Consider the following 135,742-nt stretch of genomic DNA (forward strand, 5'->3'; position numbering starts at 1 on the left):
AAAAAGAGGTGGTAGACTACAGGTGAGAAATGAGGCACCCGTTGTCCAATACGACCAACGTGACAATTCATTTTGTTCATCCGTACTAATTTGTTGCAAGAAAGGGGTCTGTGGGGGAAAGGGGGAGTAACCGGGATGTGACGATGATGTGTGAGTGTATGGGGTGGGGGGATAAAGAACATCAATAAAACATTCGTTTAAAGTTACTGAGATTTTGCCCCAGGAAGTCTTTGGGTAGGTATCTCTTCGAGGAATAGGGGCTCGTTGTTTCCATTTACAGTTGTAGCTAAACGTTTACCGTATTCTGTTAATTCTGGTTTGGGGCCCTGGGGCCACACAGACCATTCTCTCTTTTCATTTAACATTAACCTCCAGTTTTCCACCTGGATTCTCAAGCTAGAGAAGTATAAAATCCTGACATTTCTGTTACACTTGGAAGGTCTTAAAAAGCCTCCTGGGAGGGTGCAGGATGGAAGAACTATAGGATTATATAGAAGCTGAAGCTGAAGGGCTTTAGGGATTATCTAGTGCAACATTCTCGTTTTACAAAGGAAGAAAATGAGACTCCCAAAGCTCTCTTACCAAAGAACAGAGACTCCTAGAATCTCATAATTGAAAAGGACTTCAGAGGTTTAGTCTAACTGGTTCCATTAGAATGTGAACTCCTTAGGGGCAGCTAGGTGGCACAGTGGATAGAGCACCAGCCCTGGAGTCAGGAGGACCTGAGTTCAAGTCCGGCCTCAGACACTTAACACTTACTAGCTGTGTGATCCTGAGCAAGCCACTTAACCCCAATTGCCTCACCAAAAAACCCCACAAAAAACAAACAAAAAAACACTTAACTAGCTGTGTGACCCTGGGTAAGTCACTTAACCCTCATTGCCCCGCAAAAAAGAAAAAAAAAGAATGTGAGCTCCTTGAGATCAGGGACTTTTTTCCTTCCTCTGTATGCCCAGAGCTTAGCACAATACTTATGAGATGAGCACTTAATAAAGGTTCACTGACTGATTGACTGACTGACTGGTAGATGAACAAGTATCCACTCTATAAAATATAATCTTCAGTCCCCAGCTTCTGTGAAATGGAAGCAACATGGAAGAAAGATGTCAACATTTCCTTTCCAGGGATCACAGGATCTTGGACTCAGCTAAAGAAACTTAGTTGTCATTTTACTGGTGGGGAAACTGAGACCAGAATGGTTAAGTGACTTGCCTAAGATCACACAGATGTGTCCTTTTTTGACTCCCAACTAGGAAGATGTGACCAACTATTTTTTCCCCTACCAGGAGCAATTAGCATGCAGGCAGGATTGTTGTTGTTGTTTAGTCAATCAGTCATGTCTGACCCTTGGGGTTTTATTGGCAAAAATACTGAAGCGGTCTGCTATTTCCTTCTCTGGCTCATTTGACAGATAAGGAAACTGAGGCAAAGTTAAATTACTTACCCAGCATCACACAGTAAGTGTCTGAGGCTGAATTTGAACTCAGGAAGATGAATTTTCCTAATTCCAGGCCTGGCATTATATTCACTGTGTCACCTAGCAGGCAAGACATCCTCAATTCACTTGGTGACAGAAACCCTTCTACACCCTGAGAACAGCATTGGAGAGGCCTATGAAGGGAGCTTCTGAGTTCTCTTTAAGCTCTAGAAGTGTAATCTTCTCCTCTGTATCCACCCTTTATGCCAGTTTAGCACCTTCTTTAAGGTCAACATGAGGGTGCTTCACTGGTAAACTGTGAGTTTTAAGGTACCTTACTCAAACATGTCAAAGACCTGCTTGACTTAGCTCTTGCAGGTAGCCCTTTATGCTATCTAGGGAAAAGAAGGAACAATCTACTGCCTTCTTTTCCCTTTCTCTCTACTTGGGGAAAGGTCTAGGTAGCTTTTTCTCTTTTTTCTTATCTGGTTTAATGGATCACTCAGAGTCTGAAGGTTCAAACAAGCAATCTTTTTTTGTGAAAGTTATATTACTTCTGCCTTCAGATGGTAGTTCTCAAGGATTTACAAAGCATTTCAGGAAGAAAAAAAAAAACCCATTGTCAAGAAATTCAAGACAATCAACAAGGGGATTCCCTGAGGTTTCATGAGTTTGCTGGCAAAGTGCTAAAAACTGCTTTTTATATTCTTCTTGACCAAAAAGCACCCAGCTGTCAATCTACCTGAAAATAAAGTTAATCCTAACTCGCCCCTCCCCAGTTCCACTGATATCCTGGACCATAACAGGGGTGAGTAAAATTTTAAGGTTGACTTCTGTTTGCTAGACCAAGTTAAGCTACCTACCACATCAGGGCTGGCCCCAGACAAAACTGTGAAATAGCTAAATTTTGTCTTTCAGTCCTTTCCCCATCTGTTACTTAAATTACAGCACAGATTAAAGCCCAGGTTCTCTGATTCCGGAGTTAAAATTCTTCTGATTGTTTTGGGGTTTTTTGGTGGGGCAATGAGGGTTAAGTGACTTGCCCAGGGTCACACAGCTAGTGTCAAGTGTCTGAGATCACATTTGAACTCACATCCTCCTGAATCCAGGGCCAGTGCTTTTATCCACTGTGCTACCTAGCTGCCTGATTGTTTTTAATAATATTGTATTTTTCCTCAATTACATATAAAAATGATTAACTTTTTTTTTTAAGTATTGAGTTCTAAATTCTATCCCTCCTTCCCTCCTCTCCCTCTTCCCTGAGATGGTTATACATGTGGAATCATGTAAAACATGTCCATATTAGTCATTATGTACAAGAAGATTCAAACAAAAAAGAAAAAGAAAAAGGAAGGGAGAGAGGAAGAAAGGAAAGAAGGAAGGAAGGAAGAGAAAGAAAAAGAGAAAGAAAGAGTATGCAAAATTAATATTCTTAATACTACAACACTGTCTCAGGTAGGGCGGACAGATTGAAGACCTAAGCCCTTTCTTCTGCCCCAACCAGGAACTCTCAGGTGTTAGGACAGAACTGAGGTTTTGCTATTCCCTCGAGGCAATTGTCACTGTTCCACCAGCTGTCCCACCAGTACTGGTGGCTCAGGCAGCTCTGTGGATAACTCAGATACAGCGGGAGCTAACACTTATCTTCCTAGGTTAAGGAGACCTGGTTTCTATGCCTTCTGCTATTCAGTATGATCTCCTCCATGGAACCTGCCTTGAATCCCCTAAGCCAGAAATGGTTTCTTCTGCCTGTAAACCCTTTGTTTCTATACTTAATTATAATACAAATACCTATTCATGAGTTACACATTTGGACTGCTAGGTGGCACAGTGGATAGAGTGCCAGGCCTGGAGTCAGGAAGAAGTGACCAGTTGAAATCTGGCTTCAGACACTTAATAGCTATGTGACCCTGGGCAAGTCACTTAACCCCAATTACCTCACCAAAAAAAAAACAAAAAACAACAATGATGTGGGTCTTTCTTCCTGCCCTCCTCTCCTTCCTTCACCTCCCATAGCTTTGTGCTCTCTGGTTTTCTAGGCTAGGAGTCTATAAATTGTTGTTGTTGTTGTTGTTGTTTTTCTGAAGAGGGGCTACATTTTATTTTTTCAAGGAGTGGGACTGTATCCCTCAACACCTACCATTTTGCCCCCATCTTATTCCCACCCCCACCTTAGAGGAGTGATTTCACTTAGCTTTGGGATTCTGCCTAAGGCTATCTTGTCTTGATTGATGGGTGGGGAGTGGAAGAACTCACCAAACCTACTATTTAGTTGGTGACAGATCATCTTTCACATCCCATCTACCCCTACACCAGGACCCTGAGCCTACCCTTAATGTGCCTTCCCACCCTGATCCCAACCCCACCACCCTGCCCCTCAAGCATCAATTACCACCCCTTGCTTTGGAAGTGGTTTTTCAACTTAATATCATCAATGATAAGCAAAGAATATGACAGCCTCCTTCCCTATACCTGCATTCACAACTCCTGGGATTAGCTACACCAGATATCCTTTCTCTGACCACCACTCCCTTATGTTATAGGACCACTGATTTAGAACTAGAAGGAATCTTAGAGGTATTAGAGATATCTTTCAGATGAGGAAACTGAAGCCACTTGCACAGGGTCACATAGCTAGTAAGTCACATAGCTAGGTCACGCTGCCTCTTATTCATTATATTCATATGCATTATGTCCCCCTATTAAAATGTAAGTTTCCATGACAAAATGTTACTTGCAGAGGTAGGGGACTATGGATGTGGAACATCGTATACACTGTTAAGCTATTGATGTGTTGGTTAGTTTTGCTGAGCTACTTTTTTTCTCTCCTTTTTATTATTTGTTTTAAGGGACGTCTTGCTAGGTAGAAGGATATATTTTGAATTAAAAATTTGGGGCGAAAAAAAGCTCCCTAAGGGAACTAGTCAAGGAACTCTCTCATTTCTGTATTTATATTCGCATCATTTATCACAGTTCCTAGATTACAACAGGCACTTGATAAATGCTTGTTGATCAATTGATTGATTAATTAATAAAAGTAGACCTGAGGGGGCTGCTAGGTGATGCAGTGGGTAAAGCACAGGCCCTGGATTCAGGAGGACCTGAGTTCAAATCCGGCTTCAGACACTTGACACTTACTAGCTGTGTGACCTTGGACAAGTCACTTACCCCCACTGCTCCACAAAAAACAAAACAAAAAAAAAGTGGACCTCAGTAAATCCAAGTTGATAGCTTGGGGACTTATCAAATATGTACTACTATCCTTGACTCATGTCCTGACTCAGAATCTCTCCAGGAAAGCAAAAATCTGATTTGTTTTTAGGTCTCTCCCAAGGTAAGTACAATAAGCCCCCTGAAAAGTAACCAAAGTTTCCAACAGCATTCAAACAATTCTGTCTCTCTTAGTGATTCTAGTATGCTACAGAATATTATCCTTTTCCATCTCCTTTCATTTCCTTGAATTTAGTCAGTTTTAAAATTCTTCTGATTCTTTCTTCACACTGTCTCTGGGAATCACGAGGTCTTTTTTTTTTTTTACAAAAATTTTATTCTCAATTTATCAAACAACAAATGAAATAAGCATTTTTATTTCTATAAAAATGTAGAACAGAAGGAAAGGACTGTACATGAAACTAGAGGACCTCTAGTATAAATTTAACATAAAACTTTGAAAGCTGAGTCTATGATTCTTTCTGTCCTCTTCTCATTTGGAGGGTATGGATCCCTATTGATAGAATCTTCCCCTCTATTTTCCATCCTTCCAATAAAAAAGAGAGAAGAAAGACAAAACCCCTATAGCAAATATGAATTGACAGTCAAAACAAATTCCCAAGTTTACTATGTCCAAAAATATGTTTCATTTTGCATCTTGAGTTCATCCCTTTTCTATCAGGAGGTAGGTAGCATGGGTGCTTCATCATCAATACTTGGAAAACATGGTTGCTTATTACATTGATCAAAGTTCATAAGTCACAAAGTTATTTTTCTTTACACTGTTGGAATGATCACTTCTTTGTTTTGTTTTTTGGTTTTTTTTGCGAGGCAATTGGGGTTAAGTGACTTGCCCAGGGTCACACAGCTAGTAAGTGTTAAGTGTCTGAGGTCGGATTTGAACTCAGGTATTCCTGACTCCAGGGCCGGTGCTCTATCCACTGCGCCACCTAACTGCCCCAGAATTATCACTTCTTAATGTTGATTTCTACAGCCAACAGTTTCATCTTTGCAACTTGCTAACTGTATATGACTTTAAGCAATTCACTTAACCTACTGTTCTCTCTCTATTTTGTTTAGAGTCTTATTATTTCTTGCTTCTAATCCTGCCAATAAGAAGGAATTTAATTCTTGGATACTTGATACTTTAGTGGATCTATTATGTCATTAAAGCCAGATTATCCAAATGACAATAGAGAGACACATAATGGGTGTGAGTATATAACATTTTACTCCTGAAGAACCTGTTTAGGAAATATGGCCCAAGGGACATTATGAGAGAGTTGGATGGCCAGAAATTAAGCAGGCTATGTAGTCCTTTGGTATCTGCCAAATGTTAGAAGATTTAGACTCAGGGGTAGTCCATGACCTTTTTTTTTTTAAATGTTTTGATAACTATTTGAATATAATTGGTTTCCTTTGTAATTCCATGTATTTTATTTTATGCATTTAAAAACATGATTCTGAGGAGTTCAAAGGTTTTGTCATACTGCCCAAGGGGTTCATTACACAAAAAAGGTTAAGAAACCCTATTCTAAAAGAAGGCTTCAGGCACACTGGGTGGATCCCCTTTAGAGAAGATTTATGGAAGATTATAGATAAGAATCACTGGACGTGACTTGGCATAGATAGATTTCGATCTGCAGAACCTCATGAGTACACTGATGGAAAAGTGATCAGAAAAGAATACAAACAAATATATAAATGACTGTATTTATTATTTTGTTAAAATTTGGTTTTTATTTTTCTAACTAAAATTTTAAATAATTGAGGGACAGCAAGGTCTAAGATAAAAGTGCTAGACTTGGAGTCAGGAGAATTGCTCCCAGGATCTGGTACATTGTTTTATCACCTCAAATAGGTACTAGCTGTGTGACCATCCATCAAATCACTCGACCTCTCACAACCTTAGTTCCCTCATCTCTAGCACCCCTTCTCTAGGCTTATTCTCAACTGTACCGGCACTGGTAAGGTTGGGTCCCCAGAGGGACAGCTGCTACCTTGGGTTCTAGGAGTAACCATAAGGGTGGCTATCCTCCTAACACTGTAGCTCACGAGGCACACATCAGTGTGCTTCCCTTTTATAATCAGTCAGTAAACTCATTAGAAAAGACATTTACTCACATGGCTTAGCAAAAATTTTAGTTAAAAAGCTTTTCCCCTAAAACACATCTAGGCTCTCTCTTTGATGGGCAGCTGAAATCTGCACCACCTCCAGCCTATGGCTTTATTGGCAGCGTCTTTTTCAGCTGGAATCCTCCTATTCTCTCTCTCTCTCTCTCTTTTAATGGTGTGTGTGTGTGTGGGGGGGCAACAAGGGTTAAGTGACTTGCGCAGGGTCACACAGCTAGTAAGTGTCAAGTGTCTGAGGTCAGATTTGAACTCAGGTCCTCCTGAATCCAGGGTCGGTTCTCTATCCACTGAACCACCTAGCTGCCCCTCTCCTATTCTCTTTTAGTAAGGGCAAAGGCCTTTAGCTTAGAACTGGCAGAAGCCTCTCTTCTTTGAGTCTCTCACCTTGCCTCTGAGGTTTGTCATCCCCAGGAAGAAAATGAGAGAGGCTTAACCTCTCCTGTTCACCCACTTTTTCTGGTTCAAAGTAGATTCCCTCTATGAGAAACTACATTCTTGTTTAGGGCGATCAGTTATACTTCCCAGAATCTCATTTGGGTCCTATGCTGGTGAGTATGTGGGGACAAAGATATGAAGTCAGTCTGTGCCCAAATAGCAAATTCAGTGTCTGTTCCTGTCTTTTCATTTGGTTTTTTTTTGTTTTGGTTTGTTTTGGGGTTTTTTTTTTTTTTTTTGTGAGGCAATTGGGATTAAGTTACTTGCCCAGGGTCACACAGCTAGTAATTGTTAAGTGTCTGAGCCCAGATTTGAACTCAGGTACTCCTGACTCTAGGGCCAGTGCTCTATCCACTGCACCACCTAGCTGCCCCCTGTCTTTTCATCTGTAGCTGAGCTATTCAAGCCTCATACACTTTTCTTTTTTTCTTTTTCTTTAATAATAAACATTTTTATTTATAGTTTGGGGTTCCAATTTTTATCCTTCTTTCCCTCCCTCCCCTTTCCCCTCCCTGAGGTGTCAAGCAATCAGATTTAGGTTATACATGTATGATTACGTAAAACATCACTATATTTGTCATTTTATTTTTTTTTGTTTGGTTGGGTTTGTGTGTGTGTGTGTGTGTGTATGTGTGAGGCAATTGGGGTTAAGTGACTTGCCCAGAGTCACACAGCAAGTAAGTGTTAAGTGTCTGAGGCCAAATTTGAACTCAGGTCCTCCTGACACCAGAGCCAGTGTTCTTATCCATTATGCCACCTAGATTCCCTTTATATTTGTCATTTTGTACAAAAAAAACTTGGTTAAAAGAAAAAAATGAAAGAAAGCGAAAAAGTCTGTTCCATCAATATCAGTTCTTTCTTTGGAAGTGGATAGTATGTTTCATCAATAGTCCTTTGGGATTGTATTGGATCATTGTATTGTTGAAAATAGTCATCATTCACAGTTCTTCATCAAACAATATTGCTGTCTTTGTGTACAGTGTTCTCTAGGTTCTGCTCACTTTACTATACATCATTTTATACATGTCTTTCCAGACCTTTCTGAAGTCATCCTGCTTGTCATTTTTTAGAGCACAATGATATCCTATCACCATCATATACCACAGTTTGTTTAGACATTCCCCAATTGATGGGCATTCCTTTGGTTTCCAATTCTTAGCCACCACAAAAAGAGGTGCTATAAATATTTTTGTACAAATAGGTCTTCTCTTTTGGGGGACGTCTTTGGGATATAAACCTAGCAATGGTATTGCTGGATCAAAGGGTATGCACAGTTCTATAGCCCTTTGGCATAGTCCAAATTGCTCTCCAGAATGGTTGGATCTTTTCACAACTCCAATAGTGGATTAGTGTCCTAGCTTTCCCACATCCCCTCCAACATCCAATATTTTCCATTTTTGTTATATTTGCCACTCTGATGGGTGTGAGATGATACTTCAGAGTTGTTTTAATTTGCATTTCTCTGATCATTAATGATCAGATCTGAAAACTGCCTGTTCATATCCTTTGACCATTTATCAATTGGGGAATGACTTGTATTTTTTTTTTTTGGTGAGGCAATTGGGGTTAAGTGACTTGCCCAGGGTCACACAACTAGTAAGTGTTAAGTGTCTGAGGCCAGATTTGAACTCAGGTCCTTCTGACTCCAGGGCCGGTGCTCTATCCACTGCGCCACCTAGCTGCCCCAGTGACTTGTATTTTTATAAATTTGTCTTAGTTCTCTATATATTTGAGAAATGAGGCCTTTATCAGAGATATTTGTTTCAAAAATTCTTTCCCAGTTTTCTATTTTTTCGTGGCAGGGCAATGAAGCTTAAGTGACATGCCCAGGGTCACACAGCTAGTTTTGTCAAGTGTCTGAGGCCAGATTTGAACTCAGGTCCTCCTGAATCCAGGGCTGGTACTTTATCCACTGTGCCACCTAGCTGCCCCAACAGTTTTCTACTTTCCTTTTAATCTTGGTTACATTAGTTTTGTTTGTTCAAAAGCTTTTGAATTTTTATATAATCAAAATGATCTATTTTTACATCTAATTTTATTCTCAATATCTTCATTGGTCATAAATTCTTCCCCTGCCCATAAATCTGACAGATAAACAATCCCATACTCCCTTAATTAGCTTATGGTATCATCCTTTATGTGTAAATCATGTACCCATTTTGACCTTATTTTAGTATATGGTGTGAGATGTTGTTCTATACCTAATTTCTGCCATACTGTTTTTCAGTTATTTTGTCAAATAATGAGTCTCTGTTCCAAAAGCTTGGATCTTTGGGTTTATCATATATACTAGATTACTATAGTAATTTACTATAGTGTAATTTCTATCTATTCTATTCCACTGGTCTACTTCTATATTTCTTAGTACCAGATTGTTTTGATAATTACCACTCTATAATACAGTTTGAGATCTGGTACTGCTAGACCACCTTCTTTCCTATTTTTTCATTGATTCCCATGATATCCTTAAAATTTTATTTTTCCAGATGAATTTTGTTATTGTTTTTTCTAGCTCTATAAAATGTTTTTTGATAGTTTGATCGGTATAGCACTAAATAAATAAACTTAGGTAGAATTGTCATTTTATTATATTTTATTATATTGGCTCTGCCTACCCTTGAGCAATTAATATTTTTCCAATTGTTTAGATCTGACTATTTCTGTGAAAAGTGTATTGTAGTTCCGGTCATATAGTTGCTGTGTTTGTCTTGGGAGGTAGACTCTCAAGTATTTTATATTGGCCACACTTATTTTATTGTTTGTTTGTTTGTTTTTGGCAGTAAGGGTTAAGGGACTTGCCCAGGGTCACACAGTTAGCGGCAAGTGTCTGTGGCTGGATTTGAACTCAGGTCCTCCTGAGTCCAGGGCCTGTGCTTTATCCACTGCACCACCTAGCTGCCCCCACAGTTATTTTAAATGGGATTTCTCCTTCTATCTGTTGTTCCTGGACTTTATTGATAATATATAAAATGCTGATGATTTATGTGGGTTTATTTTGTATCCTGCAACTTTGCTAAAGTTGTTAATAATTTCAAGTAGCTTTTTAGTTGATTCTCTAGGATTTTCTAATTATAACATCATATAATCTGCAAAGTATGATAGTTTTGTTTCCTCATTCCCTATTATAATTCCTTTAATTTCTTTTTCTTCTTTTATTGCTATACCTAACATTTCTTTGTTTTTTTGCTTTTTTGGCAGGGCAATTGGGGTTAAGTGACTTGCCCAGGGTCACGCAGCTAGTGTCAAGTGTCTGAGGCTGGATTTGAACTTAGGTCCTCCTGAATCCAGGGCCAGTGCTTTACCCACTGTGCCATCTAGTTGCCTCTATAGGTAACATTTCTAATACAATATTAAATAATAGAGGTGATAATGGGCATCCTTGCTTCACCCCTGATTGTATTGGGAAGGTTTTTAGGTTATCTCCTTTGCAGACAATGCTTGCTGATGGTTTTAGATAAATAGTACTTATCTTTTTAAGGTAAGCTCCTTTTATTTCTATGCTCTCTAGTGTTTTTAATAGGAATGAGTGCTGTTATTTTGTCAAAGGCCTTTTCTACATCTATTGAGATAATCATATGATTTCTGTTGCTTTTGTTATTGATAGGGTCAATTATGCTGATAGTTTTCCTAATATTGAACCAGTCCTGCATTCCTGGTATAAATCCCACCTGGTCATAGTTTATGATCCTTGTGATATATTTCTATAATCCTTTTGCTGGTATTTTATTAAAATTTTTGCATCAATATTCATTAATGAGATTGGTCTATAATTTTCTTTCTCTGTTTTGGCTCTCCCTGGTTTGGGTATCAACACCATATTTGTCTCATAAAAGGAATTTGGTAGAACTCCTTCACTTATTTTTTCAAATAATTTATATTGTATTGGGATTAATTATTCTTTAATTGTTTGTTAGAATTCACTTGTGAATGCATTTGGTTCTGGCAACTTTTTCTTAGGAAGTTCAATTTCTTTTTCTAAAATTGGGTTATTTGAATATTTTATTTCTTCTGCTAATCTGAGCAATTTATTTGTAGATTTTCATACATTTCATCTAGATTGTCAAATTTATTAGCATATAATTGGGCAAAATAGTTCCTAATAATTGTCTTAATTTCCTCTTCATTGGTGGTGAGTTCACCCCCTTTCATTTTTGATACTAGTACTTTGGTTTTCTCCTTTCCTTTTTTTGATCAAATTAACCAATGGCTTATCTATTTTATTGTTTTTTTCATAAAACCAGTTTCTAGTTTTATTTATTAATTCAATGTTTTGTTGTTGCTGTTGTTTTAGTGAGTCAATTGGGGTTAAGTGACTTGCCCAGGGTCACACAGCTAGTAAGTGTTAAGTGTCTGAGGCCGGATTTGAACTCAGGTACTCCTGACTCCAGGGCCGGTGCTCTATCCATTGCGCCACCTAGCTGCCCCCTAATTCAATGTTTTTTTAACTTTCAGTTTTATTAATCTCTCCTTTGATTTTCTGGATTTCCAATTTAGTGTTTAGTTGGGGATTTTTAATTTGTTCATTTTCTAGTTTTTTTAGTTGCATGCCCAAATCATTGATCTGCTTTTTCTCTATGTTATTGATGGAAGCAGTTAGAGATATAAATCTTCCCCTAAGAACTGCTTTGGCTGCATTCCATAAATTTTGATATGTTATCTCATCATTGTCATTTTCTTTAATGAAATCATCAATTATTTCTATGATTTGTTCTTTGACCCACTTGTTTTTTAGGATCAGATTATTTAATTTCCAATTGGTTTTTAATCTCTCTTTCAAATGTCCATTATTGAATGTAATTTTTATTGCATTATGATCTGAAAATGATGTGCTTACTATTTATGCTTTTCTGCATCTGGTTGTAAGATTATGACCTAATCCATGGTCAGTTTTTGTGTAAGTCCCATGTACTGCTGAGAAGAAGATATATTCCTTCCTATTCCCATTAAATTTTCTCCAGAGATCTATCATATCTAACTTTTCAAGAATTTTATTAATTTCCTTCACTTCTTTCTTGTTTATTTCTTGGTTAGATTTATACAGTTCTGAGAGGGGAAGGTTAAGGTCCCCCACTAGGATAGTTTTATTATCTATTTCCTCCTATAACTCATTTAACTTCTCCTTCAAAAATTTAGATACTATACCATTCAGTGCATATATGTTAAGCATTGATATGACTTCATTGTCTATGGTACCTTTCAGCAAGATACAGTTTCCTTTATCTCTTTTAATTAGATCCATTTTTTATTTTACTTTGTCTGAATTGCTACCCCTGCTTTCTTTGCTTCAGTTGAGCATAACAGATTCTGTTCCAGCCTCTTACATGTACCCTGTGTGTATCTCTGTGCTTTAAATGTGTTTCTTGTAAACAACATATTGTAGGATTATGATTTTTAATCCATTCTGCTATCTGCTTCTGTTTAATGTGAGTTCATCCCTTTCACATTTATAGTTATGATGACTGTTTATTTCTCTCCATGCTATTTTTAACCTGTTTATCCACGCCCCCACTCTGACCCCCTCTCCATTCTCACAAGTGTTTTACTTGTGATCACTGCTTTCCCCAATATCCCCTCCCTTGTATCAGTCCTCCTGTCCCTCTTCTTTATCACTGTCCCTTTTTAAAGTTCCTTATAGGGTAAGATAGATTTCTATATCCAACTGAGTGTGTTTGTTATTTCCTCTTTGAGCTAACTTTGATGAGAGTAAGGTTTAATCTTTGCCCATGCCTCCCATCTTTTCCCTCCATTATGATAGTTCTTTTATGTCTCTTCTTTTTGGGGTGTGTGTGTGTGTGTGTGTGTGTGTGTGTGTGTGTGTGTGTGGACAATTCACCCCATTCAATTTCCCCCCTCCTTCTTCTTCCATGCAATTTCTTTTTACCCCTTTATTTTGTTTTCTGGGGTGTCATTCCATCAATGTCATCTTATGACCACACCCTTTGTCTACATATACTCCTAATTATTCTTATAGTAAAATTGTTAAGTCTTACAAATATGGGGGTGGCTAGGTGGTGCAGTGGATAGAGCACCAGCCCTGGATTCAGGAGTACCTGAGTTCAAATCTGGCCTCAGACACTTAACACTTACTAGCTGTGTGACCCTGGGCAAGTCATTTAACCCCAACTGCCTCACTAAAAAGAAAAAAAAATATTAATAAAAAAAGACTTACAAATATTATCATCCCTTCATTATTACCTTATGATCACATCCTCTTTACATATACTCCTAATTGCTCTTTTAATAAAATTATTAAGACTTAAAAATAATATCTTATCATATAGAAATAGAAACAGCTTAACCTTATTAAATTTCTTACAGTTTTTCTTTTTTCTTTTTTACCTCTTTATGTTTCTGTTGAGTCTTATATTTGGAGGTCAAATTTTTTTACTCAACTCTGGCCTTTTAATCAGAAATGCTTGAAAGTCCTCTATTTTGTTAAATGTCCATTTTTTCCCCTGAAACAATATATGCAGTTTTTCTGGGTAAGTGATTCTTGGTTGTAAACATAACTCCTTTGCCTTCTGGTACATTATATTCCAAGCCCTGCAATTTTTTAATGTGGAAGCTGCCAAATATTGTGTAATTCTGACTGCAGCTCCATGGTATTTGAATTGTTTCTTTTTGGCTGCTTGCAATACTTTTACTTTGATCTCTGAGCTTTGAAATTTGGCTATGATGTTTCAGGGAGTTTCATTTTGGGATCTCTTCCAGGTGGTGATTGGTGGATTCTTTCAATTTCTACTTTGCCTTCTGGTTCTAATATTTCAGGGAAGTTTTCTTTGATAATTTCTTGAAAGATATTCTCCAGGCTTTTTTTTTTTGGTTATGGCTTTCAGGTAGTCCAATAATTCTTATGTTATCTCTCCTAGATCTATTTTGTAGGTCATTTGTTTTTCCAATGAGAAATTTCACATTTTCTTCTATTTTTTTTAACTTTTAAAATTTTGTTTTATCTTGGTGTCTCATAGAGTCATTATGTTTCCATTTGTTCAATTTTAATTTTTATAGAATTATTTTCTTCAGTGACCTTTTGTACTTCCTTTTCCATTTGGCTAAATCTGTTTTTAGGGAGTTATTTTTCTCAGTAAATTTCTGTATTTCTTTTTCAAGTTTCTCTTGCATTATTTTCATTTCTTTCCCCAATTTTTCTTCTACTTATCTAATTTGCATTTTAAAGTCCTTTTTAAGCTCTTCCAGCAATTTTTCTGGGGGCCTGAGACCAATTTGCATTTTTCTTTGAAGCTTCACCTGTAGCCATTTTATCACTATTGTCCTCTATGTTTATGACTTTATTTTCCTTATTACCATAGTAACTGTAAATAGTCCAGCTTTTTTTCATTTTTTTTTGTTCATTTTTGTGCCTTGATAGTTTTATTCTAGTTGGGTTCTCTTCCTAAACTGTCCCAGGGTTTGTGCTGAGGTTCTGGGTCTTATTGGCGGTTTTCATTGGGCTTCAGGGTTTAGCCTCTTGCTTTTGCTGGGTTGCTAAAGTTAACAAAGTCCTTCAGGTAGCTGGCACTGGAGGAGTGATCTTTTGTTGGTCAGCCCCAGGGGTAGTGCCTTGTTGCTGGGTTACTCTGTTAGCAGGGCCTCTCTGTTAGCAGGCCCCGGGGGAGTAATTTTATTTCCAATCTGCCCAAGTGTGTATATATGTGTGTGTGGGGGGCAGAGGGTCCTGATGCTGGGTTGCTATGGTAACCAGTCACTCTGCTAGTAGGCCCTGGAAGGGTAATTTTGTTTCGATTTGTTAAGTCCCTGGTGCTGGTTTGCCCTGGAAACAGTCTCTGCTGGGAGGTCACAGAGGTGGGAACTTGGGGTTGACCAGTGTTAGGCGAGGCCTCCCTGGTGGTCTGTGCTAGCTTTGGGGTGCCTAGTGAGTGTCCCTACTGTGCTGCCCAGACTGCTTATCTGCCCAGGGAACTGCTGGTTTGCAGGTGGGTGCTTTATTCATTGCCCCAGGCTCAGACCCCTGCCTCAGGTCCCTTCTGTGAGCCCAGAAGCTGCTGCTATTCCTGGACCTCACTTCCCTCCCTCCCAGGTATGACAGACCTTTCTTTCCAGGCTGGCAGGCTGTTTCTCTGCTCCTGGGATGCTTCAGAGGCAGTTTTATGTCAGTTTGGAGGGGAAATCTGGGAGAGCTTCAGTGGGTTGCTTCCTCACTTGGCCATCTTGGCACAGGAAGTCTCAGACTCTTTTTTAAAAAATTAATTTATTTTTTTGCAGGGCAATAAGGGTTAAGTGACTTGCCCAGGGTCACACAGCTACTCAGACTCTTTTCTAACTTGTAGGGTGCTTTACCTTTCCATTTCAATTTCTCTGTTTTTTGCCCCTCCCAACCTTCAACTTTGCTGAAGTCCAGTTGGACACCCCTTTACATATAAATTTGGGAACTTATTTTTTTGATGGTATAAATGAAACGGCATACAGTAAGTGGGTCCAGACCAGCCTCAGGTACTACAGGGACTCAGGCATCCTCTGTCTGCTGGAAGCGCAGTTTGGTGAGCTGGTACAAGCCAGGCAGGCGACGCTTCAGGGTCTCTGCACAGGTCACAGCTTTGCCTGTGGCACAGCCTGCACCAGTGAACATTATTCACGGGGTGGATTCATTTTTCAGCCGGCCCAATGCAAAGGCCAGGAGGTTACGGATCTTGCTGCCATCTCAGATCTTCAATTCCAAGGTATCTGGAGGCAGACCTGGCACTGGGGGGACCAGTGGTTTCTCTACAGAGCTTGCCTTCTCATAATTCTCCATGGCTGGTCTGGGGACCTTCACTGTGCCTCTGCCTCCTTCTGCTTCCAGGGACCTCTTATGCTGGGGCTGAATTGGGGAACTTAATGCTTGATAAAACAGTTGATTAGTACTCAGGTTCAAATTCTAGAAGCAGAAGGTAAAATAGAAATTGAAAGAATCCACCAATCACCTCCTGAAAGAGATCCCAAAAGGAAAACTTTCAGGAATATTATAGCCAAATTCCAGAGATTCTAGGTCAAAGAGAAAATATTGCAAGCAGCTAGAAAAAGGGAATTCAAATACTGTGGAGCTATAATAAGGATAATACAAGTTCTAGCAGCATCTACATTAAAGGACAAGAGGGCATGGAATATGATATTCCAGAGGGCTGAGACTACAGCCAAGAATCACCTACCCAGCAAAACTGAGTATAATCTTTCAGGGGGAAAAATGGGACTTCAATGAAAAAGAGGACTTTTAGCCCCCTGGGTGTCTGAGCATACTGCTCACCTCTTGGTGTGAGGAAGAGGCTAGAAAAGGTGCTCTAGGGGGCATCTAGGTGGTGCAGTGGATAAAGCATCGGGCCTGGATTCAGGAGTACCTGAGTTCAAATCTGGCCTCAGACACTTGACACTTACTAGCTGTGTGACCCTAGGCAAGTCACTTAACCCTCATTGTCCTGAAGAAGAAGAAGAAGAAGAAGAAGAAGAACAAGAACAAGAACAAGAAGAAGAAGAAGAACAAGAAGAAGAAGAACAAGAACAAGAACAAGAAGAACAAGAAGAAGAAGAACAAGAAGAAGAAGAAGAACAAGAAGAAGTGCTCAATTGTCTGCTTACCCAACAACTCTGGCCTGATTACTGCTTTAGGTTGGGATCCCACCATGTGGTCAAACACACAAAAAATGTACAAAAACTTCTGCAAAGATTATTATAGTCACCATCAGTACATGGAAAGAGCACACACTTACAGTCAACACAAAATCCAGTAGACCTGAAAGATGAACAGCTCTTATTGAGAGAACTCAGTGGGTATTACATCCAAATAGCAGCCCTGAGTGAAACAAAGCTGGCAAATGAAGGCGAACTTGCTGAAGTCAGAGTTGGATGCACATTTTTCTAGAGTGGCTGGCTGTAGTGAAGGGGAGTGCCATGAATCTAGTGTAGGTTTTGTGATCAAAACTAATCTAGTAAACAAACTTATATGCCTACCAAAAGTGGTGAATGACAGGCTCATGACAATGCAACTGCCACTTGCAGGAAAACACCATGCCACCATCATCAGTGCCTATGTTCCCACCATGACAAACCCTGATGAGGTCAAAGAAAAATTTTATGAAGGCCTGGAGACCTTTATCATCAACAAGAGGACAAGCTTATAATTCTGGCTGACTTCAATGCTAGAGTAGGGCTCAGACTACCAGACATGGCAGGGTGTCCTTAGGAGGAATGGAATTGGAAACAACAACTTAATACTGAAGACTTATGCATCTCATGACCTCATTACCGACACTGTCTTCCATTTACCCAAATGCAATAAAACTTTGTGGATGCATCATAGAAACAAACATTGGCATTTAATAGACTATGTCATCATAAGGAGAAGAGACAGAAAGAATGTGAAAGTGACAAAGGCAATGTGTGGTGTGGAGTGCTGTTCTGATCATAGACATCCTCTCCAAGCTAAATATTCATATACAACAAAATCAGTGGCCCCAAGGCAAAGTGACTACCAGAAGACTTAATGTCACCAGATTAGAGCACTTATCTGAGAGGAAAAAGTTTGTTGTTAGCTTTGAAAGTTGAGACAACACGTGGTTGGCACCAGTGGAGCAGAAAAGGAGTGGGCAGCTTTCAGAGATTTGGTGTACAGTACTGAATTTGCTCATCTGGATAAGAACACTCACAGACATCAAGACTGGGTTGATGAAACTGATGGGGAGGGGGTGGCTAGGTGGTGCAGTGGATAGAGTACCAGCCCTGGATTCAGGAGTTCCTGAGTTCAAATCCGGCCTCAGACACTTGACACTTACTAGCTGTGTGACCCTGGGCAAGTCACTTAACCCCCATTGCCCCGCAAAAATAATAATAATAATAATAATTTTTTAAAAAAAGAAACTGATGGGGAAATTCAGAAGCTGCTAAATGAAAAACGAGAATTCCACAGGGTTTACTAGCAGGATAGTTCATCTGTGTTTCAGAAGGTTGCATTTGACTCCAACAAAAGTAAAGTATAAGTGAAGCTTAGAGAGATGCAGGATTCTTGGCTCAGTAAGAAAGCAGATGAAATTCAGTTTTATGCTGATAGTAACAATCAAAAGTGCTTTTATGATGCCCTGAAGTCTGTTTATGAACCAAGAACACATGGTGTATCTCAACTACTCAGTGTCGATGGAGCCACATTGATTAGTAACAAAGACATGATCCTGGATAGATGGGCTGAACATTTCCATAGTGTTCTCACCGGTCATCATCAATCAATCCTGAAGCCTTTGACTGATTACCTCAGGTAGAAATCAATCCCTCTCTAGACAAATTTCCAACTGAATAAAGGGTTTTGAATGCCATTAGACTCTTCTCCTGTGGCAAAGCACCTGGTGCTGATTCTATTCCAGCTAAGATTTACAAGGTCCATTGCTCATACAAAAGAATGAAATCTTTTGGCTTACATAGCAAGAGGAGGTTATCCCCAGGAGTTCAAGGATGCCTCCATTATCCATCTCTACAAAGGTAAAGGAAATAGATTGGCCAGAGTCCTCCTTAATAGGCTGATCCTTCACCTAGAAGATATGCATCTACCTAAGAGCCAGTGTGGTTTCAGAAAGGATTGTGAAATGGTTGATAGGGTGTTTGCTGGATGCCAACTCCACAAGAAATGCCAGGAGCAGAACAGAGGTCTGTACACAACATTTTTAGACCTGACCAAGGCCTCTGATATTGTTAGTTGTGAGGACTTCATGTAAAATTATGTCAAAATTTGGTTGCCTGGAGAAGTTCATCTGCATTTTATGTCACTTTCATGACAGCATGCTTACCTGGGTTCTGGATAATGGATAATACTCTTGCACTTTCCCAGTCACCAGTGAAGTGAAACAAGGCTGTGTGCTTGCTCCCATACTTTTTAGCATGATGTTTTCAACTACGCTGTCAAACTATGGGGATGAACATGGCATCAAGACCAGCTACCAACTGATAGTAAATTCTTCAACTTGAAAAGGCTACAAACCAAGACTAGAGTGGAGGGAGTGTTTGTGCATGATTTTTTGTTTGCAGATGATTGTGCACTCCATGTGGCCTCTGAAGCTGAGATGCAACAAACTATGGACCTATGAACAAACTATGAACAAATTCTTCTGCTTGTAAGAACTTTAACCTAGCAATTAATAGCAAGAAGGCACAGGTGCTCCATCAGCTAGCACCACACCATACATATGTAGAGCCATCAGTTACAGCAAATGGAGAAGTTTTGAATACTGTGAATAAGTTCACTTACTTTGACAGTATACTTTCTAGGGATGTACACATCGATGATGAGGTTGATGCATGCATTGCCAGAGCTAGCTCAGCATTTGAGAGCCTCTGAAGGAAAGTGTGGAAGAGAAGAGGTATTAGACTGACTACCAAACTGAAGATCTACAGAGGTGTTGTGCCGACCTTATTGTTGGATGCCTGTGAAACCTGGACAGGATACCTGTGTCATTCCAGAACACTGAATTGCTTCCATTTGACTTTATTAGGAATATTCTGGAGATCACCTGGCAGCATAAGATAGCAGACACTGAGGTTTTCTCTCAAGCTAAACTGCCAAGCATTCAAACTCTACTGCAGAAAGTACAACTCCAATGGTCTGGCCATGTTGTTTGAATGCCAAATGTATGCTTACCTAAAAGACTATTTTATGGAGAACCCAGAGAAGGCAAACGCTCACATGGTAGTCAGAAAAAGCAATATAAGGAGACTCTCAAGATATCTCTTAAGAACTTTGGAATTGATTGCATGGCATGGGAGACACTGGCACAGGACTGCCCAACATGGCCTGCCCTCATCAGAGAAGGTGCTGTGCTCTATGAGCAAAGTAGAATTGAAGTAGCTCAAAAGAAACTCAAGATACACAAATTTAGAGAGACCAACTCAAATGTTCACATAGATCATTTGTGCCCAACCTGTGGTAGAGCATTCCGAGCTCATATCCGTCTGATCAGCCACAGGAAGACTGTAACTTGACTCTAATATTAGTGATGTCATTTTGGTCCTCTTTGAGAATGAAGGACAACAATCAACCAATATGTATCTATATATCTTAACAAATGCGTCTTTCCTTCTTGCTCTCTTAGATACACACTGTTAGACAAGCTTGACATTGCCCCAATCCTGATTTGGACTTTAGTCCCCTTAAGAGGACTTGAGCAGCTATGTGGCACAGTGGATAGAGCACTGGGCCTAGAGTCAAGTAGACCTGAGTTCAAATTTGGCCTTACACATTTACTTGCTGTGTGATCCTGGGCAAGCCACTTACCCCGTTTGCCTCAGTTTCCTCATATGTCAAATGAACTGGAGAAGGAAATGGCAAACAACTCCAGTGTCTTTGCCAAGAAAATCCCAAATGGGGTCCCAAAGAGTCAGATATGACTGAAATGACTAAACAAAAATACCCCTTAAAGGAAGGGTCTATATACCCTCAATAGATGGCTGGATGGAACAATTCCAAAATGCTTTTGTGATATCTACTGAGATAATCTTTTACAAGGTAAAAGAGGAGGCAGAGAGATGAGAGAAATGTGTGGTGTGAAGAATACATGTAACTTATCTGGGAGGTGTATATAGGAGCTAAATATGAACTGTATATGAATTCCTACAGGCTTTTATGACTTCATAAAACACGGCTTACTCCTCTTCCGTGGCCACCCATATTGTAATACTTCTGTCCCACAGCTGTTGTGAAGAAAGTGCTTTTCAAATCGTAAAAGCTCAATGTAAATGTGGGCATTTATTAGGTTTTTATGGTTTTATTTCAGAATCCTTTCCAATAATCTGTTTACCTTCTGTTACCATTAGGAAATAAAGAGGCTTCACAGACAAATGAAATGTCATTCAAAGCTGAAAGCAGTAGGTTCCCTTTATTTGTCATGTTTGAGGGAAACCCATGTGGCTAAACAGGAGACAACCAAAGGCACAGAGAGAAAGGGAAAAAAGAAAAGTACTGAGGGAACTTGCCAAAGGTGAACTCTAGGGCTGGAACTGACACCTCCAAACTAAGGCAGTTGTCCCAATCATACCTACAACCCCAAATTCCTGAAGCTGGTACTGACACCTCCACAGCAGATCTGGGGAAGGGGGAAAGGATAAAATCCGTGGATGTTACTAAGGTGTCTCAGGTATAATGCTCTTTAGACCAATAGGAGGAGAGAATTAAGGATAGTCATGAGGTCAATGAGGTCATGAGGTTGCTCCCAGGCTTTGATGGATGGTTACACCAAGTTCTTGATGAAATCACTTACCTGTGCTTCAAGGAAGCTCATCCATCTGGGGTAGGGTGGAGGGGGGGAGTTCATGGCAGCTCTGAGAATGGAGCAACTCAGGTTTCTCTTATCTGATTCCTTTTTCTGATCATAATCTTCTATCATTCCATCTTGCCTTTTGCCTTAGGACATCTCACCCTGAGTTTGTCTTCATTGTGCCCCCTGAATTGGCTAAGCTCTCCTCCTTTCCCTCTCTTGACTGCTTGGTGAACTGATACAATGTTCTTCTTTCCAATCCTTTGGCACTCCTTTGGTCATGTTCTATTGCTTGGTCATTCCTCATCAAACACCATCCACCACATGTCTCCTTCTCTCCTATTCACATGCTGCTGTATGGAGATGGAGGAAATCACTGGGCTGATTGAGTCTACTACAAATTTATATTATCTCATCTCAACAGGACCCTCACTGCATCAAGGTAAACATTCTGTTCTCTAATCCATTCACAATCCCAGTCTTTACAGTGGCTCCTCTAAACCTTCAAATCTTTCATCAAATTTCCCAGGCAAACCTCCCTCTCCCCTCAGCTGAGGATCGAACCTCTTACTTCACTGAAAATACTGAATCCATTCAACAAGAGCTTTCTTTTGTTCACTTCTCCTCATCTCATATCGCATCATACATCCTCACTCCACTACCTCCTCCACTACAGTCTCTGATGAAGAGGTGTCCTTTCTCTTAGCAATGTGAGTGTGAGAGTAAATGTTTAACAAGCTCTCTTTAAAAAATGAACATAGAACATATCTTTAAGTTTAAGCTGCAATATTAAGATTTCATCACTTTCTTAAGTCTAGACAATCAACAAAATAATAAATCCACCCCTGATTTGCCATTTTCTGAGGTGTAAATGCTTACATTGAAAATCTAACAATAGGCTCTAAAAGAGAGCTGATAAGAGCTATCTTTATCATTCCTCTGTAATTCATTCCATCCCCTCTCATGTTTTCCATAATATTGCCTCCAATTTCATGTCCACTCTTTCTCTTTCTTTTCTTCCATGTCTTCCTGTCTATTGGCTTCTTTAGGAATGTTTATAAACATGCCCATCTCTCCCCAATTATTAAAAAAAAAACTATAAACACTAGATATCTAGCTATCCCATATCTCTCCTATACTTCATGGTTAAACTCTGAAAAAAAACTTTTACAATTGATACCCCAACTTCCTCTCTTTCACTCTTTTCTGAACCTTCTGCCATCTTGCTTTTGATCTCATTATTTAAATGAAACTTGCCTCTGCAAAGTTACCAAGATCTTCTTCCCAAATCAAATGGCCTAGTCTCACTCCTTATCCTTCTTGATCTCTCTGCAGCATCTGACCCTGATAATTGCCTTATCCTCCTAGATCCCCTTTCCTCTCTAGATTTTTATGACACTGCTTCTCCTCCTACCTGTATGACAGCTCCTTCTATCTCTTTTTTTGCTGGTTCCTCACCCATGTTATGTCCACTAATGATGAGTGTCCCTAAAATTCCATCCTGGGTCTTATCAATAGTCATAGGAAAAATGCTTTAAATCACTAATAATTATAGAAATGCATGCTAAAACAACCACCTCATGCCTATCAGATTGGCTAACATGACAGAAAAGGAAAATGACAAGTGCTGGAGGGTATATGGAAAAATAGAGACACTAATATACTGTTGGTAGAGTTGTAAACTGGTTCAAACATTCTGGAAAACAATTTGGGACAATGCCCAAAGGGCATACCCTTTGACCACTACTAGGTCTGTATCCCAAAATACCATGACTAGTTTTGTTTCCAAAAGAGATCAAAGGAAAAGAAAAAGGACCTACATGTACAAAAATACTTATAGCAACTCTTTTTATGATGGCAAAGAATTAGAATTTTAAGGGACGCACATCAGTTCAGGGATGTGAACAAGTTGTGGCATGTGATTGTGATGGGATACCAACTATTATGCTATAAAAATGATGAGGGGGATGGTTTCAGAAAAACATGGGAACATTTACATGAACTGATGCAAAGTGACATGAGCAGAAACCAGAACATTATATACAGTAACAGCAATATCATAAAGATCATCAACCATGAAAGATTTAGCTACTGTGATCAAAATACAATGATCTGTAGGGGCAACTAGGTGGCGCAGTGCATAGAGGACTGGTCCTGGAGTCAGGAGGACTTGAGTTCAAATGTGACCTCAGACACATGACACTTACTAGCTGTGTGATCCTGGGCAAGTCACTTAACCCCAATTGCCTCATCAAAAAAAAAAATACAATGACCCAAGACAATTTTAAAGAACTCATGATGAAAAATTCTATACACCTCTAGAGAGAACCAATGAACTCATAATGAAAACAAAAGCATTTTATTTTTCACTTTCCTTATTTTTCTTGCTTCCCCCTCCCCCAACATGACTAGTATAGAAATAAGTTTTACATGACTTTTACATATATAAATGGGTATCATATTGCTTGCCTTCTCCATGGAGGGGCTAGAGAGAGGGTGAGAATTTGGAACTCAAAATTTTAAAAATGAACATTGAAAATAAATAATTTTTTTTTAAAAAGAAGAACCTATGGGGCAGCTAGATGGCACAGTGGATAGAGCACTGGCCCTGGAGTCAGAAGTACCTGAGTTCAAATCCAGCCTCAGACACTTAACACACACTTACTAGCTGTGTGACCCTTGGCAAGTCACTTAACCCCAATTGCCTCACTAGAAAAAGAAAAAGAAGAAGAAGATATGAGACAAGATTCTCAGCTGAGACAGGACGGGGAGGGGAACCTGTGGCAGGTTTGAGGAGAGATGACAAAAGGTTTGGAACAGCTGTTATATAGAGTGGGATAATGGGTTGATAAGAAAGGGTTGCCTGTCAGCACTTCTGTAACATAAATTTGTAATGGACCCAGTCAGAACAATTATGTGATTTTCTCCAACTTTGTTCAGCACTACATATGTAGGCACAAACACAACAAATAGTGGGAGTGATTGAAAGCAGAGGCTTTGCTGGACACTCAGTGATATCATAAGGAAAGAGGGACAAGTAGAGGAGAGAGTGGCTACTGCTAGGGACATAGTCTGGGAGAGAACTGAAGGGTCAAGGGATTGAAGGTTGCAGTGTGGGTAAAGAGCATGGTTATATAAGGAAAGATAGAGGGAGAGGCAAAAAGCCAGGAGATTTGGTCAGATAGGGGGATTTCATAACCCTTGAACGTGGAAGTGGTATGTTTGTGTGTGATGGAAAGATGAGTATGGACATTTTTGTGTGTGGCTGAGTTGGGGTAGGGAAGTGGCTCGTGGAAGGTGAGTAGGTTAAGGAATTAAATGGATATGGTGTCGAAAGGAAAATCAACATGTATATTGAAATCCCTTAGTATGAGGGCAGGAGTTGGGAAGGAAAGAAAATATGTAAGCCTGGGGTTGAACTTATTGAGGAAGGAAGGGGAATGATCTGGGTGTCTGTAAACAACAGCTATGAGGACTTTGATTGGATGGTAGATATGTTTAGCCTGAACTTCAAAGGAAGTGAGGATGCTGAGTAATGGAGTAAAGGGCAGAACCTGGACATTGCAATAAAGAACAAGGAGTATTCCAATTCCCCTGCCTTGACTAGTAAGCCTAGGAGAATGAGTAAAGGTATAACAGGTACTAGAAAGGGTGGCCAGGAAGGCTGTGTCATCAGGGGGAAACGATGTTTCAGTAAGAGCCAGCAGATGGAAGAAGTGGGAGAAGAATAGATTTAAGATTAATTCCACCAAGATGGGGAAAGCATGGCAGTTGTTCTGAAAAGGATTTGGGGATTTTAATGATTTAAAGAGCACTATTACTCAGCATATTGCATGTGGCACCTTGGAGGAGGCAGAGCTTTCAGGAACAGGGAGGTAACAATCTCACTGTCCTCTGACCTTATCAGACCTTATCTAGAGTATTGTGTTCTGTTCTGGACTGAATGTGTTTAAAGACATTGATAAAATGGGGATTATCCAGAGGAGAGCAAAAACTATGTCAAAGGGCCTTGAGTGAACCACATCTGAAGAGTGGTTGAAAGAAAGGGATTTGTTTGGCCTACAGAAAAGAAAACTCAGAGCGGGCATAATAGTTATGTTTATATATTGGAAGGGCTGTGAAATGGAAGTGAGATTAGACTTTTTCTGTTTGACCACAGAGAACAGAACTAGAAGCAATTGTTAGAAATTCGCAAAGAGGCCAATTTAAACTTGATTTCAGGAAAAACTTCCCAACACTTAAAAGTTATCCCAGAGTAGAGTGAATTCCCTTGAAATAGGGGTAGGTTACTCCCTCCTTGGAAGGCTTCAGGGAAAGGCTTGACAAACACTTTTTACATATCTTACAGGAGGAATTCGTTCCTGTATGGGTCATGGTATATAACCTCTGAGATCCCTGCCAACCCCTAAATTCTGTGATTTTATAAAATTCAGTTGAATGGGGCAGGGGTTAGTTATTAAAGTGGTTCACAGATTATTAAGACTGTAAAGATTTATTAACTTCTTGTTTTAATTAAGAAATTCTACAAGCATTTCCCCAATATCCCCAAAGCATGCTATCCCCTATATTTGGTCAAATAGGTTCATAACAGTGCAATTCCTGCATAGCAATGGTCCCGCTAAGTCATCATGTACAGATGCAACATGATTGTCAGAAGAATTATTCCTCTGGTCTGGATGTCACTCTCAAATACTACTCCTTTCTCCTCAGTGGGTATTGGGCTACAGTGTGGACTCTGATTTGTAAATACCTATGTATTCCTCTACTAAGGCTGGAGATTCCCCAATCATTTCCCTCATATAATCCCTCAACTCGCTCTCCACAAGGAGAGGCTGCATCTGTTGAGCCAGCTGATAGGGTTTGCACATATGCCAGATCCTCATTATACCTACAATAAAAGATTTTCTTTAAAAAAGAAAAAAAAAGAATTGGGGGTTGTAGTGGTAGAAATCATAATGGTGCAACTGTTGAATAGTAGTAGTAGTAGTAGTAGTAGTAGTAGTAGTAGTAGGCCTCCACCAGTCTCGGACAACCATGGATCAGCACCATTGAAGAGCCACAGGCCACAGTGTGACTGCGCAGTCCAATATGGGAGCTGCAGCTCCCGAGTGACTTATAACTGGTAACTGCCGCATCCCGTGTTGTATCTACCCCATGAGGAGTAGCTGGACTGTCCTCTCCAGGGCGCTGGCCTGGGCAGATCAATATGGAAAACAAACTGTTGCCCATGCAGCAGGTTTTCCCTCTCTGTGACATTGGTGGATCCAAAGGAGAGGCAGAGCCAATACAGTTTGGCACCAGTGCCGCCGCAGGAGTTGCCAGAGGGATGTGATGTCCAACATCCAACTGCCTAAGGGACTCCACTCCTGATTTTTCCTCTGGGTTAACTCCCTAAGCCTTTCCCATATATGGGTATAACCGCAAGGCAGTGGAGGTTTAGATGTCAGGAGTGGGTTACTGTTGAGTAACCATAAAATTATGAAACAAAGTACTGATTTTGGTCAAATATAGATAAGGACTATCTTTCTTGCTTCTGTTTACATTTTCAGCTCTTAGCAAGGTACCTGGTACATACTAGGCTCTTCATAAATGCTTCCTCCCCCATCCCTCTGTCTCTCTGTCTCTGTTTCTATCTGTCTCTGTCTCCCTCCCTCTGCCATCTCTCTGTCTTTCCTTCTCTCTCTGTCTGTCTCTCTCTGTCTCTGTTCCTCTCTCTGTCTTTCTCTGTTCCCACCTCCTACCTCTCATCCCTCCCTCCCAGAATTCCCAGAGCAGTTTTGAAGACTCTTCTTCTGGCATTTAGCATATACTGCCTAGATTATGACTGTTTTATGTATGTGAGTTCATGGGCTTCTCCTCCCGAAGCTTTCTTTAGTGAGAGAAAGTCAGAAGCAAGCTCCGCAGTTATCAAGTTGAGAAGCACTCTCTTGATACGTCCATGACTGTTACCGTTGATTGCTTCCTTAGTCCTGATGCACAGATAATTTTCCTCTTCTCAGTGCACTCCATGATCCAGTCTGACTGGCTTATTTGTTGATCCTCAAACGTGATACTGCAGCCACTCCTGTGCCCATGCTTTTGCTCTAGCTATCCTGCATACCTGGAACCTTCTCCCTCCCCACCTACCCTCCTTAGAGGCCCTGGCTTCATTTAAGTCTTGGCTTAAAAACCATTCTCTATAGAAGGCTGTTCCTGATCCTCTAGATATTAGAGTTTCTGCTCCAGGGTTTCCTTTCTTCTACTCTGTATGTATCTTGTATGTACTATTTATTTACATGTTGTCTTCCACACTGGAATGTAAGATTCTTAAGGATAGGGACTGCTCTTGCTTCTCTTTGCAAACCCAGACCTTACCACAGTGCCTGGCGAGAATCAAGTGCTTAATAAATGCTTATTGATTGTTTGATTGGGGATTCTTGGCCAGGATAAGCCAAAGCATCTGAAGACTCATCTTCCTGAGTTCAAATCTGGCCTCAGACATTTACTAGCTGTGTGACCCTGGCTAAATCACTTAACTTTGCCTCAGTTTCCTCATCTGTCAAATGAGCTGGAGAAGGAAATGGCAGACCACTTTGGGATCTTTGCCAAGAAAACCCCAAATGGAGGGTTGGACATGACTGAACAACAACAATGACCCTGGGCAAGTCACTTAACTTCTGTTTGTCTCAATTTCCTATCTCTTTGGGTTGTTATGAGGATCAAATGAAATAATAATTATAAAGCACTTAGCACAGGGCCAGGAGTATAGTAAGTGTGATATACATAGTTATTGTTATTGGGGTTTTTTGTGGGGTTTTTGTGGGGCAATGGGGTGACTTGCCCAGGGTCACACAGCTAGTAAGTGCCAAGTGTCTGAGGCCAGATTTGAACTCAGGTACTCCTGAATCCAGGGCCAGTGCTCTATCCACTGCACCATCTAGCTGCTAGCTATTGTTATTGTTAATTGAAAAAAAGAGCCATGACCAAAATAAAAGAATACTTGCACTTCTGTAAAAACAACTTAAAGGAAGTAGGCCCAAGACCTACATTGCAGGCCCCCCTACTTCATGCCTCCTAACCCCTCTACTCGTGTGTCTCTTTCCTACAGGAACTCCTTTAACTCACATTGCATGAGCTGGAGGGTATTCATTCCGAGGAGCCCACTCTGCATCATCAAAGAACAGCTGGCCCGCACATCCACCTGATCACTCATACTTTGCCAGAAAATGAGACAGTGTGGTACAACGGAGAGAGGGCTATATTTGGAGTCAGAGGCTGTTCAGTAATTTCAGTCCTGTCCAACTCTTCATGATCCCATTTGGGGGTTTTGTGTCCAATATACTGGAGTGGTTTGCCATCTCCTTCTCCAGCTCATTTTACAGGTGAGGAAGTGAGGCAAACAAGGTTAAGGGACTTGCCCAGGATCACACAGCTAGTGAGTATCTGAGGCTAGATTTGAACTCAGGAAGATGAATCTTCCTGACTTTAGGCCCAGCACTCTAGCTACTGCGGCACCTAGCTGTCCTAGAGTGTGCTAGCACACCCATTCATAGGAGCACTTATATAGTGCTTTAAGGCTTGTAAAGAGCTTTACGTGTGTTATATCATTTGATCCATAAAACAATCCTATCTCTGTGAGGTAGATGCTATTATCATCCCTATTTTCCATCCGAGGAAAGTAAGCTTGAAAGAGCTTAAGTTGGGGCAGCTAGGTGGCACAGTGGATAAAGCACCGGCCCTGGATTCAGGAGGACCTGAGTTTAAATCCAGCCTCAGACACTTGACACTTAACTAGCTGTGTGACCCTGGGCAAGTCACTTAACCCTCATTGCCCTGCCAAAAAAGTAAGAAAGAGCTCAAATGACTTTCTCAGAGTTACACAGCTAGCAAGTGTATGAGGCTGAATTTTAACTTGTCTTCCTGATTCCAAACACAATGTTCTAGCTCACTGTGACACATAGTTGTCCTATGCGCATCTATGTCTGCAGCCCACTTTATGGACTTGAAGATAGGAAAGACCTGGATTCACATCCCATCCATAATGCTTACCCACTGTGCAGTCATTGGCAAATCATTGAACATCTTTAAGTCTTGTTTTTCTTTTCTATAAAATGAGAATGATCCTTGAAGTTATTTAGATACAAAGCATGTGTGTATGCATATATACAGATATGTACATATGTATGTATACATGTGTGTTTATATGTGTATGTATACATATATGATTATATATACTTATATATATTATATGTGAATGCATATATAGTATTATATATACATATGTATTATAAAATGAGAGGCCTTTGGCTTGCCCCACTGAAGTTGCTGTGTGGCCCTGACAGGGAAAATGTTACCTGTGTATGTATGTATGTACACATATATCCACATTACACATGATTTATATTTTAATATCATATTTATATTATATATTGTGAATATAATATATACTGTATGTGTATATAGTGTATATACACATATCTAGTGATATGCAGATGTGCATATATGCCATCTTCCCCCACTATGCTCTTCCTACCTGCTGCTTCCTCCTAGGGTTGGTGATTTGGAGGTTGTAAGCTGTAACCCTGTGGGTGTGGGATGTACTCCGCAGGGAATAGTTGCCCTTTCTCCTAGAATAATTGCATTTGACAATAGCAGACTGTACTCTGCCCCTATATTGTGCTGCTGGATATGGGGACCCATATGAAGCCTTCTACAGGGAACACCAAGTATCACTAAAAATAACTATTTGGGCACACTAGGTGAGGTGGACTTAATGAGGTTTTCCTGTACTAGAAGTGGGTTTTTCTTTAACTGGCCCTGTTCTTTGCCCCTTTGAAGCCTTGTATCTCAAGGTCTGAGATCCCACCTCTACTCTTCTTCCTACCCTCCCCTACTCAAACCACCCCAATACACTATGCAGTGGGTTAATCATTAGCTCTCTACATCAATATTTGCTAATTAGTTTGTATCTGTAGTATCGCATCCAGTAAGCCATTGTTTGTATCTATTAAACCTTTGCTAAGTTTCTCCAAAGATTCTAGCTCTTTTCTTCTCTTCCTAAACTTCCAGCCCCACATCTTATTCAAACGTGGCATACTTGATAATCATCATAGTACTATCCAAGCCAAACAGCAACAGGACAAATAAAAATAGCAAAAGGAAAATAATTACATTATAGGACGCAGTAGTATAGGGAAGTCAGAAGATTAAGGTGACTCTATCAGTAAGTGCTAGCCTCCAACCATTCTCTCTCATGAGCCCCTATTGTGGAAGTTCTAAAAAAAGTCCAAGGTGCAGCAGATAGAGTGCCTGGTCTGTAGTAAGGAAGATTCATCTTCCTGAATTCAAATCTGGTCTCAGACACTACTAGCTGTGCAACCCTGGGCAAGTCACTTAATCATATTTGCCTCAATTCCTCATCCATAAAAATAAGCTGGAAAAGGAAATGGCAAGCCACCTCAGTATCTCTGCCAAGAAAACCCCAAATGGGGTCATGAAGAGTCAGGCACAACTGAAAAATGACTGAATAACAACATAAGCAATTTGAATTTGATCCAGGAGGCATAGAATCACAAAGCTCATCAAAGTTCACATTTCTATCCATGGAGTAGCCAGGTTCTGCAGGATAGCAAAATCACCACCGAAGACAATCTATTGTTAATATTCAATATTAGCACTGGGTTCCATAACTTTTTTCTAGGCATTGCATAACCACTCCAATTTTACATTTTCACTATATTGCAGAACCTTCCTGTTCTTGTATTCTGCATTATTTCTAAGACATGCTTTCTCTGCTCTGTGCACTTAGCTTGGTATCATCAAATGCAACACCAAATAATCCCTTTTCCCTTATTTGAGGTCCTATGTAGAGGCATAATCACTCCTTGACTGAAGGTCCTCATTACACATGCTTTTCAACCAGAGGGTGGCAAAGCTTAAAGTTTTAGCCCACTGATGATCATCATCAGATAGGGTCTGGCCCATGTGGTGTCTCCCCATGTGGAGACATTGTGGAGCCTGCTTCCAGGAGAACTGTGATGATGAGGAATTGAGGAACCTGGAAAAAACTGTGGAGCAAGCATAATTATTCTGTAACTTGTTCTGTTCTGCTGACTACATGGTGGGGAGAGACCTTGGTTATTAGCTGCATAGCCAGAATGGAGGTGTCTTTGAAAAGGTCTGACTCCTCAGTGATTTCAGAAAAACCTGGAAAGCCTTACACAAACTGATGCAAAGTGTAGTGAGCAGAACCAGAAGAACATTGTACATAGTAACAGCAATATTGTATGATGATCAACTATGAATAACTTAGCTATTCTCAGCAACACAATGATCCAAGACAATTCCAAAAGACTCATGATAAAAAATGCTATCCACCTCTAGAGAAAGAACTGATGGAGTCTTAATGCAGAAGGAAGCATACTATTTTTCACTTTCTTTTTTTTTTATGTTTTCCCCCTGTAGTCTGTGTCTTTTTTTTTTTTTTTAGTGAGGCAATTGGGGTTAAGTGACTTGCCCAGGGTCACACAGCTAGTAAGTGTTAAGTGTCTGAGGCCGGATTTGAACTCAGGTACTCCTGACTCCAGGGCCGGTGCTCTATCCACTGCTCCACCTAGCCACCCCATCTGTGTCTTTTTTTACAACATGACTAATATGGAAATATGTTTTGCATTATTGCATAGATATAACCTATATCACATTGCTTATTGTCTCAGGGAGGGGAAGGTGAGAGAGGGAAGGAGAGAGGGAGAAATTTTGAAACTCAAAAAAAAATTTTAGTGAATGTTCAAAGTTGTTTTTATATGTAATTGGGGAAAAGAAAAAATATTTTTAAAAAAATTATGTATAGAGGCAGCTAGGTGGCGTAGTGGATAGAGCACCGGCCCTGGAGTCAGGAAGACCTGATTTCAAATCCAGCCTCAGAGACTTAACACTTACTAGCTGTGTGACCCTGGACAAATCACTTAACCCCAATTGCCTCACTAAAAAAAAAATATGTATATAAGAAAGAAAAAAAGGGGAAGGGAAGGGAAGGGAAGAGAAGGAAAGGGAAGGGAAGGGAAGGGAAGGGAAGGGGAGGGGAGGGGAGAGGAGAGGAAAGGAAAGGAAAGGAAAGGAGAGTACTAAATCTTTTGCTAGTAGCATCAGATGATGATGACAATTACTGTAAAGAGAGAGGCCTTTGGCTCTCAACACTGAGGTTGTCATATAGCCCTGGGAATACAAACCTGAAATCTTTGCCTGCCTTGGCATTTATTTTTCTTCATTTTAGATAAAGAACATTGGAGCCTTATAACCTATGAGTTTTGAAAAGTCAAGAGGGTACCTAGGCATCCTGGCATTTGGAACACCCAGATCTGGCAACCAGTGGAATGAGGAGAACAGAGGAGCAGAATGACTTTGGGGGATTGACTCTCAGGATGCAGCCCAGCTGTAGTTCAGACAGGGACCAATTCAGCAATCATTCATTCTACATTTGGTCATCAACTTGGTGGGACCAATGCTATGTAGGAACGGAGCTGAGTGTCCCATAGATGTTGGGAGGAACTGTTTTCTAGGGTTTTTTCTTACCATAATTTTGAAATAAACATCCCTTTGTAAAACCTAATTGATGTTAAGTGGTTAAATGGAACAAGAGTGCTAGTCATTGCCACTTAACAGTGGAAGGAACACAGCTGGCAGGGGTTCTAATGGAAAGGAATAGAGAAGAGACACTACAAGAGCCTCAGACTGAAGGGCAGATATAGTCTTCCTAGCTCTGAGAGAGGTAGCTGGGGGGAAAGAAAAGGGGGAGAAGGAAAGACACATTGACTAAGGTGTCAGCCAGATAGGTGGTGCCATAGTGTACAGAGCACTGGGCTTGTAATCAGACATCTTCATGAGTTCAAATCTGGCCTCAGACACTCAATAGCTATGTGACCTTGGGGAAATCATTGAACCCTGTTTGCCTCAGTTTCTTCATCTGTCAAATGAACTGGAGAAGGAAATGACAAACTACTCCAATATCTTTGTCAAGAAAACTTGCCATGGGGTTACAAAGAGTACTTCAAACAACTGAACCACAGCAACAATAACATGTGCTAAGCAACAGAGATACAAAGACAGAAATGAAATGGTACCTGCCCTCAAGGAATTGACATTCTCATCAATTCTAAGGAGTTTACAATCAATTTTTTGCAATAATATCTGATATTATTTTTTTAAAAGCATCATGGTTTTATTAATTTAAAAAAGCAAATAAACACAAATAAGAAAACAATAAAACAGAAATATGCTTGGAACATGGAGTGATTAACACATTCAAATGAACATGAAGTTATATGCAAAGTACACATCACAAGAGTAAAAATGAACAGCAGTATATAACTATATCTAGAACCTTTTCACTTTCCCTTGTAATTTCATGTTTGTTTGGTCAAAGATACAATAGACTTTGATGATCTGATTTTTAAAAAAGCGTCATGGTTTGCAAAATGATTTAATGAAATATTACATTCAATCCTTGAATAATTTAGCTAGCAGGGTATTATATTTTAAAATAATCAAATTTCCAAGGACAATGCCTTTTCCTTGACATCCTACTCCCCCCCCAAGTTTTTTTAAATAATATATTATTTCCCCCCAGCTACATATAAAAACAATTTTTAACATTTGTTGTTGCTTTTTAAAAGGTTTTAATTCCAAATTCTATCCCATCCTCCCTCCCTCCCTGAGATAGTTAGCAATCTTATATGGGTTATACATGTGCAATCATGTAAAATATTTCCATATTGGTCATTTTGTGAAAGAAAACTGGGAAAGAAAGAAGAAAGGAAGGAAGAGAGGGCGGGAGGGGGAAATAGTATGCTTTGGTCTGTATTCTGATGCCATTGGTTTTTTCCTCTGGAGACAGACAGCATTTTTCATCATGAATCCTTTGGGATTGTCTTGGATCATTGTATTGCTGAGAATAGCTAAGTCATTTGTAGTTGTTTATCATATAATATTCCTGTTACTGTGTACAATGTTTTCCTGGTTTTGCTCACTTCACTCTGCATCACTTCATGTAAGTCTTTCCAGGTTTTTCTGAAATCATGCTGTTTGTCATTTCTTATAGCACAATAATATTCCATTACAATCATATACCACAAATTGTTTAGCTATTCCCCAATTGATGGGTATCCCCTCAATTCCCAATTTTTAGCCATCACAAAATAAGCTTCTATAAATATTTTTGTGCAAATAGATTCTTATCCCCTTTTTGTGGATGTCTTTGGGATATAGACCTAGTACTGGCATTGCTGGATCAAAAGATGAGTACGGTTTTATAGTCTTTTGGGTATGGTTCCAGACTGTTTTCCAGAATTGTTGGATCACTTCACAACTTGGTTACCAACAATGCTCTAGTGTCCTAGTTTCCCCATGTCCCCTCCAACATTTATCATTTCATTTTTTGTCATATTAAACAATCTGATAGATATGAGATATTACCTCAGAATTGTTTAATTTGCATTTCTCTAATCAATAGTGATTTAGAGCATTTTTCATATGACTATACATGGCTTTTCTTTGTCTGAAAACTGCCTGTTCATATCCTTTAACTATATGTCAATTGGAGAATAACTTGTATTCTTACAATTTTGACTCGCTTCTCTAAATATCTGAGAAATATACTTGATATTTGATCCTTGTAACAACTCTGGGAGATACATAGGGGAAAACTGAGGTAGAGGTTAAGTGACTAACCCAGGGTTACACAGCTAGATTCTGAGGCTGGATTTAAACCCAGGCTGGGTGCTCTATCTACTGTACCACCTAGCTGCTGGTTCATATAAGTCTTCCCAAGTTTCTTTTGATTCTTCTTTTTTCTTTCTTTTTTCTTTTGATGGGGCAATGAGGGTTAAGTGACTTGCCTTAGGTCACACAGCTATTGTCAAGTGTCTGAGGGTGGATTTGAACTCAGGTCTTCCTGAATCCAGGGCTGGTGCTTTATCCACTGTGCCACCTAGCTGCCCCCTAGATTTATTTTAAAGAAAAAGAAAAACCTCAATCTCTGTACAAGAAGAATCAAGAGGGGGGCAGCTAGGTGGCACAGTGGATAAAGCACCAGCCCTGGATTCAGGAAGACCTGAGTTCAAATCCACCCTCAGACACTTGACAATAGCTGTGTGACCTAAGGCAAGTCACTTAACCCTCATTGCCCCACAAAAAATTAAATAAAATAAATCTATTTATTTTTTATGCATTTATAATCTGTCTCTCCCATTGCCTTCCCACTGAATACCAACCCCCCCAAAAAAAAAGAAAGAAAAAGATTATCTTCCTAAACATGCATAGTCCAGCAAAATACATTTCTATAACAACCAAGCCTGAAAATGTACATTGAGATTGACATTTTTCCCCTGGGCAAAAAGAAGCATCAAAGCTTTATATGCTATTGATAGATAAACATAATAAAAACAGGAATGTAAGACAACTGGATATAGAATGCTGACCTTGCCTCCTTAGCTTAGCTTTTTTTCTAACTCAAATAAGCCAGGGAGGATCTTCAGAGTATCTAAGAACCTCAGGTTATCTATCTGTAACAGTAAACTTTGATCTCTAAACAAGCACAGGATTCAAAATGGAAATTCCTATTATTAACCTGAGGGAAACCTGCTCCACTTTTTTTTTTTTAAAGCTGGGTGTGTTGACCATGATTCAAGAGCATTATCAGGAAGGAGTTGTAGGCAGTGGCAGAGCCTACATGGTGGAGTCATAGGAAGAGATGCAGTGAGTTCCTCTCCAGAAACTCCTCCAAACAGACCTAGAGAATACACGAGACCAAATTCTGATGGGGAAATACAGAAGAAAAAAATCACAATGAGTCCTTTGTGCAGCCTGGCTCAGCACAGGAAGATAGATGGGTGGGAGAGTTGGGGGGGGGGGTCTTCAGGCACTGGAGATGGGCCAGGCCAGTAGAACTCTGCACATAGGGGAGACATTGTGCAATAGGGCAAAAGGAAGTCTCAAACCTATCCTCCCAAATTCACACCAGGGACTGCAAAAGGAACCAGTGCCATCTGACAACTTTGTCACTTACTTACCCAGTCCCAGATCTCACATTCAGGTTGGAGTGAGAAAAGGACTAGTTATGTAGCAGTGGGTAGGGAGGACTCTGGGCTGTATGCAGAGAAAGTTCAGAAACCAGAAACAGTAACAGAAGCAGCAGTGTGTCTCAGAGCCCTCAGGCTCAAAGCAGGGTCTTCCTTCTCATGTTTAACCTAGCCTGCAGAGTAATAATCAGGGTGGAAATCCCACACAGGAGAGCCTGCAATTCTGCTGTTCTAAGCCAACAGAACTTTCCATTGGGTTGATAGGGGCAGGGTCCAGCAGCAGACTACTCAGTCTGCTCAGAGCCAGACCCAGGTCAGGAATTTGAAGAGGTCAGGGGAATAGCAGTCAAATTTTGCCATGGATCAGATCACTCTATGAGCACTGTATTGATTGAAGGTCACTGGCCTGATTCTGAGATCCTAGAATGACACAACACTCAATACCCCAAGAGAGCAGCAACAAGACCAGCCCAGCCCTCCCCTCCAGAAATGCCACAGAGGCCAGCTCTAACAATCAAGTCCAAAGTCAGAAAGTAGACTGGCAGAGTGGGCAAACAGAACCCCACCATAATGAGCTATTATGCTGGCAAGGGCACTCAAAACACAAACACAAACACAAACAAAAATGACTTCAAAGCATTTGCAAGCCCAAGCATCAGCTTTGGCACAAATTGAGCTAAAATTCTTAGAAGAGATAAAGCATGAGATTAAAAAGAAAAAGAGTCAGAAAGCATTTTTGGAAACGGAATGATAGAATTTGAAGGGAAAATTGGAAAAGAAATGAGAGCTATGGAATAATGAATTCCAAAGGGAATTAATAGATCAATCAACAAACTCCCTGAAAATTTGAATGGATCTAATAGAAGCCAATGACTCCATGAAGGAACAAGAAATATTAAGAGTCAAAAGGATGAAAATAGAAGAAAACAGGCAAAAATAGAGCAAGGACAATAAAATTTAAGAATTATTGGACTTTTTGAATGCCATGACCCCCCCAAATGGCCTAGACATCCCATTTAAAGACTTCTTAAAACTTCCCAGATCTCTTAGAACCAGAGAGCAAAGTGGAAATAGAAAGAATCCACTAGTGACCTCCTGAAAGAAACCCTAAAATGAAAACCCCCATTAACATCATAGCTTGGTTACATGTGTTTATAACAAGGATTTTGTTTTTCTTGCTTTCTCACTGGGATATGAGGAGGCAAGTAGGAGGCAGAGAAGACTGATCATTTTTTAAAATAAAAGTTCATTTTTAAAAAATTTAAAGGAAGGGTTTCTAGTCATTATACTCTGGCATATATAAGCTAAGATGTCATGGATTACCCCATGGATGTGATCCTAGAAAAGACTAGCAGAAAGTAACACCCAACAGGAGACTATATGTACCTAACAGCATTTGCCAGCAGAGATTATGTAGTGACAAAATCAAAGCTCAGTGAAGCAACATGCCCAGAAAAGATGTTGTAACCAGCAAAGACCAGGCCAACCCCCCCCCCCCCTCCAAATCAGGGAGTCCTGGCTCAGGAGAGGTGTGGGGTTGGGTATGAGGGAGATGTTTTTGCAACTCTTCTGTTTCATTATATAACCAATGTGTTCTGACTTCCTACTCTACAGCCTTTTTACTATATCTCACCTTCGGAGTTCAAGGGTATTCCTGAAGGGTTGGGGAATCTTTTTTCATTGCTCTTGGCTCAAGTTCCCAATAGCTATGTTTTTCTCACTATAGTCATCAGTGACTAGAGTTCCAGTTCCCTTTAATCACTCAATATCCACTAATTGGGGGGGGGCAGGGCAATGAGGGTTAAGTGACTTGCCCAGGGTCACACAGATAATAAATGTCAAGTGTCTGAGGCCGGATTTGAACTCAGGTCCTCCTGAATCCAAGGCTGGTGATTTATTACCCACTGTGCCACCTAGCTGCCTCCAATATCCACTATTTTTTACAAAGTTATAGCAATAGGGAAGGGATAGATGTTTTCCCCGCCACACCTCAAGGACATATTCTCTCCTATTCTGTGACAGTCTCTGAGAAGAGGGAACTCAAACTTAGCATTGGTTCCACTAAGTTTACATCCAAATCTGGCACCACTACCAGATGAGTCTGTCTCAACTACCACTGGGACTGAGGCCTGAAAGCCACACTTAAAGGTCACTTCTAGCTCTTCAGGACATCAGTGGGGAACTGGCTGCAAAATCAGGACTCTGATTCCTTTCATCTAAAACAAAACACAAAAGGAAATAGAGAACTGAGACTTGTATTCACTGAACCCTATGGGCTTGGGGGGACGAAGTCCTTCTCCCCATCTCCTACAGCATTGTTTATCACGAGATACTGTGATCTAAGTCAACAAGATCGCTTAAGACTGAGCAGCTGAACAGAATGGTGGAGGCTTTGTTAAATAGTACACCTTTGAAGGCAGCCCCAATTTTGGCTACACAGCTGATTGAAAGGCCTTCACCTAACAATGAGGTAAGCAGACAAGGACCATTTACAGAATATCTACACATGATCCACTGTATCGCCTGGGAATTTCCATTCCAAGTCATTAGGACTCTCTTGGAAGCAGCTTCCTTATCTTCTCCCCATGAAGAGATGCTATTAGAAGTTCTTTGTGCATGTGTCAGTCCCCATTACACTGTATCCTCTTTCTAACTAGAAATTTTGAACTAATTGTATCCTCTTTTTTTTTTTTTAAGTGAGGCAATTGGGGTTAAGTGACTTGCCCAGGGTCACATAGCTGGTAAGTGTTAAGTGTCTGAGGTCAGATTTGAACTCAGATACTCCTGACTCCAGGGCTGTGTTCTATCCACTGCGCCACCTAGCTGCCCCTGTATCCTCTTTCTAACTAGAAAGTTAATACATTAGGATACATGGACCCACTGGAACATGAGGCTCTGAGTGTAAGAGGGTGGTACCCCAGGCTCTATATTCATATTCATCATGTGAAAGGATTACTAAGTTGCTTCCTCCTTCCCTCTTGAAAGAATAGTTTAACTGTAATAACTGTGGTCTGATAATATTATAACCTGAAGTCCTAAGTCTCAGATGAAAAATTTAATCAATTTTCATTTGAAAAATAAACTTAAAGGAGCAGCACCTTGGTCTTCTATTTTTGGTGATCAGACTAAGAATGGAAGTATCTGTTTAATTGTTACAAGAATTTTGGATCTATCTTGGACAATAGTTATAATTGGAGGGGTATTTAAAAAGAAGGAATGACCCTTTTGGTTAACAAGAAAGTATCTCTCTGTCTTTATGAATGACTAATTCAAGGGAGGTGACCCCTTTAACCTTGTAGCTGATTTGTTTTCCAGGAAGACAAATCATCTCTAGAGATGGACTTTCAATAAATTAACATTTCCATAGTATTATCTGATGAAACCCAGATGTCTCAACATATCAGTACCATAGGCATATTTTCTCTGAGTTTAACTTGAACCTAAAAATGGTATCCCCTAGATTAATAATAATATTTAAGGGAGTTGATAGATATCATTCCCTGAGTAAAGTAGCTAACCTCTGGTCCCAATCTCCTGCTTCCCCTACTGGCAGGAATTAAAACCTCCCTTGGAGAAGAGTGGAGAGAAGAGCCGCTAGAGATATCTATTCTTATCTCCCTACTAGCCACATACCCAGAAGCCCTCTTGCTACATGTCAGGTTTTTTTTTTCTTTCCTTTAACTTTTACCAAGGTATATTTACTGAAAAGATATAGCAAGAAGCAAAGCACAAAAATATCCCCCAACCTGGGTCTCTGGGAAGTGTGAGTTCATACTTAAAATGGTTTTTCTTTGTCCCACTAAGTTCACCTCTTACTGTAGCATAACTGTCTGGTAGATTCACTTCTGGTCACTAGGGGCTGTGTTGGCTCTTCAAAAGGCTCATCTTTCTGGAGGCTCCTCCAAACTTTTGAAGCCTGGTCCACTCTGACTCAATACTTTTTCACCCAAGAACAAAAAAGAAAAATGAGGCAAAGAAACAGGCTCACCATATGTTCTTGGCCATGTCTTACATGGAGTAGTGAAGAATATAGCAGTCACAGTGACTGTTCCTTCCTCACCCTTCCCCACCAATCCCAGACATTTGTAGCAACTCTTTTTTTTTGTTCCTTGTGAACCAGGAAATTGTAAGTAGAAAATGGCTAAGGGAAGAGAGAATTTTAACAAGGAGTAGGAAATACTATCTCTGGGATCTCTTTCTCTTCTTGCAGAGATGCTTAAATATAGAAAAATCAATGAGATGCTCTTTGACAGATTTTGACTAAAAGAATGCACAAGTTGGTTTGTTTTGTTTTGTCTCCCCACAATCCTTTCTTGCAGCACAATAACACAATAACTACATTCATGTGTCACATTTGGTTGTCATTCCCTGGTACTTGGGTACCCACTTTGCTTCCAGTTAGTACTTTGCCCTCACCAACAGTGCTGCTATAAATATTTGTGTATGTATGATACTTTTCCTTTTGTTGTTCACCAATATGACATGTATTCCTGGAAGTGGTATCAATAGATCAGAAGTATAGTTTAATATCAGAGGGTCAAAAATATTGTATGCACAGTTTGCTTTTAGGATAATTCCAGGTTGTTTTCCAGACCAGTTGGGCTAATTCACAGCTCTACCAATAGTGCAGTAACCTGCCTGTCTTTCCACAGCCCTTCCAACATTTTTGTCTTTTGTAATCTTAGATAATCTGAGGATATGAAGAAAAACTTCAGAGTTGTTTTGTTTCTTTTATTATTAGTGATCCAGAACCTTCTGAAATTGTTATCTTAAAGACTGCAATTCTTGTAATTTGCTTTTTAAGGTTTTGACTCTGATATTCAGAATTCGCTCATGGGACTTTTCCAACTGACCTGTAGCTGAAGCCTACATTTTGTCTCCATTAGAATGTGAACTCCCTAAAAGCAAAGACTGTCTTTTTTATTTGCTTTCCTGGTACTTAAAACACAGTAAGCATTTAATAAATGCTTTTTCATTTACTCTCAACAATGATTTCAAAAGAAACTCTTGCCACTTTTTCAGCAAGAGGGAAAAGGAGGATAATATCATATCCAGGAGTCACATGTTTGGGAGGATAATTGATTTCCAAGATAGAGAAACAAAGTGCAAAAGTAAACAGGAATGGGAAGAAAGTTAGAGAACTCAAATAAAGGAACTGACAATCTCTAATTCTTGTATCAGATCTGCTCCTGGAATGACACAGTACATTTAAAAATAAATGTTAAAACAGCTGGACATAGAGGACAGAATCAGATAATACTGTGGAGGATGGTTATTATGAAATATTTTAATACTAAGATTCTAAATTCTATTAGACTCCTAATCATAAGACTAGGAATAAATAATACTTTAAAATCTTGGGACTAGTCATATAATTTATCTTAACATTTACACAGCATGCATGTAGACCAAAACCATTCATCTAAGGACTCAGAAATTTCTAGTTTCAAAATTATGACTTAAACATTCCACATCATAGCATTCATAGTTTTCCCCTTAGCTCATATGCACAAGTACAACAGAGTTCTGATTTAAAAAACAAAGACAAAAACAGGTAGGTGGTTTATATCTGGCCCAGAATACCTCTATGCTACTGTGTCTGTGGAAATTTATATAAACTACAATTCCAGGATACTCAGGAAGAAACATGATGCCTGCCTCCAGATAGAGAAGTGATGGGGCTTATTTTTTCTTGGATATGGCTAATGAAGAAAATTGTTTTGATGATTATTTCTGTTTGCATCATGTGCTTTTTGTTTTGTTTTGTTTTTTGTTTTGGGGGGGTTTTTGCTTTTTCATAGTGGAGTTGAGGAAAAAGTGGAAGAGAATTTGGGGCTAAAAATAAAATTGAATGTTTTTCCTGGTGATAATTTTTCTTTTATAGTTTAAAGAAAAAAAAATAACTTAGAATCTTACATCTCTATTGGGACAATGATGATATAAAATGCTGTAAAAATATAAAAACTTTTGGGCAGCTAGGTGGCGCAGAGGATAAAGCACTGGCCCTGGATTCAGGAGTTCAAATCTGACCTCAGACACTTGAAACTAGCTGTGTGAGCAAGTCACTTAACCCTTATTGCCCCCCCCATATATATAATACATATATTATATATTATATATACAATAAAAATATTTTTAAAAAAATTTTTAATTACATGGATCCAGACATGTAAGAAGAAAGAAAAGTACTAAAACAAGAAAGGTATGACTTGGATAATTAGACATAAAATATCATTCAGATTTCACAGAAAGGAAATCATATCACACATGACATCTACATTAATATCAAATAACTCCCATTTTTATTAAAATTGAATTTTTTAAAATGAAAAATTAAAGAAGTTTAAAAATAAAGAGAAAAAAATTCATGTACACATTCAGGCCTATATATTTTTTTTTCCTTTCCCTGTATTCCCACTCAGTGCTGCCACTGTTCATGAAAAGTCATGGCCATGTGCTTTTTTTACACACATTCCAAGAGTCTCATGAACTTGGCGTCATTTAGCTTTGGCTATACTCGTATTCTCCCAAATCTTTCTTTTAAAACAGGAGTGTAAATTTCCAAAAGCATACAGGAATACTCAGGGTACACTGAAGAATTGTTAGCTCAGGGACCAGAATGTGAAACACTTTACCAAAATAAAAGTAGTCCAGTAAGATAGATGGTTCGTGGAAGGAGCTGAATTTTAATAGCTTCTAAGAGTAAATGGCATAGATTGAAATTAAGCAGGAGACAAATACACAGAAGAGTAATGAACAAAAGTGAGGGTCAGGAAAGAAATAAGACATTTTTACATACAGATAGGAGATTAGAGGAAGAATTGGACAAGAAACATTTATTAAATATTTTCAAAGGAAAGCAAGCTGAATGCTATACAGATTTGTGATTTTATGTATAATCTTTTTTTTTCTGGTCTACTTTGTGTACAGGGTTCCTCTTCCAGATACAGACAGGCTACATTTTCCCTTCAGGGTTCAAAGGGGTTGAGAGTTGTCTTTTTTTATTATTGCCATTGGCTTGAACCCTGCCTCTCCACCCTTATTGCTAACTGCTAGTGATTATCCCTGGAGTTCCATTTAACTATTTAATATCAAATGGATATTTAGTCCAAAACTATACTAAGAACCAGTGTACATTTTCCTTTAGTATGTAAGGGCCACCCACACTCTACATAACATTGGTCTCATCTATTCACATATGGGCTGTTCCCTGCTAGGTGAGTCTCAGTTTCCTTTGGCTTAGATCCTGAAAAGTCACTCTTAAAGGCCATTCTCGGTGATGTAGGAGGCAAAAAAGGGGTTAATAGAAACACCTAAGACCCAAGCTTTAATTCAGATATTAGCTCCAAAAGGGAGTTAGACCAGGGCAGCTAGGTGGCACAATGGATAAAGCACCAGTCCTGGACTCAGGAGGACCTGAGTTCAAATTTGACCTCAGACACTTGACACTTATAAGCTGTGTGACCCACTGCCCTGGCCAAAAAAAAAAAATTTTAATTTAAAATTTGGGGGCAGCTAGGTGGCTCAGTGGTTAGAGCACTGGCCCTGGAGTCAGGAGGACCTGAGTTCAAATCCAACCTCAGACACTTAACACTTACTAGCTGTGTGGCCCTGGGCAAGTCACTTAACCCCAATTGTCTCACCAAAAAAAAAAAAAAAAAAAGAAGGGAGTTAGACCCCAGTTAATGGATAGCTTACAAGTCAGGATGCTAGGTTCTCTTACCCACAGAAATCAGTGCCCATAACGAAACAGAGGGAGATAGGCTGTGAAAGCCTAAGATTTATAACAATAAAGGAATTGACAGGCTATAGAAACTTAGACTAGAAATAAATGAAAAATGAAGATATTTTGAAATTAGCCATGGGAACCAGAAAGAGACGTGGACAGAAAAGGCCAAATTTGTCCCCAGATTCACTTTATAACATGTAAACCCCAAAAACACAACTCCACTGAAAAAGGTACCCGCCTCAGGGGTTGGCTTAGGACTACAGGAACTCCAAATTAGAATAAGCCCTCCCCTGTACCTCCCCAAGGTGGAGATTACTATAACGAGACTGATAATCAATTTATCCATACTATAAATATATTTTTTTGGGGGGGAGGCAATTGGGGTTAAGTGACTTGCCTAGGGTCACCCAGTTAGTAAGTATTAAGTGTCTGAGACTGGATTTGAACTCAGGTCCTCCTTAATCCAAGGCCAATGCTCTATCTACTATGCCACCTAGCTGCCCCATACTATAAATATAACTGTCTTTTCTTTCACTATTCGAGAGATACCTTTACACTTTTCTGGTTCTCTCCCTGTGGTCACCCACAGTATTGCAATAAAACTTGGGAAACTGAGTCACTGGGTCATGTAATTCTTTTGGGATGACTCAGGATCAATTTGACCCCAAATTCCATCCCACATCATTGGGGCAGCTAAGTGTAGCAGTGGATAAAGCACCAGGCCTGGATTCAGGAGGACCTGAGTTCAAATCTGACCTCAGACACTTGACACTTACTAGCTGTGTGACCCTGGGCAAGTCACTTAACCCTCATTGTACCCCCCCCAAAAAAAAAAGGTCATTCCTTTCTCCTTGAGGGCATTAATGTCACTAAATCCAGATGCTGGAAACATTAGGAAGTCAAGGCACCCTTCTGAGCTCTAGAAACTGATGAGATCAAAGGGCCCTTTTACAAGACCACGTGGCCTCAGAGGAGAGGAGACCACCAGGCTTCTTTCTCCCTTTATAGCCTTATCTCTCCCTGGACAACCTGAGTCAAGGAGTCACCAAGATCTGCCAAGAATACAGATGAAGCAAATGACCCAAAGGGTCAAGGCTGAGGCTAGGAGGCCTGCAGCCAAAGATCCCATCTTCATTATGAGGTTAGTCAACTGGGACCAGCTACAGAAGGTCGATCTGGGCTCCATAATCTCCCCAGGGTATTTTTGTGACTCTCCTGTCTAATTAGTCTCTATCCATCTGCAGCTTTCCCACATGGGAAGATACCATCTCACACATACACTAGGTGCCCAATAAATTTGTATGTGGCCATATTAATCTTAATTTGTATTTGTTATATTCAGAGTTTGGTTTTTTTGTTTTTGTAGAAGCAGGAGTGGTAACTTAAAAAAAAAAAAACCTTGTCAAAAAAAGAACATTTCCATATCCACAGCAGAACTCAAAAAATGACTGTACACAAAATCACGAATCTCCATTTCATACTTCCTGATTTTATTTTTTAAGTAACAATACATTCCCCATAGGAGAGATAGCTAGGTCAATCTGTGAGAAATAATTCTTAATAATCAATATCTTGGGGGACCTGTGATCTCCCCTTCTTTCTCCAAGGTCTAAGTTTTCCCTGAAAGTAAGATTCATCTGGGTCAAAGGAGTAGGGTGGAGACAGATCTGTTTATCTAGATTGGGGAAGAACTTTACTGAGTGATTTGATTTACACAATCCAGTTCCAAGTGGGAACCTTTGTGCCTAGATCAGCTTGGATGTGGTCTACATTTTTTCTCTGATTCTTGCCAAGATTTGAATGACTTAAGTCATGTATCTCCAGACTTCATTTTAATATAACAAACCTCCAAATCATTAGATTTGATTGTTATGTGATGGACCTCCTACAGTTAGAAGGGTATATAAACTGAGACCCTACCACAATAAGGGGTCTTTGTCTAGTGATCTTTAGTCTGGGAGAGAGACACCATGGATCATCCTTTTATTGATAACCTGCCAGCCTATTAATAAAATGGTTAATTTACCCAGAAACCATGTCTTTCATATTTTTAATAACCAGAATTCAATTAATCAATAAACATTTATTAAGTATCTCCTATGTGCCAGACACTGTGCTAAGTACTAGGGATACAAAAAGAGTCAAAAACAATCCCTCCCCTCAAAGAGCTTACACTTTAATGGGGAAGACAACATGCAAGCAAATACATGCAAAGCAAGCTATATACAGGATAAATAGGAGATAATTAACACAGGGAAGGCACTGTAATTAAGAGGAATTGGGGAAGATTTCCTGTAAAAGGTAAGATTTTAATAGGGAAGATGGGGCAGTGGATACAGTGCTGGCCTAGGAGTCAGGAAAATCTGAGTTCAAATGTAGCCTCAGAAACCTATTATTTTATGAAATTATGAAATGGGGCAAGCACGCTCTGTTCTTTGGGTACTTGCCAAGAAAGACCATGAGGGCAGCAGAAAATGAGACTGCAATCACACTTTAATAAGTCACAGAAAGTGTAGGGATGAACAGGTACAGAAAGTACTGAGACAACTGACAGAAGGGGTACAGAGGCAAACAGCATGGGGATGGGGGTAGGGTGGTGAAGTAAAGCAGGCAGCATGAGAAGCACAGATAATCACTCACGCAACTATGGATTAGAGTTGGGGGCACTCAGCAGCATGCATCTGATGAAAATGGATGAATGTTTGAGGGGCAAGAGTTTGAGGTCTCATTTTATAGGGTTTGGGGGAGAACAAATTAACTCTAATCAGTGCTAACATATCCAAATCATCTCTCAGTTGTCAGTAACAGTAAAGTTAGCACGTCCACTTCATCACAAAGTTATCAGTACCATTTGATGTTTTGCTAGTCTTCGTGCAGATGTCTGGAACTTGTCTGAGATACACATATCACAGGGACAGAAAGTCCTGACAGCAAAGCCTAGGTGGCTTCCCTTGATTCAGCACATATTACCAGCCTGTGATTTTTGTTTAATAGATGATATGACTTGTGAATTACACTCCTTTGATCTTTGGGATGGTTTGTACCTGACTTCTGGGTTCCCCTTCGAAATCTTTCTTCTTGCTATTGCCACTTTATGCTGACTAGTTATAAACTTACTTATTTGAAAAGATATGGCATGGGGGCAGCTAGGTGGCACAGTGGATAAAACACTAGCCCTGGATTCAGGAGGACCTGAGTTCAAATCTGACCTCAGACACTTGACACTAGCTGTGTGACTCTGGGCAAGTCACTTAACCCTCATTGCCCCTGAAAAAAAAAAGAAAAGGAAAGGAAAAAACAAAAAAAGAAAAGAAAGGATATGGCATGAGGGAGACCAGAACAATATATAATTTTAACATAGATACTTACCGGGGCAGCTAGGTGGTGCAGTGGATAGAGCATGGGCCCTGGAGTCAGGAGTACCTGAGTTCAAATCTAGCCTCAGACACTTAACACTTACTAGCTGTGTGACCCTGGGCAAGTCACTTAACCCCAATTGCCTCACTAAAAAACAAACAAACAAACAAAAATAAAAAACATAGATACTTACCAACCATGGGACCCTGCGCAAGTTGTTTAACTTCTATCTTCTTCAGTTTCCTTATCTGTAAAATGGAGGTAATAATAGTACCCACCTCCCAGAGTAGTTATAAGGATAAGGCATCATAAAGTACTAGCTGCTGCTGCTGCTGCTGCTGCTACTACCACTACCACTACAAGCTCTACCACTGCCACCCTCCCCACCTCCTCCTCCTTGTAGTAGTAGTAGTAGTAGTAGTAGTAGTAGTAGTAGTAGTAGTAGTGATATAGGAGGCAAAAAAGGGGTTAATGGAAAATCCAAGACCCAAGCTCTAATTCAGATATTAGCTCTAAAAGGGATTCAGACCCCAGTTAATGGATAACTTACAAGTCAGGATGCTAAGTTCTCTTACCCACAGTAATCAGTACCCATAATGGGAACAGAGGGAGCTAGGCCATGAAGACCTTAAATAAAATGACAGCTATAGAAATTCTAATGAAGAATGAAGATGTTTTGAAACTAGCTATGGGAACCAGAAAGAGACATGTGCAGAAAAGGTCAAATTTGTCCCCAGATTCACCTTATGACGTGTAAACCGCCAAAACACACCTCTGCTGAAAAAGGTACCCACCCTGGGCAAGGGGGGGGGGTTGGTTTAGGATCCCAGGAACTCCAAATTAGGATAAGCCCTCCCCCCGTACCTTCCAAAGGTGGAGAATATTATAATGAGGACAGGCCCTCCCCTGTACCTCCCTAAAGTGGAAATTATTATAATGAGACTGATAATCAATTTATCCATACTATAAATATAACTGTCTTTTCTTTCACTATTCAAGAGATACCTTTCTACTATTCTGGTTCTCTCCCTGTGGTCACCCACAGTATTGCAATGAAACTTTGGAAACTGAGTCACTGAGTCTTGTAATTCTTTTGGGACAACTCAGGATCAGTTTAACCCCAAATTCCATCCCACATCAGTAGTAGTAGTAGTAGTAGTAGTAGTAGTAGTTCTACTACCACCAGCAGCAGCAGTACTACTATTGCTACTACTACTTTCAAAACTCTCCTGTATGACTTTGCTTCCTTCTGAGCTTCCTTCTGTTCTCCTCTTGGCAATTAAACTATATCTATATCTATAATATAGATATATGTTTGTATGTATGTGTATATATGTGTATGTATATGTGTGTGTGTGTGTGTATATATATATATATATATATATATATACACATAAATGAGCCCTTTTTTTGCATCAATATTTCTAACCTCCTCTATCCTCCCTAACCCTTAAGGAAAAACACAAGATGGAGAGGGGAGGACCTCGTAACAGCTAAACATAATCAAGCAAAAAGGAATCCACATAGAGGCCATGCCCCCCAAATGTCTGCCTTTTGGTTCACCTGGTGTCCATCACCTTTGTCAGGAGGTGGGTGACATGTTTCATCATGGTTCTCTGGAGACACGGGTGGTCGTTGCACTGATCAGAAATTCTTTTTTTTTTTTTTTTTAAGTGAGGCAATTGGGGTTAAGTGACTTGCTCAGGGTCACACAGCTAGTGTTAAGTGTAAAAGGCTGGATTTGAACTCAGGTACTCCTGACTCCAGGGCCGGTGCTCTATCCACTGTGCCACCTAGCTGCCCTGATCAGAAATTCTTAAGTCTTTCAAAGAAGTTTTTCTGTATGATGTTGTTCCCAGTAGAAACAGCTTCCCTGGTTGTGTTTATTTTACTCTGTGTCAGTCTATACCACTCAGGAGTACCTTTTATCACCACTTTTATAATTTCTTATGGCACAAAAACATTACATTACACTCACATACCACACAATTTGTTGAGCCATTCCCCAACTAAAGGTCACCTTCTTGTTCTTTGTTTTTCTTTTTTCCTTTTAATCTGCCTTTCAGGATCAAGGACATTGTTTTCCTGGGGACTATTTCCTCCCTTCTATTATCCTCCCTCTTAGCAAACACCTCTCCTTCCCCCCTTCCCCCTTCCTCTCACTCCTTCCTATTTTGCTGTTTAGTCTGATGTATTTGTACACTAAATTATTTTGGGGCACTGTGTGTGCTGAATCATTCTTTGTCCATTTCTGGTATTTACTCTCCCTTCTTAAAACCCTCAGAAGAGAACCAACCAGTTCTTTTGTTTTTCTTCTTTAATTCCTTTGATACTCTTTGAAAAAGGTCCTGAAATCTTGTTTCTTGGTAGGGAAGTTAGCACTGCATCGTTATACAGATCCTTCTAATTGGTCATACAAATTACCCCTTTAGGTTTCTCTTGACTCTTATCTTTGCATTGCTAAGTTCCCACTCAATTCTGATCTTTTCATAAATGTTTAGAAATCCTCTATTCCATTAAAGATCTATTATCTTCTTTCTCCCCAACCTAATTCCCCTCTCCCTTTCCCCAGCCTTAGAATCATACTCACATGTGCAAGGTGAATTATTTTTCATTGTAAGGCTATATCTTTTGTTTTTTTGGAATGTATTCCAAGTCCCCCCTCATTTCTAGTAAAAGCTGCCAGGTTTGGGGGTGATCCTGACTGTAGTTCCTTGGTACTTGAACTGTTTCCTTCTGGATGTTTGTACTATTTTTTTTTTTTTTAGTGAGGCAATGCGGGTTAAGTGACTTGCCCAGGGTCACACAGCTAGTATGTGTCAAGTGTCTGAGGCCGGATTTGAACTCAGGTACTCCTGAATCCAGGGCCAGTGCTTTATCCACTTTGCCACCTAGCTGCCCCCCTATTTTTTTCTTTGATGCGAAAGCTCTGGAATTTGGCTATGATGATATTCCTGGAACTTTTCCTTGAGTTCCCCCCCCCCACCTCTCTTTTTCAGAAGGAGCTCAGTAGATTCTTTTTTTTTCCCTTTTTCCTATTTTTTTTAATTTAATTTTTTTTTTTGGTGGGGCAATGGGGGTTAAGTGACTTGCCCAGGGTCACACAGCTAGTACCTGTCAAGTGTCTGAATTCGGATTTGAACTCAGGTCCTCCTGAAATATTTTCTTCCACTTTCAATCTTTTTGTCATGTTCTAATATTTCTTGTTATTTTGTAGAGTCATTGATTTCTTTGGGCCGTTCTAGTTTTTAGGGGGTCTATATTTGGGTCAGGTTTACTGCTTTCTAAGCTGTTACATTTTTTATGTATTCTCTTTCCAGTTCATTCCTTCCACTCTTTCATTTATATTGTAGCTTGTGCTGCATTTCTTCTAGTTAGCTATGTATTCCTTGTGGAAATCCCCTGTTTGCAATTACAATGGAGTTATTCTCTTTTTTAGGGGAACCTTTAGACTTGTTATGATTTTTGATACTGGTTGGTGGTTTGTTTGTTTGTTTTTTGATATGCTCATTTCTTCAGCTGTAGTTCTTGAATTAGAGCCTTGTTCCAGGGGCAGGCTCTGTGCCCTTCTGGATAGGATGGTCTCCCCTGCTTGGTCTAAACCTGCATCCCTTAGGTTCTTGCATTAACCTCTTCCTCCTGGAGTTAACCTTCCCCCACCCCCTTCTATCTTTTAGATTCAGAGTGTTGTCTATTGGAGGCCTTTTATGATGTCTTAGGATGAGTTGCTAGGGAATTTGGAACCCTGGGGTTAGGTCTGAGCCTTCTTGCTGAAGTACCCACCCTAGACATAATTGCTCCTTGGCCTCGAAAGGGCTCTACCATGTGTTTACAAACATCCTGAGGTAGGAAAATTTTGTTTTTTCCTCTATCACATATTTTTAGTCATTTCTCTAGCCCTCCCTTCCACCTCTTTGGAAGAAAAGGTGAAGAAAAGAAGAAATCTGATCAACCTTAATATTTTATAATTCAAGTATTTTGTTCCTACTCCTTTGCCCCCTTTTTACTCCTCCCCACCCCCATTCCCAAGACCATCCCTGATCTCATCTTTATTTAGCAATAAATTGTCTTTACTCTTTCAGAATGAGACCCGTTACATCTTCCCCTCAGAATTCTAGAAGTATTCTTGAACCAGGGATGTCTTTTTCCATCATCTTGAACCCCTCCCTGTCAATCACAGTGACTAATTCCCTCTTTCCACGTGCCCAATTAGCATCAATTAGCTTTTTTTTTTTTTTAAAGTGAGGCAATTGGGGTTAAGTGACTTGCCCAGGGTCACACAGCTAGTTAAGTGTTAAGTGTCTGAGGCTGGATTTGAACTCAGGTACTCCCGACTCCAAGGCCAGTGCTCTATCCACTGCACCACCTAGCTGCCCCATCAATTAGCTTTTACAAAGGGATACTCGAAATTATAAGAATGGAAAACTAGGGGGCAGCTAGGTGGCAGTGGATAAAACACGGGCCCTGGATTCAGGAGGATCTGAGTTCAGATCTAGCCTCAGACACTTGGCACTACCTGTGTGATCCTGGGCAAGTCACTTAACCCTCATTGCCCCACCAAAAAAGAAAAAAAAATGAGAAACTTGAAGCTATAACAAGAACAGAAGTACAAATATTTCCCCGTGTCACCTCTAGCTCTGGGGAGGGTGAGTTCAGATTTCCTACAATCTCTACATAACACTGGTCCCATCAAATTCAAATTCAAATGCAGAACTCCTGCTGGATGACTGCGTCTCAGCTACCAGGGGGCTGGAAACTAAAAGGCCTAGTCAGTCCTCATTGCTTGGAGACTCAGTGCTAGACTGTTGAGCCCAGCACAAACTCCACTCTCAGGCCCTCCACTAGCTTGCTGTACTGACCTTTCAGGGCTCATTAAATCATAGCCATCTCCGTTTTTTCAAAACCTAAAACAGGAAAAAACAAACATTGTTGAGGCAAGAAAAACTAAAAATAAAACACCCCCGCCACCCCAAACCAACAACTCACAGCCAGGTAGGAAAGAGTTAGACCCAAAGGAACAGGCCTCAGCAGGTTCTGGTTCTCTGGCTACTAGATCTGGCAGAATCGTGACAGAAACATCTGTAGTAATTCAGCGGCCACAGACTACAGTGTCCAGGACACATTACCGACTCAGTAGTGCAGACCAGGTAACAGAAAGGGAGCCTTTTAACTGCCTCTTCAAAACAGAATGTAGGGTAGTGGAAAACTGACTTGTCTTGAGGGTCAGTAGATCTGGCTGTCATCAACAGATTTAGAGCAGCTAGAGATTGTAAAGACTAGCAAGTGCAACAGATCTAGAAAGCTTAAGCGATTTACCCAAAGTCACCTAGCTAGTTAACAGAGTTGGGATTCTCACTCCAGTTCAAACTCCCAGCACAGATCTCCTTTTGTCCAGTTTTTACTAGGAATGGCTGTGTGACCTTGGATTAGTCACTTCCCCTCGTTTCCTTATTTGTGAAACAAGGTGACCTGATTACTGTCTCCTGGCTCTCCTCTTGTCCTTCTGATAGAGCCTCAGTCTCCTTAGCAGGCTCATCTTCTCTCTTATCCCCTACCTAGGGGTGTTCTTTTTTTTTTTTTAGTGAGGCAATTTGGGGTTAAGTGACTTGCCCAGGGTCACACAGCTAGTAAGTGTTAAGTGTCTGAGGCCGAATTTGAACTCAGGTACTCCTGACTCCAGGACCGGTGCTCTATTCACTGTGCCACCTAGCTGCCCCTAGGGGTGTTCTTTAAGGCTCTATCCTAGATCCTTTTCTCTTCTGTTTCTACCCTCTTTCACTTGGTAATCTCTTCTGCTTCAATAGGTTTGAGTATCATCTCTATGCAGATGACTCCATGACTCTATAGATCTAGCCCCAACCTCTCTCTTGAGCTCTAAACCTAATCTACCTATTGTACATTTCAAATTGCTTGTCCCACAGACATCTCAAACTCAACATGAACATGTCCAAAAGAGCATCCATTATTTTCCGTCTGAAGCCTAACCCTCTTCAGAAACTTCCCACTACTGTTAAGAGGACCACCACCCTTCCAGTGTCCCAGGATGGGAACCTCTGCATTATTTTTGTCTTCTCATTCTCACTCATTCCACAGTTGACAAATCTTCCCGTTTATACCTTCACAACATTCTCCTCATCTGTCTTCTTTTCACCAATCCAGAAACTACCACCTTAGTTCAGGCCCTTATAATCTCAGCTTCCTAACTGGTCTCCCCACCTCAAGCCTTTCCCTTCTGTAAAGGACTTTGTTTTGTGCAGTCCCATATCACCTAACAAAGAGGCACCAACATGGAAGACACCAAAGACCTGCTCCTGGGAGAAGAAATCATAAGTTCCCCTACTGTTTGGATGGGAACACTGCCTTTCCACAGGCTGAATCTTTAAAAGTACCAGGATGTTCTGTCTCTCTGTCTGTCTCTTCTCTCTCTTTCTCTCTCCATCTCTCTCTTGCTGTCTCCTTTCTCTTCTCTGTCTCTCTCTTTCCCACCCTGATATCTCTCTCAATCTCTTTCTCCTTCCCCCTCTATTCCTCTCTTCTTTTCCCTCTTTTCTCTTTGTGGCATTCTGCAAGGCAGGGAGGTGCTATTCATCCACAGGATGGGCATCAGGAACTGAGCTGGGTGGGGGGTAAGGAATACCCTCCCTTCCCCTTTAAATCCTATATTTCTTTCTTTCTTTCTTTTTTTTTTTTGGTGAGGCAATTAGGGTTAAGTGACTTGCCCAGGGTCACACAGCTAGTAAGTGTTAAGTGTCTGAGGTTGGATTTGAACTCAGGTACTCCTGACTCCAGGGACAGTACTCTATCCACTGTGCCACCTAGCTGCCCCTAAGTCCTATATTTCTAAGAAATAGTCTTGGGGTTTTGTTCTGTTTTCTTTGTTTTTTTTTAGTTCTAGGTACAGGAAGTGGAGTCTTCATATCTGGATTTAGCCACCATAACCCCTGAGGAGAGGATTCCAGGATAGATGTTATTGCTGACCTAGCAAAGAAGCCCCAAAGAAACCAAGGTGTCTGGGCCTCGAGATCAAGGGGTGCTTTGAACTTGGAACTTGGTGGGACTATGTTTTATAAGAAATGAGCTAAGCTGTGAACCTAGTTACCTGCTTCTCTCTAGAGAATGAGGTGGTATTGGGGAGGGGAGGTGGAGGAAGGGACTGTTTGTATGTTTGTTCTTGCTATACCTTTAAGAAAAATATTTCTTCCTAAAAGCTAATCCAATTATTAAGTGATTAAATGGAATTAGAGTGCAAAACGCCCCCTAAAATTGGGAAAACACCATTGGTGAGGGATTGAGCCAACGGCAGAGAGACCAGACACTCCCCAAATTCCTTAAGAGTACCAGAGAACCCTGGGGGAGGGGTGAAATATAACACTCTTGGCCTTCAGGCAGTGGGCCAGGATAGGCACTGTTACACTTCTAAATCTATCTTCCACACAGCTACCAAAGTAGATTTTCTTAATTTCGGGTCTGATCATATGATCTCCCTGCTCAGTGAACTGCAGTGGCTTCCTGTTGCCTTTATGACAGAATAGAAGCCACACTGCTTGGCTCTTGTGGCCCTTTGCAATCTGGGCCTAGCTATCTTTTCTGTCTCATTGTACCTGACTCCTCTTTCTGAGGTCTATTTTCCAGACAAACTGACGTTTTCACTTTTCCTCACTAAGACCCCTCAATCATCATGTCTGTTGCCTTTGTACTGGCTGTCCTGCATGACTAGAACTACTTCCTCCTCACCTCCACTTTCTAGATAAGAGTCCTTGATTTCCTTCATGACAGCCTTGTAGATTTTTTTTTTTTTACTATAGCAGTAGCTTGATGACAAAGGGGATAATAATACTTATAGAACCTCCTTCAGAGGTGGTGGAAGTGGTAATTCTTTATTAATCAGTGTGAAGTAGAATGCAGATGGTATCTTTTAAATCGGAGAAAAGGGTTTGGAAGAGCAATGATTTAGACTGTGTATGCCTCTCACTAGATCGCAAGGTATTGTCAAGCGGATAAAGATCTGACTGAAGAAACTGGGCACTTGGACCTAGTGACACAGAGGCACCCTCTGACACTTACTGAGTGACTGTGTGACACCAGGAGAGTCACCTAACCTTTTGGTCCTCTGAGCAACCTCAGAGGGGGGTGACAACCAGTATTAGTAGAGAGAATTTCCCAATAATAGCCAGCATTTATACGGCTTTTTAAAGTTTGCCAAGTGTTTTACAAATATCCCATTTTAGAGAAGAGGAATGGGAAGTGAATAAGCACTTACATAGGATCTACTATGTGCCTGATGTTTTACAAATATTATCTCATTTAATCCTCACAAAAACCCCTGGGAGGTAGGTGCTAATATTATCCCCATTTTGTGGAAGAGTAAACTGAGGCAGATATAAGTTAAGTGACTTACCAGGGGTCCCATAGGTGTACGTAAGGTCAAATTTGTACTTCAGATCAGGTTTTCCTGAGTTCATGCCTATTTATGTACTGGGTCACCAAGTTGCCTAATCAATGATGCCTCAGATCTACTATAGATACACATCCATTATGTCCATATAGACCCAATGTATTTAGTGGCTCTGATATATAGTATATACATATATATGTGTAGCTAAATAGTGTATATATGGTGTGAATGTATGTGCACATATAGTGTATCTATAATTTTAGTTATGTGTATATACATGTATATATTGTGTGTATGTGCATGTGAATCTGTAGCTGTATGTATGTCTATAGCTATAGATATGTTATATAGTCTTCTGAAATACGTTGAGAACGGGGACAGTTTCGTGGTACACAGAAGGTGATTAATAAATGCTCGCTGATTGATTGACTAGAACTTTTTAAGGATGGATCGGGGTCTAACACCTTCGCACACAAAGACCCTTCAACCCCCTTGCAAGGGGCATAGGCTATGCTTTCACGTGCATCCCCACGGGAGCCTCCGAGGCACTAGGGGGCGGCGGGGTGCTCGCTCGCGCATGCGCGAGCCTCTCTGGCCCCGACCCGAGGTGCCTCGGTGTCTCCCGGAGGGAAGACGTGGACACGGAAGTGGCTGGCGGCGGTAGTGACGGAGGCGGGAGCAGGGCAGTGGGCTACGGTGACTGGCCACGGTATCGTGGACAGAGGGTAGCGGTGGCACTGCCGGGCCCACGGGTGCGAGGTCGGAAGGGCAGGACGCGGTGGTGTCCGGGCTTCAGCCGTCTGCGGCTGTGCTTGGCAAACGGGCCGTTAAACGGCCATCGCGCGGAGCCTAGCGGAGCGCCCGGGCGCGTGCCCGCTGCCGGAAGCCGCCCCTTCCCCTCTCTGAGTCCTCGCGCGCCCCCGCCGCCCCCCTCTACTCCCAACACCTCCCGGAGCCATGGCCAAGAGCGGAGGCAAGGGGGCCAGCCTGCGCGACAAGTTGGACGGCAACGAGCTGGACCTGAGCCTCGGCGACCTCACCGAGGTGCCCGTCAAGGAGCTGGTTAGTGTGGGCGCCGCCCCGGGACCGAGCGGGAGGGGGAGTCCGGGAACCGGGGCCCCTGGAGCCGGGACTGGACACGTGTCATTCCGGGGGGGAAAGATCCCCTCTCGCTGGTGCCACGGAGGCCCCACTTCCAGGCCCAGTCTGGCGTTTTGGGCAATGCCTCTTCTCCACTCTGGGCCTCAGTTTCCTTCCCTGTAAAAGTTGGGGCTGCGACCCGATGGTATTCTCTGGCTCTGAGCTTCCGTGATGTGTGGGAAATCTAAGGGGAGGGAGGGTCCTGCTGTCTCTTTCTTAAGCCCTGGAGAAGTAGGCCTTCCATGGGACCTGGGTGTGGCTGAGAATTGGTGACAATTGGAAATCTTGCAATCCCGCTATCCCAGCTGCTAGAAGTAGCGTAGAGGCATTGCTTGGGCCGGAAAAAGTTGGGCAGGGTTGGTTGGTCTGTCTGACCTTTGCTTTCTCAAACATATGGGAAGTGTATTGAATCCTAGAATGTTAAGACAGGAAGGGACCTTGGGAATCAGGCTGTTCATTTTTATAGATGAGGAATTTGAAGTTCCAAGAGGGGAAGTAGCTTGCCCGACGGTTGGGATATACACATTGGGGAACTAGTATTCTACCTAAAAGATCCGTATTCAAACCTGGCTCTACCACTTGTTAGCATTATGACCTTGGACAAAGCCAGTTTCCATTTCTGGGCGTTATTTTCCTCTTCTGTAGACTGAGTGGGTTAAGACTAGATAGATAGGGGGCAGCTAGGTGGCTCGGTGGATAAAGCACCGACCCTGGTTTCAGGAGGACTTGAGTTCAAATCTCACCTCAGACACTTGACACTTACTAACTACGTGACCCTGGGCAAGTCACTTAATCCCCATTGCTCCCGCAAAAAAAAAAAAAAAAAGACTAGATAGATGATTCCTAGAGACCCTTCCAGCTATAATATCCTGCAATTCTTTGGTTCCTATTAGGAATAGAATGTCATGAATTGAATGTCTTATCACTGGTCTTAACTCAAAGGGGAGATCATTCTCATTTCAGCTTAAAACAGGATGGAGTTCAGTCTGCTGTAGGTTAGCACTGGCAAATTGGGCAGGAGTTGTTAATGGTAGTTGGATATATTTCAGGGCGGGGATCATAAACTTGGATGGAAAAAAAGGTCTTTATTTTCACTAACCTTTAATGGAAATTTAGTGTTTCCTTCATTTTCGAATTTTGGAAAACAAACAAAAAACAACTTTATTCTGAGAAGTGGTTCATAGGCTTCACCTGACTCAACAACAACAACAAAAGTAAAAAACTCCTGTTCAAGCCAGAAGAAGGGATGCTTCTGAAAACTTTTAAGATATATCTAGTGTTGTTCTGAATCCCTGTTGTTCTGTTTTATTCTAGTATAGAAGTTTTCCCTCACTACGTGCCCTATAGCCACACTTTGCTCTTTCTATACTACCATAAGTAACTGATGGCTGGCCTCAGTTTTTGCTCTCCTTTTTGAGCCCTCTCAGGATTTCTAGTTTTGTGCTTTCTAGTCTATCCTGACTCTCCTACTCTAGAAGATACTCTATTAGCAAACAGATGTTACCAAGTATAGTAGCCTCTGACCAAATATGGATTTTACATTTCTCCTCTTCTCCTTTCTTAGGCTGCTCTCCCAAAGGCCACAGTACTGGATCTGTCCTGCAACAAACTGACTTCTTTACCGGTAAGATCAGCAAAGCATTCTGGTTCTCCTTGGAGCACCTGGCGGGGGATGTTTCTTGCTCCCAGTTGGGGGAATGTGCTATGAGCATGACTCCCTGGAGAGCCAATGACTCCAATCAAATATGTGGAGGCTAGTAGTTAGTTTTAGGAGGAGGGATTGATGAGGATCGTATTAATTTAATTACTTTATTGGATATTTATAATGTGTAAGGCCCTTTGATATATTTTGTGGGGGATTCAAACAATAAAATGTATCTTCTGTCTTCGTGGGAATTAAAGTCTAGTAGGGGGAAATATAATAACACACACATTTATACAAGATGATAGTGCAAATATAATCAGAAAGATAAATAGTGCTATTGAAGCTTAGATAAAGGAGAAATTACTATTGGGTTGAGTGATGTGGATTGAATGAATGAATAAAGCATTTATTAAGTGCTTACTACATATATATATATATATATATATATATATATATATATATATATATATATATATATATATATATATATATATATATATATATATATATATATATATAGCACTGTGTTAAGGCTGGGATATAGATAGAATAGTCAAACTTCTGCTCTAAAGAAGCTTTCATTCTAATGAGGAAGACACATGGAAGGTTATAGTTGCAAATTGAGTGAAAAAGAAAGGATACAGTGGCAAAGCAGATGGTAATGCCTCTTTAATGTCATTTCCATTGGTAAAATCATTTTGAGGTTTGAGGAAGGCTTCATTGAGGAAGTGGAATTTGCAGTAGGTCTTGCATGGTGGCCAGGTGGAAGTTGGGGGAAATGAAACTTCAGGTGAGCAACATGTGCCTAAAAAGTAGCGAGTCTTAGGCCAAGTTTAGGGGAAGGAAAGTAGTGTAGTTTTGCTGGTGTGGAGTATATGTGCATCTATATGGGTAGTAGATATGTGTGTGAAGAGGAATCTCAAAGAAGCCCAGTGTCATGTATTTATCTCTGGCAGTTGGGGCTTCCCCAAAGGGCCAGCAGAGGGTGTCTCTTTAGATAACTTGGCCACCAGTTTCAGAATTTGAATGGTTTACTAGTTCCTCTTCTAAGCAGATCCAGCCGAAGCCATGAGTCAAAGCTATTCTTGGGAACTGGGTGAGAAACCAAGAGAAGCAGTAGTGGGGGAAGTCATGAAAGCTAAGAAACATACTCAAGAGGGAAATTTGGGTCAGCAGGTCAAAAGCAGCCATATCTTAAGATACCAAGGTGGAAGCCGTCAGAAGCAAGATGCTTGACATCTTCTATGCTTGAATATTTGGAAGGTTTTGGGTAGTAGGTGTAGATTGTTAAAGGGGCTTAACATAGGGGATCTGCAAAGAAAAGTTGGGCATGAATCAGAGGGTATTGAAAGCTGGGGGAGTTTTGATGTGCAGTAGCTACTGAAGGCTTTTGAGTAGGAATTGTTTTGTGACTAGTGCTTTGCTTTTGGAAGGTTAATATCATCCTTGTGTAAAGCGGTTAGTGTATTGAAATGGAGAGGCCAGTTAGGGTACTGAAGTAATTATCACACCTGAACCAGAGTGATGGCCATGGTATGGTAATGGATAGACAAAAGAGATCTTGTGAAGGATTCAGTGATTACAGGAGAAAGAAGTCAAAGATGACAGATTTTTAAGTCTTCAGAAATGGTGGTGCCATTACAAACAGTGATGTCATGAAGAGAAGCAGGTTTTGTAGGGAAATTGATGAATGAGAGAGCCTTGTCATAGAATAGCTTAGGCTATGCTTGGTTTTTTTGGCATTAAGGCTCAGGGATATGAGATTGAGTGGATAAAGCTCCAGATTAGGAGAGGAAAAAAACCTGGGGTTTAGTTTGTGCTTTATCTACAATGTGGGCAAGTCACTCATTCTCTTTTTGCCTCAGATTATCCCTTTGCAAAGTGAGGAAAATATATCATGCCTCACATCACTGAGGAGAATGGAAACAATTTTGTGAATCGCTTTGAGTTCCTAGGAAGAAGGGTAATTTAGAAACAACATGCTTCCTTGGTGGGGACAGGAAAGGATTATTGGGCCTTGGACTCATCTCTGTGGCTGCTAGCTCATCAGCTGCCCAAGTAAGAAACTATAATTTGAGACTAACCACTTTTTGTCATCACATCCAGTCTGTTACCAATTCCTGTTGCTTTGTCCTTCACAACTCCTCCCAAATCTACCATTTACCTTCCATCCCTTATAAGTGCTAGCTTAAGTTTAGGTCCTGGTTATCTCTTATCTGGTTGACTTCCAGATTCATCATCACATTTAGCATTGACCTGGCTGTTACTTTAACAAAAAATTGAAAAAGCATTTATTAAACCTCTTTTGCATATAAAACCTATATTAACCTTGTACTGGGTGGGGAAAGAGGGGGAAGACATAAAATAAGACATGGTCCTTGCCTTCAAAGCATATTCTAGCTAGGTTGGGAGATAGGACACATACATGTAAATCCACAAGAGAACAGAACAAGACTGTCTAGAAATGAGCTAAAATGGTAAAATTCAGGTGGGGCTACAGGGAAATAGGCTCTATACTATACAGCTGGTGGCACAGTAGAGTGTCACAGATTTCTTGGAGATTAGACTGACAGTATACAATAAGAATCACAACACTAATCATCTCCTTTGAGTCAGTATTTAATGAAAGGACTGATTTATACAAAAATGTAGCTGTTTTATTGGTAATAGGCAAAAAATAGGAAAGAATTTACCATTGGAGAATAGCTGAACATCTACAATTGACTTAATTTTATTGCCAAAGCTGTCTCCTCTTCACTTCCTCACTTTGTCTTGACAGACCTTTCTCAAGATTCCCTAACTTCTCTTTGAATCAATAAGCCAGTATCAAGTTTCTCACAAGTAAATTCAGTACCAGAATCAGTAGATGGAAGGACTGGAAAGTACTTTAGAAATCAACCCTCTCATTTTACAGAGAAGGGAACTGAAGCCCAGCCCCTTAAATATGTGGGGAATGACACTGTGCAGAGTTCAACAGAGAAACAAATTTTGTAAGCCATAAAAAGGACACTAAAAGTATTGATTGTGCTTTGGGAGAAAACTCACATTGGAAGAGTAAGATGATAATAATTGAAATCACTTCAGGTTTTCCTTTGAGCCTTTTTATGGGGTGCCAAGTTATATATTTCTTTAACATATCTATATGTGTATGTATGTACATACATAGATAGATATAGGTATAATCTCACCCCTACACTCTAGTCAAACTTGGCAATTTGCTATTACCTGTGTACACATCCTGTGCTTTACATACTTTTTCTCACATCCTGTGCTTAGAGTTCCCTTAAACCAAAATTTGTCAGAAACCATTCTTGAAGAATCCCTCTTTCATGAGCACTTTATTGTTTTCCACCACCTTCCTCAAACTGGCTGTGCTTCTTTCTCTCCTCTGAACCACTTTATATCATTTTGCTTAAACTTTTCTTATGGTACTTAGCATATTCTGCTTTAAATTATAGTTATTAACATATTTGAGGGCAGGGATTGTTTTAAAAACTTTTTTATAATATGAACATCAGGATATGAAATTTTTTAAAAAGTATATGTTAAATGTAACACTGTAGTAACATGGCAACTCTGCTCTTTTTGTGTCCCCTCCTGAACTTTCTGTGTAATTTTAAAAATGTTTTATTGATGCTCTGTTTTTTGGCACTTCAGTCACTATCACTTAGAGGACTGGGTTTTGCTTATCTTTTTCGTATGCACTGCCCTGCCTTTCACACAGCAGGTGCTCAGTAAGTATTTGATTATTTGAGTTGAATTCATGAAGCTTTTAAAATTCTTCCTCTTGAGGAAACAGTTCTTCTGAACTTCCCCTCTGCACATGTAACTCCTTTGCCACTCTCTTCCTTGTTTAATACCTGGTCCGTTATCTATGCTCTTTGATTATAAGTGTCTAGAGAAAGAGCAAGAGAGTGTCTGATTTGCTAATACAGTGCTGGGCCCAGCATTCAGATCATTAATAGCTGACATTTAGAGTGCTTTCTGCTTTATAAAGAGCTTTATTTGGTGTTAACAACATGCCTATGAGATAGACACTATGAAATTTTAATTCTCATTTTACACATGTAGAAAGAGTCCTAGAGAGGTTAGGTTACTTGCTCAGGGTTACACAGATAATTGTTGTCAGGGACCAGATTTGGACCCAAATTTCTCCCAACTCCATGTCCATGTTTCTTTCCATTATACTGTTTTATTTTTTAATGATTATGATGTGACCTTCATTCATAATATGTGCAAGGGCTTGACTAGGTCTACCTGTTATAGAAGTCTTAAGTGTTTTTCTAAATGCTTGTGGAATTGAATAGAATTCTCTTTGGTTTGGGTTCTAGTCTGATTTCTGTGGACTGACACACCTGGTGAAACTGGACTTGAGTAAAAATCGCCTGCAGCAGCTGCCTGCTGACTTTGGCCGTCTGGTCAACCTACAGCACCTGGACCTCCTCAACAACAGACTTGTCACCCTGCCTGTCAGCTTTGCTCAGCTTAAGGTAACAATTCTCCATAAGGCCAAACACTGGCAAATATGTCTTGCACACCAGTGCATTATCTCTTTAAAGGCTTATGGCAGAGTCTTTTCAATCCCACTGGAGGGAAATACTTTACCTGACTGCCTCAGTCAGTTAGAATCTAAATTGTTTTCTACCCTTTATTTTTATTTACCTTGAATGAGCATGTTTGTGAATTCTAGTTTAAACTGTCTGTCTCCTCTTTAGAACCTGAAATGGCTGGATCTGAAGGATAACCCTCTAGATCCTGTCCTGGCCAAAGTAGCTGGTGATTGTTTGGATGAGAAGCAGTGTAAGCAGAGTGCTATCAGGGTAAGGATATGACCCCTGTAGTTTGTCCTTATGTATTCCCCGGTTCATGTGTTCTCATGGTATTGGCACCTTCTTATTTTTTCTCTTAAAGCTTTTTTGTTGACTAAAGGAACTTGTCAACCATAACATATTCGTGATTATATTTATATTGCACTTTGCAAGCCTTAAGGTAAAATATCAGTGTTAGCTATTATTTAATTGTAGTGGCCATATCAGGATATATGTCCTGATTTTACTAATATGAGAAATAAAAACACACCACCACGGCTTTCTGCCTATCAACACTTTCTGTAATCACTAGGCAAGGCTGGCATCATAGGATGAAGGCACTGTGGGCTTCTCATCTCTAAAATCATAGTCACTGTCCTAGATTTCTACCTTGCTGGTTGAGTAGACTATTGTGGTCCACACTGCTTATCTGATTTCTTAATGTTATAGTAAGGAAATATCTACTAGTGTTAACTGAGCCTAAATTTCACAGTGAGGGTTTAAGTTTCATCATTTCTGACTATTATCTGTCCATTTCTATGCTGTGGTCATAGTGACTGACTGCTAAGTCTCTTAAATAGCAGGTATCTTTTAAAATGAGTTATTTTGTTTCTCTTGGTATATTAAATATATATATTTTTGGATAGTTCTAGTAAGTGGTTACTATGATGGACAATAAAACAACTTTTCAGGACCCCTTCCATTTCCTTCTCTAAATTGGATGTGTCTTATAGCAGGAACTGACAGGTTGGTAGTAAGTTTAACACCTAGAGTCCCAGAGAATTTGAACTTTGGCTAACTTCCACTGATGTGCTTGGCTTTTCTCCAGATCTGTGAAACAAACACCTGTTGTTTGAATAGCCTACTCATGCATTGAGCTGTACTTCCTCTCCAAAAGGTTTCAGACATATGTAAGCATAGTGAGTTTCAGTTCTGTGTCATGTAGTGTAGTATTCTGGCCTCTGGAACTTGAAAACTGATTTGAAGGGGGTCACTTCACTATACCTTGTCTCCTCTGCCTATTTTTACTGTGTGTGGCTAGAGTATGGAGATGTCAGGATCCCAGATTATTAGAAACTTATTTGAAAATAAGTGTCCAGTGTTGTGTTTATCTTGATAAGGGCTAAGATCATGCCCAAGTGTAGCTGCAAAAGATGGAAATATACATTGTATCTTAACATTTGACAGTTCAGATTTTACCACCTTTGTTCCATATACAGACAGTATCCTCTTTTTTTTTTTTTTTGGTGAGGCAGTTGGGGTTAAGTGACTTGCCCAAGGTCACACAGCTAGTAAGTGTTAAGTGGCTGAGGCCAGATTTGAACTCAGGTCCTCCTGAATCCAGGGCTGGTGCTCTATCCGCTGTGCCACCTAGCCGCCCCATACAGACAGTATCTTAAGAAAACTCTTCCTTCTTTGGTACCTTACATGAGGTTTGAGTGGCCCTTCTTGTTGCTTTTAGATTCTAAGGCTCAGTTTATCTGGAGTTAAGAGTTCAGGGTGAGGACTGAAATGGAGTTGTATTTAAAAGCTTTTTAAATACTATTTTAATGAATTAAGCATCTTGTTTAGCCCTGATTGGTTGGGGTGCAAAGATAGGAATTAAATTTTCTGTAAGTTCTCAAATGCCTAAAATGGTATAAGGAAACCCAGAACTTTGAAAATGCTACTTGCTCATCCCTAGAGCTTAGTTACTTTGAGCTAGTATGTTAGTAATAAGAATTCATATTCTTTTTTGTGGTAGCAAAAAAAAAATGGAAACAATAGTGCTGTGGCAGCTAGGTGGCACAGTGGATAGAGCACCGGCCCTGGAGACAGGAGTACCTGAGTTCAAATTTGGCCTCAGACACTTAACACTTACTAGCTGTGTGACCTTGGGCAAGTCACTTAACCCCAATTGCCTCACTTAAAAAAAAATAAAAACAAAAAACAAAACAAAAAACAGTAGTGCTCACCAGTTGTTGGTGTAATGATTGGAATGACGCCACCTGCTGGAGACTTACTGTAGGAAAGCTCCAACATGAGGAGAGGGCCTCTGAGGGCAGGACCATGCATCTTTTCTTTGGCGTAGTAGATAAACATTGTGGTATGAGAATGTAAGGAAGTATTACGTGCCATCAAAATTAACAAATATGAGTTCAGAGAAGTGTGGGACTTAGGTGAACTGATGCAGAGTGAAGTAAGACTCAGGAAAACGACATATATAAGGACTATATGACAGCAAATAGTATAAAGGAAACTTGACACCTTGTCATTGTAATGCCAAAGCTTGGCCCAAGGAAAGAGTTGAGAAAATGCACATCCTCCCTTTCATCAGAGGTGGGAGACCATACTCCACGTTAGGCATGATCATTGTGTTGGTTTGGTTTTACCAAACTGCTGTTTTCATCTGTAAGCACTACAGTACTGACTCTTGTCTTTGCAGGTCCTGCAGCACATGAAGGTCATTCAGGCTGATCAAGAGCGAGAGAAACAAAGGCGGCTGGAGGCTGAGCGAGGTAAGGACGCATTGTTTTGAATGAAAAAATGTTAAAAGAAATAAAAATATTAAATGTTTATTATGTGCCAGTCAGTATGTTAAATGCTAGGGATACTCTGTGTGTGTGTGTGTGTGTGTGTGTGTGTGTGTGTGTGTGTGTGTGTGTGTGTGTGTGTCTATATCTGTATTGCATGCATGCCAAAGAGTAGCAGTGACCAAGGAAGGGAGTTTTGTTTTGGAGAGGTGGGAAGTGGGGGAAAGAGGCATGAGGATAGTGGCAGCATGCAGCTGGTAAGAAGGCCTGGCTGGATGTGAAACTGATCATGCTCTGGTGCCTTGGACTAATAACCAATATAGTTAGCTCTGTAGGCTAGTCACCAATTACTTGGGTTGGTTCCCTGGGGCTAGAGATTGAAAGATAAGTGAATTAGTTTTTCCTGGGCTTGGAGGTATGGATTCTGAAAATTTTCTGATTTTAAGACTCCTTTCAGACTCTTATCATCAGGTCAACTTAGTCAATAGATCACATTACCAAAACTGATATTTTCTGAATATCAGAAGCTGGAAACCAGCAGAGTGAATAGAGGTGGGTTGGTGATTCCTGATCCATTTTATAGAGAATTTTGACAAATAGTTGTAGGTTGTTTGTTTTACCATATAATTACAGGCATATTCTGATGTAGCTTAGCCAACTGAAAAATAAAACTTGAACCATGATCAGTTCATGATTTGAGGCTTGTCTGTTTGAAACATTGTGTTGATCTCAAGATGTTAGAGACTATAGCATAAAAGTTGTTTGCTTTCAAATTTAACTTTGTTTACTTTATAAATCAAACATCAGACTAAAGGACACCACCCATTCAGCCTCTCTTTAATCTAACCCTAAATAGGTGCACTTTATTTTCTTAGTCTCAGTAGACTTCTTTGTATATTTCTCATCCATTCTTCAGCTTAGGATAAGTGGAACTCTACAGATATTACCCCTCTCTTCGGAGCTCTATTTTCTTTTCTAGTGTTCTATCTTAGATTCATCTTTTGGCAATATAAGAGTCAATACCTATACTTTATTTTGCATGTACCCCTTCTATATATAATATTCTAACATTTCAGTTTCATTTCCTAAGTCATGTGCTGTTGAGATTAGGAATGCCTTCATGAAAATTCAGCAGTAAAGATTTATTTCCTGGAAAAGATGGGAGGCAGTCTTATCTTATTAACTGCTCCATGACACAGAGGGAAAGAATACTGAATTTATCCAGTGTTTGCAATCAGAAAGTATATGTGAACTTGAAGAAGAAATCTGTCTCTCTCTTAGGAAATGGGATAGGTTTATGGGGAAGTTCTGATTATAGATTTAGGAGTGGAAGGAACCTAAGGTCATCTGGTCCAGTCACCACAGTTTACAGATGAGCAAAGGAAGGCCTAGAGGCTGTGACTTGCTCAGAAAGCAAGCATAAAAATGGCTGAGTAAGAACTTCAAAACTATTTCCATTGTGGCAGTATTGTGGAAAAGAAATATTTTTTGTGCTCTTAGAAATAGAGAAAAAGCGTGAGGCAAAGCAGCGGGCCAAGGAAGCCCAAGAACGAGAAGTGAGGAAAAAGGAGAAAGCAGAAGAGAAGGAACGTCGTCGAAAGGAATATGATGCTGTCAAAGCAGCTAATAAGAAGGAACAAGAGAAAAAACCCAAGAAGGAGACACATCATCAGCCTGCAAGTATGTTGTCACAACTTTCCAGTAAAAATGACAGCTGAGAATTGTTTTGTGCATTCAGTAGCAGGAATCAGTGAGTCTGAAAACTATTCAGCTGATGTATAATGTGAATTGAAGTTAGGAAACACTGTAAAGAGCTACGATTTAGGAAATAGTTTTCTGTTTGGTAATCCATAGACCAAGATGTCCAAATTCTGAATCAGTCAGCCTTTGATTCTGGGTTAATAGATTAATAATAATTATTAGTAGACCATATGGAAGAACAGTCATCATTAAGAGTATATACCCTGTCAGGGCAGTTCAGTGGCACAGTGGATAAAGCACTGGCCCTGGATTCAGGAAGACCTGAGTTCAAATCTGGCCTCAGACACTTACTAGCTATGTGACCCTGGGCAAGTCACTTAAATCCTCATTGTCCCTCGCCCGCCTCCCCCCCCCCCCAAAAAAAGAGTATATACCCTGTTATATATACATCCATTTTAGATTCTTTTCTCTTAAAAAAATCAAAGGGAGGGGAAAGCTGTTTTCATCCTTTTGAATATAATATTGTCCAAGAAACAATCTTAAGCACTTTTCCCTTTTATAAAATTGCCTTAGTTATTACTCTTTATTAAAAAGTGGACCAGCAGAATGTGATTTGGCACATTTCTCAACAGGGTAGGGAGGATCTGTCCACTAGGGCCTTCTTCTCTTTGTCTAACATGTCTTTATCATTCTAGAGGCCAAGTCTGGTTCCCGCTCTGTGAAGTCTCGCCCTCAAAAGCACTCCTGGTCCTGGGCTTTCTTAAAGCTGCTGCTGATGGTGCTCCTCAGTGCCACAGGAGTTTTAGTTGCCTGTCAGGTGACAGATCTACAGTGGCAGCCTTTCTGCGTCAGTGTGAACACCATCTATGAGAATGTTGTCCATGGGCTTCGTAGCCATGAAATCCTGCAGCGAGTCTTACAGCCAAACTCTCAGCAATAAGTGTGTTATCAGCATTGGCTGCCTCGTCGTCTGTGGAGCCAAGATTCCTATGGAATTGTGTTCTGCCAGACACTACCTTTTATAGCATTGGACAATCAATTGGTACCTGAGACACCCATTTTTATGTCCTAGGAGATCCATGTTAGAACTTGCCTCTGTTCCTTATGCAAGGTTCTGTTCCCTGTAGATTTAGAAAATGGGAAGGGGTGGGGGTGGGGGGAGCAGTAGTCTGCATGTCTAAAGGAATAAGCTTGAGGGGAGGACGAAAACATTCCCCTTTTCTAATCCAGGTATCCAAAGCTATGTAAAGGCGAGGCATATTTTTACTAAACGGTCAGCTGTCTCAACATTTATATTTTTGTATGTCACAAATCTATCCACTCGTAATTTCCTGGGCCAGGATCTCACTGACAACAAAAACCAGTTCAGGAGGCAATAAATGCAAAACTTACTGTCCGAGATAAAAATACCTATTTTCTTATAAATCAGACACTAATGCAATTTGGTAATAACAGAAATAATGGATTTTTTAATAGTTGGATTGGACCTTAACAACCATTTAGTCCAACCCCCTAATTTTATAGTGGCTTAATTAATGACAGAGCCTGAATCCAGTTGTCCCAATCCAGTGTTGAAACTTTTCATCATGTCCATATAAACTCAGGGGGCTAGACAGAAATATGGCCTGGCTTATTAGCACCAAAGAAAAATCTCCTTTGGCTTATCAGTGGCAACCTCGAACAAGTTTTTCAACCATTTCAGGCCCTTTGTGGTCCATCCAGACTTTTACATTCCTTTCAATTCCAGAAAAAATGAGGACCACCTGAAGGTTTTGAGTACAGGCAAGGCATCACCATGTCAGAAAAGGAAAGCCCTTTGTTGCTATGATTGAGGGCTGTCATTATCTGCAGCATGGGTCATTCTTAGTTGGAGTAGATGCTGCTTTAAGATTTATGACTTCTGTTACCTGCCTCTTAATAGCACAGGGTTTTAAGAGGCATCAGCAATATTGTGCAAAATTAAAATTTTGCTTATTAGCAAAGCCAGACAGCCAGTTTAAGCTAGATTAAATATGGGGCTAATTTTGTTTTAGGTCTTTTTCTCAGGGAGAAATGGATAATTATTGCCCCATGATGATGCTTATTCACTGGAAAAATTCCTGATTAAAAAAAAAAAAAAGCCACTTCTGGGACAGCAAGGGGTAGACACTACCAACTCCAGGGACAAAACACAAGTATTTTAGCACAGTGATGGAACAGCCCTACCCTTGAGGACTCTCCTAGCATTGAGAAAAGATTTTTTTTTTTGGTTCCTATTTTCACTATTTCTATTTGAAACACGAGTGGTAGTAGAAATGACTACACATTCCTTTACTTTTCCCTTCAGGCACTGGGACCACCATTTCTATAATTACTTTATTGTATAAGCACATAACTATTCTAAGCAAGTACAGATATACAGTGATCCACTCCTGCCCACATGATAGAGATTGCCATTCCATGTTGTGATTTATAAGAGGTGAGGGGATTGGTTATAGTGAGTAAGCCCACAGACAAACCATCAAGAGTTTTAACACTCCCTTTCAATCACAGTTATTAGAATTTCCTAAACTTTATAATGGACTGTTTTTAGGTTTTTATAATTGTTATTAAATAAGTGTCTTGTGGGCTATCTTTGATCCATGTGCATGTAGATTTAACTTTTTGCCTAATTTGTTGGGTAGGGGACAAGTTCTCTCTGGGTCACCCTCCTGAATTTAGTCATGTTAGCTTCCTTCAGGAAAGGGAATGAAATTGAATTGACAGGATCACTGCTCCCACTTACTCCTGCAAAAGGATATTAGAGTGCTTGCAACCATTAGTTTTGGTTAGGAGTCATTCTGAGCCATCCAGAGACAGGTCTGGTTGCAAAGTGGTCATCTGAAAATAGATGCGCCTAGAGAGCTCTGGTCCAACCCGGCGAGAAGTAGATGTTACACCCTCTCCTCGGCGCACCTGGATGTCTGCAAGCAGATTGTGACATTCTTGCTCAGATAAACATTGCTGATATGCCTAAAAAAAACAATAAATGTTGTCTAAATACCTTTAACAAATTAGCCCTTACCTTAGTAGCTAAGAGCTGCAGCTTCTTTTTTTTTTTTGGTGGGAAAAGTAGCTCCATTCTCCATAGCAAGGTGATTATTGCTGACCTATAACTTATAGCCATCAACCCATTTTACAAATGAGGTTCAGTGACATTAACAAGGTCACATGGATAAAAGTCACCAAAATTTAAAATCCTAACTTCTGGTGAACTGAGAAATTTCATCTGTGAGGTAGAAGGTTAAATTGCCAGCAAAGATGATGTCCAGGGGGCAGCTAGGTGGCGCAGTGGATAAAGCACCAGCCCTGGATTCAGGCACTCAGACACTTGACACACACTACCTTTGTGACCCTGGGCAAGTCATTTAACCCTCACTGCCCTGCAAAAAAAAAAGAATGTCCAACTTGGTGCTACATTACCTGTAGCAGAAGCCGAGGTGAGGGATAGGCAGTTACAATTGCACTAGCGATCTCCAAGCTAACTCGGTTCAGCTGTTGAATCTGCCTCTTCCAGACCAGTGCAAGTCCCTTACCAGAGCAGTCCACTTTCACCCCTCCAGCCCAATCACTCGCCAGACAGAAGGAAAAATTAGTCAGATCCCGAGATCTCCTGAAAGTAGTAACCCAAATGAACACAGATAATAGCTCAAAAGAATGGTGTGCTAAAAAGCCATCTTCCCCAACCTAACCCCAAAATGGCAATTAAGTCAGCCCTGGCAGAGCTCATCTCCATGAACCCCTATCCCCAGCACATGATATCAGTCTTGGGCTTATCGTAGATCTGCTGGCCCACCGAATACGGGTAAATCACACACTCCCTTTGAGCTATATTTCAATTTTGATGTAATACATATACTGCTTGATGGGCTTGGAAGTCTTGATCTAAAGAGATTTTAATTTTACTGGGGTTTGACTACTAAACCTTTAATAACTGCCTAATGGAAAATCTAGTCCAGCCCTCTCCCAAACAGATGAAAAGATTGCACTTGGAACATGAATGTCTATTGCCAGGGACTTGAGATTCTCTCCAACAAAATCCATCAAGAGCTCTCCTGGTATAGGACATCCCACTACCAACTACCAGAGTGAGTTTCCCATGAATTTTTATTAACAGGCTTACAAGTAAGAATTCTGGAAGTGTTAGGTCAGCCTGGGCACTATCAGTTCATTTAAGAATACTGGAGCCAGGATCATGGAAAAGGGGTGTATTCCTTGACTACAAGAATATTGACAATGGACAAGGCCCAGGCATGAAGTTGTTTGTACTATCACTCACTTGAAAGGTGCCTCAGCCACAGCCTTGGTGAACATACAGATGAAGTCGGACAGCTCCTTCCAGCTCTTGAGGATTCTAATCTGGGCTTCTGTGTGAAGCTGCAACTCCACTAAAGCCTAAAAGGCACAATATCAATGATAAAACTTGGGGTACAGAAAGAGAAATGCAAACCCAGTGGAGATCAGTATATTCTGTCATTTAAAATCACTCAGAGCTCCCTGATACCTAACCTTCAAAGTTCTATATAGCTTCTCAGAACCAAGCCCATCTTTCAGTGGCAAAAACTGTTCCAATGAAAATAAACAAATGCAATTATGGGTGCCCAGCTGGTGTGTGGCGTTGCTCAGGAAAGAGGTAGCTCTACTTACCATTTCTACTTCTACCCTGGACAGTGCTGGAGTGAACTCTCTGTCCACCTTTGATCCCTTCTGATTTACTTTCCTTTTGCTTTGACTATTCACCACTCCCTGTCTTTGCCTCCTCTGGGGTTTCAGAGAGCTAGGAAAAAGGAAAAGAAATTAGAAGATAGCAACTCTAGGCCTAGCTCTGCTCGCAGGAGTCACCGAGTAGAAACTCCCTCCAGTGTCGGGTAGAGGGATACCATACACTAGAGATAGAGCACATCCATTACTAACAGATTTGGGTTGAGGAGAGAATCCCAGCTCCCTGGCCCTTTAGAAAATCCAAACCTAAAATATTTTTCCTCTTCCACGACTGCCAGAGACAGAGTTTTTCCTGATGTCTTTGCTGTGACCCAAGTTACAAAGCTCAGCAGAGTTTCCTTCCCTTCAGGGCTGTCCTACATAAGAGAGGAAATGGCAATTAATGACTATAATTGTAATGGTTACTAAAGCTGCTCCTATAACCCTATTGCTCTTCTCAGTTGGCCAACCTGCTTTGAGTTGTAGATCATGGTCATAAACTCCTTTTCCTGGAGCAGGACCAGAATGATTGGCTCTTCAGTCAAGTTTCCCTCTTCAACCTGTGTTGGGGAAGAAGTGGAATGTTTACAGGAGTTTCTGGGAGAGGCCACCTCACCCACTCAGCAGAAAAGTGTCATCAAGATGATACATTGCATTAATCCAAATATAAGTCATACATTTTCCTTAAGCCTTGTTTTAAACTTGTGTGCATTCATGCTTTCAGTAATGGACACTGACTAAACCTTTGTGGTCTCCCTGTGCAAAATAATAGCCATGGCTCGTGAGCAAACATTCGCAAGCATGCACATTCACCACCCCCCACCCCTCCCAGGCCTGGGCCACTGGTGTCACAAAGTAGGGGACGTACAACCTTTGTTTGTCTATATATCTGTCAAGTCCTTTTGAACTCAGATGTCCAGGCAAAGCCTGTCACCTCTCCCTTTCTTTCTCCCCTGAATTTCCAAGAGGCCCTATTGGAGTTTACACTCTTATGCTAGGGTTTCCAGCCTTTGCAATGGAGTTAGCAGCTATCCTGGAAGCAAAATGAGAGGAAGGAGGATGATCCTTCTGTGTCTGCTACCTTCTTGGCAAGCCAAAGTTCTAAAATCCTGGTATTTTGGCTTCAACACAAGGTTGTGGGAAGGCACTATTTTTTCCTTTGAAATGAGATTTCTCCATCTTAGAAACTTTACTGGCTGTGAGATCTGAGAATGAGACCCATAGATAGATGTAAGCTGATTTTCAGGGCTACAGGACCTGGTACTGCCTGGAGTCAGCTCTGGATCAGAAGCTCATCCTGAAGCATCTGGACGGGCAGTTTCTGGGAGCTCTCTCAGCTGATGAGATTGAGGGAGGACACATTTCCCACTTCTACAGTGCTAAGTGTACTTCTGCCCCTACTCATTTCACTACCTGGGGAAAGCATAAAGTACTGCTTTTTGAGTGGCTTCTTTACATGCACTTCATTTTTTGGGTGCCATAACAGTAGTATATGGAAACAGTGTGAACTGTTTGTGAAACTGTATGAAATACTGAGTTGGTTGGACAAGAAATTTCCCACACATGATGGAATCCAGCCACACAGAAAATCCCACCGTCTTCATTATTTTCCTTAGACTGACTTTTGAATTTGGTAGCAAGTCTGAGTCAATTTGCTCAGTCACAAAGCAGTGGGGGAAAGGGTTATTTTGCATAAGCAAAGGACAGCTTCTTGGAAGGCCCCCATATTCAGTTGCTGGAGTAGAGTGCCACCCCGTGGACAAATTACAATATATTTCCTCTTCTGGTTAACTGACAGCCTGATTTTCTATAGGCTTGTACACAGCAGAGGAATGGAGCCAGGTATGGATGAATATAAAGCAGAAGCAGGAAACCTACATCTAGCACATGTATCACCTGTCATAAAGAAAGGATTAGACTAAGAGACTCAATGATGACCATTCTCACATCTGGTCATCCTCTTCCCAGTGGCTCTGAACTCTTGTAGATCATCATCCAAACCCTATTCCACACCCTCCACCTCCTCATTCCTCATTCCCAGATCCCTTAACCCTCCCATCTCAAAGTTTCTTCATGACTTCACCCACTTCTTCCACTGTGCCCTCTGGAATGCCTTTTCCATAGACAACAAACTTCCCACCATCTCGAGTCTTTTCCTTTCATTCCTTCCATCTACTAGTTCTTACTGAAATCTGGCTCCCCCCATGACACAGCTTCCCTGGGCACTCTTCAGTAATTCTCTTCAGTGCTGGTCAAGGTGGGGGATATGGAATACTACTTACTCCAGGTTGCTACTTCTAAGTTCTCCCCTTTCCTTCATCACTCAGGAATATCTCTTTTTTGAGGTTCTACTTTTCAATCAAAATCCTGATAGCTGTTGTCTAGAGCAAAGCTTCTTAAATTGTGGGTCTCAGTCCCTATATAGAGTCACGTAACTGAAGGTGGGGGTCACAAAAAATTTGGCAACAGTAAAAGGATATGCATATCTATTTTATATGCCTATATACCCAGGGTCACATAACAATTTCTCAGGCAAAAAGGGGTCTCGAGTGGAAAAAATTTAAGAAGTCTTGAACTAGAGATGCCCCAGCTCACTCCCTTTCCTTCTTCAGTGATTTTAAAACCAGCCTTACAATTTCTCTCTTACATATTGATTCTCATTCAAATACCCTTACACTCAGTTCCTCAACCTACTCACCTCCCATTAGGTAGTCCTCTACCCCAACTCAGTCATGAAAAAAGATGATCATAATCTTATTTTTGTCATCACCCACAAACATACCACATTCATGTTCAAGGATTCTGAAATCCCCCTACTGACCAAATCTACTGGCTTTTCACCTCTCCCTCTGTCTTCCCTTACATAATCTTACTCTTCACCCACACTTCAACCTTCAATCCTTTGACCCCTCAGTTCCCTCCCAGGCTATCTCCCCAGAACCAGCCACTCTCCCCTCTTCTCCCCATCTTCACTCCTTGGTTAACCAATTTAACCCTTCGCTATTCTCCTCTGTCTAATTCCTAACTTTCTTGTCGTATCTCTGATTATGCCCAACCAAGCTTCTTCCCTGGATCACTTCTACCATTCCTCACCTTTGCACCTACACACATGCTGCTGAATGAAAGTAAAGAAAATCATACCACTGTTCTGACTGGGTCCACTACAAATTTATGTTATACAATTTGAACTGGGCTCTCACTACTGCTAGGCAATCCTAGTATACCTCCCTCATCAACTCATTATCCCATTTTCCACATTGGCTCTTCTAAACTTCTTCATCCTTCAAGTCCCCCATGGCTTCCTTTGCCCCAACTCTCTCAGCTGAGAGCCTTGCCTCATATTTTATTGAAAAAATTTGATGTCATTCACCATGAGCTCCATCTTCCTCATGTCCTATGATTCAGATGTCTTCTTCAACTCTTTTCTCCTTTACCTCTGTCTCATATGATGAAGTGGCCTTACTCCTTACCAAGGCTAACCTTTCTACTTGTTCAAGCACTCTCATTCCATCTTACCTTTTCAAAAAGATTTACCCCTCTGTCATTTCCCAGTCTTTCATTTGTTTTCAGTCTCTCTCTGGATTATTTCCTACTGCCTACAAACATGCCATGTCCCTCCCATCCTAGAAAATCTTCAATTGCTCCTTCTATCCCTGCTCTTACCCTGTGTATCTCTTCTGCTCTTTGTAACTAAATTCCTCAAAAAGGGCACCTACAATAGAAGCCTCTCCTCCTCTCTAACTTCCTTTAACTCTGAACTAAAATTCCACCTTCTAAAGCGAGCCTTCTCTAACCCCCCTTTATTCTAGTGCTTTCCCTTTTGATTATTTCCTATTTATCTTATATGTAGCTTGCTTTGTATATATTTGCTTGCATGTTGCCTTCCTCCTTAGATTGCAAGTTCCATGAGGGCAGGAACTGTGTTTTGCCTCTTTTTGTATCCCCAGTGCTTAATACAATGCCTGGCACATAGTAGGTATTTAATCAATGTTTACTAATCAATAAACATTGATTAAAGAACTTAGACCTATGATTTTATTAGTATAGACAAATCTGTCCAGCAAACAACTTTTACCAAAGTAGACTGGCAATTCATATTTAAATTATATTCTTGGAGGGCTGTCAGGGGATCTGAGAAGTTAATTAAGAGGCTATGTTATTTGCCCCACGTCACAGAGGTAGAGTGTCAGAGGTGAGATCAGGTCTACCAGACTCTAAGGCCAGCTTTCTGTCTACTGTACCTCTCTGAAAGAGCAGAGGAAGGAAAAAAGTGAGCAGGAGACTTGATGGACCCAGAACCAAAGAAAGACTAACCTGAGAGACAGCAGTTATCGATGACAAGAGACTCTAGGAAGGACACAAAAACTTTGGAAAAGCCTTTACCTGAGGCAGGATGGCTCTCCTCTTCCAAGTAATGCTACATGGTATGGTTTGTGCCTCAATTGCACAGTGACACTCCATAGCCTGCAGAGCACTGAGGACCTGACCACCACCATCGAGCTGTAAGAGAGCTGCAGTAAATTGCAAAGTGCACTGTCAAGGTAGAATCAAGAGAGTAGTCAATTCAGTCTGATGGTAAGAAAACGCAAAAGTACCTGGATCTAACACAACTGTGATGTGTTTCAGACATTCCTCTGGCTTCTGTGCTTTCAGCATGTTGGCCACTGCTTTCTTTCTCTCTCTCTCCTGCTGTCTCTGCTCAGTTTCCTTCTGTTTTCTTTGGGTCTGGAGGGGACCCTGCCAGCCTCTTCCCGTCTCCTTCTGAGTGTACTTGTTTCTTTTCTGGGGAGGAGAGAGCACCGGATTTTCTTCTGTGGCTGACAAATTTCTCATGTGGACTGGGAAGACAGATGAATAGGCTGGAAGATGATTGTGTGACTCTTCTTCAACAACGATGTCCCTGCCATTCTTTGAAGTACCTTTAACTGAGGAAGAATTAGAGAGAACAAGGGCCTTTGGAAAGGGCTGTTCTTCCCATTCACGTGCTGTTTCTTCATTGTGCCGATACTCCAAAGCACATTTAGTTTGGGAGCTTAAGTCCTGATGACTTGATTCTTGTGCTTTAGAAAAACTATTTGTTATTCTGCACTGAAGTCTCTGTACCAGGGGAATAAGCTCCTCTTCCTCTTCACTCTCACTACTTAGCACCGTAACTGGCTCTTTCTGGGAAACAGATCCGGCTGCCTGTTGCAAAGCTGGCAGCTCTTTAGATTCTGAAGATGAAGAAAAACACTCAGCATCTGAGTTGTGGACCACAACAACCTGGCTGCTCTTTGTTAAAGCTGGCTTCTGTGTCAGAAAGTTAAATGTGGGTAACTCCTCAGAGTCACTCTCACTTGTATCCAGTGGTAGCTTCTTCAGACCCATCATTAAAAGGCTGTCAAGCTGTATCGCCTGCAAAGAGACCAGTGTGAGGGAGATACAGAATGGAGCATTCTACTCATTCACCTGTAAGTACTTAACACAGCACTTCCCTCACAACCGGACCATGAAGGCAGACAATACTAGTAATATTACCCCCATTTTACATTTAAGAAAACCCAGACTCAGAGGGTTGAAATAACTTTGCTCAGGGGCAGCTAGGTGGCACAGTGGATAAAGCACCAGCCCTGGATTCAGGAGGACCTGAGTTCAAATCTGGCCTCAAGACACTTGACACTTACTAGCTGTGTGACCCTGAGCAAGTCACTTAACCCCAATTGCCTCGACAAAACGAAAACAAAAATCAACAAAACTATGCTCACATTCACATAGATTGTAAACAGCAAAGTCAGGACTCCAACCCAAGCATTCTGGATGTAAATTTTTTCTTTTCACTAAACCAAACTGACCTCTTCTAATTATGGATAGTTTTGGAATCTACACTTTAACGAGAAGGGATAAGATAGATACCTGTCCAATGTAGACTTTTTTTCTATCCTGGCAAACTAGTGGCATCGGGGGAAGGTCAAAGTAGAAGCCCTAAAGGATGAATTAATGTGGCATAGTGGAATGAGCATTCAACTTGGAAGCCACCAGTACTGTCTCCATCTCCTCAGATAAGTCATTTCACTTCTATATATTCTCCTCCTTTGCAAAATGAGGTTATAAGGAAGGACCCTTCCAATTTTAAATCCCATGATTTTTTGGCTTAGTGTAGTGACTTGTTTTACATTACATAGTTATTAGAAAGTGATGGTGATATTTAAAAAGCATTAACATAACTAAAAAAAGCCAGTGATTTTATGACTGAAGGCATCAAGAGGAACAAGGCAGCAACAGACATCAAACTGGCTAGGTGGGAAGCCAGGCTGTTGTGCAAAGACTTGGCTTCAAGTCCTAGTTTGGCTATTTATTCCTAGTGCAATCTTGGGCAAGTCACTGAACCTCAGTTTCCTCATTTGTTAAATGAGAACCTTTGGAGGAAGTGATCTTTACAATCCCTTCCAGTTCTGAGTCTATGAGATACTATTCATGATTCAGGGTTGGAAGGAACCTGAAAGGCCACCAAATCAAAACTCTCAGTTTACAGAGGGAGAAAAGTGACTGGCCAGGGTCTCATAGCAATAAAGTGTCTCAGAAAGGATTTATATACACATCATCGTGAGTCCAACTAAGTTCAGTCTCCTGTCCAATAAGGCCAGGCTGCTTCTTACTTGATGCCGAATGCTCTTCTCAGGAAGCAAATCTAATTCCAGTGGAAAGGGAATACTGGATATGGAATTATTATAAGACATGGATTCTAGTTACAGCTCCACCAAGAAGAACGGACCATTCAAGAAGTGAACCATCTACTAAAAGCCTCATAACCTTTATAAAGCATATAAGGTTGCACCTCTGCCACTCCCCCCAGCTGCCAGTGCTTTTCTAGATAAAGCTATCTTCCAACGTGGTGGCAATACTGGTTACCTTCCCACTCTGTCCATACCCATGACAATGCTTATGACATTACTCTGTCTTTTCACCCTGTATTCCGGACAACTAGCATTCTCCCCGTTTCTAACTTACAACACTTCACCTTCCCGATTCCGTGCCTTTGCCCTGGCCCTCTCCTTTGCCCTAGCCAGGAATCCCTCCTTACATCTATCTCAGAGATCTTCCTTTAAAATGTAGTTCAAGCACCATCTTTTGCAAAACTCCCAATTCAACAGCTAGTGCCCTCCCTTCTAAACTATCTTGTACTTAAATACTTTGTATCATTAATTAAGTCAACCAAATATGTATTTAATAACTATATATTTCTGTTGTATGTAGCCATAAGGTTCTTGCTGTCTCCTCAGTTAAAATGTAAGCTTTCTGAGCAGGGACTGTTTCATTCTTTCTACTTGGGTCCCCAGCGCTGAGGCCGGTACCGGCACGTAGTAGGCGCTTCATAAATGCTTGTTTTGTTGGTCTCTAAGACCCCTCTCGCCGACTTCTCTCACGGGACAGACCTCGGCGCCGCTCACTCCGGCTACCCCTGGTGCAGCCGGGAGGCCTCCTCAATGTACAGAGAGAGTCCCTGCGTCGCGTCGCCTCGCCTCAGCTCTCCTCCCCTCCTGCTGGTAGCGGTCGTGGGGGTGCGGGGACAGCGCAGAACCGCAGAACTCCCGGCTCACCTGCAGCGTCTCTCTCGACTCCGTGCGCACTTCGCCGTTTCAAAAGTTCCTAAATACCGCGAGACACGGAAACACCGCCACCGGAAGCGGAAGTGGAAGCCTTTTGCAGCCGGCGGCGAACAGAGGGTAGCCATGGCAGCGTCGGCTGTGCTGGCGTTGCTGGCGCAGAAAACGGGCCCCGTCTTGGCTCGGGGAGCGGGTAACGGGCTTGGTTCTCCCCCTGGGGAAGGGGCGGACGGAGTCACTGCGGAGGTCGTGCCCCGCGAGGGCCACGGCTGGGGTAGAGGAAGCCGGGAGTAATGTAGGCCACGTCACGCTTCCCACTTTGGAAAGGGCGCGCTCGTGGGCCACGTGACTAACGGGGGGGAGAGGGGGGGAAAGAGGGGGAGAGGGAGGGAGGGAGAGAGAGAGAGAGAGAGAGGGGGGACCACTGCCCACGTGACCAACGGGGGCGGGAAACCACTGCCCACGTGACCCTCCGTTCCCACCTCCTTTCTTTGGTCGGGGTTTGCTTTGCTCAGAGGTTTGGGGGATGCATTCCCTATTTCCCCCACCGGTTGAGCTCTGGAGTACTTCTGCATTGTGCAGCTGCCGGGCCACTTGTGGGGTGTTTAGTGTAGTTCCTCATTTAGGAAGAACACTGAGAGTGCAGTATGTCCTTAGGGAGGATGAGAGTAGCGGAGATAATGCCGTAGCAGGATCGGCAGAAAGAGCTGGTGATATTTGGTCCCAGAGAAGACTTAGGGTGGGAGGAATCACAGGCTTTTGCTAAACACGTTCTGTGTGCAGAGCACTGCGCTGGGCCCGTCTACTGTTTTGCTTTTTTATTTTTGTATCCCCAGAGCAGAGCACAGTGCTTTGTACATAGTAAGCTCTTAATAAATGCTTTTTTATTCTTTCTGGGTAAGATACAAGGTTGGGAAAAGGCACAGATGACTATATCTCAATACGTAATGGTTCTCTAGTTACCAAATGAAATGTAAATAGTACAAGGTAATAAATCCAGAGTGCAATCCGAGTGGGATTCACTGAGGGCAATAAGAGGAGGCTTCTTCCAGGAGACATTATTTGAGTTAAGCTTCAAAAGAGAGAGGTTCTGTAGGTTTGGAAGTTGGGTGGTTTTTGTTTGTTTGTTTTTTACAGAACCTCCATAAAGGCAGTTCCCAGTAAGGGCCTTCCTATACCAATGCATATTGGCGTCTTCCCTGCAATTTATAACCTATAATACCTAGAGGTTAAGTGACTTGCCCAGGGTCACACAGTCAATAAACCTCAGAGGTAGAACTTGAGCTCAAGCTTCTGACTCTATTGTACAGCTCTTTACCCATTACCTTATTTCCCTAAGTTAAGGGACGTTATAGGCATAGGGAACAGCTGAAGGAGGCATGAAGTTGGGGAGGTACAGGGTTTGTGTGGAGAGAGGGAAGACAGAGTGTAGGGATATTTGGCTGTAGCATAGAGTTTGTGACCCCTAGTAGTTAGGTGGTAAAGTTGGAAAGATAGGCTGCTGCCAGATTGTGGAGTATCCTGAATACCAGGCAAAGTAGTATGTAGTTATAGAAACCAGAATGAGGACTAAAAGATAGACGTTATAGGGAGACAGGTTGAATTGTTAGAGTATAACAGCATAAAGAATTTTCTCATAGATCTTTAGAACTGAAGCTTTCTTACACGTGGAGCAGTCAATAATTAACTGTTTGGTGAAGTAAAGAATTCTTTGTCCCTGGAAGTATTCAAGCAGAGGCTTAGTGAGATGGGTTTTATAAAAGGCATTCCTACATGAGGGTAGAAGTTTAGACTAGACTTCCAAGGTCCTTTAGGTCTTGATTCCATAATTCTGTCTAGCAGGAATTCTCTCTCTTGATGCCTCACTGTGGTATCTCTGCCTTTTACCCTTCCCTGGTAAATAGCTTGTTTATCCCTGAGGCCTCCCTGGGTCCTGGTTACATAATGTATACCTGTCTTTGGAAACAGCACTGGAATTAGAAACAACCTGGGTTTAAATCTTGGCCTCCCCACCTGGATGAAGTTGGGTATATCACTTAAATTCTCTAGGTATTGTTTTCTTCCACCATAGAATCAAGAGGTTAGATTAGATAACCTCTAAGACAGGAGTTCATGTTTGAGGTCCAGAAAAATATTTTGATGACTATGTTTCAATACAGTTGGTTTCTTTTATAACAATGTATTTTTCTCTATTTAAGAACATTCTTCTTAGAAGGGATTCATAGGCTTCATTAGATTGCCAAAGGAATCCTTGATAGAAAAAAGGTTCAGAACCTCTGTTCTAGAGAGATTTATAGAAGCATAGATCTAGAAAAGGGCCTTAGAGCCATCTAGCCCAACCCCTTATCTTAGAGATGAGGAAACCAAGGTCCAGAGAGGTCACAGCATCATGGATGCAGTATAGGAACAAACCTCAGAGACTTTACCAGACTGCCCAAGGGATCCATGACAAAAGAAACTTGAGAAGCACTGCTTCAAGGCAGAGTTCACTTCTTAAACTATGTTCTCTAAGATGAGGCAAGGGTTCTCTGTTCTCTAACAGACTTTTTTTTTTTTGTTTTTTTTGGTGGGGCAATGGGGGTTAAGTGACTTGCCCAGGGTTACACAGCTAGTAAGTGTCAAGTGTCTGAGGCCAGATTTGAACTCAGGTACTCCCGAATCCAGGGTCAGTGCTTTATCCACTGTGCCACCTAGCTGCCCCCTCTAACAGACTTTATACTGGGAGTGCCAGATGGCTGAAAACTGGACAAGGTAACCTCTTCTGAAGGGTTCCCAGCTCTTCTGTCTAAATGACCCTTGTGAAGATTACAGGTGTTTTGGCTAACATGGAAATAGGTTTGACATGACTGTACATGTATGATCTATAGTAAATTGCTTGCTTTTTCAAGGAGGAGAGAAAGAGAAGACCTGAAAATGTTAACAAATGAAAGTTGAAAGTTGTCTTTACATGTAGGGAAAAAAAAGAATATACATGTTTCTAAATCATCAGTAACTGTGTCTAAGGACCCTGAGGCAATGATTGCCGACCTTGAATTTGTAACACTCAAGGGTCTGTATCCAGGGTATTGCAAAATTTGCGAAACAAATTACTTTTGATTCACTTTTATTTTAAAAATAAGAGCGCTTAGGATGGGAGAGTCACAAAGTCAAGCTCATGAGTAGAGTGTTGCTTCTCCAAAAAAGATTAGGAATTCCTATATTAGCTGTTGAGGGAAGGAAGGGCCCAAGCAGTTAGCTGTCTGAAATAGCCAGCCAGGGGCTAGAAATGATGGATCCTTTAGACAAGGCTACACTCTTTAGCTTAAAAGCATTGATTTGTTTTTGTGTGTGTGTCATAGGGTTTTCTAAGATGGATGGTTCAGTGGAGCCAAAGTGGGTAGCTCTGTGGGTGTCCGGTTGGCGCTGTTGCCTCTCTTCCCTCATTCTCAAATAGTCTGTGTCCTACCTAGACAGGGCTGGATGTACCCAGGGCACAGGGTGTTTATTTTCTTTTTCCTTCTGTTTATAGACTCCCTCCAGTGTTTATACCCCAGACAATACAAGGAATGGGTTGTCTACCGTCCAGGAACAGGGCAAGGGCTGCAGGACACTCCCTGAAAACTAACACATTTGGTGCCATTTCTGAACCTCCTAACAGACCACCCCTCCACCTACTGTTCCTTCTCAGCACTGTAAATGCCTTCTTTGAGACAAGACATGGTTGCTCAAGGGACAGTTGATCTGTCTGGGTTGTTCTCCCCCTGAATAACATGTCTTGTCATCTCTCTACAGTCACTGCAGGGCTGTCTCCCCCCCAGGTCATGGCTGCCACTGTTAGATACGCATCCAAGAAGACTGGAGGTAGCTCAAAAAACCTTGGAGGAAAGTCACCAGGCAAACGCTATGGCATCAAGAAATTGGAAGGTGAGTGTGTATTTCAGAGAGGTTCCCTCTCCACCCACCCTCATGCTTTTCTGAAGGGGAATGGTGGAAGTCTCATACTTTGTGCTATGAGCCTAGCACATAAGGGTCGTCCTCTTTGGAGCCTGCCTTTGAGTTAGAGAGCCAAGAAAATTTGGGCAAAGCATGGGAGTCAGTGCCATATGACTGGAGAAGGGGATTCCCTGTGTGAGTGATCTCAAGTTACTTCAAGTTCTTTCCATTCTACATAAATATCATTGTGTGGCAGGAGTCTTTAGTGGCAGGTTAAGAAGCTGGTTTAAAGCATTTGGGCCATGATAGAAGGATTCACCATTGTTCCTTAGGAGTCTGAATCAGTGCCCCTTGTAACCATTCTTCCCAGTTGGCTTAGTGTTTCAGAGGTCACCACTGAAATCTTTCTGTTTCAGGTCATTATGTTCATGCTGGCAACATCATTGGGACTCAGCGTCAGTTCCGCTGGCATCCAGGAGCTCATGTGAGTTGCCCTTTGGCCCTCTTCTTTTGTACATAGGACCAGCTTTTTCTGTTTGAATTCAGAGTTTACTCCTACTTAATTTATTTTCTTGTCCAACCCAGAGTATGAACTAAGCTCTCTGAGGCTCAGGCAAAGATATTGTTGGAGGAGGAGAAACTCCTCTTTTGAAAGTGAGCAGCTCCTTGGAACCTTTTACTTCCCATGGGAATTGAACATGCTTTACAAACACAGCTCTTGGTGATGCCCACTTATGCATTTGACACACTATTGGAGTCATCCTTGCCCTTTTCATCACAGAATCAAGGGCAAGGCAGTAAAAAGCAAAGAAGTTCTGGCAGTAGAAAAAAGAGCCCAAGATTGAACTACCTAACCCCCTAGTCTCTCCCCATCCCCATCATAGGGCTGCTTCCAGTGAATAGGTTCATTATGAAAGGTGTTCCCTGAAGCCTCAGGGACTCAGTTTGCCTAGGGACATCCTAGTTATTCAGCTGATAAGGTTTTTGTGTGTTCCAGGTAGGACTGGGTAAGAACAAGTGTCTGTATGCCCTGGAAGAGGGCATTATCCGCTACACAAAGGATGTATATGTGCCTAATCCCAGCAGTCCTGAAGGTGTAGACTTGGTCACCCAGCTGCCCAAGGGTGCTGTGCTCTACAAGACTTTTGTCCATGTTGTCCCTGCCAAGCCTGTGGGCACCTTCAAATTGGTGGCTATGCTCTGAGCCTCCTGACCGTGTCATTGGTTGAAAACTAGAGCTAGTGCCAGAAGAAGATCAAGCCACATGCCAAGGAATCGGGGCGGAAGCAAGTCTCCCTGAGAGTAGGTTTGGTTGACTGTGAACACAGAAGAGACTATGTGAAGCAGCCACCCAAGGAGTAACGAGCATAGACATACCTGAGGTCCAAAATAAAATCAATTCAAACTGTGAGTTCATATCATTTGGAAAATAAATCTGGGCAGGGCTGGATGGATATCAGTGATGAGTGATGGAGACATTTGTTGAGTTCCTCACTGTACCCCAACTTCACAAAGCGGGACCCTAGAGATGCCCTCTTTTCCTTTCATTTTTTCCTCTCTTATTACCTGGAGGAGTTTATGGCAGAAGCAGTAGTCCAAGGAGCATTAATTAGCAATTTGTGCTGGTTGAGCTCTTGGCTTCCAAGGGAACGCTATACCGTTGAGTTGGTTTGGTGAACCAGATGCTGTCACGTTGAGTCTTTCAGACAAATTTCTTTCACACCTTTGTGTCTAATACTGTAGCTGTCAGTAAGGAAACTGGCTTTGAGACTATATCGTATTGGAAGGGAATTCAGACAGGTAGGTTAGGCCCAGGTTCTTTAAAATTGAGTGGTCAGAGGGACAGCTAGGTGGCACAGTGGATAGAGCACCGGCCCTGGAGTCAGGAGTACCTGAGTTCAAGTCCAGCCTCAGACACTTAACACTTACTAGCTGTGTGACCCTGGGCAAGTCACTTAACCCCAATTGTCTCACTTAAAAAAAAAAAATTGAGTGGTCAGGATAGAAGTGTCCTTACCCCTTCCAGGCCCATTAACAGGTACTCTGTGTGGGAGAAAAGATGGCCCCCTGCCAGCCTCTTTCTGGTGTGGCATGTGCAGTGATTGGCCTGGTGGCTATGGACCCTTTGACCATTTCTGAGCAGAAGGGATCTAAAGAGACCAAGAGTTCCTTTCTAAGACTGGAATGAAGGCTCCATTTCTGATCATTCCAGAAGCCTTGGGAAGCTAGAACAGGAAAGGTTAGGACTCCTGAGATCTACTTTTAAATCTTTTCCTTTTTTTTCCTGTGGTCTTGAATCCCCACTCTAATTCATGTGGGCAAGTAACGTAGGCCGTCACTTCCTTGCAAACACTTGGAGGGAGCTTTTTAGGATAGAGGACCAGAGATTTTGGGGGGAGGTGGCCACAGATGGAGTCCCTGAAGATGTGGGTCAGTGAGACCCTCCTATTGTGCTGTCTTGAAGGCACCAAAGGGCATCTAACACTAGTGGAGTTTGACAAAGGACTCCCTCTGGTGGCAGCTTGGCACCATCTCTGCTCCCTGGGTTGATCTGGGATGAGGAGGTGGCCAGGAGGAGGCTGTTTGTGTGCCCCTACACTGCAGTGTTCCTCTGGAGCAGGTTGGCAGAGCCAGGGCTGGGGGGCACCTCGGGGAGTGGTCTCAGGGATTCCTCATAGGTTGGTGGAAGCTGGAGAAGAAAGCAGAGATGTCAGTTCTATTAAAAAGGATAGGGGGGCGGCTAGGTGGCCCAGTAGATAAAGCACCAGCCCTGGATTCAGGAGGACCTGAGTTCAAATTCGGCCTCAGACACTTGACACTTACTAGCTGTGTGACCCTGGGCAAGTCACTTAACCCCCATTGTCCCACAAAAAAAAAAAAAAAGATAGAGGAGGAAGCTGTCCCGGGCTGATTAATGTACTTTCTTCACCCACTGGCCTCTCCCGTTCAACTTCCTTTTCACCCTTATGGTTCTGGCCCTTTGTGGAAACAAGTTGGGTTTGAGCCATTTCTTCCAAGGGAAGCCCTCTGCCCTCTGTGGGGGGGGGGTCCTTTGCTCATTGGGAGAAAACCCATCCTCCCCCAGTGATGCAGTGATGACTCAAATGAGTGAGCTGTGTAAGCTGAGGGTAGAGAGGGACTGGATAAGGATTAGGGATGACTTGGAAACCCTAAAGAGGTCATTATTAAGACAGGACCACCTCTCTGCAGGCCCATAGTCCAAAACGATGTGCAATCAGCCTGTGGATCTGTTGCTGCCGGTCCTTCTTTCGAACGCTCTCGTAGCTGGGAAGATGTGGGGGGCACCAAGGGGGCAACTGGTAGTTGCTGGGCAGTCCCACACAGAATACTTCATCACTTTGGAAGTGCCCCTGTAATGAACAATATCCATTGACCCTCTCTTTTCATACCCTTCAGCCATTGTGTGGATTCTCTCTGAGCATTGTCCCAAGTTCCCATTGCTTTCAATCCAGCTAAGGATCCTCTTTCCCCGACAAATATCTCCAGTTTTGCTCCCATCTTCCAAATTTGAGTTCTTTGTTCTGATTTCTCTACACAAAAGTCTCACCTTTGTCCCCTCATTTGGAACAGAACCAACTCACCTGCACCCTAGTTCTCATCCTCTCTGATGCCTGGGATCTGGCTGAGGGTCCCACCAAGTCCTGGTTATTGCTAAAGTAGGGAGGGGGATGGTCCTAGGGGAGAAATACCAAAGGTGAGCCACCTGACCCTCACCCAGCTCTAGGCTAACCCTGGTCAGTGAGTCGCTGCCTACCTCAGGAGACAGAAGCCCGGGGCCTTCTTGGGATTCTCACATTTCCTCCCTCCCCTCCCCTCCAACTCATTCTAAACCTCAGATCCTTAGCTTTTCTGAAACCCCCTTGGCTGAAGAGAGCTTGCATCTCTTCATACCCTGCTGACCTTTCAGAGAAACAATCCCGTGTCTTGCCAGGTCTGAGTCTTGGGGTAACCTTGGAAAAGCTGCTAATGCTTATGGTGCCTGTATCCCCAAGCACTGTCTCCCTAGCATACTCCATTCTGGTCTTCCCCATCCATTGTCTCTTTCTGAAGTAGGGGACCCTGGGTTTTCCCTCAGAGCTGGGGAAAGTGAAAGTGCCCTGTTGCTAAGAGAGTGGGAAAAAGCATTGTCTGCCCTGAGAAGGGCCCTTTGGCTTAGCTGGACAATGATGGGAGTGGGGGAGGGCTCCAGAGGCAGTTAACCCTTCCCCAACCCACGGTTCCTGCCTCAGGGGTTTTGCAGCCCCAGCTTTAGAGACCCTAAGCCAAAAGCCCCGGAAAGAAAGGGTGTTCATTGGAGGCAGGAATGGCAGGCAGCCTTTGCTTCTCTGAAAAGAAAGCCCTGGCCCCCAGGAATGTTCGCCATACACATGTATGGTGCAGGGCTGTCATGGCTGGGAAAGGGGGGCAGTACTCACACACTGGCTAGGACCTGGGAAGAAGCGGCAGGAGCAGAGGAACCGGCAGCACTGGGGGTCCCGCTGGTAGAGCAGCAGCAGCAGGATGGCCACAACAAACACGAAGGAGGATACTGCTCACAAGCACACCAAGGCACAGTCAGGGCCCAGGCTCCTGAACTGTCCTAGCTCTTCCCCCAGGGCTGTGGGGAGTAGCCAGCATCAGTCAACCTCAGACCCCCCTCCCCCAAACAAGGAGCCGCCCCATGTGTCTTTGGCGGCGTGACTCAGCTGAGGAAATCGCATACTTCTGTGGAAACTGAGTCAGAGACAGAAAAAGGACAAGCTCTGGGCCTCCCATTTCTGATTACATAACACGCAGAGTGTATGACTGCTCCTGGAAGGGCAGGGAAGTTTGGGATGACTATTTGGTCAGTTAGGGGACTAGATGAGATGACTTTCAATGCTGAGACTAGACACATCCCTCTCCATCAGCCCTGGGAGAGATGTGTGCAGACAGGTGATATCAGTCTACTTTACAAAGAAGCTGGAAAGGAGGGGAAGGAACCTGTCCCAGGGCCACCCCAAGGATCAGTGGTGAAGCTGAGAACCTATTGTCAGGTAAACCGCAAAGTCTGCTGTAGGCAGGGACCCTGAGAATAAAAGTTCACCTTTAGCCTTTAAGGTGTGCCAAGTACTTTACACGTGCTGATGATCCTCACAGTAGCCCTATCAGCTAGGTGCTATTATCCACATTTTAAACAGGAGAAAGCAGACCTAACAGTTAAGCAGCTTGCCCACGGGCACACGCAAAGAAACACCTGTGGCAAGATGCCAATTCAGAACTTGTTGACTCTAGATTTCATAGAATTCTTAGCACTGGGGGCAGCTAGGTGGCGCAGTGGATAAAGCTCTGGCCCTGGATTCAGGAGTACCTGAGTTCAAATCTGGCCTCAGACCCTTGACACTAGCTGTGTGACCCTGGGCAAGTCACTTAACCCCCATTGCCCCGCAAAAAAAAAAAAAAAAAAAAAAAAAAGAATTCTTAGCACTGAAAAGGGTCGTCCACTTCAGCTCTCTAGACAAAGCAAGATCCCATCTGCAGCATCCTCAAGGGGGGGGGGGGGGTCAACATTTGCTTGAACACTTTCAGGATGGGAAACTCACTAAAAACGTGGTGTAGTGAAAACATCAGACCTATTGAAAAGACTTGGGTTCAAGTTCTGGCTTTGTGTGACCTTGGGCAAGTCACTTAGCTCCTCTAGGTCCTAGTTTCTTCACATATTTTAAATGAAAGGCTTGGACTAGATGGCCTTGGAGATCCCTTCTCATTCTAAATCTCTCATCTGAGGCAGCTGGTTCCATTACTGGACAGCTTTGGCTATTAGAAAGTTTTTGTATAGATCCGAAATTTGCCTCCAGAGAACCACAGAGCCATCTTCATTCTGTGCGGAATGACAATTTGAAGAGCCCCATCACATTCTCCATAAGTCCCCTCCAGGTTAGCATCTTCCTCACAGGACGTAGTTTCTATTTCACTCACCATCCAATTCTGGACAGTTTGTTACCATCTGCCCTAAAATGTAATATCTGCCTCCTCTTTCCCCATTACCTCCAACCCCAAGGAAAAACAGGTCTCCCACCCCCACCTCAGCCCACCCACTCAACGTTCTTTGGACGAAAGGTAACTTGGGGTAGGGGTGACACCACTTTGAGGGAAGGACTGGAATCACTTCTCAGCCCTAGGGGCAAGGAAGTTGGCCTTGGGGGACAGGAGAAACTGCCAGGTGCCTAGTACTCACCTGTGGCAATGGCGATGGCGAGAATGTTGGTGTCCATGGAGATCCTGGGCTAGTGGGATACTGGGTGAAGGCATTAACCTCGAGAGCTAGCCTGGAGGCAGCCAGCACCACTGGCCAGGCTGGGCCAACTCAGGCATCAGTCACAACGTGCCTGTGTGTGGAGCTCTTTCGGTTCCCAGCCTCTCCTGCCCTCTGATCTGGTTGAAGAGGCTCTGAGGGAACCTGGGTACTCTTCGTCCCGGGCAATATCGTGACAGAGGCATTGCTCCCAGGAACTGCCCAGACCCTTCAGTGGGGGGCCCTGGATCAAGTTCTTCCAGATAGCACCTCCATCTATAGCAGCACGTGGCTCCTCTGGAAAACCTGCTGGGATGGCTTAGCTTCCCCTCCCCCTGGCTCGGGCTCAGACTCCCATCGGCCCCCTGGGAGCTAAAGGCTCTGGCACCATTGGCCCTCCAACTGAGACTGGATCTTTGCATCTTGGTCCCCTCATCCCAACCCCCAATCCCCTCCTGCAGCGAGACCAACTCTTCTCTCCGCCCATCTGCACTTCCCATTGGACCAGGAAACTGGACTCCCAGTCCTGATTGGCTACATCCAGGCCTTGGGGGCTACTCCACTGAGCCATGTGTCTCCCGTTGCCACAGAGACCAAACACAAAGCAGCAATACAAAAGCTGCTCTCCTCAGGGCAGCAGCCCTGCCTTTTCTTTCTTTTTCCCCACACTCCACTTTTTTTTGGGTTCTCCAAAGAAGTTATTGTGTAGCCTTCGAAGCCCCAACCTCCACTGCCTCCCCTCCCTCCAGATCTCAACTGTCTCAAACCCCAGGGGCCGGGCAAGGGAAGATTTCAAAGTTCCCACCACACTTTTTTTTTTTCCAATTCTAATTCTTTTTTTAGCTGTACCTCCCAGTACAGATCCATTAGCCTGACATGTTCTACATTGATTAGCGGACTCCTTTGAGAAAAACTTCCAAGCCTTCATTATTTGCTTGGCAAGAGCCCAGCCCAAGTCCTCTTGGACTTGGAGCTCTCCCCTGAACCAGAGACCTTCCTGATGACCCCCAAATATGAGTTCCTTCTCTTTCAAGTTCACTTCTATTTCACCCCTTTCTCATCTATTTGTATTTATTCAATTTTTATTTAAACGGCCTGAATTTTATATATGTTTGTCTCCCCCACTAGAATACAGTGTGACTGTAAGAAGAGGATGCGAATAAGCATTTATTAAGCATCTACTGTGTACCAGGAAGGGCAGCTTGGTGGTACAGTGGATAGAGTGCTGGGCCTGGAGTCAGGAAGACTCATCTTTCTGAGTTCAGATCTGGCCTCAGACACTTCATAGTTGTGTTACCCTAGGCAAGTCACTGGACCCTGTTTGTCTGTTTCCTTATCTATAAAATGAGCTGGAGAAGGCAATGGCAAACCACTCCAGTATCTCTGCCAAGAAAACCCCAAATGGGGTCATGAAGAGTCAGACACAACTGAAAAACATGTACCAGGCACTTTGCTAAGTGCTTTACAAAGTTTCCTCATTTTATCTGTACCAAGTAGGGGTTGTTTCATTCTTTGTACTTATATACACTTGGTGTCGTGCCTGGCACATGGGCTCATGGAACTGACTTCAGAGGTCATCTGGTCCAAACCCCTCATTTTTACAAATGAGGAAACTGAGGCCTAAGGAGGTGAACTGACTTGATCAAGGTCACAGAGGTATTAACAGAGGAAGGATTGGAGCCCCAGTGTAACAAATGCTTATTGACTGAAGTCCCCCTTTCTGTAAGAAGCCTTTCTCTGACCTTAATTTCAGAGCCTTCCCTCTTGAGATCCCCTTCAGTTTCTTCTGGGTAGATCTTGTTTGCACACACCTGTTTTCTCATGTTCTCTCTCCCACCAGCCTGTGAGCTCCTCGAGAGCAGAGACTGGTTTTTGCCTCTCTTTGTATCCCTAAGTACTTAGTACATAGAGATGGTCAGTCTATTCCGTTGTGTCCAACTCTTCATGACCCCATTTGGGGTTTTCTTAGCAAAGCTGCTGGAGTGCTTTGGAAACCTGAGGAAACTAGGGCAAAAAGGGTGAAGTGACTTGCCCAAAGTCATACAGCTAGTAAGTGTCTGAGGCCAGATTTCAACTCAGGAAGATGAGTCTTCCTGACTCCAGGCCTGGCACTCATCTACCACCTGCCTGCCCCATAGCAGATACTTAACAACATGCTGAACTCTAAACATATTTATGTATTCAGGGGTCATGGGCAATCAGTATGATGTTTGATTTCATCAGTGTAAGGAACTCCCAGTGGGGAAACTTTCCACTGGTATAGATCTGGAGCTCATCTGTTGCCCATTGTCTTAGAGAGTTGTTTGGGAGTACTGAGAGGTCGTGGGTTTTTTTTTTTTTGTTGTTGTTGTTGTTTCCCCTTTCATAGTATTTTTTTTTTTTTAGTGAGGCAATTGGGGTTAAGTGACTTGCCCAGGGTCACACAGCTAGTAAGTGTTAAGTGTCTGAGGCCGGATTTGAACTCAGGTACTCCTGACTCCAGGGCCGGTGCTCTATCCACTGCGCCACCTAGCTGCCTCCATAGTATTTTTTCTTGACCTCTCCTTTGTGTTTTTGTTTTTGTTTTTTGGGGGGGCAATGAGGGTTAAGTGACTTGCTTAGGGTCACACAGCTAGTAAGTCTCAAGTGTCTGAGGCTGCATTTGAACTCAGGTCCTTCTGAATCCAGGGCTGGCGCTTTATCCACTGCGTCACCTAGCTGCCCCGCTTTGCGCTCTTTTGAAGCATCACCTAAAGACTCCCTCTGCTGCTAGTATCTCCAGCAACAAATTAACTTTTATTTGTTTATATTTCTCATGTTGTCTCTCCTGTTAGAATGTAACCTCCTTGAGTTAAGCAACAAGCATTTATTAATTGCTTATCATATGTCAGGCACTGGTGCTAAATAGTAGGGAGACAAAGAAAGGCAAAAATAAAAATAAAAAAGTTTTAAAATCCAATCTATGGGGGCAGCTAGGTGGCACAGTGGATAAAGCACTGGCCCTGAATTCAGGGGGACCTGAGTTCAAATCTGGCCTCAGACACTTGACACTTACTAGCTGTGTGACCCTGGGTAAGCCACTTAACCCTCATTGCCCCCCCCCCAAATCCAATCTCTGCTCTCCAGGATCTCCCAGTATAACGGGGGAGACAATATACAAACAACTATGTACAAAGAAGATACATACAGAATAAATTGGAGGTAATCTTGGAGAGAAGGCACTAAAACTAAGAAGGATTGACCTTGGCTGACACTTCAAGGAAGCCTAGGAAGCCGGGAGATAAAGATGAGAGAAAAGGTCTAAAGAGACTGGAAAGGCAGGAAGGGGCCAGGTCATGAAAGGGTTGACCCGTCTTGTCTTTGTATCATCAGTGCCTTGCTTGGACCAAGAAATAAGTGACTTGACCATGTGGACACAGCTAGTTATCCCTTCCACATAGTGGGGGTCAAGGGTAAGGCACCCTCTGGATCTGAAAAATCTGCATCCAATTCTTTGGCCCTCCCAATCAGAGAAATCTTTTTTTTTTTCTTTTATGGGGTGTTTACAGTACCATATTGTAAAATTTGGGTTGATATATTATGCAATACTGTACGTACATTTTTTGCATTTCTGAGTTTCTAAACTTTTTTATTGTTTTGGGGTTTTTTTTTGCAGGGCATTGAGGGTTAAATGACTTGCCCAGGGTCACACAGCTAGTAAGTGTCAAGTATCTAAGGCCGGTTTTGAACTCAGGTCCTCCTGAATCCAGGACCAGGGCTTTATCCACTGTGCCACCTAGATGCCCCCTGAGTTTCTAAACTTTTTGTGTCATCTGCTGGCCTTCATGTGTCATCTGTGCTTCCACAAAACTACCCCCAAATTCCCATTTAATTTATGCCAACCTGCAATACATCAAAACTGTGATGGGGAAAATTGCAGTGTGAAAGGGAAAGCCGTAGTCTGTGTCAGGCATCACAGTTGAATCCAAGTCTTACCTCTCATCCAGACTACTCAAGTAACCTAGTTGGTCTCCCTGCCTCCAGTCTCCCCACCCTCACCAATCCAATATAGCTGCCAAAGTGATTTTCCTGAAACACACGACCCTGTTCAGGGAGCTCATAGCTCCCTTTGCCCTTAGGATCAAATACAAAACTCCTCCTTTTTTGGTATCAAAAGCCCTTCACTATCTGGCCTCAGCTTATTCCATTTTCCTCTCCAGCAAGTACTCCCAAGTGGCCTTTTGCTGTACCCCACACACAACATCGCACCTTCCATTTGGGGACCTTCAAGTGAGCTTTCCCCTCTATGCCACCTCAGCCCCAGCCCCATTCCCCTCTCATCTCTGCCTCTTGAAAATTCCTAGCCTCTTTTAGAGCCCAGTTCAAGCTCCAGCCCCTCCATGAGGGCCTTCCCAGCTGCTAGTTCTCCCTCCTACCCAAATAACTCTTTATTTCTACGTATATGTGCCACATGGACTTGTTTCCACAAATAGGCTGTAAACTCCTTGAGGGAAGGAACAGGTCTCATTTGGTCTTCATAAACACCAGCTGATGCCTTCTTCCAAAGCTGGCCATCTCCCCACATCACTCGGCCTGTTCACACAAACGCATTCACATTTGAATTACAGTGGATGAAGAGAATGAGGGACTTGAAGCCCTATTCAAATTCTGCACTGTGTGATCCCAGGCAAATTGCTCTCAGCTTCAGTCTCCTCATTTATTTATTTATTTTTTGTTTGTTTGTTTTTGCAGGGCAATGGGGGTTAAGTGACTTGCCCAGGGTCACACAGCTAGTAAGTATCTGAGGCCAGATTTGAACTCAGGTACTCCTGAATCCAGAGCCAGTGCTTTATCCACCGCACCATCTAGCTGCCCCATCAGTCTCCTCATTTATAAACTGGGGATATTAATAGCACCTACCTACCAGGGTTGTTGTAAGGAAATAATTAATATATAAGCGCTGGTTGTCATTTTTGTAAACATACACACACAAGCTGTTTCATGGGTGACCCTGGGCAAAGAACTCATTCCAAAGTCATCGGACTACTGGTGAAGAGTCAGTCTCCAACCCCTACCCCGACCCCTACCTGCCCTTGGAAAATATTTAAGTGAACTGGGAACCAAAGTTTGTTGTCTTGTTTTGAACTAGAACAAAGTCACGGCTCTTCCCCCAAATATCATGCCGTCTTTAAAATAACACCCTGACAGGCCACTAAGGCTGCCTCTAAATCCAAAGGCATCTTCCCTTGGTTTGAATCCCTGCTTCCACACTTTTCTGGGTCACCCCCACCGAGGTGGGGGTTGTGTGGCAAGCTCCTGGTTAGGGGCGCCCTCTCCTGGCCACACAGGAGAATGCCACCTGGAAACGGCCTCTTCAGTTAAGCCTGTGGACCCCGCCTCCCTCACTGCCCACCTGGTTTGGACTCTGGCAGAACTGAGGCCTTCCCAAAGCTGACTTCATCACTTGTCACCTCAGCTCCACTACTGCCCTAGTACCTGCCCCAGCCCACTGGCTTCTAGGGGGATAATGTGACATTATTTGTTTTCTCCTTCCCTCCCATCCACCCACCAACCCTTGTTTTCTGAGGCACTTACCTATGTGACCTTGGGCAAGTCACTGAACTTCCTTGGACTTCAGTTCCCATAGCTGTAAAACATTCTGCCTGGATGGTCCTTTCTAGCTTCACATACCTAAGTTCTCTTCTCTGGGCTTTTCCTACCCCTCCAAATCCCCTCATCATGATAGTTGCAGCTCTGTTCATGTGGTATCCTATACTAGCCAGGTGGTGTGTGGTTAACAAGTTACCCCCACTCTCCAACCCCCCCTCCAATATGCCCATTTAAAATTCTTTTACTTTCCTTCCCACCATGGTGTCATTTGGGATCTGTAGACCCCAATTCCAGTCCCCAGCCAAACACTAGCTGTTTGATGATATAGGAAGCGGTGGCTAAGAGTGCTCAGTGGTCACAAAGACTGGAGTTTGAATTCTGCCACACTTATTAACTGTGTGACCCTGGGCAAGTCACTTAGCCTCTTCTCAGCCTCAGTTTCCTCCACTGTAAAATGAGGATTATAATAGCACCTACCTCCCAGGGACGTTGTAAGTATGAAATGAGATAATATCTGTAAAAGACTTTGCAGAACTTAAAGCACTACATAAATACTAGTTGTTATTCCTTTTATCCCACAGTTAGGGATAAGGCATAAAAGGCAAATACCCCACAGGAAGGTAACCCACTGACAAATTACACTATAGTGTAAATGATATTAAGGGACAGGAGGGCCACCCGGGGATGAGAATGACCACCAAAACTGTCAGGATTCTGCCCAGTGCCCAAATAACTAAGCCTACTAGATAGTACCAAGGGGCTCAGACATTTTGGGGCTACCCCTAAGAGAAGTCCAGGCAGGTTGCAAATGGTCCTCTCCCTGGAATCAAATGGGCCCAGGTGTGATGCCCCTTAGGGGCTCCATGGTTTCTGAAAGAGCCCCTACGGTAATGCGTGAGCGGGAGGCCAGAGGGGGAAGGAGAGAAGGGGGCTGGCTTTGCACAGGAGGAGCAGGGGCTGAGGCAATCAGGCTAGGGGAGGGGTGACAGCAGCAGAGCCTGGTGCTCCTCAGGAGAGGGCAGGACAGGGAGGTGCCCACCACAAGCCTGCTCAAGTGCTCCACAAGGATCCCGTGCCCGCCCCATCTCCTCCAGAAAGCACACTGTGGACTGTATCAGAGATGTAAGAGATATATTTCCACTGTTGCATATTTCAGATTTTACACGGGGCTCCAGGCCCATGGCTGCCCTGCTTCCTTCTCCGGAGCGACCTGAGAGGATAGTTCTTGCTTTGCTTTCTCTAGTCCACTTATCCCATCACAGGGAGGATCACTGTGTGGCCGGGACCCCTCACACTCCCTGTCTGCAGCATCTAATCTGTCAGCCCCCAGGTGCCTCAGAGGCAGCACCCATCCCACATAAAGGGAACAGAGCAGGCCATGAGACCCAGGAGCCTTGGGCACCTCCCTCTCCTGTGTTCCCTCTCTGTCCACCTGGCCTGTCTGGTGCCTGCTTCCACAGATAACTCTACCCCATTACTTAGTAGCTCTTTAGGTACAGTTTTGTTTGTTTGTTTCTGACAAGACCAGCAGCATCCTCTGTCTTCAGCTCTACTGGCCTGGTCTTCTGGGGCAGATGGGGGCTATCTCAGGTACCCCCGTGAAGTGCCCAGTCGGTCCCTTGTTCCGCAGGTCCTAGGGGAACCACATCTCCCTGGGGCTACTTCAGACTTTATTGCACGTCACTCCTTTTCCTGTCCTTAGGCCCCCTCTACAAGCCATCCTAAAAACAGAAAGTAGAACCTCAATAAATTGCAGAGGGCACAGCTACGGCACTGGCTCGGTAGCTGAAGGAAGGCTGGTTTTCTCCATTCTTCTCTGGCCTCTGGCTCGGAACTGTCCAATAAGTAGCCCATGGGCATCCACTGGCTGCTTGGTCCCAGGGCTCACTCCAGCTGAGGAATGGAGGGGGGATGGGACGGCGGGGCTAGGCCCCAGCTTCTTGCCTGTGGGAGAGGATGGTCCCTCGATCACCTCTTCCTCTACGGAGTTCCTAAGGTGCAACACCCCGGGGCTGCCCCCGGGCTCCCACTGTGGTCTTGCTACCTCAGCCGGCCGTCAGCTTTGACAGGACCGAGCTCTGACTTGGGGTCAGGAGAGAGGGAACTCCAGCTGGTCTGACTGCAGGGCTCTAGGTTGGGACAGACGGAGGGGCCTGTGGCACACAGGCCTGCCACGGACCAGAAGCTGCCCAAGGTGCTGTCTGTCCAGTCCTCCAGGGCAGGCCCAGTCAATTCAGAGTGCTTCCGAGAAGCCTCTTCTGCCTGCTCAGGCCGGGGGAGGTTCAAGATTCCACTCAGGCCCTGAAAACTCTGCTCCATGTACTCATTGTGGGGGGGCCCAGCGTGAAGCCAGCTCCCATCATCTGGAAGAAGTAAAGAAAGGACACAATCAATATTCCCCATTCCATCTGACAGGCCCACGTCAGGGTCAAGAAAGAATCACTAGCCTAGTCTAGGGATCAGCATTCTCTAGTCCCAACCTCACCCATGGATGGCCACTTGCTATGTGGCCACAAGCTGCTGGCCTTTGTCCATGAGACAGGGACACAATCCCTGCTCCATCTACCATAGAATAAAATGAGATAACAGATCAGCCTCAAGTGTTCTCATAAATGTAAGGAGTTATCATTATCATCCTGCTCCTCCCTTACTGTGATCTAGGAGGCAGGATGGTAAACTGGGAAGAACACTGGTTCTGGGTTCAAATCCCCACTCTGATGCTTAGTACCTGTGTGACCTTGGACAAATCATTTCGCTTCCCTAGGACCTAGTTTCCTCATTAGTAAAATGAAGGGGTTGGACTAGATAGCTTCTGAGGTCCCTTCTGGCTCTAGCTCTAGGGTCTGACCTGCTCTCTTATAATCCGTGTTCTAAGAACAAGAGAAGAGAGGAGAGGAGAGACAGAGATACAGAGAGAAACTGAGAGGGGAGGGAGGGGGAGAGAGAGAGAAACAGGAGAGAAAGAGAGGGAGAGGAGAAAGGAGAGAGGAGAGAGGGAGGAGGAGGAGGAAGGGAAGGAGAGAGACAGAGAGAGAAGGGGACCAGGGATGGTGGGACTAGGAAGACGGCTCACTCTGATGCTGATGGCAACGGGGCATTTTGCATTCCCAGACGGCACTGACCACTTTGTGGGAGATGGTATCTGAGGGCTCTGCAGGGCTGAGGTCTGATCGGCTGCCTGGGTCCACGGGTCTGCCAATCCCCATTGATTGGTCCCAGGGCCACAGCATCACTCATTACCTTTCCTGAGAGGTAGTTTTCGGTTGAAGGTCAGGGGCAACACCAGGAAGCGGGTTTCACCCAGCGGTTCCCAGAACTGCAGCAGGCGGACGGTCCAGGCACCAGGTCGCAGGGGTCGGCTCAGGGGAGGCTTATACTGAGTGACTTCAGTTTCAGAATCTACTGTGATGTCATACGAGGTGGCCACCACAAAGGTGGGGTCGATCCAAACCACGGTGGCTGTGAGGTTGGCGCCACGGGCCCAACGCTGCATGGCCACTGGCTCATCCAGAGGCCCCAACAGTCCCCCAAAATTCCGGAAGAGACGCTCCTTGGGGTCCCATTCTGTGCCCACCTGTGAGGAGGGAAGCATTTGGAGTGGATGCTGGTGGTGTTCTTTGCTGAAGAATGGGCAGGAAGGGGATGGGGCATGGTGCGTCACTAACTGTCTGTGACCCTAGATGCCCTAGATGCTGCATTTCTCCTCTATCCCTGTAAAATGGAGAGGTCTGACTGCATGATTGCTAAAGTATTTTCTCCTTGGGTTCTCTGCAATGATAGAGAGGAGAACACACGACAAAGCAGAGTGAGACAGAAACTTCGGAAGCCAGTCCTTACCCTGACCAAAATTAAAAAAAGACTTTGTATTCAGCCCTACCAGAATGTAAGCTCCTTGTGGGCAGGGACTGTTTTATTTTTGTCTACATATATCCCTAGCACTTAGCTTAGTGCTTGACATATAGTAGGTACTCAATAAATGTCCAGCTAACAATGTCAAAGCTGAGCTTCTGAGATCCAAAAGTTCCTTTCTCCAACCCTTATGCAACTGAGACTGGACCCCAGAAACAAGGAGTCATGTAGGAGGGATATTAGGCCATCACTCCCCTCTAGATCAAAGGATACCCATGACTGCAGTGTTGTCCCAGGGGCATGGGGGCAGGGGGAGGGCAAGGGGATGAGGGCCCCCATCCCACCTCCAGGTTCTGCAGCCGGTTGGCCTGACCATTGTGTTCTGTCAGCTTCAGGGCACCCCGAGGCATCAGCCACATCTCCAGCGCCTCTTCTGGCCCCGAGGCCATAGGCTGCACCGTCTGGGTCAACAAGTAGCCCTGGAAACGGTCATCATAGAAATACAGGTGGACACTGGATGGGAAGCCCTTAGGCTCAAACCTATGATGCACGTAGGGGAGGGAAAGGGAGAAATGAAGACACTCGTCAACAGAAACACCCAGGAATGGGAAGTCCCAGAAAGCACCACCCTTGAACCCCACACTACGTCGAACCCCATACAATGTCAGCTCCACCCTCCACTCCTCTTCTTTACAGCCCAAGTTCTCATTTATACATTTTTTCAAGTTCTCTTCCTTTTTTTTTTTTAATAACCCCCATTTACATATTCCTTCTTCCCCACCAGACCGGGAACACTTGAGATATAGGACAGATTATGTTCCTCATCATAATGAAAGCTCCCCAAAGAAAGGGAAAGCATTCTCCCCATCAAACTAGCAACTCCCCAATTGCCAGGACCATGTTTCCATATCCTTTTGTCTCCCCTAAAGTCTATAGGACTCTGTATACAGGGGATGATCAGGACAGAGGAAAGGGGGGATGATTGACCTTAGCAAGGGGAAGGGGGCGGTGTCTCCCACCTGCAGAGCTGGTTAGTTGGAGGGGATGCCATGGTGACAGCATGGCGTAGGCCAAGGCGGGAAAAAGATGTGTAGGCAGTGAGGATGACGTCGCTGAGCCCACTCAGGCCATCGGCAATGTCGTGGGCATTTTCCCAGTATGCTTTGAGGGCTGGCGTGTTGGGAGGGTAACTACCATAAAGGTGAGAGTCCAAGATTTCCAGAACTTCCTGGTTCACAGTTGACTCAAATTTCCGGGCAAAGAAAGTAGGTCTGGAGAGTTGCTGTAGCGTAAAGAATGTAAGACAGTTGTTGGGAATGTAAAGAGACTAGAGGCCACACAGCACCCACGGGACAAAGAGATCTCTGGGGTCTCCTTGCATCCCATGCATCACTATCACTAAAGGACAAGGAACCAGAAGTAAGATCACAGCTAGATTTAGAACTGGAAGGGACATCGGAGGTCGGTGAGTCCAAACCTTTCATTTTAAGAAGGGGGAAACTCAAGCCCAAAGTGCCCAGATCAGAGTCATCCAGCCGGTTAAGTGTGCAAGGAGAATTCTTCTCCATACCACCTCTTGGTAACCTCAGGGGTGGCTTCAGTTTTGTACCCAACTTCCCTGTGGGATCCCATCTCCCCAATTTGGCTTCCTAAAGACAGCTGTGAGGATCAAAGGTCACCCATTAAAGCTTTGTAGAATGTGTATGTGGAACAAGCAAGGGTCTGGTTCAAAAAGGGTCAGATCTGTGCTCTGCTCTACCATGAAATGGCCCTAGAAGACAGCATGGTATATAGTGCTAAGAGCACTGGGCTGGAGCTTAGAAGACTGTGGGTTCTAGTCCCAGCATTGCCCCTAACTAGTTATTGACCTTCTTCAAGTCATTTCCATTAGACTCTAAGATCCTTGAGGTTCAGGGTCTGTTTTTCCCTTTTTTTGTATAGCCAATGCTTAACCATGAGTCTGGCATGTAGTAAGTGCTTAATAAATGTTTACTGATTGATTGTTTTCCCTTCTTTGTAAAATATTTTGTCATCTGTAAAATGAAGGTGTCCCTTCCAGCTCTGATATTCTTTGGGTCTTTGGGGGCAGCCTGGCGTGGTAGAATGATAGATTTTTTTTTTTTGGGGTGAGGCAATTGGGGTTAAGTGACTTGCCCAGGGTCACACAGCTAGTAAGTGTTAAGTGTCTGAGGCTGGATTTAAACTCAGGTCCTACACTGCGCCACCTAGCTTCCCCTAGAATGAAAGATTTTAAGAGTCAGGAAGCACCTGGTCTCAGGTCCTGTCTGGGGCAATGTCACATGTTATGTGATTATGGATGAGTCACTTAACATCTTTGAGCCTCAGTCTACTCATCTGTAAAGAAGGAATAATAATATCTGTAGTATCTACCCCACAGGGTGGTTGTTTTGGCATCATCTATGGCATCTTCACAAATTCTTCAAACTTTAAAATATAATACGTTGTTGTTGTTACTCAGTTGTTTTCAGTCATGTCTGATGACTCTGTGACCCCATTTGGGGTTTTCTTGGCAAAGATACTGGAATGGTTTGTCATTTCCTTCTCCAACTCATTTTACATGTGAGGAAACTGAGGCAAACAGGGTTAAGTGACTTGCCCAGGGTCACGCAGCTAGTGTCCGAGGCCAGATTTGAACTCAGGAAGATGAGCCTTCCTGACTGGAGGCCTGGCTCTCTGTCCACTGCACCAACTCACTGTCCAAAGTATAATATAAAATGTCAACTATTATTATAATTACTACTAAATACAGAACAGGGGTTGGGTCTGTGATTTCACTGGTATAGGGAGCTCCCAGGTAAGAAAACTCCTAGCAATGCAGGTCAGCACCTTATCTGAAATTTAAGACTCTCAGAAGGGTGCCCAGGGCTTTGAGGAGGTGCCCAGTGTCACCCAGCTAGTATGCATCAGAGACAGATCCTGAACCCAGTTCTCTATCCCCTGCTTCACTCTGTCTCTCATTCTTACTGAAATGGGGATCAAAATACAACAATTCCCTACTGCACAGACTTGCTGTGAGGCTCACACAGATCAGGGAGGGGTGTGTGTGTGTGAAGTCAGCTGTTATTCTTATGTCTAGCCAAGTATCCTGTCTCCCTCCCCACCCTGCCCCAGATACCAGAGGTTCCCTGTGCCCTCGGGCCAAGACTTGGAAGGACACACAGGGGCAATGAGGTAGTCTGCCCTGGGTGGGCAGGGGCAGCACCTGTAGCCGAAGGAAGTCCTGGGGTTTAAAGTCGTTGGGGGAGCAGCCGCACCAGTCCACGATGTGCTTGTACTGACATTTGCAGCCCAGTTTCCGGTTCCAGTTGGTGACTCGAAGGTTGTTGTCCACGAGGGTGTTGCAGGTGGGGCTGTTCTCCAGCACAGTGTGGAAGAAGGACTGTGAGGAGAGGGGTGGGAGATGAGCCGGCCCCCTTGCCAGGTACCACACACCCATCCCCTGCTGAGCACACTTCTCCTTCACCTTGGCCACTGTCCACCCCTCACCCACTCACTCCCCTGAGACTGTCTTCAGGATTGCTGGCCCACCTCAGCTGGTAGAAGTGTGTAGGTATAGAACTGGCGCAACTGAGCCACGAGGGGGTCGTCTGTATAGACCACATACTCCACGAAGCTTCGGGTCAGGGCAAACCAGTCGGAGCCGCCATCCACGACAATGCCCTCCGGGATCTGCCTTTCTCCCAAGCGCCACATGTGGGAGTCACACTCATGAAAGAGCCGGTCCAGGCCCTGCTTCTTGATGAATCTGGGCACATGGAGCACAGAAAGACTCACTCAGAGATAGCATCTGGCTGCTGGTAGCTGGGGCAGGGGGTGAGTGAGAGGAAATCCTCAAGTCAAGGGGTAGGAGAGGTTTGCTTCCCCCATCCCCTACCAGCTGCCTGATGGGCTTCAGGACGACTCACTGCTCTAGAACTGGCAAGAAGTTTACAAACCTGGATCGGTGGTTGATGATTTGACCCCTCTATTTTCAGGGCAGGGTGTGATGGAAATCCCTCTGGGTAGCCCATGCCTCTTGTGGTCCCTAAACTGACACATAACTCATCCTCACCTTGAATTGTCCCGCCCATGAGACTTGAGGAAGTTCTTATCGTGGTATTTAGACAGGAATGTCACCAGCTCATCATTGGTCCTGGGGCAGGAAACAGGTGGATTTAAGGGAAGAGGAAAGAAGCCACCCAGAGACCCAGATCCTAAAGGAGTCTTTGTCCCCAATCTTTTCTCCACCCCCCAAAATGCTTCCTGGTCCCTTCTTCTCTATCCTTTCAGCTTCTCTTCCTTTCTTTTTTCTTCCTTCCTTCCCTCTTTTTTTTAAACAATTTGATTTTTAAAAATGTATATTAACTTTAAATAGAAAACCCCATTTGTTTCTGGGTCTCCTTCTGCATTCTTTTCCTTCTGTATAGTTTTTCCTGGATCATATTGCTGTTATTTTATTTGTCTATTTAATGACTATTACTCATACAGTTATAATTAGTGTGTATAATGTTATTTGGCAGCTAGGTGGCCCAGTAGATAGAGTGCTGGGGCTGGAGTCAGGAAGACCTGAGTTCAAATCTTGCCTCAGACACTTACTAGCTGTGTGTGACCCTGGGAAAGTCACTTAAACCTGTTTGCCTCAGTTTCCTCATCTGTCAAATGAGCTGGAAAAGGAAATGGCAAAACTACTCTAGTATCTGTGCCAAGAAAATCCCAAAAGGGGTCACGAAGAATTGAACAACAAAAATGATATTTGGTATCTATTTTTTTCATTCTGAGTTACTTCCTATAAGCCTTCTCATATTTCCCATTTGTAATTTTAAGTAGTGGGATAATAATGTTCCATTTAAATCATATTCTCTGTGTACACTACACTTTGTTCAGCCATTCCCCAATTCCTGGACAGGTGGAGTTGCTTCCAGTTTTTTGCTATTACAAATGATGCTACAGGAATACTCTCTACACACAGGTCTTACTTCCACCCATCAGTAACAGTCTAAAGACATAGTCCTAATAATGGAAGGCCTGGGTCGAGAGGCATGAACAGCTTTTTAAGTCCTAGATGGATAATGCCTTATTGATTTCCAAAAAGATTCTGCCAATTCACGGCTCCAGTGTAAGTGTAATCAGATGCCAGTTTCTCTACAGAAAATTCAATTCACCTCAATTGAATTTTAGTATTTTTTAAAAATTTGCCAATTTACTGGTTGCAAGCTGAGGTGCCTTTAATAAATACAATAGAAAAATCATTGGATTTGGAGTCTGAAGATCTTGACTCAAATCTTGGCCTTGCTACTACCTTCTTGTGTCACCTGGGGCAAGCCTAGAGAGCTAATCTTCATTTATTTTATTTCTCTTGGGCCCAGGGGGAGGGGTGGTGGTGGTGGCAATCAGGGTTGGGTGACTTTCTCAGGGTTACACAGCTAGTAAATGTCTGAGGCTGGATTTGAATTTAGGTCCTCCTGACTCCAGGGCCGGTGCTCTACCACCGTGCCACCTAGCTGCCCCTCTGTAACCCTCATTTGTGAAAGGAGGAGATGGCCACTTATGTCCCTTCCAACTCTTGTAACTCCCTGCTGGGGAGGGGAGAGTAGGAGAGGGGGAGGACATGCTTATTTTCAGCCACTGGTAGGTGTAATGATCCTAAAGCAGGTTATTTCCCTTTTTTGTATCATCATGAAGCCTACCTAGGGAGCCCTTCTTAGAATAATGACTTAGAATAAAGGACTAAAATAAAGTGAATAGGAGTACAAAGAAAACCAATCATATTAAAATAAAGTTATACTGGGGGAGAAAAAATGGAAAATGTTTTAAAAAGTCACAGACCTCAGATTAAGAACCCCTGTCCTGAAGGCTGGCAGGCAAGAAGGCCCACTCATCTTTATCCCTCTTATTTCCTCAAATACCTCCATGTTCTCCCCCTGGGCTTCCTAGAAATCCCTGCCTTCTCCAACTGGAAGAGTCATTGATCTACCCAGGCTCCCTGCAGCCTCGGGCCCATCTCTCCTTTAAGGTACCTGGTGGGGTAGTCGGTAGCACTAAGGTTGATGAAGAAGTCCCAGGTCCAGCCAGGTGCCTCTAGCAAGTCCTGCATGCTGCGCAGATACATCTTCAAGAGACTTGCGCCACCCCAGATGGTGCCCATGCGCCAGGGGGTCACCCGCACATTGGCGTAGTGCTGGGCTAGAGCGACCACCTCTCGGTGCAGGTAGTTAGAGCGCTAGGAAGAAGAAAGAGTGCCTTGCTCTGCAGCCCGTGGCTCTATAAACCGGTTGGCTTCTCCTGTTCCCCGCTGGCCAGAAATCACCAAAGATTCCTGGTCTCTCCCCAGCTAGGTTCCCATCCTGTCAGATCCCCACTGGCCATGCCTTCCACCTAACCCCTCTGATCCCCCATCGACTCCCACCCCCAAGGGTACCTTGTCTACATGGATGTAGAAAAAGTGTCGTTCGTGGTAAATGGCCTTGAGGAGTCTCTGGAGTTGCCGGATAGCACGACCATGGACCACCAACATGTAAGCAATTCGCACTGAGGGCTTGCCCAGGGGTAACTGCACTTTGCTCTCATCCCACTGAATCATGGGGCTCACCTTTCCTGGGCAGAGGGGCGAGGGAGACATTAGAAGGGGTACAAAGAATAGGGACCCCAGCCAAGGGGCTCCCCACTCCCTCCCCTGGAGGATGATGGGGTTCCCTTTATAGGTAGCTTATTTCAGCCCACAGATTCCCCAAGCTGGGTATCCACCATACTTCCCAAGCAGGGACAGGGCTTCTTGCCCCCCAAATCAAAGAGCTGGGGGTACATATATCCCAAGTTAAGAGTTGGGTGGTGGGGGGAGGGAGAGAAGTTCTACCCAATGCCCTGGGGCCTCACCAGACAGCTGGCAGTGACGGGGTACAACCTTGGGCATGAGACTCCCTGCTTGGTGCAGACACACCACGTTGGCGATCTCTTGCTGACACTGCTTGGTGCTGGCCCGGGCCAAGGCAGACAGGGCGTCCTTGCCCGTGATCTCACACTTGGGGGTGAAGCCATTCTCTGTAGGCTGGGGAGCACCCTCCACACTGCCTGTGTCACCTTGTTGGAAGGCACCTGCAACACCTGCCCCAGGGAGCACCTCTCCTCCACCCCCGGTACTCAGGTTTTGGCGGCCGAGGGGCTCTCGTGGTGGGGCGGGGGGTACCCGGCGGCTAAATCTGTGCTTGCTCGTCACAGCTCTCACCACCTTGGCTACCAACACCCCAGGGCTATCCACTCGGCCTTTCCAGCGCCCATGCCTTCGGCCAGCACTCCCCCGTCGCCCAGCAGAGCTGTCTCTGTCTTTAGAGCCCTCTCCTGGGTCTGGTGGTCGTGGCTTCCTCTGTCTTCCCTTCTGCAAAAATGAGTGAACGAATGAATGAATAAACAAACAAACCAGCAGACTTTTGTCAACCTGGTCACCTACTCCCATTTGTTGCTACACCAATGGTTGAGATCTATACCTGGAAAAAGAAAATCAGTTCTTTTTGGCACCTCAAGGCTAACCCATTTTAAAGAAAGTAGAAGCCCAGAGATATAAATCCACACAAGTCAGAGATTGAGCTGGGTCTAGAACCCAAGCCTCTGGGTTCCTACTGTAGCACTGCCTGGCATGTTGAACGATTCTGCAAAGCTATTTACACACAAGCCTTTGTCTACAAAGCTTCTTTAGGGACAGGACAGGTGGTTGAGGGAAAAGCAATAATATGGGATCTCCGGAGAGACACTGGACTTGGGAATTAGAAACCTCTTGGTTTGTTGATCTACTGTGATGGACTATATTCTTCTCGCCAATGCAATGGCACAGAAGAGTTCCAGGGAACTCGTGATGGAAGAGGATCTCCAAATCCAGGAAAAAAAAACAAACTGCGGAGTATAGATGCTAAATGAACCATACTATTTCTTTTGTTTTTAATGCTGTTGTTTTTTTTCTATTTTGAGGTTTTCCATCATTGCTCTGATTTTTTTTCTCTTATAACATGACTAATGCAGAAATAGGATTAATGTTATTATGTGTGTGTGTGTGTGTATATATATATATATATATATATATAACCTATATCAGATTACCTGCTGTCTGGGGGAGGGGGGAGGGAGGGAGAAAAATCTGAAATTGTAAAGCTTGTATAAACAAAGGTTGAGAGCTATCTTTACATGTAACAGAAAAAAAATAAAATACTTTATTAATTAAAAAAAAAAAAGAAACCTCTTGGTTCAAGTCCTGACTCTGCTACTTATTCCCTGTGTGACCTTGGACAAGTCACATGACTATTCTGAGACTCAGTTTCCTCATCTGTAGAACAAGGGTGGTAGGGAGAGCTGCTTTGAGGAAGCTTCACTGTAAAATGTAAAATGCTTCCAGGAATACGTCCAAACTGAATTTTCTTTCTGCTTCTGACCACTTACCATTTCCCCCTTCCCTCCTGTTCCTCATCACTGTGGCAAAAATAGTAAAGAACTTGCTGTGAAGAAGGAAGCGAGATCCAAGGGAGCCTTGGACACCTTTCTATCCTTTTTCCTGCTTCCCTGGGCTTAGTTCACTTACCCCAGAACTCCCTAGTATTCCTTAGAGTCTGGGCCGACTCTTCCAGCTACATCAACACATCTGGACTCTTCCTGCTCCTGCTTCTTTCTATCTTTTTGCCTGGTAATCAAGTAGGTTCCTCTCTTCCCCATCTCCATCCCCCAATTTCCAATCCCTACCATAGCCGAGGCCCTGAGGGAGGAAAAGAAGCATGGTCCAGGACAGGAGCCCTGCCCTAAGGATACCCATGTCCCCTGGGAATAGGACAAATGAAGCGTTCACACCCTGTGTTATCTTCTCCCTTGGCAGGTTCCCAGGATATGCTGGGGGGTGGGTATTCCCCACCGTACAGGGAGGGAAAGGAGGGTCTCAAGGAGAACCTTCTTCAGTTCAATGCCTGTCAAGGAGGAGCAGTCTCCAGGAAAAGTTAGAGAGTAAGAAATACACTAGCCCAAGTTTCTGGCAGCCTGGATGGATGATTAGCCTAATTCTGTGCCACATGGTAGGTGTGAAAAGACATTCCCAAGTGCAGGCAGATGGGGATGGAGAGAGAACACTGTTACAGTCTCTCCAGGGTGGACACTGATGTCAGAGACACTACGGCTGAGGGGGAGAGAAAGGGGAGGGAGGAAGGAGGAGGACAGAAAACAAGGCAACAGGCCAGGCAGTGCTGTGGCCAGGGGACAGGATGTGGTGAGGAAAATGGGCATCTCTGTGCCCTGCACTGCAGCACAGAGCTGGCTGACCCCAGGGAGGGCAAGCTTGGAGGAAGCTGGGGCAGAGGGATGCACAGGAGACCCCTGGGTCCGACCTGGCTAGGCTAGGCCAGTAACCTGAGGGGGGGGGGGAAATCTGAGAAAGAACCACTCAAGGCAAGAAGCTTTTTCCTCCTCCTCATGCCTCCTCCTTGAACCACTAGCTGGTACCCCCTCCCTTGGCTATGTAGGAGAACTCTCCCACTATCGTGTCATCTCCCTGCTAGCAGTGGGAACACATGGTTGTGATCAAAGCTCCCCACTCGCTTGCCCCGGAGAGAGCCTTGAACAGCAGATCCAATAGTCTCTTACAAGCTCATTGCCTCAGCAAGTTTAAGCCAGCTTCCTCTCTGCATCAAGTGAAGGGGGAGGGGATGATTGCCCTTCTGACCTGGCTGAGTTCATCTGTGCTAGAGGCTTACCTGCCTCCCCACTAGTGTATGCCTAACCACAGAGGACAACAGGGAAACCTCAGGGCCCTGACTTACTATCAATAGGGCATAATTTTTCTCAATCCTCCTCCTCCTCCTGCCACTTCAACAGAGCTCAGGGGGGTGGGGTGGGGGGAAAAGAGGAACTATATGTCACTGCACTGTGACACCTCAGCTTTCCATCCCCAGGTTGAAAGAGAAGATGGGGCTTAGTGTATGAGACATGCTACCCCCACCCCCAACTAGGAACAGAGAACTTCCCAAGCGGTTCTGAGACAACAAAGTGGGTATGAATAGCATCTGTCCCCAGGGCTTCTACAACTGCCCCACTGCAAGGCAAGCAGAAGAAATGTCTGTGTTCTTATCCTGGCCCTGAAAAGAAATCTGCGTGACCATGACACCTGTGAGTCTTAGTTTCCCCTGTAAAATAAAGTGGTTGAACTAGATAATCTCCAAGGTCCATTCCAGCTCTGATAGTCTGTGATCTGTAAGTCTGCATGGCTAAAATTCACAAGCTAGTTTTCTTTTTCTTTCTTCCTTTCTTTTCCCTTTAACTTCATCCTGGGAAGGTTTAGAGAAGGGGAGGAGGGGGTGGGGACTTATCAGGAACAGCAAGATAACTCTTCCAAGCAACCAGTGTGACTGGGGACCCAGAAGACAGCATAAAGCCTTAAAATTCACAGGGTCCCTCCGAAAAGGGACCCAGGCCAGCCACCTCTCCTCTCCTGTCACTTTCTTCATGAGCATTCAGCTGGAAGTGAGAACCACAGCTCAGCAGGGTAACAGGGGCAGTCCCAGGTCACAGAAGGAGCAGCCTTTGAAGCCACACTGACTCTGCCCACTTCTTCCATGAACATACACTGTTCTTCATAGAGCTGACACTTCTATCCCTGCCTGATGCCAGAGCAGAATGAGGTCTGACCAGGACCATTTTATGTCTAAGGAGAACTAAAGTTTTGTGTGAAATTAAGAGCTGGAGTAGGGAGGGGACTAGAAGGATTATCTGTTCTGGGCTCCTCCCAAATCAAGAAGGGGCAGGGTAGGTCGCCAGCGCCTCTGCACACACTCTGCTCTTGGGTGTCCGAGTGGGGTCCCTATTTGGATAAAATGCCGAGGCTGATCCATTCAGAGAAGTGAGTAACGGACAAGCTTTCCCCATTCCCCGAGACAATCTTCGGGCTCCCCTCCCTATACCCCTGACTCCTTCCAGTGGTGAAAGAGGAAGCTCTTTACTCTCTTCTGGGAGGGAGACCAAATTTCCCAGATCCTCCTGGGCTAAACACAGATAAAGACTCCTCCCCGCCTGTGCAAGAAGCGATCCCCTCCCCTCCCGCCCCCCCCCCCCAGTTTTCCCATTCCTTCTCTCCCCTATCCCAGCTTCTGGAGGGGCAGAGATACCGCTCCTGAGAAAGTCCCCTTCCCACCCACAGCCCCCACAGTCTGGCCTCTGGCGTTCCAACTTGCCCCACACCCCACTTCTTTCCAATCTGCTGCTCTGGCCCATGTGGCACCTCCTGCGAAGCCAAATCGGGGGTCCTCAAAGTTTCCAGGGCAGGGTCCTCCTCTCTCGTACACCTGCCCCCATCCCAGACTCCTTTTCTCCAGTCCCAACTTCTAAAAGTTTGGTCTGGGGCTCCAGTGACCGTTCTCCAGCCCACTCCCCCAGAAGTTGCATTCCCATGGCCACCCCGAACAGGTCCCCGCTGCGGCCACCCTCCCCTCCCCGGCTTCAGCCTCTCCCCCCGCCCCGTCCCCCCGCAGCCTGCTCCCCTCCCCTTGACCTTCACAGCTCACAGGGTTCCCTCCTTCTTCTCCTGCCTCCCCGGGGATCCTCTCCTCTTCCTCTTGCTCCTCTTCCTCCTCCCCCAGCATCAGGCTCCCTTCCTGGACTTCCTAGGACCTAGACTCACTCCCCCCACCCCTGCCGAGGCTGGGCGCCCTCCTGGAGTAGGATGGAGGTGGGGGAGAGGGGTTCTGGCTCTCCCCTCCCCTCCCCAGGCCAGCCCCTGAGCCATGCACTCCCGCTCTCCCGGCAGCCCCAGCCCCGGGTTCGAGTTCGGCTCCCGGAGCAGCGCCCCCGCGCCCCCCTCCCCCGCCCCGGCTGCTGCGTCCCAGCAGCACACCCCCACTGTCTCCCTCTTCTCCCCCCCCCACCCGGGGCCGGGCCTCACCTCCCCGGGCTCCTCCTCCTCCAGGCCGCTGAAGCTCCACACCACCAGGCCCTGCAGCAGCAGGATGGCCAGCGCCGTGGCGATCGCCAGCTTGTAGCGCCGCACAAGCTTCTGCACTCGCGCGCTCGCCACCATCTTCCTGCCCCGGCGGCGGCGGCGGCGGCGGCGGTGGCGGCAGCGGCGGCGGCAGCCCCCCCGACTCCTCCTCTCCCTCCCCCTCCCCCCGGGCGCGCGCCGCCGCCGCTTCTGCGGCGCGCTTCAGAACCCTGCAGCCTGGACGCGGGGGCGCGCGGGAGAGCGGGCGTGCGCAGAGGGAGAGAGCGGAGAGTGAAAGAGACAGAGGAGAGATCTCCTCGGCGGCTGGGAGCGAGCTGAGTCGGGAGAGGGGGTAGAGCCCAAGGCGAGGGCGCTCCGCCCATGGGGCGTGACCGTACGCGAGGCCTCGCCTCCGCCTCTGCGGCTGCGCACTCAGGACATTCTCCACCACCACCAGCCGCCCCTCCCGCAACCCGACTGGGAGACTGAGATGGGTGACCTCCCAGCTGCTTGGCAGCTGGGCCAGGAGCGCCGAGCTGGGCGCTGAGGATGCTGCGTAGAAAATTGAACGAGACATGGTGCCTGCTCTCCTAGAGTCTGCAGTCTAGAAGCTGGGGGGTATGGCAAAGACCGAAATGGTGTAGACAGAATAAAGACGATCCATTATCAATTTATTAACGTAAAAATATGTTATATCAAATTATAACAAAATAGCACATGCTATTCCATATTATATTATGTTGTGCTACATTATGTAATAACACTATCTAGCATTTATATTTATATAGCACTTACTAGGGACAGCACCATGCTAAGGGTTTTGTTTTTGTTTTTTTGGTGAGACAATTGGGGTTAAGTGACTTGCCCAGGGTCACACAGCTAGTAAGTGTCAAGTGTCTGAAGCTGGATTTGAACTCAGGTCCTCTTGAATCCAAGGCCAATGCTTTATCCACTGCACCACCTAGTTGCCCCTAGGGGTTTTTATAAATATCTCATTTGATCCTCTCAACAAACCTGGAAGATAGGTACTGATATTATCCCTTACAGTTGGGGAAACTGAGGCCAAAAGAAGTTAAGTGACTAGTCACACAGCTATTAAGTGTCTAAGGCTAAATTTGAACTCAAACAAGGAAATAATGACTTTTCTAAAGTTACACAGTGTCTGAGTTAGGTCTTCCTGACTTTAAGTCCAGAACTCTATCCACTATGCCACCTAGCTGCATATTGTTTCCTATGCTATGAAATTATATTGTATGCATTGGTATAGTATCGTATTTTCATCTTCTGGGAAGTAAAAAACTTCACTAGCTGAAGGATTTTGGTTTCTTTTAATACTATATAATACGATATTACATAGCATAATATCACAAATAGGATGTAGCATAACGTGATATAATATGATTTATAACATGATATATAACATAGTGGCAGCTAAGGTGCTGGACCTGGAATCAAACTAATCTTCCTGGGTTCTAATCTAGCCTTAGATACTTATTAGTTGTATTGCCCTAGGAAAGTCACTTAACCTTTGTTTGCCTTAATCCACTACAGAAGGAAATGGCAAACCACTCTAGTATCTTTGCCAAGAAAACCCCAAATGGAGCCACAAAGTGTAGGGCATGACTGAAAAATGACTTAACAACTGTTAGCCAGGTAGAACTGGTCTCTAACTTGTGGATGGCCAGAACTGAACAGAGCAGGCTAGAGACAGGAGAGTCAGAAATCAAACAGAAGTTTAATTTCAAAGTGAGGGAAATGACTTGCAAGCAAATAGGGGCTATAGACATGTGTGCTGAAGCCCCACCCCAAGTGGGGGGACCTGAGGCAGTATGCGGAGATCTCAATAATTATACCATTGGCTGTGTAGTGAGCTGTAGCCCTGACAACGAGGGGTAACAGCAACAACGAGGCAAGTTTGATTCATAGCAGGACTTCATGACTGGGACACGGATACTTGTATGAGCTTGTCCAGTGCTTGTCTGAGCTCAGAGAACACCTGGTGCTGGTCAAAGCAATACAATAATTATATGATTTTGCCAGAGAGTGAGATTATCCAGAGGCTGAGCACAAAGGATTGTTGTTATGCCAAGCTCAGGGAGCAGCTTGCTTTCTGGGCCTTACCTCTGGAAAAAAGAGTGTCTCCTAATATATTGACACAACAAATATAACAAATAATATAAAAATGTATTTTGTTCTTCATTCTTTTTTTTTTTTTTTTGGTGAGGCAATTGGGGTTAAGTGACTTGCCCAGGGTCACACAGCTAGTAAGTGTCAAGGGTCTGAAGCCAGATTTGAACTCAGGTCCTCCTGAATCCAGGGCAGGTGTTCCAACCACTGCGCCACCTAGCTGCCCCTTGTCCTTCATTCTTGAAGATGACCAGGACTTGAAGACGTCATGACTTGCAAGTGAATTGGGTTTAAGTGAGGCAGGGTTGTGCAAAGTCACCAGCCTCACTCTCTTCTCTGGAGCCATCTGTGTCCAGTGGCAGGATATAGATCAGGACAACTGGACATGATCCTCTCTCCGCAATCTATAAAACTGACCTGTGAGAAGACCTCTCTGTCTCTGTCTGTGTTTGTCTCTTTTCTCCTCACTCCTCTTTCAGAAGACAGACCAGTACCACAGAGCAGATCTGAAATTTTAGGTGGGAGGGGAGGACTAGGAGCTGTTGGAAGTAACGTGTCAGAAGCAAATGGCCAAGTTATACATGTGCTTGCACATGCTCTGGGCAGTATTTCATGAACAGTGTCCCATGACTCCAACCTTCTTTGTTGAGCATGGGGAATTTTGAATTTTCTAGGCACTGTGATCTCAGAATCCAACCATCTAGACAGAGATTTTACCTGGGACAGAGAGATTTCCTGGGTAGAACTAGATTTTGGAATTGCCCTGTGTTCAAGTTCAAGAGTTCCTCAGTTTGAGAATTCAATAGTCCAAACTTATGGTAAGAGAAGGGATATCCTAATGTAATGCAAACCTTTAGAATGAAGAAGATTGTCCTTATAGTTCCTACTCAGGGTCCTATGTGGATAGCAAAGCCAGTGAGTTAATCCCACAGTTCTGGTACAACAGAAAAGGGGTTGCTTGTTCGATGTCCCTGAAAAACAGAGATAGGGGGCAGCTAGGTGGCGCAGTGCTGGCCCTGGATTCAATAGGACTTACTAGCTGTGTGACCCTGGGCAAGTCACTTAACCCTCACTGCCCACCAAAACAAATGAAAAAAACAAAAACAAAAAACAGAGATAGTGTTAACCACAGTGTCATATTTATGAATCTTGAGGAGACTGTAGTACTCTGTGGAAAAAATAATTGTTCCAGTAGCAACTCCTTTCTGGGAGGAGCTGATGGGCTATTTGAGTACCTTATGCTTTCTGTATCTGCTTATTGACTTCTTTCTGTGAGTCCTTCACATCTTTAAATTTTTCTGTGGGGTGAAATAAAGCCTATCCTATACCTTATATATGTTTAGTAACTTGAATGCCTTTATGGGAACTCGGGACCCTATTACCCACATTTGGGGAAACTTAGTCATGAGCAATGACCAATGTATTAGGAGACTTTAGGAGTAATTCTAGGTGGGGGCAGTGATTCAGCAAGAAAAAAATTACCCTCTTGGGGTCAGCTTCCAGAATGAAATCTGGGCTGGTTTGGTCTGGTCAGAATAGGATCCTGGTCAAATTCAACCCAGATTCTTTAGAGGGCCATGGGCTACAATAAAATAACTCCTGCCCTCTTGCCACATGGCAAGTACCTAAGAGAGCTGTGAGCAAAATGGCATTAGAGATGTGAGTCAGGCAAGATCATCACCCATTGGGGGAATCAGAGAAGGTTTCATGGAGTATGTAGCATTTGACCTGGGCTTTAGAGGACAGATAGGATATTCAAGGCATGAGCATGGGTGAAGGGACAAAGGAGGGAAAATAGATGTCTCCAGCTTTCTCCCCAAATCAGCACTGGGATACCTCAGTCATCACACAATTTATATAGCACAGCTTAATGCAAAGTAGAATCTGAAGACCAGTTTGTAGACTAAGCTTTTAAAAAAAAATATATACTTAATTTAAAATTTTTATTTATTTATTTTTTGCAGGGCAATGAGGGTTAGGTGACTTGCCCAGGGTCACACAGCTAGTGTCAAGTGTCTGAGGCTGGATTTGAACTCAGGTCCTCCTGAATCCAAGGCCAGTGCTTTATCCACTGTGCCACCTAGCTGCCCCTGATATACATAATTTTTACATCACCTACATGTCCCAGGAAAATCTGTAGCACCTACAGCATGAGTGCTGCTATGGAGACAGTTCACCAGTTAGGTGATGTTGTTGAACTTGGTTTTCTGGAATTATTTTGGAAGCTTTAGGTGGATAGAAACTAGAAGAGTTTACCATTCATTTTATTCCTACCAGGTGGGATTTTGGGATGCAGAGACAGAGTTAAGTAGCTCACAGAGGGCCATAGTTTCCCTACCCCCTACCTCTCTAACCCCAAGAGCTCCTATAGCAGAAACATAAGAAGATAACCCTTCCCTCCTGTTGAAAACCAATGGGGGCATGCTGATGAGATTCCAAAGGAGCCAGAGGGAGCTTTGCTGTCTTCCTCATATGTCTGTTAAAGAGGGATTAGCTCAAAGCTCACGTCTCTGTTAAGCTTGTAGATTATTTCTTTTCCCTTCAGGAGAGGAATGAACTCAAGGGAAGGAGCTGATTCTATTTCCCATCGCAGCAACTGAGCAGCTGTTTCTTTACAAATGCTTTGTTCCCCAATTGCTTATTATTACTGTTATTACACATGGACCTATTTCCCCTTTACATAAAAGGAAACCCAGTGTGGATGAATCCTTGGCTTGGGTGATTAATGACAACACTGGGTTGAGTTTTGAGGAGAGGTTCTGATTTCTGCAAAGAGACTGGAGACATATCTCTGCTTCTTTGGCTGAGGAGGGAAGGGTGAGAAGAGCAGACACTGATTCCATTTGCAAGGCCCCAAGACCAATGGAGATTACTAGGGGGCTTGTGTACCAGCCTCCTAGGTAAAAACAAGTTTACATAAACAGGAGAGCCCATCTCAGGCCAGCCTCCTGCTAGTTTAGTTCCATATTGGAATTCAAGAAGCACTAAAGGAAGAAGAGAAAAACTGTAACAGAAACACAATGAAAGGAAAATGAAACAATATGACAATCCCTGAATTTGGGAGAGCCCAGGAAAGACAATCTCAGGTACAAAGAATTAGGGGGTGGTATGTTGAAACCTTTTAAACTGATATAGTTCCCCTGCCTGTCCTCAGCTGATTAAAAGGGGATGCAGTTGGCACATTTGTCCACATCCCCAGTTCCAGAAATGTCTTTGGCTACTGGGGAGAAGTTAGCACTGTCATTTTAAGTGCCTCCTCCAATGGCTAGCACCAAAGAATCACAACAAAATCCTTGTGGCAAAATTGTGCTTGGACTCTCAAATTCCAGATTTTAATAAAACCCAAATAGTTTCTTCTACACGGTTGTTATACAATCCTAAAATTGCAAGGATTTGCCTTGGTTTGCATTCTTTCACTGTGGGGCTCCCTTAATGGCTGACTATGTAGATATACATTTATAGAACCGAGGACTGCTGGTTTAGCTGCATTGTCATTTCCAAAAGTCATTCAAAGCCAAACAGTTGACAGAAGTATGACTCTATTCAGTTGGGAGGGTTACCCCTTTTTCCCCCCAGGAGCCTCCTCCCTTGCCCTCATTGGTTGATAATGACCAACAGCTATACAAAGGCATCCCTTCCCAGCAAGGGCTCAGCATAACTAGTTCTTCTGAATTTGTTCTTTTCTAAATGAGGGGAACATTTCTTCTCTATTTCTACATACCCCTCCCCACCTCCAAATTCAGTTCCTCTAGGGTGCTTTGAAGGTTAACCAAATTCTAAAGGGATTCCCTAGTAGAACTTGGAGGGGGCTTAAATTACTGGTTTTGAAGGTCCAACAAAGATGAAGGGCTTAAAACACAGTTTATCACAATTATCTTCAAAGTATAGTCTTTAGAAAATAGTTTACTCACACTGTTCCTTTCCTGTTAAATAACCACAGGCAGTTTATCCCCTCAATTTTCCAGGGGTCATGAGTATCTCATAGAAAAGGAACATCATTTCTAGATATATTACCAAAAGTACCACCAGACACATGAAGGCCAATCCAGATTTATCTTCCTCTGAAACTTGGGCTCTTCTCCTCAATTTGATGAATTAATTATGTTCCAAGCCTCCCAACCAGATCAATTGTATTAGCCTGGGCCTGACTCAGGCCAATCCCCTGATAGTTTAGGTTTGATATTGGGGGGAAAAATCAGACAGTTAACAAAAAAGATCTGCTTATCCATAGAAGAAGGATATTCAACAAGGATAGGCATTAAAGATACCTTCATGGGGGGGGGGGCGGCTAGGTGGCGCAGTGGATAAAGCACCGGCACTGGATTCAGGAGTACCTGAGTTCAAATTCGGCCTCAGACACTTGACGCTTACCTGCTGTGTGACCCTGGGCAAGTCACTTAACCCCCATTGCCCCGCAAAAAAAAAAAAAAAAGATACCTTAATACTGAGGGCTTTCCATTACTGATGCTGATTCATCAGCCAAACTTCTGAGAGCTCCCCTCTCATGGCTGTTTTATATTTAGGCAATGGGGAAATGACCCCAACAGTCAGAACCCATCTGGGACTAGCAGAGGGAAGAGCTTCCACCACCAGGAGTGTCCTACCCCTTTGCCTTCCTCCTTTGTGCAGCTATATTTGGCTACTCATAGGGCTTGGAAAAGATGGGAGTCAGCAACTCCATTCCTTTTGATAAGATGAAAGATACCAGGACTTACCATGTTCCCTCTTAGCATCTTCTAGGCCTCCCCTTTTGCTCTGTCCTATAGTCCTCCAGCACTCTCAACTCCTAAAGTAATGCTGAAAGACCTCTGGGCATTGTCATCTAATCCCCCATTGTGTCTTTAGGGCTTTTATTTGCCCCAAAACTGAATTTTGTTTTTGTTTTTGTTTTTTTTTGCAGGGCAATGGGGGTTAAGTGACTTGCCCAGGGTCACACAGCTATTGTCAAGTGTCTGAGGCCGGATTTGAACTCAGGTACTCCTGAATCCAGGGCCAATGCTTTATCCACTGTGCCACCTAGCTGCCCCTCTGAATTTTTTTTATATGTCATCTTCCTCAATTAGAAGTAATTCCTTGGGGACAGAATGCCTAAGCATCTGACAACTCTGGTCAGAAGCCTTAGCTGGGAGGAGAGTAGAATGGAAGACTAAGAGAGGATATACCTGGAGGGGAGGCTAATATATCCAAGGAGGGCCAAAGCAAGGTGAGTCCAAAATTGGAGTTAAAAGTTTGAAGTCTCTTTGAAAATAATGTCAGAAAATAGAGAGGAGTAACTTGTAAGAAGGGTGTAGGAAAAAGAATGGGGAATTATCATTCAGAGAAATAATATACAAAGGCTTCTTGGCTGAGAAGTTTGAATATAAAACAGATTGAAAAAAAACACAGAAGGCAAGAATATTAGGAAGGGATTAGAAAGGCTCTGGGAGATTAAAATTCTGGGAAGAAGCAAAGATATTACAAGGTACAAATGTGTATCATAAACCAATGGCAAATAAAATAAGACCTCATTAATTTATACTCTATTCATTTGGCGTTTGTGATGAATCCTAGAGGGATAGGGCAAAGGGAGGGCAGACCAAAGATGCTAAGGGGTAGGGGAGAGTTTGCTAAGTAAATGAAGAGAAGATAAGATTTCAGGAGGCATGTTTAGCCTACTTAAGAAGGCTAGCTTTTCAAGCATTTTAGAATGACCTGTTTACATACCAACAGTTGATATGTTCATTTTTTTTGTTTTGTTTTGTTTTAGGGGGGTTGGCAGGGCAATGAGGGTTAAGTGACTTGCCCAGGGTCACACAGCTAGTAAGTGTCAAGTGTCTGAGGCCAGATTTGAACTCAGGTCCTCCTGAATCCAGGGCTGGTGCTTTATCCACTATGCCACCTAGCTGCCCCGATATGTTCATTTTAAAGCATTCTTCTCTCCTCTTTGAGACTGATCCTTAAAGGCTCACAACTTTCCCATACTTCATTAGGAAGTTCCTGTTATAACCTGGGTTCCTAGACTCCCAGCCCAGATAGCACTGCCATGGAGATGAAACAACTAAGAGATGCTATCCCAGAGTTCTCTTGTATAGTGATGCCTTTTGAACTTGGCTTTCTGAGACAGTGGAGAATTCTGTGAGAGAGAAGCCAGAAGTATGTTCATTCTCCATCTTATACCACCCAAGTAGGCAGGATTGAGCAGTCTTCTGATGCCTGCTTCTCTGTGCCTTCCTTCTGAGACTTTGATGATGGACAGAGTGATTAGTTGGGACAGATTACCAAGAGTCTCATGAAAATCATGGTTAATGAGACAATGCAAACAAGTCACCACCCTATCCCCTTGTCTTTGTTCTGGGTAAGGGAGCATCTCCCTCATTAATTGCCCAATTCAGCTGAGCTTTTGTCTCTCTTTCCTTCCCAGGACATGGACGATGTGAAAGTGACAAGAATCTGATTCTGCTCTTGCAATTGATAGCATGAGCCAAAGACTTCTTCCTGTCCAACAAACTGTTCCCCCTTTCCCCTACTACTCACTGTCCAACAAACTATTTTCCCTTCCCCCTACTGCTCACTATCCAATGACTTCTTCCCTTCCCCTGACTGCTCACTCTCCAACGAACTGTTCCTCCTTTCCCCTGCTGCTCACTGTGCAACAGCTTCCCCCCTCCCCCTACTGCTCACTGTCCAATGACTTCTTCCCTTCCCCTGATTGCTCACTGTCCAACAAACTCTTCCCTCTTCCCCTGACTGTCCATTCATTCACTGTCCATTCATTGCTATCATTTTATTCCTCTTTTATATACAATAAATACAACTGCTGCTAAATCCTTATCTGGTGTGATTGATGCTGGAATGGGTAGAGAGTAAGGGAAAGGTTTAGATCTCTCCTTGCTTCTGTGTGGCTAAAGGAAAGGAGGAGGAGACAGTGATTCCTTTGGATGTACCACATGCATTGGAAACTTATGGAAACCAGAATTAAGCAAATATGTTTCCACAAAGACAAAGTCTATCAGCAGAAAAAGAACCATGTAGCCATATGTGACTCCTAAACCTAGTAGAGATAAGTTCTTAAAACCAAAGTGAGCCACGCCTGGGAACTGGGTGACTGGCTACCTGTTGGGATGCAGAATTACTACCTATTATTCTTCACAAATCTTTGTTTAAGACAAAGGAGACTACTGGCTGTTTCCCATTTTATCATGTTCTCTTCTGTCTTCTAGGAAGCTGGCTGGCAGAGTGGATAGAGCTGGAGTCAGGAAGACCTGAATTCAAATCAAGCCTCAGATAGTAGTTAGCTGTATAATCCAAGTTACTGAATCTAATGAGAATAGCACCTACTTCCTAGAGTTGTTATGAAGATAAAAATGAGATAATATTTTTTCTTTTTTCCTCTTTTCTTTTTAAAAAATGAGATGATATTTGCAAAACACTTAGCACAGTGCTTGGCACACAGCAGGCATTTAACAAATAGTTGTTTCCTTTCTTATTTGTGTATATCTTTTTTGTCTTCTATGTCTGGATTGAACTCTCCTTATCTGTGCCTGTTGAAATCCTCTTCCTTCAGGGACCATTTCAGGTGTCTATCACCTCCTCCTTAAAGCTTTTCCTTTGCACCCTCCCAGCTCCCAACACTGGTTGAAAATGATTACTCTTAGATTTTCTTACAGAAATTTCTCTGGTATTTGTCCTTCCTAGAGTCTAACTTGTATCATACTTATTTATAAATGTAGCCATGACTGTGAGGCTGACTACATCTCCCTCCTAAGAGTTCTAGGGGTACCCCCCAAGGGCAGTGGGATGACTTTCTCTAATGCTCTCAGCTCAAACCCTCATTCTATGTTCCTCCCAGTGTTAAGCGATTGGCCCCTCAGTTCCATTTAACCAATTATAACCAATTAGCATTTTCAAAGGATATTTACTGCAAAGATATAGCAGGAACAGAAGTTGCAAACATTTTCCTCTAACACCTGGGGCCACACTCTCCCCTATGCTCCCTTGGTCCCTGGGAGAATGGGCTCCAAATTAACAAGTTTCTCTATAGCATTCATCACCACCAGATCCACTTTCAAATGCAGCATAGCTGCTAGATATGTCGGTCAGCTACTGCTGGGCTGGGTCCCTAACACAGATCATTCCTTAGAATCCAGATAATGAGATGGGCTTATTGTGAAAGCTGGCATAGATTCTGGGTCCTGAACTCCTGGTGGTTCCACATTCTGACCCTTTTTAACGCTCACTAGGTCCATAGTTGTTACCAATGCTCCTTTGCCTGAACAAACTCATAGAAAGAACAAAGGCCCCTATTTACTGGTCACATGGTGGCCTCAGATGGGGAAGGCCTCAGGCGCCTCCCCTTATACCATCATTTCTCTCACCAGAACAGCAGCTAAGCAAGAAAGAGTCAGAACAAAGCAAGGGACTTGTTTTTTCTGGTCAGGGCCTTTTGAATGGACCCTGGTTTTGGCTATACAATAGTTAGCAGAACAGAACTAGTTACAGAATTTCTGCATGTGCTCCAAAATAAGAGCAAAGAACTTTATTACAAAGCTTCATGCTTTTCCAGAAGTAGGCTTTCCTCTGGAGATTGTCCCCGTTATATGTACATATCATATGGGGCAGCTAGGTGGTGCAGTGGATAAAGCACTGGCCCTGGATTCAGGAAGACCTGAGTTCAAATCCAGCCTCAGAAACTTGACACTAGCTATACAACCTTGGGCAAGTCACTTTACTCTCATTACCCTGGGAAAAAATATGTAAATGTCATATCCTACTCCCCATTAGCTTCTTATGAATAGGGATTGTATCTTTTTCTCCTTTGTGGCCCTAATGTCTTGCAAATAGTAAAACCTTGTGAGGTGGTGCTATTATTATACTTTCTCAGATAAGAAAACTGAGGCAGGCAGAGGTTAAGGATTACATACCTAATAAGTGTCTGAGGCAGGATTTGAACTCAGTTCTTCCAAGTCCAACACTCAGTCCACTGCATATACCTCAAATCATTGTATTGAAACAGACGGCCAAGTGAGAATTGGAAGCACCTCAGAATTAAAAGTTAGAAAAGAAACAGGCTATGTACCACACACATCTGGGGTAGGACTCAGCCAGTGGCTCAGATTCCTCTTATGGTGTGTGGGAAAGTGGAGAGTGGGGGAGGTGAATTTCCACCTTTGACCGCTAGGTGTCTCTGTAGTTCTAACATAGGAGCTGTGTGGGTGGTGGGGTGGGGAGGAAGGTAGGGGATCTGGAGAAATATGAAGCATTAATCTCCCCTATTTATTGTCCAGGATGGATAAAATGGCCACCAGATGGTACCTGAGTGTGTCTAAGTGAAGGGAGTAAGGAGCAAAGGGAAAGCGAATAAAATGAAAGGAGATCCCAGGAGAGAGTGGAGAGGGACAAGAGGATAGGTGACCTGGGAGATGTCAATAACCTTTTTTTTGGGGGGGGGAGGGGAGGCAGGATAGAGAGGGTGGTCCTGGACATACTTTTTCTTTTTCTTCCTTCCTTCCTTCCTTCCTTCCTTCCTTCCTTCCTTCCTTCCTTCCTTCCTTCCTTCCTTCCTTCCTTCCTTCCTTCCTTCCTTCCTTTCGTTCTTTCTTTCTTTTTTTGCAGGCAATGAGGGTTAAGTGACTTGCCCAGGGTCACACAGCTAGTAAGTGTCAAATGTCTGAGACCAGATTTGAACTTAGGTCCTCTTGAATCCAGGCCGGTGCTTTATCCACTGTGCCACCTAGCTGCCCCCAACATACTTTTTCACTGACTGGGCAGGAGTGAAGAATTGGTGCTTCAACAAGCAAGAAGCTGATCAAAGGTCAAGAAGAGATCCTGGGTCTTTCTGTTGGAGCTGCCTTGTTTCAAGGAAAATTTGTTTTGCGTTGGAGAAGATGACCATTGCTAACCTTGCTTAAGTAACTAGGTGGCACAGTGTATAGAGTGTTGGACCTGGAGTAAGGAAGAACTGAGTTAAAATCCAGTTTTGAACAATAACTGCAGGACCCTGGATAAGACACTTAATCTCTACCTCAGTTTCGTCTATTATAAAACTAGGATGACAATACCTTCCATGGTTATTGTGAAGATTGATGAGATAATAATTGTAACTCACTTAACATAGTGTCTGGCACATAGCAGGTATTATATAAATGTTTGTTCCCTCCCCTCTTCCTTTCCTGGCTTGCTAGAAGATATGGACGTATCTAAAAACATTTACAGGGGCAGCTAGGTGACCCAGTGGATAAAGCACCAGCCCTGAATTCAGGAGGACCTGAGTTCAGATGTGACCTCAGACACTTGACACTTACTAGCCATGTGACCCTGGGCAATTCACTTAACCCTCATTGCCCCGCAAAAAAAAAAATTAAATTAAAAAAATTACATAATACTTTAAGGTTCATAAAGTACTTTACAAATACTATTCCATTTTATCCTCACAAGGACCCTAGGAGGTAGGCACTGTTATTATTCCCATTTTTATAGAGGGGAAACTGAGATAGAGGTGAAATGACTTAATCAGGATCACACACCTCTTATGTGTCTGAGGTTGAATTTTATCTCAGGTTCTCCTAACTTCAAGTTCAGCACTTTCTCTACTACCTAGCAACAAAGTGCAAAGCCAACAAGAAATGAACAGAATCTCTTCAGCAGTTCCATACACTGTTTCATGTTCTGCTGTTTCACGTCTCTAGCTCCTGGCAGATCATAACAGATAGTTAATACTTTTGAGGTTTAGTTTAAGTTTCTGTCAATGTCTACTGAGTATAACAGTAGTTATTAGTTACTGATTTCTATCTTAAGTCTGTTAATGTAAGCTGGTGAGAGCCTTTTGTAAAAAGTTAAGCATTTCATTTGTTTGTAGGAGGTAAATACCTGTTCCATACATGACTTAGATGATATTCTGAGGACCTTCCTACTCTCCCCTATGGGGAGACTCTAGACAAGAGCCAAATATAAGCCTTAAGTAGGTTTTCCGTTAGGGAACTGGGGTAAGGGCCAGTCTGACCACATGCATGGATCCAGAGCAGAGGGATCCCTTAAGGGGGAAGGAAAGGACAAAACATACCAGTTTTTTGGGTCCAGCAACTGGTTGTATGGTTAGATGCAGAATCTCAACGTTGACCTCAATAACCTCAAAAGTTATAACTGTGCAAGGGACCTGAAAAGTGATCATCCAGATTACTTATGTGATTAAAAAAAAAGCCCCAAACTTCATTACTTTCTGTCTTCCCAAGGCAGCCTGTTACACTTAGGAGCAGTTTTAAATTATTGGGACATTTCCCCTTATGTTGGATAAAAACTAGTCTTTCTCTACCTTCTATCTTTCCTTTTAGAGTTACCAGTGTTATTACTGTAATGTGGGAGGGAGTTGATCAGGATGCCTTGGTTCAACTGATTTTATCTCCAGCCCAGTGAAGGGAATTACAAAAGGTAAAGTGAAGGTAATAGAGACAAAGAGGTGTTAAGGTTTTAAAAGGGGCAGTGCTAGACACTTATGAGAGATATGAGAGAAAGTATTCCCTTTGCCAAGAAAATATCAAATGGGATCATGAAGAGTCAGACATGACTGAACAACAATAATAAATTATAGCTCTGCTCTTCCCCTACACCGAGATCCACCTTTATTTAAGTGAAACACCAACAAGAGAAGTATACTAGATCAGCAGTTAGTCAATGATCAGTTAATATCTTATTTATTAAGCACTTACTATGTACCAGGCAACTGCAGCTAGGTGGCGAAGTAGATAGAACATTGGGCTTGGAAGCAGGAAGACTCATCTTCCTGAGTTCAAATCCAGCCTCAGACACTTACTAGCTGTGTGATCCTGGGTAAGTCACTTAATCCTGCTTGCCTCAGTTTCCTCATTTGTAAAATGAGCTGGAGAAGGAAATGGCAAAACCACTCTAGTATCTTTGCCAAGAAAACCCCCAAATGTGGTCACAAAGAGTAAGACTTGATTGAAACAACTGAACATCAACAACAAATGTACCAGGCACTGTGCTAAGTGTGAGGGATACAGAGAAAGGAAAAACAGATGGCTTCTGCCCATCAGGAGATCACAGTTTAATGGGAGACAACATGTAGACAACTATGGACATGCAAGCTATGGACAGGATGAATTGCAGATCATCAACAGAGAAGGAAGGCACCGGAATTAAGGGGCATAAGGTAAGGATTCCTGGAGAAGGTGGGATTTTAGCTGGGACTTGAAGGAAGACTAAACACATAAAGGTATGAGTTTGGTTAAGAATTTAGGGTATTATGGAAGGTAGGAGCACTATTTACTTTCTCTCGTTCCTCCCTGACTCCCTTTCTCAGGTTCTAGTCTCTCTCTCTTTTAAAAATAATACATATTTTTATTTATAGTTTGGGGTTCCAATTTTTATTCCTCCTTCCCTCCCTCCCCTCCACCCTCCCTGAAGTGGTAAGCAATCAGATATGGGTTATACATGTATGATGATGTACAATATTACCATATTAGTCATTTGTATAAGAAAACTTGAATAAAAGAAAAAAATGAAAGTGAAAAATAGCATGCTTTGGTCTGTTCCATCAATATCAGTTCTTTCTTTGGAGGCGGATAGTATATTTCATCAATAGTCCTTTGGGATTGTCTTGGATCATTGTATTGTTGAATTATTAAATAGTTAAATCATTCACAGTTCTTCATCAAACAGTATTGCTGTCTCTGTGCACAATGTTCTTTTGGTTCTGCTCACTTCACTATATATCAGTTCATATAAGTCTTTCCAGGCCTTTCTGAACTTATCCTGCTTGTCATTTCTTAGAGCACAATAATATTGCATCACCATCATTTACCATAGCTTGTTTAGCCATTCCCCAATTGATGGGCATTCCTTTGATTTCCAATTCTTTTTTTTTTTAAGGGCAATGAGGGTTAAGTGACTTGCCCAGGGTCACACAGCTATTAAGTGTTAAGTGTCTGAGGCTGGATTTGAACTCAGGTCCTCCTGAAACCAGGGCCGGCGCTTTATCCACTGTGCTACCTAGCTGCCCGATTTCCAATTCTTAACCACCACAAAAAGAGCTGCTATAAATATTTTTGTACAAATAGGTCTTTCTCTCTTTTTGGGGATGTCTTTGGGATATAAACCTAGCAGTGGTATTGCTGGATCAAAGAGTATATGCCCTTTGGGCATAGTTCCGAATTGCTCTCCAGAATGGTTGGATCTTTTCACAACTCCACCAACAGTGGATTAGTGTCTCAGGAGCTAGTCTCTCTCTCTCTCTCTCTCTCTCTCTCTCTCTCTCTCTCTCTCTCTCTCTCTCTCTCTCTCTCTCTCTCTCTCTTTTGAGGGGCAATGAGGGTTAAGTGACTTGCCCAGGGTCACGCAGTCACGCAGCTAGTTAAGTGTCAAGTGTCTGAGGCCGGATTTGAATTCAGATCCTCCTGAATCCAGGGCTGGTGCTTTATCCACTGTGCCACCTAGCTGTCCCAGGTGCTAGTCTCTTGATCTTAAGTCATTCCCTCTCCCTTAGAAGACACACCAACTGTTCTCCCCTTTCCCTATCACACTTTCTCTTCTCTAACTAGTGCTTTCTCTTATTCCTTTGTTTGTTTTGTGAGCCAAGGTTGAGCTTCAGTCTCTACCTAGCCTCTTGTCCTCCAGCAGGGTGGATTTTCTGATTGTCCCATTTGTTGTGATCATTGTTTCAGGATTAGAGAATTAATCCTTTCCAGATGACCCATGACTGACCTATGCCACCTTTCCAAGCTTTCTTGCTCTTTATCTACTGTAGCTTGGGGAGATGAGCTTCTGAGGGCACACAACGTGAAGCACTGCCTGAGTATACTCTGGCCATTTCTGAGGATCTCTTCTTAGGACTTTGAAGGCCTTGGCATTTTGAGAGGATAAAGCAATCTTTTGGTTCCTTTGACAGCAGAGGAAGTCAGAAGGGGATGTGTCAAAAGACGGTGTCCATGAGGCAGCTAGATAGGGCAGCTAGATGGTGCAGTAAATAGAGCAGCAGTCTTGGAGTCAGAAGGACTGAGTTCAAATTCAGCCTCAGATACTTATTAGCTGTGTGACCCTGGGCAAGTCACTTAACTCCAATTCCCTCAAAAAAAAAAAAAAGAGGATAGGACACTGATAGGAAGAGGCACCACCTGAATTAACTCTAAAAGGAGAGTCAACTATTATTCCTCTTGTTCATTTATTCTGCCTTTTAGAATGTAAGCATGGGACTCGAACCCTGAGACTTACAGTGGCAGGTAGAAAGTGCTCATGGCAGGACACCTAGATAAGTCAGGGCCTGGGCCTTGGGCTTTTGGATGCCTCTTCTGCTTGTATTTCTTTCTTTGATCCTGGTGATCAGAGAAACAGTGACTCTGGTTTAAGGGGCCTCTTTGTTATTTGGACATGTTTATTTACTGAGAGAAAATATTCTCTAAGAAAAAAGGGCTTATTGAATTAATACCAACCTTACACAAATTAGTCTCACAAATTGGGAAAGAAAGCACTCTATCAAACACCTTTTATGAGATGAATATAGTCCTAATACCTAGACCATGGACGGATGAAGCAAAGAAGTAGATAAAGAAAGGGGTCCCTCAAGCCCCTTCCTCCACTGGTGAATTTTTCCCAGAATACAGTAAGAGCATAGTACTGGATTTGGCATCAAGAGACCCAGGTTCAAACCTGGCTTCTAACATTTACTAGTTGTGTAACATGGGCAAATCTTCCTGAGTCTCAGTTTCCTTTTCTGTAAAATGGGGGAAATAGTGTTGGTAGTATCTATCTCACAGATATGCTGTCAGGATCAAATTAAATCATATGTGTAAAATACTCTGCAAACCCAGCAAATAACGAGTAATTATTTTCCAAGTGAGAGATGGATAGAATGAACATCAGTGGACACTTGGGGGAAAGTGGTCAAGTAGAGATAAGGTGCTATAATGGAATGAAAACTTGATTTAGAGATGGAGAAATTGGGTTCAAATTCAAAGAGACATTTTTAAAAGTATGAGATGGGGGCAGCTAGGTGGTGCAGTGGATAAAGCACCGGCCCTAGATTCAGGAGGCCTCAGACACTTGACACTTACAAGCTGTGTGGCCCCGGGCAAGTCACTTAACCTTCATTGCCCCACCCCCACCCCGCAAAAAATGTATGAGATAAAGTTGATGTAATATAGGTGGTGCAGTGGATAGACTGCTGGGTCTGAAGTCAGGAAGACTCATCTTTCTGAGTTCAAATCAGATACTAGTTGTGTGACCCTGGGCAAGTCACCTAACCCTGTTTGCCTCCATTTTTGTGTGTGGAGGCAATGAGCGTTAAGTGACTTGCCCAGGGTCACACAGCTAGTAAGTGTCAAGTGTCCGAGGCTGGATTTGAACTCAGGTCCTCCTGAATCCAGGGATGGTGCTTTATCCACTGTGCTTCCTAGCTGCCCCCTCCATTTTTTTGGGGGGGGGTGAGGCAATTGGGGTTAAGTGACTTGCCCAGGGTCACGCAGCTAGTAAGTGTTAAGTGTCTGAGGTCGAATTTGAACTCAGGTCCTCCTGAATCCAGGGCAGGTGCTCTATCCACTTCGCCACCTAGCTGCCCCTCCATTTTTTTTTTTAATCTGTAAAGTGAACTGGAGAAGGAAATGGCAAATGACTGTAGCTTCTTTGCCAAGAAAACTCCAAATGGGGTCATGAAGAGTTGGACATGACTGAAAAATGACTCAACAACAACAACACTAACAACAGTAGCAGCAGCAGCAGCAGCCACAATATTTGATTCCAGAGTCAACAAGGTACCATTGGAATTTATTGAGTGGGGGAGTGATTCAGTCAGACCTATGACTTAGGTAAATCATTCTGGAATGTGAATGGGGGATGGAGTGGAGTGGGGAGAGACTTGAGCCAGGGAGACCAGTTAAAAGGCTATTACATGAGTCCATGTGGGAGGTAATAAAAGCAGGAAATAGGATGTTGGCTGTGTGACTAGAGGGAAGGAGACAGATTTGAGGCATGTCATTAGGTAGAAATGATAAGATTTGGTAGCTGGTTAGATATGTGGGGTGAGAGTGGCAGGGTAAAGGATGACACCTAGGCTGGGAGCCTGGGGACCTGGAAAGATGATGGTACCCTTGACAGTACTAGGGAATTTTGGAAGAAGGGGGGATTTGGGGGGGAGAGGGGATCTCTGGGGGGACAGATCTGTAATGAGATCTGGGATGTAGATTGCAACCCACTTATGCCTGCTCATTCTGTTGACTCAGTGTCATGCTGAAAATAAGAAGGGGTGGGCTAGCAGATTCACGGATCATTGCCCTGAAATGCAGAGCAAACAAGGGCCAGCAGCTGCAGCCACAAGCTTAGGTACACTGGAGGGAGGAGAGAAGGCCAGAATTTCTCTATGGTTCTCGATCAATTGCTGGTGTGGGTGCCTGGGTCAAGGTTAGGTTGTAACCATCCTGAGAGATCGACAAGGGACAGAAGAAGAGATGCTGAGAATTTGAATAGCTGCAGAAGAATGCAGAGTAGGGCAGTATTGGACCATAATGAGTAAAGGAGGTACAGTAAAGGAGGTAGTATAGTTATTCCTTCCACATTGCAAGGGTTAGGGACACAGTCGTCCCCCCCCCCTCCCCCGCCATGATCTGAAAAATCCCTGTAACTTGTTTGACTCTACCAGGGAAGAAGTCTGAATTTTTTTCTTTTTCTTTCATGGGGTGTTTATAGTACCTTATTGTAAAATTTGGGTTAAGTATTTGGTCATAGGCTCTGTCATCTGCTGGTCTTTGTTGTCTTCCACTTCCGCAAAACTCCCCCCATTCTCATTTAATTTCTTATGCCTACTTGAGACATATCAAAATCCTGATAGGGAAAGTCGTGATGTGGAAGGGATAACTGTAGAGTTGTGTTGGAGACAACTTCCCCTTCCCCTTTTTGGATATCAAGGGGAAGATGAAGAGGGATAAATTTATACTCCTACCACCCCCCCTCCACCTTGATTAAATACCTCTTGGGGTAATGTTAAGGATTTACTCTGGAAACTACGGTCTTCAAGGGCAGGTCAAGGCAGAAACCTAGCTTCTCACTTTCACCCGAAGGTGAAGGTGATTGGGAAGATTCCCCTAGGTGGTCGTTCAACTCCATCTTCCCTTTGTGGGGGAGTTCTCCACTTCTCCTGATGGAGGCGGCTAAAAGGGTTAACAGATAAACCGAGGCTTGAGTTTTTATCAATAGTACCTGAAAGGGTTAACAGAGAAACTAAGGTTTGTGTTCTTATTGTAACCAAGAGGGTTCAGTCCCTACCAACCCTCACCATCAACAGAGACAGTAACCAGGGACCATTAACCATTAATATCCATTAATATTCCTAGATGACAGGATACCTAGAAACCAGATCTTCAGTAAAGAGATACCATAAACACAGAGACCCTCTAAGATCGACAAGTTTAAGCATGTCCTTGGGAACATGTGCAGAAAAGGCCATATTTGTTCTGAAGTTAACCTTATGATGTGTAAACCCCCAAAACACACCTCCAGGGAAAAAGGTATCCACCTCGTGGGTTGTCTTGGGACCCCAGGAAGTCCAAATTAGGGTAAGACCTCCCATAAACCTCCCACAAAGAGGAGATTAAGATAATGAAGAGATAATCTACTTTTTCTAACTATAAATATAATCATTTTCATCCCCCTATTTGGGATACCTCCATGGTGTTTTCTTTCCCTGTGGTCACACACAGTATTGCAATAAAACTTGGGAAACTGAGTCACTGAGTCTTGTAATTCCTTTGGGATGCCTCACCATCGATTAAACCCAGCCACCCCACATCACTCCCATCCTCCTCCTAGCCCTGCCTTCTTTGAAGAGGACTGTGCTACAGGTTCCAGGGCATCTTCCTTAGTTCTGACTTGTGGGAATTAGGGGAGGAGAGAAGTTGGAGTCTTGGGAAATGACTCTCTGTCTACCTAATATTCCTACTTAGGGGAAGTTTGTGCAAACAGGAGCAGTTATCCTTTCACACACTCCATCCTATTTATAAACACAAGATGGGCCCAGTAAACATTTCTTTTTTTTTTTTTAAGTGAGGCAATTGGGGTTAAGTGACTTGCCCAGGGTCACACAGCTAGCAAGTGTTAAGTGTCTGAGGCTGGATTTGAACTCAGGTCCTCCTGACTACAGGGCCGGTGCTCTATCTACTGTACCACCTAGCTGCCCCTCCCAGTAAACATTTCTAAGGCTTCTTGGAGGGACTGACAAGAGGTCTCTTCAACTAGGTCTTTCCCAGACTTCATGAGGCAGTGGATCTGTGGTTAGGTCCCTCTTCAGGGTAAAGGCTAGAATAAATCCTTTCTTGATCTTTTCCATCTTGTTTCCTTGTTTCCTCTTGTTCTCCCTGAGTCTAATGTATTTGGAGAACTTAGTCGCAGGATCCCAGGATTTAGACCTTAGGGATCATTCCAACTCCTCCATTTTACAAAGGAGGAAACTGAGGCACAAGAGAAGCTTCTCTGGATAATGGGGACTGAAAGTCTGCCTTCATGCCCATCTTTGAGTAGGAGGAAGTCCCATACCCAACTGTTGCATCCTGCAAAACTCTTTTCCTCTGTGTGTGTGTGTATATATATATATATGTTCGTGCTGGGAGAAGACCACATCACATAGATATGACATCACTAGCACAGTCTGGAGTCCTAAGTCATGATAGAGCTATTTTTGAACTGGCTTAAATGGGACAACGGGGATTTGAGACTTGAAGGGGATGTGTGATCCTGAGATGTAGTTTCCCCAGTCATTCAATTAGTCTCATGTGTTTTATTCAGTGGTTACAAATTTGAGGAGAGGATATGAGGGGAGGGAACAAAACATCCCGCTCCCCCATTTCCCTACATTGTTTAACAGGCAGTCTGTTAGTTCTAGCAGCCCTAGCTATTGCAATTTCTACAAGGTCTATCTGTGGTAAAGATCAGTGGGCTGGGTGTTGGAGTAGGGCCCAGTGAGATCTGAGGCTGTGGGAAAGCTGATCAGAGGGTGCTCAGGGACCCATTTCTGCTCCCTCCCCTGCTCCAGCACCTCATTCTCCAGGGGCTAGAACAAAGACATTGAAAACTGACCAGGTATTCTAGAGTAGAGGGTGACAGGCATGAAGAGAACAAAGGAAGGGGCAGATCACAAAGGGGTCCCAATCCTGGTGCCCTTTGACTCAGGGAACTGGTTGGGTGCTGCTTCTGGAGGACCAAAGAGAAACAATATAGACAATAAAGCATCACAGTTGGGCCCTTTGCATAACAAGGGATGACCCATCCAGAGAGGCTGTGGCACATCCTTCCACTATATTTTGTACTACAGAGCAGGTGTGTGTGTGTGAAACATGTCCTTCAGAGTGGGAAAGTGATATCTTATAGAATGTCAAAGCTATGAGCAAAATCAAACTGAGGTCTAAATGGGAGATGGGACTTGTCTTGGCTGTGCTCATGTGAATCAAGACTAAAAGGCAAGTCTCCTAAGTTCCAAGCCCAATTGTTTCCACTTGTGTTCTGTGATAATAACTAGCATTTATATTATGATGGAAAGTTTGCAAAGCACTCAAAAATACTCTCTCATTTGATCCTCACAACAATGTTGGGAGGAAAGTGCTATTATTATTCCCATTTTATAGATGAGGAAGGAAGGAAATAAATAGGCTTTCATTAAGCATTAACCATGTGCCAAGCACTACGCTAAGTCCTTTATAAATATTCTTATTTGAGCCATTCCCCAATTGAAAAATGGTCAAAGGATATGACCAGGCAGTTTCAGAAGAAGAAATCAATAATCATATGAAAATCCTCTAACTTGCTTATAATTAGAAAAATGCACATTAAAATAATTCTGAGGCAGGGGCAGCTAGGTGGCACAGTGGATAAAGCACCAGCCCTGGATTCAGGAGTACCTGAGTTCAAACCTGGCCTCAGACACTTGACACTTATTAGCTGTGTGACCCTGGGCAAGTCACTTAACCCCCATTGCCCTGCAAAAAAAAATTAATAAAATAATTCTGAAGCACCACCTTATACCTGCCAGATTGGCTAATATGACAGAAAAGAGAAATAATATCTGCTGGAGGGGATGTAGAAAAATAGGTACAATAATATATTGTGGGTGGAATTGTAAGCTGGTCTAACCATTCTGGAGAACAATTTGGAACTATGCCCCGAAGGCTATAAAATGGTGTGATCCCTTTGACCCAGCAATACCACCCCTCAGTCTGTTTCCTTTATAGATCAAAGGAAAAGGACCTATAGGTACAAAAATATTTTTAGCAGCTCTTTTTGTGGTGGTAAATAATTGGAAATTGAGGGCATGCTCATCAATCGGGGAATGGCTGAACAAGTTGTAGCACATGATTGTGATGGAATACTATTGTGCTATAAGAAATGACGAGGGAAGTGGTTTCAGAGAAACATGGCAAGACCTATATGAACTGATGCAAAATCAAGTGAGAAGAACCTGGAGATCATTGTGCGCAGTAGTAGCAATTATGTAACAATAATCAACTGTGAAAGACTTCATAACTCTGATCAATGCAATGACCTACTTCAGTTCCAAAGGATTCATGATGAAAAGTGCTATCTACCTTCAAAGGAAGAACTGCTGAACTCTGAGTGTATATTGAAGTATTTTTCACTTAATTTGTTTTTCTTGATTTTTTGGGCAACATGGTTGAGATAAAACTATATTTTGCATGACTTCATGTGTACAGGGTGTATCATATTGCTTGTCTTCTCAGTGGGTAGGGGAGAGGCTGGAGGGAGGGAGAGAATTTGGAATTCAAAATGAAAATAAATGAATGTGATAAAAAATATAAAGAAAAAGAAAAAAACCTCAAAGTATCCATCCACCCACCCATCCATCTATCCATCCATCTACCTTCTGAGTACATCATCTCCTGCATTGCCTTCACACCTACTGCCTTCTAATCTCCCAGAAATAGGCTGAGAATCCCAATACTGAAATCCTTTGGGGTGAGGTGATGGTGTGATGAGGGCAGGAAATAGGTTTGGAGTCAAGGGAACTGGTTTCATATCCTAACCCTGTTACTTACCTTTGTGGCATTGAGTAAGTCATTAGAAGCTCTTTGATCTTCAATTTCCTCATCTGGAAAATGAGGAGGTTTGATGAAATGACTTCAAAGTTCCTTTTCAGGTCTAAATGTTATTTTCCTATCCAACCATCTCATGGTGCAATGGGGAATAGAACACAGGTCTTTTGATCTCCCCCTTACCCCCAGTTCTGTCCTTTCCCCCTTCATATCATTGAGAAGGTTGAGGCATTTGGATTAAGAGCTAGGGGAACAGCTCAGGTTCACCATGTAGAACTCTGGTGCCTAAGTCCTGTGTCTTCTGCAGCCTTTTCAGTTTAAAAAATGTCTTTTCAATTAACAAGCATTTTCCCCCTCTCTATTCCATCTCCCATTTCCCACTAAAACAAAAAAGAAAAGAAAAGAAAAACAAAGCACTTGTAACAAACATGTTTAGTAAAGCAAAATAAATTCATGGATTGGCCATGTCTCCCCACAACAAAATTTGTCTCATTCTGTACTCTGAGTCTGTTGCTCCTCTATTAGGATGTGGGCAGCATGTTATCATGAGTCTTCTGGAATTGGGGTTGGTCATTCACATAATATTTAGGACTATTACTTTACCTTACTTTAACCTGTATTCTTGATTCCCTCCTAACTTCCAACAGATTGATCCCCTAACTGTCCCTCCTTTCATTCTAACCATAGTCTCTCAGAGTCTACTGGATCATTCTGTTGACCATAAACATGCTCCGGTCACTCCCATCCTTAAACAAAACAAAACAAGACAAAGGCTTCTTACCTGACCTCATGTCCCCTTGAACTTTTATTCCATATTTTTCCCTTTTCAGCCAACTCCTTGAAAAAAACCTATTTACACTCCATTGCCTTCATTTGCTCTACTCTTGCTCATTCTCAACTCTTAAAATCTGACTTTGGACCTCATTACTCAAAGGAAAGTCATCCCTCCAAAGTGACCACTGGCCTCTTAATTACCAAATCTGGTAATTAATTAGTTCCT

General features: G+C 43.1%; 4 protein-coding genes across 5 annotated transcripts; 2 read left to right on the forward strand and 2 right to left on the reverse strand.

The window, feature by feature from the left end:
• The first annotated feature begins 56,570 nt into the window (after positions 1-56,570).
• On the forward strand, positions 56,571-69,907 carry LRRC59 (leucine rich repeat containing 59). Its single transcript, XM_044000642.1, has 7 exons — positions 56,571-57,016; positions 58,659-58,718; positions 63,071-63,229; positions 63,455-63,559; positions 65,973-66,045; positions 67,561-67,740; positions 68,457-69,907. The coding sequence occupies exons 1-7, from the start codon at positions 56,912-56,914 to the stop codon at positions 68,699-68,701; spliced, it is 927 nt and encodes a 308-aa protein (XP_043856577.1). The 5' UTR covers positions 56,571-56,911; the 3' UTR covers positions 68,702-69,907.
• Positions 69,908-70,102: 195 nt separating this feature from the next.
• Positions 70,103-80,129, reverse strand: EME1 (essential meiotic structure-specific endonuclease 1). 2 transcript variants are annotated; one of them, XM_044000641.1, is made up of 9 exons: positions 80,058-80,129; positions 77,076-77,874; positions 76,864-76,991; positions 72,951-73,040; positions 72,748-72,857; positions 72,427-72,556; positions 72,059-72,174; positions 71,203-71,392; positions 70,103-70,752 (listed from the first exon to the last, which is right to left on the reverse strand). In XM_044000641.1, the coding sequence occupies exons 2-9, from the start codon at positions 77,848-77,850 to the stop codon at positions 70,576-70,578; spliced, it is 1,716 nt and encodes a 571-aa protein (XP_043856576.1). In that variant the 5' UTR covers positions 77,851-77,874; positions 80,058-80,129; the 3' UTR covers positions 70,103-70,575. The 2 variants fall into 2 exon arrangements, with proteins under 2 accessions (XP_043856576.1, XP_043856575.1); XM_044000640.1 differs by having other exon boundaries at positions 79,893-80,088.
• Positions 80,130-80,137: 8 nt separating this feature from the next.
• MRPL27 (mitochondrial ribosomal protein L27) lies at positions 80,138-85,386 on the forward strand. The gene is made up of 4 exons (XM_044000643.1): positions 80,138-80,256; positions 83,835-83,966; positions 84,392-84,459; positions 84,973-85,386. Exons 1-4 carry the CDS (start codon positions 80,190-80,192, stop codon positions 85,177-85,179), a joined length of 474 nt encoding a protein of 157 aa, XP_043856578.1. The 5' UTR covers positions 80,138-80,189; the 3' UTR covers positions 85,180-85,386.
• An 11,185-nt stretch (positions 85,387-96,571) lies between these two features.
• Positions 96,572-111,774, reverse strand: XYLT2 (xylosyltransferase 2). The gene is made up of 11 exons (XM_044005564.1): positions 111,566-111,774; positions 106,540-107,038; positions 106,085-106,260; positions 105,684-105,886; positions 103,739-103,819; positions 103,216-103,432; positions 102,890-103,066; positions 100,686-100,948; positions 100,011-100,206; positions 99,058-99,391; positions 96,572-98,180 (listed from the first exon to the last, which is right to left on the reverse strand). Exons 1-11 carry the CDS (start codon positions 111,698-111,700, stop codon positions 97,858-97,860), a joined length of 2,604 nt encoding a protein of 867 aa, XP_043861499.1. The 5' UTR covers positions 111,701-111,774; the 3' UTR covers positions 96,572-97,857.
• Positions 111,775-135,742: the final 23,968 nt, after the last annotated feature.

The sequence above is a fragment of the Dromiciops gliroides genome, chromosome 4 (assembly GCF_019393635.1).
Source record: "Dromiciops gliroides isolate mDroGli1 chromosome 4, mDroGli1.pri, whole genome shotgun sequence".
Classification (NCBI taxonomy): Eukaryota; Metazoa; Chordata; class Mammalia; order Microbiotheria; family Microbiotheriidae; genus Dromiciops; species Dromiciops gliroides.

Bases quoted from the DNA above. Each gene is read 5' to 3' on its own strand.
- XYLT2 (XM_044005564.1), bottom strand. From the start codon at position 111,700: ATGGTGGCGAGCGCGCGAGTGCAGAAGCTTGTGCGGCGCTACAAGCTG. The intron at 106,261-106,539 runs GTGAGGCCCCAG...CCCTCTGCCCAG, and splicing joins CCGTCACTGCCAGCTGTCTG to GAAAGGTGAGCCCCATGATT. The intron at 103,433-103,738 runs GTGAGGATGAGT...CCATGTGCCCAG, and splicing joins CATGGGCGGGACAATTCAAG to ATTCATCAAGAAGCAGGGCC.
- EME1 (XM_044000641.1), bottom strand. From the start codon at position 77,850: ATGATGGGTCTGAAGAAGCTACCACTGGATACAAGTGAGAGTGACTCT. The intron at 73,041-76,863 runs GTAAAGGCTTTT...TCCCCAACACAG, and splicing joins GGAGAGCCATCCTGCCTCAG to GTTGAAGAGGGAAACTTGAC. The intron at 72,858-72,950 runs GTTGGCCAACTG...TCTCTTATGTAG, and splicing joins TGATCTACAACTCAAAGCAG to GACAGCCCTGAAGGGAAGGA.
- MRPL27 (XM_044000643.1), top strand. From the start codon at position 80,190: ATGGCAGCGTCGGCTGTGCTGGCGTTGCTGGCGCAGAAAACGGGCCCC. The intron at 80,257-83,834 runs GTAACGGGCTTG...ATCTCTCTACAG, and splicing joins CGTCTTGGCTCGGGGAGCGG to TCACTGCAGGGCTGTCTCCC. The intron at 83,967-84,391 runs GTGAGTGTGTAT...TTTCTGTTTCAG, and splicing joins TGGCATCAAGAAATTGGAAG to GTCATTATGTTCATGCTGGC.
- LRRC59 (XM_044000642.1), top strand. From the start codon at position 56,912: ATGGCCAAGAGCGGAGGCAAGGGGGCCAGCCTGCGCGACAAGTTGGAC. The intron at 63,230-63,454 runs GTAACAATTCTC...TCTCCTCTTTAG, and splicing joins TCAGCTTTGCTCAGCTTAAG to AACCTGAAATGGCTGGATCT. The intron at 67,741-68,456 runs GTATGTTGTCAC...TTATCATTCTAG, and splicing joins GACACATCATCAGCCTGCAA to AGGCCAAGTCTGGTTCCCGC.